The sequence below is a fragment of the Podarcis bocagei genome (assembly GCF_964188305.1).
Source record: "Podarcis bocagei genome assembly, chromosome: 3".
Lineage (NCBI taxonomy): Eukaryota > Metazoa > Chordata > Lepidosauria > Squamata > Lacertidae > Podarcis > Podarcis bocagei.
Window position 1 is genome coordinate 60,758,614 of NC_138127.1, and position 118,240 is coordinate 60,876,853.

At 43.2% G+C, this 118,240-nt stretch overlaps 5 protein-coding genes across 10 annotated transcripts; 2 read left to right on the plus strand and 3 right to left on the minus strand.

Moving 5' to 3' along the window:
• Positions 1 to 48,637: 48,637 nt before the first annotated feature.
• On the minus strand, positions 48,638 to 55,323 carry PSMB1 (proteasome 20S subunit beta 1). The gene is made up of 6 exons (XM_081188291.1): positions 55,137 to 55,323; positions 53,684 to 53,791; positions 51,780 to 51,861; positions 51,345 to 51,474; positions 50,111 to 50,217; positions 48,638 to 48,926 (listed from the first exon to the last, which is right to left on the minus strand). The coding sequence occupies exons 1-6, from the start codon at positions 55,241 to 55,243 to the stop codon at positions 48,741 to 48,743; spliced, it is 720 nt and encodes a 239-aa protein (XP_081044417.1). The 5' UTR covers positions 55,244 to 55,323; the 3' UTR covers positions 48,638 to 48,740.
• A 655-nt stretch (positions 55,324 to 55,978) lies between these two features.
• Positions 55,979 to 69,654, plus strand: TBP (TATA-box binding protein). Of its 2 annotated transcripts, none has more exons than XM_081188288.1 (8): positions 55,979 to 56,162; positions 61,391 to 61,623; positions 64,002 to 64,327; positions 65,280 to 65,367; positions 66,991 to 67,082; positions 67,278 to 67,445; positions 68,422 to 68,516; positions 68,881 to 69,654. In XM_081188288.1, the coding sequence occupies exons 2-8, from the start codon at positions 61,570 to 61,572 to the stop codon at positions 68,958 to 68,960; spliced, it is 903 nt and encodes a 300-aa protein (XP_081044414.1). In that variant the 5' UTR covers positions 55,979 to 56,162; positions 61,391 to 61,569; the 3' UTR covers positions 68,961 to 69,654. The 2 variants fall into 2 exon arrangements, with proteins under 2 accessions (XP_081044414.1, XP_081044415.1); XM_081188289.1 differs by lacking the exon at positions 55,979 to 56,162 and adding an exon at positions 56,175 to 56,605.
• A 472-nt stretch (positions 69,655 to 70,126) lies between these two features.
• PDCD2 (programmed cell death 2) lies at positions 70,127 to 79,540 on the minus strand. Its single transcript, XM_081188275.1, has 6 exons — positions 79,183 to 79,540; positions 76,763 to 77,005; positions 75,543 to 75,692; positions 74,470 to 74,585; positions 70,897 to 71,013; positions 70,127 to 70,352 (listed from the first exon to the last, which is right to left on the minus strand). Exons 1-6 carry the CDS (start codon positions 79,475 to 79,477, stop codon positions 70,194 to 70,196), a joined length of 1,080 nt encoding a protein of 359 aa, XP_081044401.1. The 5' UTR covers positions 79,478 to 79,540; the 3' UTR covers positions 70,127 to 70,193.
• Positions 79,541 to 81,362: 1,822 nt separating this feature from the next.
• On the minus strand, positions 81,363 to 100,196 carry GNPAT (glyceronephosphate O-acyltransferase). 4 transcript variants are annotated; one of them, XM_081188237.1, is made up of 16 exons: positions 100,009 to 100,196; positions 96,146 to 96,334; positions 94,982 to 95,158; positions 93,543 to 93,672; positions 92,445 to 92,572; positions 92,131 to 92,206; positions 91,794 to 91,945; positions 90,910 to 91,040; positions 89,475 to 89,698; positions 87,438 to 87,683; positions 86,462 to 86,541; positions 84,118 to 84,258; positions 83,194 to 83,293; positions 83,008 to 83,101; positions 82,755 to 82,816; positions 81,363 to 82,037 (listed from the first exon to the last, which is right to left on the minus strand). In XM_081188237.1, the coding sequence occupies exons 1-16, from the start codon at positions 100,057 to 100,059 to the stop codon at positions 81,994 to 81,996; spliced, it is 2,025 nt and encodes a 674-aa protein (XP_081044363.1). In that variant the 5' UTR covers positions 100,060 to 100,196; the 3' UTR covers positions 81,363 to 81,993. The 4 variants fall into 4 exon arrangements, with proteins under 4 accessions (XP_081044363.1, XP_081044362.1, XP_081044361.1 ...); XM_081188236.1 differs by having other exon boundaries at positions 96,146 to 96,337; XM_081188235.1 differs by lacking the exon at positions 100,009 to 100,196 and adding an exon at positions 97,141 to 97,291.
• A 55-nt stretch (positions 100,197 to 100,251) lies between these two features.
• Positions 100,252 to 114,053, plus strand: FSAF1 (40S small subunit processome assembly factor 1). Of its 2 annotated transcripts, none has more exons than XM_081188280.1 (7): positions 100,252 to 100,481; positions 101,854 to 102,212; positions 109,789 to 109,845; positions 110,634 to 110,729; positions 111,943 to 112,029; positions 112,306 to 112,358; positions 113,738 to 114,053. In XM_081188280.1, the coding sequence occupies exons 1-7, from the start codon at positions 100,361 to 100,363 to the stop codon at positions 113,865 to 113,867; spliced, it is 903 nt and encodes a 300-aa protein (XP_081044406.1). In that variant the 5' UTR covers positions 100,252 to 100,360; the 3' UTR covers positions 113,868 to 114,053. The 2 variants fall into 2 exon arrangements, with proteins under 2 accessions (XP_081044406.1, XP_081044407.1); XM_081188281.1 differs by having other exon boundaries at positions 113,741 to 114,053.
• Positions 114,054 to 118,240: the final 4,187 nt, after the last annotated feature.

The window sequence follows — 118,240 nt, forward strand, 5'->3', positions numbered from 1 at the left end:
TTATTGCTTTGGACATAATCTTGCAGGGAAACAGCATACAAATGCACTGATAGTGATATGATTTCCCCAATTATATGTGAGCGTACCCGAAGACTTGGGAAAATCCTTTCAGATCTGTATGTTCAACTCCCTGGTTCACCAAAAACAACAGTGTGGTCCTGGTTCACCTGCACTTGAGAGGCTGCGGGTGGCGCTGTGGCCAAACAACTGAGCCTCTTGGGCTTGCCGATCAGAAGGTCAGCAGTTCGAATCCCCGCAATGGAGTGAGCTCCCATTGCTCTGTCCCTGCTCCTGCCAACCTAGCAGTTAAAACGCAAGTCAAAGTGCAAGTAGATAAATAGGTACCGCTCTGATGGGAAGCTAAATGGTGTTTCCGTGTGCTCTGGTTTCCACCACGGTGTTCCGTTGCACCATAAGTGGTTTAGTCATGCTGGCCACATGATCCAGAAAGCTGTCTATGGACAAACGCTGGCTCCCTTGGCCTGAAAGTGAGATGAGCACTGCAACCCCATAGTCGCCTTTGACTGGACTTAACCGTCCAGGGGTCCTTTACCTACCTGTACTTGAGAGGGCATTACTGTGGGCCTAAATATTTTAACTGATATTATGGTTCCGCCACCATTTGCAAGTGAAATTTATTCATTTTTACCTCACCCTTCCTCCCTTAGCAGCACAGGGCAACTTAAAGCATGACTGCTATGTGCCCGCTTTCAAACAAAGCCAAACAGCTGTGATAGCACAGTTTACTCAACCTTGGGGATTTATTAAGAACAAGCTTGGACGTCAAATAAGGTGTGCTAGTTTCATTGTTGATACGAAGGAACACTGAAAAGTGAAAACGCCAGTCATGGACTTAAGTCAGTGCCTTGGGGCAGCATGTGATTATTTTTTTTGTCGTCGTTCAAAACACAGGCCCAGTTACCTAGGAGCTGAGAGAAGCAATGCATTTGGAGACAACTTGCTTTGTGAAAAATCAGCACATACAATAACACGATCAGACCATGATTAGAAATCGTACAGAGGGACTGTGATTGCTTAAAAGCCAGTCTTGGGAAACACTGTGCTTAGACATTTTGAAACCCCTTCTGTGGCCCTAGAAAGCGCAGCTGGCCCATGGTCTTTATCTTGAAAAGCAAAGGATCATTCCCATTTTGCAGTAAGGCTTCCACTTATCGGGGCCTACCAGTAGCAATTTGCAACAATAGAGGAACAAAGATGCCATTTGACCTAGAATACAATTTTCAACTAATTAATAAAGTGACCATTAGTTCCTGAGGGGATAATAACAGGAGTAAGAGCAAATTACTGTGCTAACTAATGCTTGCTAAGGGGGTGCAAAGGAGACACGGTCATTGTATTGCAAATGTATTGAGGCTCTATTCTCCCACCCCCACCCCCACCCCACTAATACTCTTAAAGTGCTCCCACTCAACACTTGCTCCTTCTAGGACCCTTGCAAAACATGTAAGAATTAGCCCTTCAAAGATCAATCAGGATCTAATTGTTGCTAACAAAGTGCCACCTGGTGAGAAATGTTACAATATACCTTCATTACAAATCATTCAGTCTCTTAGCCCTACAACTACAGTAAAGGGGGAGTGAGACTCTGTTTCCCCCTGTTATTTCCAGGCACCTGCAATGCTTATAAAAGGCTTCAAGGCAAAGGAAAATGTGCACTTTGCACTGCAAGGCCAGAGCTGGTTCTGTTATGTTTGCAGTATCTAAGAACGGCTATTTACAATGCCCAGACGTAAAGTACTCTGTTTTACACCAGCAGTTCTCCAGTGATATCTCAAAAAAAATAAATGCCTGGACCTCGTCTAGTAGAAGACAAACAGTTTCTGGCGTTCAGTGTTATTCTTTCCTTTGGGGCAAACTGTTCAAAAGAAGTCCATCAAAATAGACAGGTTATCACAGCAATGTCAGCTGATATGGCAGGTACATAAAAGGGATGGGGAGTTGTATCACAAAGGAGAAAATATATTCCGAAATGCACAGTCAGATAACAAAATAAAATATATTTGCATTGAGATCAAATCACAAATATACACGCGCGCACATACATGTACATAGACGAAACAAAAAATAAATCAGAACCACATCAAAGTGGTTATAGCACATTAATAAATATATACCTAAGAATACTATGCCTAGGGCAGGTTGTATTTTAATATACTTTTTGTACAATGTGCATTGTGTTATTTGTACTTTAGATATGATTATTAAGTGCTTTTGATCAGAAAAGCAGGATAATTGTATATATTCACTGCGGACGACAAATAGGGCAATATAATTTGCCTGCTATGGCAATGGCTAGCTTGCAGTGGCTTAATGTCAGCATGGATTACCTTAGTTGGGATCCTGTGGTCTCCCAGCCACCAAGGTGAGAACCAAACAACAAAATAATAGCCCACACAGGATATGTGTGGCTGGGAGCCACAGGACCCACCTCTCCATTGACCATGGCAACCATGTGGACTCCCACCAATGAGGGAATGGCATCCCAAATGGCACTTCCACATCAGCCTAACATGCCAGGGTAATTAATGGATTCCCCTTGCTCTGGCAAGTGAATGAGGTAAAAATAAGCCTTTCAAGTTTGTGACAGATTATCATAGAGAAAAAAATGACAAAAATAAGCAGAGGCTGGATACTTCTTTCCTATTCTTTGATAGGGTTTAAATAGTAACAATTCTTTGCCCATTCATTTGCATGTTGGATTAAAACTCGAGGTTGAATTCGAGCTGCCTGAAGATCCCTTGTTAAAGCTCCGTGTGTTTTACCTACACAGTTGAACCTATGCAGTCAGAAAATAACACCACGTAGTTCAGTGAAGCTGACACTCATGAAATTATGGACAGGATTGCAGTTAGGCTGATCCTAATAAGATGGGTTTTAATGGCTGGCCCTATCAGGCTGGGTAAGTGGGCTTCCTCAGGCAGTAGATGGGGTCAGTGGTGCTACCAGCCATTGCCCTCTGTTGGAGGACTGAGATGTGTGTACTATTTGGCCTGCCCTGTGCCTCACTGAGGTGCAGTGGAGGGTTGCTGTGTTTTTGCCAGTGAAGAATCAGCTGCTAGTCGGGTTGACTTCTGTGTTCAAAATGAGGGCATCAACTTTGCCCCAGGCATCAATAAAGTTGCCTGAGCTTCTGGTCTCTCCTTGGGGCTGTGGCTACTGGGGAGGTCAGGATGAGCTCCCACACTTCAATTTTACTGTCACACCATGACACCAGCTCATACACATAGCAGAACAACTTGCAAGAGGAGCAAGAGCTGCACCCTTCCAGGAGCTTATAGTTCACTGGATAGGTAAAGGTAAAGGGACCCCTGACCATTAGGTCCAGTGGTGACCGACTCTGGGGTTGTGGCGCTCATCTCGCTTTATTGGCCGAGGGAGCCGGCGTACAGCTTCCGGGTCATGTGGCCAGCATGACTAAGCCGCTTCTGGTGAACCAGAGCAGCGCACGGAAATGCCGTTTACCTTCCCGCTGGAGCGGTACCTATTTATCTACTTGCACTTTGACGTGCTTTCGAACTGCTAGGTTGGCAGGAGCAGGGACCAAGCAATGGGAGCTCACCCCATCGCGGGGATTCGAACCGCTGACCTTCTGATCGGCAAGTCCTAAGCTCTGTGGTTTAACCCACAGCGCCACCCGCGTCCCTTAGTTCACTGGATAGGCCACTGCAATAGGAAACAGACAGTGCCAGTTCAAGCCCCATCAGGAGTAACGTTAGAAAGGACAGATTTGCCTTTTGCATGTCTGGTTAGCAACATCCATGTCAAAGACAAAAGAGGAAGCAAGCAGCCCACTCTGCAGAGCAGCTCTATTAACCATTGGGATCTAGCATCAGGGAGGAAAAGGGCACATCAAGGGCACATCTGACCCAGGTGTACATGTCAGGATCAACAAAGGATGCACAAGGAGCCCTATAGGGTTCCCTTACATATAGTCCCATGTTCAGTCTTTGGGCAAATCCATGTACAGCTTCCAGCATAAGGTTCACCAAACTTTTGTTTTTGTTCAGATGTGGGTGGCGCTGCGGTCTGAACCACTGAGCCTCTTGGGCTTGCTGATCGGAAAGTTGGCGATTCGAATCCCTACAGCAGAGTGCGCTCCTGTTGCTCTGTCCCAGCTCCTGCTAACCTAGCAGTTTGAAAGCACGCCAGTGCAAGTAGATAAATAGGTACTGCTGTGGCAGGAAGCTAAACGGTGTTTCCATGTGCTCTGGTTTCTGTCACGGTGCCCCATTGTGCCAGAAGCGGTTTAGTCATGCTGGCCACATGACCTGGAAAGATGTCTGTAGACAAATGCCGGCTTCCTCGGGCTGAAAGCTAGATGAGCGCCACACCCCATAGTCGCCTTTGACTGGATTTAACCATCCAGGGGTCCTTTTCCTTTACGTTATTGTTCAAAATATAAACTTATCCAGAGGGTAATGCTCAGTTGTATCACAAATGAAGCAATATTCCCCCAATAAGTTGTTCTCCAGTTTGGTGTGTTCACAGTTCTTCTGACCATGAGCCAGCCAGCTGAGATGTGTCATTTTTATAGCATTTGAATGCTCCATAGAATTTTTAGGAAATCCCTGGAAACGATTACAGTGGTACCCCGCAAGACGAACGCCTCGCAAGACGGAAAACCCGCTAGACGAAAGGGTTTTCCGTTTTGGAGGCGCTTCGCAAAACGAATTTCCCTATGGGCTTGCTTCGCAAGACGAAAGCCCATAGGGAAATCTCCGGGACAGCGGGGAAGCGCAGCGCTTCTTCCCCACTGTCCTCGGACCTCCTCCGAAGGCTGGCGGTGGGGAGAAAAGCCCTTCTCCCCGCGCCAGCCTTCGGAAGGCTCCTCCGAAGGCTGGCGGTGGGGAGAAAAGCCCTTCTCCCCGCGCCAGCCTTCGGAAGGCTCCTCCGAAGGCTGGCGGTGGGGCGGAAAGCCCTTCTCCCCGCGCCAGCCTTCGGAAGGCTCCTCCGAAGGCTGGCGGTGGGGAGAAAAGCCCTTCTCCCCGCACCAGCCTTCGGATGGCTGTCCTGAAGACTTGCGGTGGGAGGAGGGTTTTCCTTCCCACCACCAACATTCAGAATGCTGTTCTGAATGTTGGCGGTGGGGAGGAAAAACCCTCCTCCCACCGCAAGCCCCGGGGAACAGAGGAGAAGCGCTGCGCCCCTTCCCCTCTGTTCCCGTACCTGTCCTGAAGGCTTGCGGTGGGGAGAAAAGCCCTTCTCCGCACCGCCAGCCTGGCAAGCGGTTTCCATAGGAACGCATTAATTGATTTTCAATGCATTCCTATGGGAAACCGTGCTTCGCAAGACGAAAAACTCGCAAGAAGAAAAAACTTGCGGAACGAATTAATTTCGTCTTGCGAGGCACCACTGTACTGTGTACACGCTCCCATCCAGTCTGTACCCAGTGCTTGCTTCTCCAATGCCACATAACCCTTTCTGACAATGGGGAGCTTCTGCTACTCTCCCCCTCCTCTGGGTGTATTGTCTTTAAATGGGCTGGTGATTCTGGCGGAGCACTTTACCTGCTTTACCTAGTCCCTCTCTGTGCCCTTGGAAGACTTGTTTTTTTTTTCATTTTAGGAAGACTTATTTCCACTTAAAACAGCCACCACTTCACAAGCCCCCTTTCAGGTTGTCAATATCAGTCCAGTGCTGTCGATTCTGTTTGGTGTTCATTTGGTAACTGCAGAGTAAGATAGGAACAGTGTAGTGGACACAGGTATGGGCAGTCACTCCTGGCTTGCAGAGTGTCTGCCCATATCTGCCGACTGTCTTACCATGTTAGTCCTCAAGGGATTAATGAATTCACCCCAAGGCGGCCCCACATTGGCCCATTACTAGACTGTGTGAAAGTGCCTTAGGTCTGTTCTCCTACTGACATGCAGAAGATGGATGGAGATCCAAGTCTCATTAGCATGAGAGAGAAGCGCCTGTGAAAATCTCTCATGCATCATTGGGAGAAAGGCACCACATACTTTTATAGCATATCAGGGGCAAGCTATGTGTGAATATTTCAGTTATCCTTTTTTACAAACATTTATTAGCTTACTCCAGTTTTTTTTTAGGAGGAGGGGAAGTGCTGGTCTAGATGGCAACCTCCTTTGATATTCAATGATGTTTTGGTATTAGAAAAGTGTTGAGCATATAAGTTATATCATTTCTAAAATGTCTGTGCTACTTGAATTGTGATTCCCCTGACCTTCGGTATCAAGGAATATGTGGTCTGGGGTGGGTGGGTGTGTTTTTCCCTGTAGTTTCCCTGTAGTTGTGAGTTTGGGGTTTTATAATTTATTTACAATTTATTGTTCACTTCTTCTCCCGTACATAAAAGTCTTTTTTTAAAAAAAAAACACCCACCACGCAAAATCATAATGTAAAATTTATAGGAATATTTATGTGCGGGAGGTGGGTGTTGGGGTGGTGAAACCCTGAGGTTATTTCTGGTTGCACTCATCTTAAAATGATGATTTTGGTAGTTTTATATTAAGAATTTTTAATATATGCCACGATGAAACTGGAAGTCACAGCAAACAATCAACACAAAACAAATCTTCCCATCTCTTAGTTTTCAAAAGTGTGGCTGGTTTTTAATATTTATCCAGGAAACCGAAATATTTATACAAATAATGTTGCTGTGGTTGTGTGTGTGTGTGTTGTTTTTTTTAAGAGTAATCAATAAAACTGGAAAGATCAGGACACCTAGGACTTGGCAATCCCTGTTAATTAGTGTTCTTGGGAAAACCTGCCTGTGATGAAAATAAAGCCCCTGTCGTTAAAACCCACTGCATTTCCTTTTGTGCAGCTGAATGTTGTTAACAATGTTGCATTCTGGTTAAGTAAAAATCTAAAACTGCACTGAAGTGTTAATAATTGGTTCTTGAGCAGATTCCCTAATGCTATTCACTTTTCCCTGCTAATCTTCCTGTGTGAGCTATAACAATGCAGCACCAAGTGAGAAGGAAATGTCAGGTTATGTTACAGGGCCAGCCTCCTGCCCACCCTCCATCTGTGCTGATGTCAGTGCTTATTGGAACATATGCTGCCTGTTGCTCACTGGCCATCTGTTAGCTGAGCTGATGAAGTGTTCCAGTTACTGTGGCAACGGAACCCTTGATTGCTAGTGGCACCACAAACATTTTCTGCTCGGGTTTCACTTTTATCCCTGCTCAGGAATGGCAGGAAAGGGAAGGGTGTGCGTTACAACTGCCCTGCCTGTCCACCGCTACCTCTTCCAGATCCCAGGTTAAAATAGTTATTAGGGCAGGAATTTAAGGCACAGGTTTGTAAGGTACGCTGCAAACCTTGGAGCCATTAAGCTGGTTTTTAAAAGCAAGGTGTTTATATTTCTTGCTTTCCTAGTTGCAGTTATCACCTAAGAAGCGTCACAGTCATTGTAATGGAAAGATACCCGCTGGCCTCCAGTTCATCAAAGGCCTTCCACCCATGGAAAGTGGTTTCTACGCACAGAGTGATGCTCCTTTTGGATTCAAGACCACTCATATAAAAGGGTGCTGTGCAATATATATATATCCTTGGGGAAGGCACATGATCCTTCCAACTCCCCACATATATCACAAAACAGATGGCACCTGTTTCTTTCTCCCTGAACAGGTGATCGTTGCTGACAATGCCAATCACTGGTTCATTGGGAGAACCCTGCGTGTCCAGTTGTTGTCTTTTTGGTTCTGTGACCAATATTTTTCATATTTAATGTATGGAGGAAACAGTTACAAAAGACGTGAATCTTTTTGGGATCTGTTTTGTTCACCAGACTTTTGAGAAAGTAACTGGGTCCCATGTTTTGGCTTCACTACTCTGACACTTCCTAATGTACAAAGGCCTTCTCTCCTTTTTCTCATAGTAACCCTAGGTAAACCAAGACCTACAGTAGTTATCACAGCTTGCTCATGGCTACCCAAGGCCATGTTCCAGTATGAAAAAGAGGCAAAAATTCTAAATACCATAAAGGAATTTAGGATAGAACTGGCTGGATGGGTACACACCCTGGACCTGGAACGAGATGTAAGTGTTGTTGAACTGACTGGGAACAGTGACCACAGTACTGTCAGATTTGGCATATCTTTAAGTAGGCATTTGCCAAGGAAATCCAACACAAGTGCATTCGACTTCCAAAGAGGAAACTTCTCCAAAATAAGAAGATTGTTAAAAAGGGAAGTTGAAAGGCAAAGTCAAGAGGGGCATATCTCTCAAAAATGCTCAGGAGTTGTTTAAAAGCAGAATATTAAAAGCTCAGCTAGAATGCATGCCAGAGATCAAGAAAGGTACCACTAGGTCCAAGAGGTTACTTAAGATGGCCCTTGTGGTCTCTTCCAACTCTATGATTCTATGATTCTATGAAGATTAAAATCAAGGGTAACAGCTGTATCCAACAGTGCGGCTCTCTTGCCAGCCTCCCCCACCCAAGCACCCTCAAAATCAGTTCTGGAGGGTTAGGGGAACACCGGAGCAGATTTTAGAGCTATAGCTCTAAGCCAGGCATGGCCAAACTTGGCCCTCCAACTGTTTTGGGACTACAATTTCCATCATCCCTGACCACTGGTCCTGTTAGCTAGGGATGATGGGAGTTGTAGTCTCAAAACAGCTGGAGGGCCAAGGTTGGCCATGCCTGCTCTAAGCTGTTTTAGAGCTATTTTTGTGTGTGTTGGAAGCCGCCCAGAGTGGCTGGGGAATAATAATAATAATAATAATAATAATAATAATAATAATAATAATAATAATAATGTGCAGGGGAGGAGAGGAAAAAGAAGTCCTGTTGCATAAACATTGGGTGCACCCCCAAATCTCCCCATCCCTGTGTTCGGAGGGATTACCTCTTAGTTAAATATGTTTAGAAGTGAAGCCTAAATTCTGTTATTGCTGTTGTTATTTTGCAAGCGTATCATACCAATCCCCCATTATGCACATTGTACTCAAATGGTCTAAAGAACAGACAGTACTCTTTTCTTTATCTTTAGAGCTCTCATTGGCACCAAAATTGGGTGCTTCAAGCAAATATTAGATAGAATGCAAGTCCTCCGTTGTTTCAATACAACAACACGGAAAAGAAGAGAGGGGCACGTCCTGATTAATGAACCTTGCTTATTGACCCAGGTGATTGTGCTAGACGATAACTTTCCATTTACTCTCTACTGGTGCTCCTCACTGCTCGGTTCACAGTTCTTCCCCTTTCCCTTCTGCACTCCTGCCCTTTGCATGACCTCATCTGCTCCGATGATCTTTCGTGCCACCACCACTTGATACTCCTCGCTCTCCTCCTCGCTTCCCCCTCCCGGCAATCACTTCTTGAATGGCTTGCTCCTTTCTCCTGCTGCGTTCACACACAAGGTGCTCAATTTTATTCCTAGTCCTCCTCCCTATCCCATCCCATTCAGGAGAAACCATTTGCTACTAGGCTAAACGCTCCCAATACTCATCTTGTATGGAACCGAGCAAGATTGGGCACCTGTGGCAGTTCAGCTAAAGCAGTATGTAAGTTGGCAATTGCATGGGAGTTTCTACAGGATCAGAAGTCACAACAGAGATTCAAACACATGATCATTTATATTTGGTTATAGCAGTCCTACCACTGGAGTGAAGGTGATGAATTGGGCACTGTGTTATATCTGACCGCTGTGAAGTAAGTGGTTCATTTCCTAACCCAGGGTTTCCCAAAGTCAGCCCTCCAGATGTTTTGGGACTACAACTCCCATCATCCCTAGCTTTCAGGACCACTGGTCAGGGATGATGAGAATTGTAGTCTCAAAACATCTGGAGGGCCGAGTTTGCCTATGCCTGTCTTAAAAGAGCTGGAGTCCAAGTTTGGGAAACCCTGTCCCAACCAATGGTTTGTCTTCAACAGAACCCCCTAGACAGGGGGTAAGGAGCAAATGTGCCCCCCGCGGCCTTCTCCTTTTAGCTCTGACAATGGGCATTCATTGTGATCTGCTTGCAGGGTGTTAATATGCCTTCCTGTTAATCATTCATTCATCCCATACTTTCATTTCCCCCATCACTTTCCTAACCGCAAAGAAGTCTGTGTTTGCTTTGTTTTTAAGTGGATCTATCGTACTAGGGCAACAGAACACTTTAATCCACTTTAATTGCACAAACCTACATTTCCAGCGTGAGGCTGAATTCCTTTTGTAAAATAGTGGCAGTCTGGAGGCACCCCAAGTAAGCCTGAAAGCCATGCCTGTATTTAGAAAACGGTTACTACAGCTGCAGGTCATATTTAGAAGGCAGCACATATCATCTGGAAATCAACCCTGCCTGCTATCTCCTTTTTATTTCTAATTTAGTAGCAGCTATGCTTTCTCACTGGCTTAGATATAAGGGCAAAGGTCCCAGTTCACTGATCAGGGAGATCACCTTATTTGACTAAACCAAGTGTACATTTGGAGAGCTGTCATGAAGTTGATTATAAATATAACAGAAGTTTTTTTATTCACATTTTTGTTCATTGTTTCTGAGCAATGTGTTTAAACGCAATAAGTAGACTACTTGAAAGGCCTTTCTAAAGATCAATGGATGTTCATTAGTGTTTATAATAAGTTTGTTTTTATGTGGATATTAGTTTTTATTGGTGGTGTTGTTGTTACAGAACATGACCCATAGGGTGTTGTTAATGGATGGTTAATGAATGTCAAAACGAATACATTAAAAAGGATTCATTTGGGAGCAAATCTTGGATTTGTTGACATCACTGAGTCCATTAGCATTCATTACAAGTACAAAAATTTTCTCAGTATTGCCTGATGTAGGAGTGGCAGACAGATTGCTCAAACCCCAATGACTGCATCATAAACACATTGTGAACTGGTAAGTTACAACTAAATTGTTTAGTCTGGTCCCTGTAATTAACAAGGTTTGCATAACATTTTCATGTTCTTGTTATGGCAGCCTGCTGTTGGTGAACATACCCCTAGGCTGCAGTCTCAGGTAATCCTAAACCTACCTGGGCATAAACCCGGTTATATTCAGTGGGACTTAGGGTCAGAATTAATCATGATGATAATATTTTTTTATTTATACCCCGCCCTTCCCAGTTCAGAAACCCGGGCTCAGGGCGGCTAACAACAAATTTAAAACACTAAATTGTAATACAACATAAAAGCAGCATAAAATACAGTATAAAAGCATGAATAACAATAAAATTCAAAGTTCAAAAATCAATTTGAGGGAAATCCATCCAATAAACATTAGATAGTCACCAGCAATTCTGAACATCCTTGCCAGGATGCAAGTCCCATTAAGCCCAATGGATCTTACTTCTGAGCAACAATAATAATGAATAATGACTATTATTTCCTTGTTTATTGTTTATTTCCTTGACATCTGATGGGAGGGTGTTCCACAGGGCAGGCGCCACAACCAAGAAGGCCCTTTGCCTGGTTCTCTGTAACCTCACTTCTTGCAATGAGGGAACCACAAGAAGGCCCTCAGTGCTCAATCTCAGTGTCTGGGCTGAACAATGAGGGTGGATACGCTCCTTCAGGTATACAGGGCCAAAGCCATTTAGGGCTTTAAAGCTGAGCACCAACACTTTGAATTGTGCTCAGAAATGTACTGGGAGCCAACGTAGATCCTTTAAGACCAGTGTTATGTGGTCCCGGCAACCGCTCCCAATCACCAGTCTAGCAGCCGCATTCTGGATTAGTTGTAGTTTCTGAGTCACCTTCAAAGGTGGCCCCATTTAGAGCGCATTGCAGTAGTCCAAGCGGGAGACAACCAGAGCATGTAACACTCTGGCTAGACAGTCTGCAGGCAGGTAGGGTCTCAGCTGGTGTTCCAGATGGAGCTGATAAACAGCTGCCCTGGACACAGAATTAACCTGAACCAGATGGACAGCTGTGAGACCAAAATGACTCCCAGGCTGTGCACCTGCTCCTTCAGGGGCACAGTTACCCCATTCAAGATCAGGGAGACAGTCCCTCCACCCCCACCTACCCCCAGACCCCCAAGAACAGTACTTCTGTCTTGTCAGGATTCAGCCTTTGTTAGCCGCCATCCATCCTCCAACCGCCTCCAGGCACTCACACAGGACCTTCACCGCCTTCACTGGTTCTGATTTGAAAGAGAGGTAGAGCTGGGTATCATCCACATACTGGTGAACACCCAGTAAACTGCTTTGAGATTTTTTCTTTAAAATATAATGCAGTATAGAAATAATAATAATAATAATAATAATAATAATAATAATAATAATAATAATAATAATAATAATAATAATAATAATAATAATTGCATAGGATTGTGCAGTTAGGCTGGATGACAGCTTCTTGCTACATCTAATTATCTTCTTAGATGTAGACCTATACCTAGGCATACACAAGTTACTTTTTAGTATAGTACCCAAAGTTAAACAAGATGGGGTCTCTCAAATTTCAGCAGGGAGAGAATTCCATAGACCTAGTACCGTGGTACCTCGGGTTAAGAACTTAATTCATTCTGGAGGTCCGTACTTAACCTGAAACTGTTCTTAACCTGAGGTACCACTTTAGCTAATGGGGCCTCCCACTGCCACCGCACCACCGCCGAGTGATTTCTTTTCTCATCCTGAATCAAAGTTCTTAACCTGAGGTACTATTTCTGGGTTAGCGGAGTCTGTAACCTGAAGCATCTGTAACCTGAAGCATCTGTAACCCGAGGTACCACTGTACTGTCATTGAGAAAGCCTACCTTTGCATTACCAGAAGCTGATAAGCATTGGACCACAGCAAGGCTCATCAGGTTCCACTGGCTGATCTTAATACCTTTACACCCTGTAATGGAGGGGAAGGCTGCAGTCAAACCCCTCTCTGTGCCAGGCCAGGTGAGGGGTTGGACGAGGCAGGTGTAACCCTCTGCCGAGCCTTGACAGTCTCTCCCTGCTGAATGGGTGAGTGGTCAGCCCTCAAAAAGCATTTTAAGGGAGGAGAAGGGCTTAGTTGGCCCTATCCTCTTGGTGACTATGGCACATGGAGTTTAGGTTTTATTGGAGAATATGTCAGGTTACCTGAAAGACTCAGTATCATGGGCCAGGAGTCAACTTCACTTGCTAAACAGCCCGAAGGGGGAGAAGGCAGAATTACTCCACCTGCAGCTGCTCAGCCTTCAAGGACAGGGAGAAGAAGGCGCTGATGAGAACCAGCTGGCTTCAGTCTTCTTAAGCCGAGCTCTTAGCAACAGTCAGAGGCTGGAAACGCCTATGGTTCTTGGCCCTACCTTGCTGCTTCCTGTTCTCCATCTTTTGGCTCTGTGATCATCTAGATTCCCTAACCTCTGGACTGTCTGACTTTGTATGTGGATTCTGCTATCAGGCAAGTGTTCCTTGGAGATTCCTAACGTCTGCTTGCCCAACGGGACTTGGATGAGGCTATGACACCCACACTGGCTAGGGCGGATGGTGAGGAGGGCAGGCAAATTGCTGGCACAGTGATTGAGCTTGGATTGGACCTGATTCTATCACAACAGCAATAGGGCCAGGTTAAGATCTAGCAGATCCTGGTCTGACTCGGCCCCTCCCCAATTGCAGGATGCCAAGTGCCATATTTATGTATAAGCTAAACAAGCTATAGCTTAGGGCCCCACTCTCTTGGGGCCCCCCAAAAAAATTACAAGTATTTCACTATTAATATACTTCTTCTTAATTGTATTTCAGTTGAACAATTACTTTGATAAAATACATATTTTGTTATGTGCAAATGGCTTTAGATACCTAGTAGGCCCATAAATTACCATATAGCATATATTCAACACAAAAACAGGAGAATTTGCTGTTGACAAAGGACAGCTGGACATGATAAAGGGTCCCATTAACTTCAGTAGCTTAGGGCCTCATCAAACCTAAATCCGGCCATGAGGATGCCTCATTTTAGGGCTTTTAAAAATACTTCCATATTCAGCAGATGGAGGTGGGCTGGGCAGAGGGAGACCTCTCCCCACTCCAGCTCTATGCAATGCCCTCCCTGTTGAAATTCAGGAGACCTCATCTGCATTGACATTCCAGCAGATGTTGAAGACACACCTGTTTACACAGTAGTTTTCCTGACCCCTTGACCCAGAGCTCCTGTTTTTACTGTTGTGTTACTTTTGTGACACTGTTTTATTGCGTCTTTTAATAATGGATTTTAATTGGCTTTGTGTATTTGACTTTTATATTTTGTAACATAGAAGCTGGTTCAGGCATTAAGCAGGATATAAATCAACAACAACAACAACAACAACAACAACAACAACAACAACAACAACACAGGAGACAGGACCTCAAATGAATGTGCATCACTGTCTTCCATAGCCCCCAATGGAAAGCCTAAGTCACAAGCATCTTTCCCCCCTTCTGGCTGCTATACCAACTATCTCATATGTAGCCAATGCCCCAAGATCACATTTTCATCACTAGAAGTGATTGCTCCAGATTTACTGATGTAAATCTGTACTGACTTAACAAAAGCTGAGAACTTGGCTCCTAAGGTTTAAAGACTCACTCTGCCTCCCACATTGGACATGAACATAAAATAATAAGGCGCATATTAAAATATTAATTCTGATATAAATGCCATATTGATAATAGACATAGCTGACAACTTTGATCCTGCAGTTCCCTTTTCATGAGCATGCCACAGACATTAGTGGAAGTATTTGCAAGTCAGGTTATCGGCTTTTTATTGCATATATCCACGCAACAACTAACGAGGCAAAATAGCTTCTGATAAAACATCCAGAGGGTTGGGTGATCCTTAGATTTTAGATTTTAAACTTGATCAGGGTGAGAATAAGAGTAGATGGAGCCTCTATGAGAGACTTAAAAAAAAAAAATCCCTATCTGCATTCAGTGCCATCTGGTCAATTCCAAAGAGAAGCAGGGGGAAGGGGGGGGACCTCTATTCATAACTCATCTCCTGCACAGATGCTTTGCCATTATCCTGATGTGAACTCCATCAGCAGTAAATTATTCCAGACTTACCTGGAACAATGCACACAAAGTGTTTAGCTGCATGACTGAGAGCCCTCGGCTGCAAATTTATATGGCTGTGTGCTTGATATTACACATACATACATCGGTGCACACAATGTACAGTCATTTTCTACACCGGAAAAAAAAGACTTCTGGCAGAAATCTAATTAATTTCTCCCTTAGTGGTCCTGACTTGATTTAAGCTTCAGGATCTTTGTTATTCTAGTATGGGCTATACCTCTAACGCAGCCTTGGAAAGAGAAGTGTGAAGCAAAGTTCTTGGCCATTTGTTATTAAAGACCTTTATGGTACTTTTCACAGCAGTGGAAGTGTTAGGTGAGCTCTAACTGTTTGGCCTAACTCCCAATTTGGGCTCTTAGCTATTTACATTCCCATGCATTTTACATTCCTTTACTTCTTTCATCACATCCAGCACATGTTGAACTTCTGCACTTTCGTTTTTGATGTTTTAGCTGCAGAACATAACAGAAGGGCAGGAAAACATCCTCTGATAACTCTCTCCTAAAAAGCAAAGGTAGTCTGTTGACCCACGAGAAAAAAAAACTCCTTCAAATTCCTTTATTGTTGGAACCAGCCCTGCCAAAATGGCACAACAGTGTGACAAGCTTCTGAGTTCTCCAGAACCCTTCCAAAGAATGTAAGACAATCCTGCTGCATTAGGCCATCTTCCCATATCACAAACTACATCATCATCATCATCATCATCATCATCATCATCATCATCATTATTACCCTGCCCATCTGGCTGGGTTGCGCCAGCCACTCTTCAGATTCAAAAGCAGGTTGTCATGTAGCTTGAGGGGCCAGTGTTGAAGAAGTTCTCCCCCCCCCCCATGCATCTTCCAGAATAGCAGGGGAAGTGTCTGTCTATCTCTCCATCTACCTGTCTCCAACCCCAAAACAAGCAAGGGATAACAAGCTAAGTGTGCAACGATTGGTTTATTTATGATGCTACTGGATGAAGCGCAGATAGCATCTTCTTAAGTGTACATAGCATTGCCTTGCCAGCCTGTGTCTAGAGGGATCTTGAGAGCTTCCTCGTCATTTCTCTAATGGATAGCGGTTATGCCCAATGGCTGCCGAGTCCTGTAGATTTAGATTTAGCTCCTTACCCTATTTGCCAGAAATGCCTTTGGTTACATGGGAGCAGCAATGCACAGAGTTGCCCCATGGTGCTCTGTCTTCGTGGTTAAGGAATTGTTGCTGAGGTTCAGCGTCAGGCCTTCTCCAAATAAAGGTAAGCCTGTCACTTGGCATTGCTGTTTGCTGTAGAAGGATCGCGAATGCACAGTGGTTTAAAAACTGTTCTGGCGTGGTTCATTGGAAGGCTTTCAGGGACTGCCTGGTGGGCAAGCAAGAGTGTGTCCTTCTCAGCTGATCTTCCCTCACACTACACAGCCATGGGATGGTGGTGTGTTCTGGAGCTAGTCTCATGGCTCATGAATGCAGCATGCCACAGAGCTTTCTCACAGACAAATGAACCCCACAGCAGACAACTTCTGGTGAAGATGGTTTGCTGAAGACAGAAAAGTTTGAAAACCTTAGGCCCCCTGCTTTCACCTGAAGATCAGAGTAAGAGAGGATGTTGGCCTCTTGCACCTTCGCCACGACCCATAGCCCTATACCTTGGTTTTCGAACAGCCTAGTTCTCAAATGTTTTGGCTTCCAAACAATCGAAACCCAGAAGTGACTGTTCTGGTTTTTGAACATTCTTTTGGAAGCCGAACGTCCAATGGGGCTTCCACGGCTTCTGATCAGAAGCTGCGCTTTGGTTTTCGAACACTTTGGAAGTTGAACGGACTTCCAGAATTGATTCCGTTCGACTTCCAAGGTGCAACTGCATTAACTTCTGTATCTCTTACAGCCCATAGGACTGGGCTACCAGAAACATTTTTTCCCCATCTCTACATTTCTTTTATCACTACACATGATACTATTATTTACTATGCTTCTGTCCAACTCTTCCTTTAGGGAAACTCAGAATGTATTATTCAGGGGTTCACTGCCATATCCTATGCATGCGCTCACTGATCAAATGGACATAGATACGTTGATTTATACTGAGACAAATTATTGGGCTAGCCGGTTCCCTAGCTCAGTATTGTCTGTGCTGATTGATAGATGCTCACCAAGGTCTCCAGCAAAGCCTGTCCTAGCTTTGCATTTAACTTGAGATGCTGGGGATTGGACCCTTCTGTGTGGAAAGCATGTGCTCTGCTACAAACCTCTGCATCCTCTTAGCTTCAAAAATGCCGTGGCATTGGGTGTTCGCCAGATAAACTTTATTTCTCCACCACCACTTCTCCCCGCTGCCCCTACCATAGTCTATCCTCCATGTTCTCAAGGTGACTGCAAGTTTCCATAAAAGTGTTGGCACCACCAGGTAGTTTGCTTTTTATTTTATTTTAAAGTGTGCAGGTGAGAGCTTTTGCCCCCCCTACCAGTCTCTCAGAATATCCTAAGAAACAGTTGGAAATCCGAGAACAATTTTCTCCACTCCCTTACCATGCTGAAGGGTTTGAGTTTCAAATTCCCTCACAAAACCCACAGAATGTTATAGCACAAAGCTGTTGCAGACTCTTCTGTAGCGGAAGCCTTTTTAAAGAGCGCAAGATACCTTTCCTTGGGGGAGTGCTAGCTCATATTGCTATGAGCCAACCCATTGATAAAAGGCCCCAAACGCCCGAGAACATGGGCTGTGCTGTCACCGAGATGCTTTTCAAAGAGGCATCTGTGCTTAGCATATGGCAACTATTTATTATAGCTGTTGCATTGAGAAACAACAATTCCCATGACAATTGTTTCTCGTATATCAAGATGCTTCCATCTCTGTTTCCCACAACATTCTGCTTGTCTGGGATGCGTGTGCCAACGTTGCTACGGCCGTAGCAGACAGTTGTCTACGTTTTGTCATTACTGAGAGTAAACAGACATGACTTGAGTAGGGAGGTGACCTGCTAATTTAGTCTGGCTTTAATAAGGAACTGTGAATGAGGTATTTGAATAATTGGTCTGCAATATTTACCAACCTCCCTTTTGCTGCCACCACCCTTTCCTCCAAAGCATGCATTGTTTCTGAATCTTCATGCTTATTATTTTGCCAGAATGTGGTATAGAGGCACAATACCGGGGGAAACGTCTCGTGTGTTAGAGGTTTCTTGGCAATTAATCTTCGTAGTGATTTCGCCACCAAAGATTGACTATGTTCCATTGTGGTCAGAGTGCACTGACAATACTCCAAATATAAAGACCTTGGTTCTGTGGTTGAGATCCACATGCACAGCTGATGCAAATACGCACTACAGTGCTCTGTCGCTTCCCACTAACCTTGGTGGACAGGTCTGATGTAGAGGGAGGAGGATGGGCATGTTCAAGGTCACGAGCTGCATACAAGAAATCTCATCTGGAGCCATCCATGTTTAATCTTTGAACAGTGGGGCCATGGCTCCTATATTGTCCAGTTTATGAAGTTAGTTTGATTTCGTCTGGTGTGTTATTGGGGGGGGGGGGGACAGGTAATAATACAGTTAGCCTGTTTTGCTAACGGTGATTGGCAGGTTTTGTTTCTTGAGCTCATTTGCCCAGTATGACAAAAAAGCACCTATATTTTAACAGGGACACTTTTTAAAATTAAATTGATTACTTAGGAACATAGGAAGCTGCCTTACACAAAGGCTGTGTACACACAAGTGGTTTAAATAGGATTTGATGTGCCCCATGTGCATGTTTGTTGCATCGTCTGCTCAATGTAGTCTTCACCCAAGTGGCAGCTCACACTCCTGCTCCCTTAATTTATATTTTCTCAATCGACAGATAATGCGTGGAGGGGGCAGGGAAATCCAACATCCAATCACATTACTTGTAGATAGGCATTTGTTTTAAGAAGGTGTGTTGCGATGTTTGGCTGGGTGGAATCTATAATACCACACACTCTGTATCCGTTGCAGAGGAACTCCTTGAAGGGCTGTTGGTGGGTGTGTCACACACATTTTTTAAATAAAAAGTTACCTATGCTTTGCGCAAATCTGCTATATCTTGTATTTTTATTTTTATTTTAATGGTTGCATGCACAGATAAAGAAATTCCTGCCCACAGTAGACCTCAGCCAACTGAAGAGAGGAATCGACAACAAATTGTGCAGATATATTCCTTGGCACACCACCCACCAGTGTAGATGGGGAACATTGAGACCGAGTTCAGCTGAAAGTGCTGTATATGGACAAATATGGGCAGAAGGGCACACTGAAAATTGGATCTGGGCCCATATCCGTCCTAACGCTCTGGTGTGTACACAGGCCAGGCCAGGCCATTTGTCCATGTAGCTCAGTATTGTCTTCTCTACACTGACTGTCAGCAACTCTCAGAACTTCAAGGTCTACTCTAGATGACAGCATCTTTCTGTGGTTTGTAGCAGAATTGTCTTTGCTGCCATGGTGTCAACAATTGGTGTGGGGAAGACTGAGGAAATGAACACAGGAGACTCTTGTTCGGTTGAATTAGGTCAGAAAAGAGTAGGTTTGGCTAAGGCATTGGACATGCATCTGGCATCAAGCAGCCTTCATGCTGGCTGAGAGGAACCCAACAGGTCGATCCTGTGCTGGGGAGTCACCCCCGGCATGGATCGGGTGCCATGACCCCTTGGGTATTTTGGCCTATCGGACTCCCAGACAGATCCACCCCCTCCTGGACCCCTTTAATGGGGTACCCGCATGACTAAGGATCCAGCCCAATGCCTTATCCGTCAAAGCTGTGACTTGATCTTTTTAACTGGAGTAGTCGGGGATCCATCTTGGAATCTTCTGCATGCAAAGTGTATATGCTAAGAACGTAGAAACCTTCCTGGATCAGACCAAAGGTCAGTCTAGCCCAACATCATTTTGACCAACAAGTAAGACATGAGGGCAAGAGATAGCTGTTCTGCTTCAGTAACTGGAATCCAGAGGTGTGTTGCTTCTGATCCTTGAGGTACCATATAGGCAACATTACTTATAACCATAGATAGAGCATGTTGATATCCTTTGATACCCAGTGAGCACATTGCTCTATCACTGATTCCTCTGATTCATAAAATGACATGACGTTTGCAGGGAAGGAGAGCGAGTCATTGAGAAGGGCGTAATGCAAACAGCGAAAGGACTTAATAGCAAGTGGCCCAGTGTTATTTTTGGTTCCATATTTGATATTCAGTCTTAAAGGTAGCAGGTCTAGATCTGCCTGTCTCCTATTGAGTTAATCTCATAATATGACATACGTTAAGCCCGTTCAGCTCTGATACACTTTGGGGCGGGAGGGGGGGGCGACTGCCCACTTTTATTCTGTGTCTCAGTATGGTCCTACATTCATGCTTAAGTCTGGGATCTGAAGGCAGCAGAAGAGCCGTTCTACTTGGCACAGTGCAAATAGTTTTCACTGGAATCGGCGGCAAAGCTGCTCCGCGAGGCGGGATGAATATGTAATCAGTAGAAATAATGAAAGCAATAGCCAGTCAGCTGCAAACTGCTGCCTGGTCCCAATATGCACATGGCACTTTGTTTTGCTGGCACATTGCTGAAGTCTATTAAGTCAAATTATGAGAAGTGTTTTGAGGCCTTTCAAACAAAATGGTGAAGCTTTTGATTCCTTATTTACATGTGACAATGTATATGCATGGAAGATTTTCAACCCACGAATTAGCTCCAGAGAAAAACAAGCCGCAAAATAGACCCCCAAAAAGAGGCTGGGTTGTGGTTGTTTTGCTTTGTTTTGGGTTTTTTCCCCCCTAATCCCAAAGCAAAGAAACATCCTCATAGAATTTTCCTGATTAATTTATTCAAAGAGCTTAATTGATGTATCGCAACACGACGGCCTAATTTACATGGCATTAGAAAATGTAATTGCAGAGTTCTTCACACTGACAAGCAGCCAGCTGAGTGAACTGTCTACCATGTTGGCTTGGGAGGGTCATTTTTGTGAAATCGTCAAATGCGCCATTCTTTCAACTTCGCCCCATACTGCTATTTTTAATAGCATGTGCAATGGGGAAGCCGTGTTTTAAATGGAAATCTCAGGCCTCTTCATGAATAGGTAATGTCCTTTCTGATGACAACTGTGGAGACTCCTAGAAAAAGGTATATGGAAGGGTCATTTATTTTATTATATTTATTAGCAACCTTTGTGAATTATCTTTCAACGAGAGTTGTCAATGCTGTTTGTAGAATAAGACAACGAAAAACATAACTGAAAACCTAAAGGCAGCTTAAAACACAAAAACGTGTGCACACAACTGAAACAAACCACAACCAGCTCTCAAAGCTTGACAATTATGATGTTTAAAGTTGTTTCCAAAATGATATAAGAGAAAGAAAGGAAAGGAAAAGCCCCAAGGAGAGCATTTTGAGAGCCACCTCAGTGAAGACCATGCTCCTGAGAAATTACAGTATTACAGTATTTTAATATTTTTTTGGAAGCCACCCAGAGTGACTGGGGAAGCCCAGCCAGATGGGCGGGGTATAAATAATAAATTATTATTATTATTACAGTTGTACATCCATGCAGAATTATGTTTGGTGCAGGCTGGACTGATTTTTATTGGGGATGGGGGGTTAACATGGGGGAAAATCAGCCTCTTATATAATTAGTGACCTATTAAGTTATTTGAAAACTGGGGAAAGGTGTGGTGGCGGCTTCCTCCTGCCAATAATCAGGCAGCTGTATTCTGTACTTTTGAAGTTTATATCATCTGAACTAAGCAAAGAGTACATAACCCAGGAGTTTCAACACACCCCAGTTCAAGCACTTCAGTGTTGCCCACCAAGGCTGGGCAAGGCCTATCTTACTATTATCCTGTCTTCTGAGATACTTTCACTATGTGAGTGTGTGTGTGTGTGTGTGTTTAGATTCATTTTTTGTTTTGTGTGCAAGAGATTCTGCTTTAAACACCACCCTCTGGTTCTCCCTGCCCAGCTGTGCTGTTTGAGTTGTTCTACCTAGTTTAGGATTTAAATTACGGCTTTCAGTTTTTGTTCCCATAAGTATGGGCTAGTCTCTATGTTTAGAAAAAGCATGGGACTGTAGCACTTCAGAATGCAACTGGAAGATAATTTGAGTGCACTTTCATCCTGAGTTGAAGCATAGCCAGAATGCAGAAACCCAGGATGGCACGATAGCTAGATGTGGGAAGCTCATGTACTAGTCAACATGGTTCTAAGCTATAAAGTTCTAACGGTAGGATTAGACAAGTCTAAAATGCCATTTTGAGCTCCTTTAAGGAATCATAGGGTGCAAATGTAATCAACACAAGGATTTGAAATATATGACCCCAGCACTGTTAAAATATGTTCCTGCCACTTGCTCACAGCCAACATAAATAGCTTCATTGCCTTCTTCCGCTACTTTGGGTACATCTTTCTGGGTTCAAATCAGGAGATGGAGCTTAGGTTGTAAATGTTGTCTGCTGCCCTCCTTTCACACTTGGAGGAGTTAAGTTAAAAAGCACAAAAAGGCAGGCCAGTCCTCAGCCCCCAACTAAAATCTGTGGTGCTGACCACCATTGTTGAAGGTGTTAGGGTAACATTCTTGTGCTGATGGCTTTTCTCTCCTCAAGAAGCCCTTCAATGGAGTGGGGAACTTCCAGGGCTTTGAAATGCTTCTCCTCTCTCCTGTCACACACATGGCAAGTAGATTATTAGAAGTGGAAAGAGCAAATGCAAAATTGGGGGCGGAGTTCTGGATGTCACACTTCCAAATAATCTAATAGTAGCATGGCCACCTAGTCAAGACTTGTCACAGCCTAAGCCTAAAAAATGGCAAGTGGAACAGAAAAAATGAGTGGGAAGCAGACCAGCAGAGGATAAAGTGAGAAATACTCTTACTATGAGGAATTAGAACTGCTCTTGGAAACACCAGCAGTTATAAAATGCTGGTTACAGGTTGCTGTTTTGCACGGGATGAGTAGAGCATGTCATTTGTATTTTGCATGATTTGCACTGGCTGTCCACGTGCTACCCATCTCTGGTCTCAGTTCAAAGTTCTGGGTCTTGTTTTAAAGCCCTAAATGAAGTTTGAATACCTTAAAGGCCACCTTCCCTTGGATCTACTCTACTGAGATCTCTGTTGAACATCTGAGGCCTTGCCTTCTCAACAGGTAATGAAGGTTGCAATCCTGCCAACACCTACCTGCAAGTAAGCCCCAGCGAACATAGTGGGACTTACTTCTGAGTAGACAAACTACAAGAATTATAAGCACTATAAGGGGGGGGGGGAATGGGATTGTGAAAATTATAGTTACATTTGGATTGGTAGCTCTCCACATGAAAATGGTTAGCCAATCTCCTTACAATCCAGAAATAGAATTTGGAATTATGATAATAGGATAATAGAATCACAGGATCATAGAATTGGAGAGTTGGAGGGGACCCTGAGGGTCACCCAGTCCAAGCCCTGCAGTGGAGGAGTCTCAGCTAAAGCATCCATGACAGATGGCCATCCAGCCTCTGCTTAAATACCTCAAGCGAAGGAGAGTCCACCACCTTTGAGGGAGTCTGTTCCACTATCAAACAGCTCTTACTGTCAGAAAATTCTTCCTGATGTTTAGTCGGAATTTCCTTTCTGTTAACTTGAATCCATTGTTTAGAGTTCTACCTGCCGGTGCAGGAGAAAACAAGCTTGCTTCATCTTTCATGTGACAGCCCTTTAGATATTTGAAGATGGCTAACACATCTCCTCTCAGTCTCCTCATTATCAGGTACAGTGGTACCTCTGGTTACGAACTTAATTCGTTCCGGAGGTCCGTTCTTAACCTGAAACCATTCTTAACCTGAGGTACCACTTTAGCTAATGGGGCATCCTGCTGCCGCTGCGCTACTGGCACGTGATTTCTGTTCTCATTCTGAGGTAAAGTTCTTAACCCGAGGTACTATTTCCGGGTTAGTGGAGTCTGTAACCCAAAGTGTTTGTAACCCGAGGTGTTTGTAACCCGAGGTACCACTGTATATGAATGGAATTGAGGCGCTTTTAACTTGACTACTGTGCTGTTTGCATCAGACAGAGGAGAGGGGTAGGAGCTCCAACCTTACCACCACCTGGCCTGGCCCTTCCCCTTCTACCTGCATCAATGGTGCACCTGACTTGAGGTTAGGTGATCATCATACCATCCACTCCTGACACTCTTCCTCAAGGGTGTTTCCATGAGCTGGGAAATGACTCTTTTTTTCCCTGGGCCTTGTGGCCCAGAGCAAGTGCCCCACAGCCTTCCACGGTAAGGTCTTCACAGATGATGATGTTGTCATCATCATCATTAGAATTTATGTACCCCCCTATACTTACAGAATAAAATCAGAATATAAAACCACAAAGTACATAATTTCCATAATGTCTTCTACACTGGAGTATGAAAGAGCTTATCTTGGAGGAGAATGATAGACAACTGGCCCTAAAACACTGCATAATGTGGTGCTGCTGAAAGTGTGAAACAGAGTAAAGCTAAATTTAGTAAAAAGTCTCCTCTTGGTGGCGATACAAGGGCGGCTTCATCTCTCCCAGCCTACAGTAAAGCTAACACAGGTTCATTTGTCCTTCCTTGAGTAAAATTAGAGGGAGGGTGGCAAGCAGAGAAGAGGTGTCCGGCCCATTATAACTTTATCATGACTTTCTAAAGAGGTTCTGCTCCCTGCTGTGGGGCTGTTGTCGCATCAGTGTGAACAAGCAGCAACCTGTCACCTGCAAAGCCTTTAGGTGAGAGTCTGGTGACACTTCACTATTCACAGCGCTCTGGAAAAACCAAAGGGGATTGGGGAGGGGGGGCATGCACACAGAGAAAAGAATACTGCAAAAGGTGCCAGTTAAAAGCTTCCATTGTCTTCCCTTTATTAATGAAGGGAAGGTGAGAGAAATGTTTGAAGGGACCCCCAAGCAACTTCACATGGCAGAGCCCTCTGATCTCTCTCCCTGCTCGTTCTTCTCTGATATTAAAGACTGGCCAGAGCTGGTGTGTGCAAGATGGCCATTCATGGGAGGCTGAATTCATGAGCCATTAACTCTCAGCCTTATGAGACGCTCTGAATTATGAGGATAACAACAACGCATCTTACACTATTGTTGTAAGGTAGGGGAGAGCAACCTGTGTCCCTGGAGTCAAACAGCCCTCATGAGGGCAACCCTTAGTCTACCTTTATCTGGGTGGCAAGGAGGGTTGAAATGAGGAAAACAGGGGTGCCCCCCACCTATGTTAGACTCTGGCCCTGCCCACCACCAGAATGCTGCCCTGACAGATTACACCCTGCGAGAATGCTGTATGTCCATTCACCCCTGTTGTAAGGATTTGTTTAAGATGTGTTAATATTGCTTTTCAATCAGTGTTCCCAAAGTGGAGCACATTTTTTTTAAAAGGAGCATTCCAGCTCTCCGGGGCTACAACTGAATAAATATACGTTATAAAGTAAAATGGCATATTAGAATACATGTTAGCTTTACACAGGCTGTGAGTAAGCTTGCCTAAACAAAAATGGTTTAAGCAGGCACCAAAAACAGTTTGGAGTGTTGAAGGAGTTCGGCATTTCAGAGCGCAGGTGCTGCCACTCTGAAAGGGCTTGTTCTGCAGATCGAAGACATGTATGAGCCATACCAGTCCCTCAGGTAAACAGGTCCCAAGCTGCTAAGGACTTTACAGTATATTGTAGTAGTAACACCTTTAATAATGGCTCAGTAAAAAAAATCAGCAGCCAGTGCAGATCTCTGAGCACAGGTGCAATCCCTTGCCAGTGCCAGATTTACATATAAGCTAAACAAGCTATAGCTTAGGGCCCGACTCTCTTGGGGGCCCCAAAAAAATTAAAGGGGAAAAAACCTGGATGTACATTTCCAAAATATAAGATAAAAAAACAAATAAAATAAAACCTAAATAAAGCAACAGTGTTTTCTGTTGTGTAGGCTCCTATTTGTTATGTGCAAATGGCGTTAGATACTTATTAGGTCCATAAATTTCCCTATAGCATATATTCAGCACAAAAACAGGAGAATTTGTTGTTGACAAAGGACGGCTGGACATATAAAGGGCCCCATTACCTTCAGTAGCTTAGGGCCTCATCAATTTATTATTATTATTATTAAATCTGGCCCTGTCCGTCGTGCCTACTGGGACTGGAAGTGCAGAGGACAGGGAAGCTAAAGTGGGCATGGCAAGACCCCCCTTAACACACACTGGAGGCCAATGTAATGTGGCTCATGGAGGGCACAGAGTGATCACTACAGCTGCAGATTGCTCACACAAGGAAGTCTGTAGATGGCCAATAGGAGACCTATATGCCACAAGTGGAAAAGGTGGCACACTTAAAAAGGAAGAGTACTTGATCCTGGCTACGGCAGGAAGTCAGATCTACATCACGGCTTGCCCTTTCCAATGCTGTGTGGTGTCTAGAGTAAAATCACTCTGAACCAGGTATCTGCGTGTTCACTGCTGCACACATTAGAATGGTACTTTTTCACACTTTGTAGTTGATTTGTGGCATACTTGCCAGACAGATTGGCCACTGCTTTTCTGTTTTCTTAACCCTGAGGCTTAGGTTTAGGATGATGCTTTTCATCTCCCCAAACCCAGTTCTATTTCTTTGGATTTCACTGAGATTATGGTATAGCCCCAAAGTACGCCTAGGCATCTCTTGACCATTTTAGTGCTTCTGATTCTAGTCAATGCATGCAGCTGACAGCATGATGTGTACAGCCTAGTAATCTGTACAGTTGTTTGTATACTTTGTGCTCAGGGCTGTAGCTGTTCTTGGTTGCCCCCAACTGGATGTGCAGGAAACTGCACCCTGCATACCGTATGGAGCACTGTTTTGCTAATTCATCAATCTAACAATCTTGGTGAGATCAGAGCAGGTTAGACATGTTCTTCATAAGCAACAGCAACAGCAACAAATAATGATTTTAATCCACGCCTATAAACCAGTCTTAGGGATCTGCTCTATTGTCATTGTTGGCCTCTCCTGAAGGTACTCTGAGAACCTTTCACATCCTTGCTAAATGCTTTTGGCCACAAAGCCTGCTATGGGCTCCCTTGATCATGTCATTGCTATGGTGTAAAATTGAATTACTTTTACAATGCAAGTTGTACCCAAGCAAAGAGGATTTTTTCCCACACTTGCCAGAGAACGAGCCAGCAAGATGGGTGCCTAAGGTTGAAAAGCTGAAGTAGAAAATTACATTTTAAAAAAACAGAAGTAAAATAGTACTTAAAGGTTCAGCTTGAAAGATAATTTGAAACAGAAAACTAAGCAATATTATGGGAAGCAAGACTAGTGCCATCTCACTTGTCTTCTAGAGCAGCTTCTTTTCTTAAATGGTTTTAGGAGAGGAGGTGCAGTTTGGGCAGCTTCTTGTTGTGGAAGGAAGGAAATATCACTGTAAATATTAAGATTGTTCTTGGAAAGTGGTGGAAAGAGAAGATTGTAAGGCGACCATTCTCCATTACACCCCCCAACCCATTCTTTCAATGTGACCTGAGATTAGATGACCCTTATAGTCCCTCCCAAATCTACAGTTCTATGATTCTAAGTCTTTAGACTCTTCTGAACCCAACTGGAGGGGCGGGGAGCAGGCAAACATACCATGGGAGAGCCGGAGCCTAATAGTAGTAATACGACGGGGTGAGCTCCTGTTGCTCTGTCCCAGCTCCTGCCAACCTAGCAGTTCAAAAGCACACCAGTGCAAGTAGATAAATAGGTACTGCTCCGGCGGGAAGGTAAAAGGCGTTTTCATGAGCTCTGGTTTTCGTCACAGTGTTCCATTGCACCAAAAGTAGTTTAGTCATGCTGGCCACAAGACCCAGAAAGCTGTCTGTGGACAATGCCGGCTCCCTCGGCCTGAAAGCGAGATGAGCACCACACCCCATAATCACCTTTGACTGGATTTAACCGTCCAGGGGTCCATTACCTTTACCTTACCTAGTAGTAGTAGTAATAACTGCAGCCAAAATGTTGGCTTTGTAATAAGTCCCTGAAAATAATGATGCCATCATCACTCTCTCCCTCATTCCTGAGCCTAAGGGGCAGCACTGATTGGAGGTATTTAGCTTTTTAGGGGGCAATAACAGTGATCACATGCTGCTGCTTTCGTTCTGTTGACTTGAATGACAGGACTACATTAGTCAGTGAATTTTCCCATAAGCCTCTTAAAGAACAGTTAACCATAAAACTGTTAAATATATACAAATCCCACGTACCAAATGGCGGACTATAATGAAAAGCCGGAGAACTGCTGTTCAGCAGCTTAATCTGTGTAATTTTGATAATTTCATCGGATATCAGGGAATTGCAGTATGCGTGGCTGAAGGGTGGGGAACATTCTACCAGCTGAGGGCAGGAAAGCAATACCAAGCAGGCAATCGGAAGATTAGGAGATTTTAAAATTCTGGCTAACGCTTACATGCACACACATACAGCCACAGAGAGAGACTAAAAAGAGGATATTCTTGTAATCTATATTTCTAGAAAATGAATGTTAAATATTGAAGGCGTGATTCAGTCAGAGTTAAAACACTTCAAAATCACATCTGTTTTGATCGGCAAGCTCAGTATGTGTTTTGCTAGGTCCCATTTAAATTAAAAGGGAGACAATAAAACAGTTAGAGTGCTATCCTAAATTAATCCAAAGTAGACTCCCTGAAACCAATGGGCCTTAAGTAACCTATTCTATTGATTTCAGTAGGCCTACTCTCAGCATGATGTAGTCAGATATCACCCTAATACAATAACAAAATACAAATAAAAACAAACCTTTAAAAATTGAAGTAGCAAAGGACAGTTTTAAAAAAAGGTAAAGGACCCCTGACAGTTAAGTCCAGTCGCGAATGACTCTGGGGTTGCAGTGCTCATCTCACTTTACTAGCCGAGGAAGCCGATGTTTGTCCGCAGACAGTTTTTCCGGGTCATGTGACCAGCATGTCGCGGCCAGCAAGCCGCTTCTGGCGAAACCAGAGCAGTGCATGGAAACACCATTTACCTTCCCACCAGAGCGGTACCTATTTATCTACTTGCACTTTGACATGCTTTTGAACTGCTAGGTTGGCAGGAGCAGGGACCGAGCAACAGGAGCTCACTCTGTCACGGGGATTCGAACCACCAACCTTCCAATTGGCAAGCCCGAGGCTCAGTGGTTTAGACCACAGCGCCACCCACTTCCCCATAGCAAAGGAAAGTACCCCCCACAAAAAACCCACCCCTCCCTACTTAAAGGGCACTGGAAAATAAGAACATTTATTGGCACCAAAACCTCACCAGAGGCACCAGGTGAACCTCTTGAAGGGGAAAAAATCCATCATCAGGGTGCCACAACATAAAAGGTCCCGCTTTGGTTTGCTGCCCACCATCTCTGCCCAGGTGGGGTCACTTGGAGAAGTGCCTCTCATTAAACAGGCAGGTTCATGGAGAGTTATGTGGTCCCTCAGGTGCCTCAATCCCACGCTTGGAAAGGGGCAGGCAATTTAGATCAGAGACATGGCATGGGAAGGAAGGGTTAAAAAAAATCTTCCTCAGCATGGTGTCTTTGAAGTTAAAATAAAACCCATGGGAGATCCTGATTATTGATCTCCTGCATTATGTTCAGTCGGGTGATGGTAAAAGCATGAGCTGGTTCCAAAGCACAAGTCCTGCATTTAAAAAGAAAACAAACAAATGCTACCTCTTGGGAACCTATATAATGATTTTTGGTAATGTTTTTTGCTTTGTGCTCCTAAGTCTGAGATGCATGGCCCATTTTTACTATGATAATAGATACCTCTCTCTGGGTGAGCCCTTTGAAGTGAACGAGAGGCATACAAGACAACTTCCCAGAGGACTGGACCTTTAGCAGAATAGAAGATGCATTTCTAAGCTGGGTGGTTTGCTGAACACTTTCCAGAGTCTGTTTCAATAATACTGTAATAAAGAAGCAAATATTGCCATCCTTCTGCCTCTTTAAGGAGCAGATAGGGTATTCCCCCTCCAAACAGATAGTGTTTCTATACTGTTTAAACATCCACCTTTTCCAAAGCCCATTAGCAATGGTAATGCTGTGCTGGCTTTTGTTTCGTAAATATTTTCCCTCTATTATGTTCCCAGACTATCTGAAGGCCATCAACACATTGCTGATGATGAACTAGGAATCTTCACCTACAATCATCACCTTTCAAATGACCCATGAAAGAGTCTTTGGAGATCAAAAGATCTGCCTCTACCCCCCACCTCTCATACCTCTTTGTCTCAGATACTGATGGGATTTAGCACCCATGTGGGACATGGATATGGCCCAGCAGCTGAATTACCTGAAAGGGGGGGGGGTGTCAGAGGAGATGCTGTTGGATTTCTTTCCACTTTGGCTCCATAGTATCACTCGCAAAATGGTTAGAAACCAAAAGAAGAAGGTATTTGCATCATCTAAATCTCTTGGCCCAAAGCACGTTAGTTCACTCTCAATTGGTGATCTTGGCTAGTCAATGGAACCTCTGTAGCAATATTACATTGCATGTTTAAGGGCTCGTCCACACTCCTGCTTGGCCCGTACCTAGAAAGCACAGGTCTCAGAGGTTTTCCACTTTTCGCATGCTTCCTACACATGGGTCCGAAAGGTTTCTCGTTTGCCCCACATCTTTCCTCCAGAAAACCTGCTTTTTACTGCTGAATTGGAACAAAAGGCAACCCACCACAAACCCGGTTGCTGTTTGTTCTGATCCAGCAGTAAAGGGTAGGTTTTCCTTGGGGGAAATGGAAGTGCGGAGGAGCCCTAAGACTCCAAGGCTTGACAGAAGTATTTCCGGTGAATTTTAGTTCGCCTTCTCCATTCATTATATGGTGCATAATGGTCTAGGGTGCTTTTTACAGTCCTATACCCTGGGATGTTTGGAGGTCTCATGTAAGGGGGGAGGGATGGCTTTGTTACACTCTGCTACAGCCGTAGGTCCAATTGCTGTAGGTTAAACTTCTCACAGATGCTTTATAGACTTTTACAGACATGCTCTTAGGATAGCAGCCTTAATGTTTATTTAAAGGATAGACATATAATCAATTCATGTGACCTAATGCTGGCCTTCATCAAACAGCTTAGTTCACATTACAGCTGCCTGTGCAGCAAAGTTGTTATCTGATTGTTCTATCTCACAGATCAGTTTTCACTGCACTGTGAAGTGAGTGGGGAAAATTACTCCAGAGCATGTCCGCAGGACCACTTAAGGCAAGCATTTGGGGGGCTCCTCCTTGTTAGGCTGATCTCTCTCTTTCCAAAAGCACAGGCTAAATCCACACACCCTGTGTTTCCAGGGGGCTTGAGTCCTCACATTAAGGAATGAGCATGCAACTGTTGTTCTGGTTTAATTAATCCTGCATTAAAAGAATATGACTGTGGAGTGTGTCTATGTTAGAGAGGGAATTGGAAACACAGAGTGAGAGAGAGATGTCTTGGGCTGTGGAGCCAACTTTACAACATTTAAGGAACCGGGAAATCTGAAATAAGGTGCCTTGGCTACATCATGTTTGATGAAGCTGCCATGTTTGGATAACAGGAACCATTCAGTCAAAATATGAAAGGGTGATTGAAGGGAACTGAAAGATGTTAAGTCTCAGGCAAAGACATCACTCCACTGAAGGAATTGCTTCAATGTTGGAGGCTTCTTCTATCTCTCGCTTCTTTGGCAATCACTTGTAGCTGAGTAAGATTATCTTCCATGAACACAGTCTTAACAGTGAGTCCGTAAGTGACTGTCGAGATCAATTTTGGATCCACACGTCCTTCCACAACGGGGACATATATTTCTTGGCGGGAGTTGATCAAGGTTTGCCAAGCGTGCCTTCCTCTTAGCACATTTCTCCCTTTCGTCCTGAGTTTGAGCATCTTCAAAGCCCATGGCACCTTTGGTAAAGGCTGTTCTCTGAATCGAGCACTCACAGGCCAGTGTTTCCCAGTTGTCGGTGTTTATACTACATTTTTTAGATTTGCCTTGAGAGAGTCCTTAAACCTCTTTTGTGGACCATCAGCATTACGCTTTCCATCCTTAAGTTCGGAATAGAGTAGTTGCTTTGGAAGGCGATAATTGCTTCAGTGTTGGAGGCAGCATGTATCTGAATACCAGTGACTGGAAACCACAGGAGGAGGGAATGTTATTGTCCTTGAATCCTGCTCACGGGTTTCCCACAGCCACCTGGTTGGCCACTGTGAGAAGAGTATGTTGGACTAGGTGGGCCTCTGGCCTGATCCAGCAGGCTATTCTATTGCTTTTCTGAAAAGGTTAGGGGCTACATTTTGTAGGAAGCGTCTCCAAGAAGCAAATATATATGGAAGCAAATATACCTTATATACCAATAAGCAAATGTATAGTGGAGCCCATAGTCGGCCACTTGAAGTCTGGGACGCGTTCTGTACAAGACATTGTGCATCGGCAATGACGACATTCCATTGGCTTTTAATAGAGAAAGAGCTGGGGGGGGGAGGGAAGAACTGCAGTTATTCCCAGCCCAGCATGTCATCTTTGTATGTGGCCCCCACCCCCCAACAGAGGACAATGGTTCCCCTTGCTGTGAGAATCCCTGGGAAGCTGGAGTCTGACAATACTGCCCCATAGCTGCCGAGGGAGAGAGAGAGAGAGAGATTAAGTTAGGAGTCATCAGTTTTTACCACTTTCCTTTTATACCAGCCTCCTCCTCACTCGCCGCCCCCCACATTTCCCCCCTTTGTTGGCACAGGGTTGCCATCTACCAGCTGTTCCCAATTCCTTCACCCTTTTTTGCCTTTCAGCACCACACTACCATGAAATACACTTAAGAGAAATTGCTTCCACTTCAGCAGGCCCCTCTGCTCCCCCTGCCCTATTGAGCTGATTTAATAATAATAATGATAAAAGAAGACGAAAACCCTTTCTCGTTTCCAGAGCTGGCTTCCCCAAAAGCCACTTCCTAACTTGCAGGGGGAAGTTATTATATTTGCGATCGCAGCACAATTCAGATTTGCCCGTCTGTCGTCTTCTAATTGATTTAGATTGATCTCTTGAGTGTTTCTCACAGTCTGGGACTGTTTGTTCTCTCCTCCGCCTCTCGCTGGTGAGCTGACCTCGCCCACAGAGTGAGCACTGGCGTTTTCTGAAAAAGGTTTCTCCCACCGATTCATGAAACAGAGGTTTTCTCGCGCGCCAACAAACTTATCCTTTTCTTCTCTCTCCCCTCCTGCTCTGGTGGCTTTTGCGGCATAATCAGATTATAATTCAGACTTGAACTGTACTCGGGTCTCCATCAGTCACACCTAAAGAAAAGCAGCTTGGGAGAAAATGGATAACCAAGAACCAAATGCCAGCTCTCATAGACTCGACAAGATGACCAGCTGCAGGGCCACAACACCTATCAACGTATAGGATGATCCTGAGACTAGAATGGCACCTGTCATTTTAGTAAAAACAAGAACAAACAGATTTGACAACCTGAGTAGGACCCAAAGAACTAGCTCCAGGTTCCTCAAAGGATGCCAGGCTTATGTTTCATGAACAGCAGTATCCCATGTCACATGGCAAACACCTTTTGAAATTGAGGTGAGTTTGCAATGTACGTAGCACAGGAATCTGCTGTCGGCTGTGTACAAACCCATACATCTAAAGCACCCCCAAATAATCTTGGGAATTGTCCACCTCTAACAGTGCTACAATTCCCAGCAGCCCTAACAAACTGCACACTGCACACACTCTACCTTTAAAGCACACATGGAGCAGATTATTTCCCTCTGGGAAAATTCTGGGCACTATAGCATTACTGGGAATTGTAACTCTGTGAGGGGTAAACTACAGTGCTTGAGGGAAAGAGTGCTTCAAATGTGCTTAAAATGTATAGCGCAGGTGTCACGAACCTTTGGCTTTCCAGATGTTGCCGAACTACAACACCTGTCAGCCCCAGCAAGTATGACAAATGGCCACGGACAATGGGGTTTGTAGTTCAGCCACATCTGGAGGGCCAAAGACTCCCAACATCAGGTAGAGTGTGTACACAGCCTCCAGTTCCCAGGCTTTGGGGTGTGTGGGGGTGTGATTTAATGCGCTTTACATTTCTGGTATGTGTGCAGCCATAATTAAACCTGTCAAAAATTCAAAAATCGAGCATTGCCAAAGCTGAAGTGGTGCAGAAGTCTGCCTGTCACTCTCTCATTAGTATCCCACTTCCTACAAGAAGTAGGACTAACCGGTGTTATCTTCACAACACTGTGAGGTACATTAGGCTGAAAGCTGGTGAGTGCAGGAATGTCACCTGATGAGCATTGTAACTAAGAGTGGATTGGAATAGAGAGAGAGAGAGAGAGAGAGAGAGAGAGAGAGAGAGAGAGAGAGAGAGAGAGAGAGAGATATGAGTGTGGTTTATAAATGGTTTTCCTTCCACTAAGTGGCAAGGCAGAAGAGAGTACTACTGTGGAAGAGAAGAAGTAACTAAGAAGGGAGAATTATCTTTTTGCTAATTGCATTTTCCAGAGGAGGATAATATTTCCATATCCATAGGCTGGGTCCGCTAGAAATCTCAGCTTGTGGTAACTGTATATCTGGCACTTCATAAAGACAAAGAACTTCAGTGGTGACGACTCTGTGAAATGAAGAATCGAGGTGTCACAGTAGCAAAAAAATCAAAAGCACAAAGGGAAGGAAATCGTCATTCACATTTGAGTGCAGAAACAAATATGTATATGCAGATGACAGGATAGAGATGGGCAGCGCACTTGAAATGTGCTCGATTATGCATATGCCGCTTCATGCACATCTGAAGCCAAAGGCAAGTGGATCCGCTTTCCTCTTCCACAGAGGCCACTCCAGTTTTCCATAAACAGCAGGATTCTATATTGGGTTGCATGCGCATAAAACAGATTAACACTTTCCCTGCATGCATGCAGTGGAATTGTGTAGGCGTGTGGGTGCAGCTATACCAGCCTTCATCCTGCAGTTGTTCTGGAGTGCAACTCGAATCAGCCCCAGCCAACACAGATGTCCAAAACATCTGGAAGGGCTCATGTTGGCAAAAACTACGCTTTTGCAACTATTCCGCCATGCAACGTCAGGGGGCAACTGGTTGCAGCGTACCATTTTCCTCTAGTTTTTGTACAGCATATAAAGGGTTGTTTGTATACAGCACCCTCACATATCTGAATTTCTGATCTTACCAACTGTGTTCGAGGTGGGATGTGAAGAAGTAGAGTTTGTACTACAAAACAGAAAGGGGCAGTAAGATGTCATAATCTGTGCCTTGTTTCTGCACTGAAAGCCTCAAATGTTGGTATTAACAAGAAGCTTATTGTGTAAAAGTAGCCTTGTTTCCATTTATCTTAGTACCAGGAATATGGAGGGAAAAATTATATCCAGGGTTTTTCTTTTTTGGGGGGTGGGACACGTGTGTGTGTGTGTGTGTGTGTAAAAAACAACTCATGAAAATTATAAATTATTAAGCCATGTGTTTAAATCAGTAAATGGAATGGGTGAAAACTAATTTAAAACAGTTCTGGGGGGAATCTCCTATTCTTGGGAAATGACCCATTCAAAGTGAAATTCTTGGATGGAAAGCAGCTCTCCACTATCAAAAATTTCCTCAGCTTTTTCTTTTAGGCACAAATACAAACGTGATAAAGTTTTCCCCTTTAGGAACACAAAACTTAGATACGCCATTTGCGTGTGGCTGCCATGTTCCACTCCGCCAGTTTTGATCCTTCTGTGCTGCGGTTGTGTTTTGGAGACATTCTGCATCTCCTCCTCCTCCCCTCCATCGCCCGCCTCACTCCCCTCTTTTGTCTTTTGGTAACAGCATTTGGCATTTCCCGGACAGCCCGGACTCCATAAGGCCTCAGAGTTTGAATGCTAGAACGGCTTGAACATTGCCTGCTGAGACTGAAGAAGAACTTGAGTGAAAATAATCCTCTCCTTTGTTCTGCTTGGTTTGCTTTTTGTTTGCCTGACAGATGTTCGGCCCCTGAGCGTGTGCATGGAACGGCTCCTCCGAAGAGTCGCCAGGCCCTGTGATCAGTCAGCTTATTGATTTCTGAATATCCCCGTGCTGCTTATTACCACCACTCAGCCCAGGACAGGCTTCTGGGCCTGAGACCTCTCTCTCTCTCTCTTTCCCCCTCCCCGTTTTCCCACTCTCCCTGACATACACAGACTGACACACAATTTGGGAGACCTCCCGTTGCGAAGCTCCAGAGGAAAGCAGGTCTTCCTACTGTGCAACTTTAAATGGCAGTGGGCGCGGGCGGTGGCGGAGCAAATTCTGTCAAACGGGCAGATGTGATGATGTGTATTGATGCGTCATGACATGTCATTTCAAATGGGATGGAAAGCTCTGGGGCCAGAAGAGGCCTTGCGGTTCCTCTCTAAGCCTGTCTTCACTGGATCTGAATAATGGATGGATGAATGGATCAAAGGTATAATTCTGAGCACAGTCGCACACATCCCACAGATTCTAGGCTGGTGGTGTCTGAATCCCATTTATTTATTTCTTTGTTTGTTTCTTTAAACAGCGCTGCATTTTGTTGCTCGCTGTCCTACAGCTTGTCTGCACCAGAATTTACTGTGTGTTTGCAGCTGCTTGCATAGTCCACATGATGTCTACCCTCAAACAACGCCAATCTCAATAAATTGGGGGATACTGGGCTCCAAACTGCTCCACTCAGGGTTGCAGATGACTTGCTTCAGTGTCTCTGGATGGGTAGAGTATCACTTTCTGCTACTACCCTTTCCACACCCACTAATTCCTTGGTGATTTTGTTTCTTTTTCCAGCCTTGCTCATAACTATTTCTGGTGTGATGCTGAATGGAGGAGTGTAGCTTTAGCAAACACATAAGGGGATGCTTCCTGGGAAAGGCTAAACATGTTTCTCATATACAAATAAATGCAGGTGTGGACCACTATGGTCTCATCTGAATGGTGGGGAAAGTGGATTAACAGCTAAATAATGCTCAAACATGGACAATCCCCCAGTTGACACCTGTTGTTTCAAGGACATGAAAGAAGCAGCCTCCAGTTTTCCAGAGATACAACTGAGTTTTCCACATCTGATTTCCTTGCTAACACCCTATGCTCAATTCTGACACAATTTTTCTCTCATTTTTTTAATGATTTACCCCATGTTTAAACCAGCCTGTCAGGCAATGGAGCCCACAGGTTGAAGTGGCAAGGCTCATGGGAGCATCTCCTGGCTACGGAACCTGTAAAGCAAAGAGTTAATCAGAGACTACAAGGATATCAGACACAAGTTATGTAAGCTCCAGAGTATCAATCAAATTAAGTAGATCCAATCAGCTATCAGCTACTTTAGTGCTAGGCAAGTTGCACTAGTATATTCTGTCTTGATACTAATGGCTTTTATAGAGTTGCCACTCAGATATGTGCTGCTGCGCCACAAAGCTGTGATTCTGCTCTCGCGCATTCCATTCTGTAGTTGACTGAGCCTCATGTTCAAGTGAATGTTTTGGTTCTTTTGTACAGCTTTCCCTCCGTTCTTGTGGTTTTGCTTCATCAGAGGGTTCCACTCTGGTAGCCTGGGGCATGGAGGAAGCAAATTTTCCAAGCCAATGAGGAAACACAGGTCATTTGTGATAATAACTGGATTATGGAGAAGATCCTCATGGAAACTGATAGTCAATAGAAGACTTCATTTTGTGGGAAAGTTGAGGAAAGTAGGAGAGGATATATTGATTAAATATTATCCCTCCTCACTCATGCTAGTGAACAAGTAGCAAAGCACATTCCCTTGCAGATTGCTGGAAGCAAGTTGATGGATTCGTTAGAATTTAAGTTAAGCAATCCAGTCTGGCTTGTCCAATCTGGATTGTTCCTTTTTATTTCCCTCTTAAAAATAATAACAAGACAGTCTTGTTTGGAAATAAGAGTAAAGTTTATTTACATGCAGTGCTCTGAAGACAGGCTTTGTCTTGTGGTTACAGTTACATTTGTAGAGAAAAGAAGTCTGAGCTAGGCCTTAGACTTTCTACCTTGTGGCTTCCTTCCTCTGTAAGGATGAGCCTGTTGGGAAAAAGCAGCAAGGCAAAAGCCAGCTCCAGATGGCTGGAATGCAACACAGGATGTTGTGGTTTGCAGATGTACTGTTGGAGAAAAGGAGGAGTCTATTCTCTGTACTGAGCACCGGATGTTAGCTCAGAGTGTCATGTGACCTGTGCTGGAAGTACAGGGGTGGAGTTGTGTCTCTTCTGATGGAGTCTGAAGGGAGCAGTCACGTTTCTATGTACTGCTGAATGACAGGAATAAAACATGTAAATAGGACTCCTGTCTGTCTCATTTCCCCTCCCTGGGGAGAATGCAGGGAGGGAGAGAAGCAGAGAGAGACAGAGGGTGTGTTCTCTTCACATCTAATGAGGAGAATCGCCGGTTTATGACCTTGCCTGCCGGAGGACGCAGACGGAAGGTCAGCAAGGATCCCAGCCGAATGCCTGGAGTGAGGCCGGTGTACCTCTGCCCGCGGCTGGAATCCTGACAGAGCCATGGCAAAAGAGGAAGATGGTTGCATGGCTAGCCCTTTTGTAGGGTCTGCTAGGGTCACGCCCATCTACCTGATCATACACAGGGGGAGGATGCTCCATATCAGGTGTGACATGAAGTCCTCCTTGTCTGGAGCAACATTCTCCTGCATGTCCACTCTAGGCAACAGAAAATGTTGCATTTGACTGCTTCACTGATGATACATCCCACATATTTCACCCACAGAGGAAGAAATTTGGTTGTTGTTTTGACACTAGCTGACTAATAACTCTTCACTAAGACATTTGGGAGCGATTAATCAGTGTGGTTCTGCTGTTTTGTTCTAGTCTTAACTTGTTACACTGTGTTTTACAATTTTAAGTTTTATGTATGCAGACCATCCTGAGGCTATTTATGGTGAAAGGCAGCGTATTAATTTACTAAATGAATTTTTCTTGCCAGCCTCAGGACCATGGATGGGGAACCAGTGTCCTTGCAGATGTTGTATGAACCAAACTCCCATTGGTCCAAGCCAATATGGCCAATGGTCAGGTCTTATGGGTGCTGGAATCCAACATTTGTAGGTTTAGAGATTATCCATTGCTGCTGCCTTTCATCAAATATATATTTGTCCTGTTGTCTCGGGGCTTCTTCACACATGCATATACTCCTCAATGCTGAATTACGCAGCACCTACTGACACTGTAGAATGCTTGAACAGACTCTGTTGGCAAGAAATTACATTTGAATTGAATGCGGAGTGATGTGAAAGTTCTGCCTGCGATGTTAGGCTTGCAATGGTCGGTTCATACATGCAAGCCATCATCTGATCTTACTGTCATCAAGTGATGAACATAACAGTGTGATCCAGCATTTTGTAGGGGACAGTATTTTGCCACAGAGGCAGGACTGGACAGCTGTGGGGATAATGACATGATTGTTATGAATGTATTGGCCATCCTGGGTGATCAAGTCTATTAAAGTCCCAACAAGCAGTACCTTTTTGTGAAAACTCTGGCTATTTCCTTCTCTAAAACAGATGTATAAAAATCATTTATGGGGATATTCACCCTTTTGACCCTGAGTGAAGCCAGTTTTTAACACACACGCCCATGACCTATCGAGCCAGATTATGTGAGTTGCACAAGCGACAAATCTCATTTTAATGTTGCGTGGCAATGCCAAACAAGTTCCGTGTCCCTTTTAATAGGAAGGGCACTGCCCTGCAAAATATCCCTTTCCGCCTAATTCTGGTGAAGTCAAACAGCCTCTAAGTGCAGTGTGAAGGGAGAGACCCGGGACATCTTTCAATCCAGAGCAGCTGTTAAAACTGTCAAACGGTCTCAGTGTCCATTTGGCTGTGGTAGTAAATGTGGCACTAATGAGATTGCGGGCCCTGCTTCTGCCCTGCTAGCAAATAAACACCTTCAGCCGCTGACATGTTTGTTACCACATCTGCTTAAGGGATGGGATTAACTATCTGCTTAATGTCACACTTCATTATGCTGTAGTTAAAATGCTACCTCCAGCAAAACTTTAGAGAGGGAGGGGAAAACATGAGATTTGTGAGGAAGGCCGGCTTTCCTGAAATCTAATATGAACAGAAATACCCCTTGCATGAAAGGTATGATAATAGCTTTGGTCGTTGGCATGTGCATGATATCAAGTTACATGGGAAACCCACCACATGGAAAGACAGCTTATTCTCAGAGATAATATAGAGCAAAACTAGCCAGGTTTTAATGGGCTGGGAGCAGAAAGGGGTATGTGAAATTCTGTTTGTGCAGTTCCATGCAACCTTTAAAGCCCACAATGATCGTGGTGCAGGTTTCTGCAGGGTGAGTCCACACATCTGGATTGCAGCACAACACAACAGCAGTGAGGTCACAGCAGTGAGGTCACAGCCATATTCTATTACTACTTTAAGTTGAGAAATACCTAGAGAAAGAAGGTAGGAGAGAAATGGTAATATTTTTAAAGGGTGCAGATGTTTGCAGAGGGGAAGAGGGGACAGGAAGCTTTTCTTCTGTGCACTTCCTGAAGTTAAATTATTTCAGGAGCCAAGCAGATATTTGTTAGTTGCATCTCAGCTGAGTTGCAGAGGGGCCATGGTTTCATCCCAGGTTTAATTCCAGTTAATGGATCTCAGTTGGGAGGGATGGGGAAAGCCTCTCCCTGAGAGCTGTTGTTAGATGGAGTAGATGTTAGTTAGTGGGTAAAGATGGGGCAGTGGTCTGCTTCATTATAAGGCAGATTTGTTTGTCTGAAGGTAACTAGACTGATGCATACAGTGAAAAACCTTCAAAACAGTTCAAATAAAAAACAAAATTTGATGTATAGATTTAATACACAAGCGACAATTTGGGGGGAAGTTATGCACAAGCCCTATTGAAATTTCTTCTTCTTCTTCTTCTTCTTCTTCTTCTTCTTCTTCTTCTTCTTCTTCTTCTTCTTCTTCCTCCTCCTCCTCCTCCTCCTCCTCCTCCTCCTCCTCCTCCTTATATTTATTTGTTGAATTCCCCCGCCCCCAAAATGAAACTCAAAGTAACTTACAAAAAATGAACATTTGAAACAAGTATAAAACAGTCCAAGCTACACAAATAAAATAATGACAACTGGGCTCTTGTGCGGTTCTCATTCATTTTAATAGTACTTATGGATTTTGTAAAGGATGCTTGAGGAATTCGACCTTTGCAAATTCCTACACATATTTGTGAAATGTGTTGGAATATCTTGAAATATTTTGAATTGGAAATGCATTTTTCAAGGATTTGAATAAAAGTAATTTTAAGAAATATTCACAGAGCAATGAGGAACTGGGACTAAATAGACTTGTGGGTCTTATGGGACAATGAAACAGACCAGAAACAGAGTGTTTCACCTGCCCCTAGTTCTCATATTTCCTTCCATTAGATTTTCCTTGCTGATGTGCCTTTATGGGTCTTTTAAATTTTTTAAATTGTAACAATAGTAAAATCTTAAGCAGAAATGATTTTAAATGATTTGATTGTGGTCATGCATACACTGATTTAATTCTTCTTTTAAAGTAAATCATAGGAAATTCATCATTTCTCATGATGAAATCCAGAAATCCTCTCATCCAGTGTCAAGGATGGCTTCAACAAGCACTAAAATTCCTTTTTGAGCCCTTCTGGAAGTGTAGTGTGATTCTCCACCACATCCACAAAGACTAGGTTCTGAGCAGTTGAATATCACTAGGTGACCCCAAAATTTCATGCATGAGTATCACAAGTCATATGAAACTCACCACCTCCCTCTCATTGCCAGCAACCTGGAAGTTCACCTCTTTTATTTCTGTGTACCACTGGTCAAATATTAACATAGCATAGTTTGCCAGTAGAAAGCAAATGAGCACATAGCCTATTAGTTTATTAAGTAGGCAATAACCCATTAATCTAATGTCCCAACACCAGAGAGTGCTCGAAAAGTAAGGATATAATAGCTGCCTTGTTAGTTTATTTTCCGTGAGCACATGATAAATAGGCCTAAATTATGTTTCCCCAAATGAATTCATATTAAATACAAAAGTTCCTTCATTTTGGAAGTTGACAGCTTCATATTGGTGCAATAATTCAGGTTGAAAATTTTTCATTTTGGTGATTTCAAAGTAAAAACTGGAAATTCATCCACTGAAATTATTAATTTTCAAATGGGATCTGTTTCATTGTGTATTCTTTATTGAAGGCCAGCTTAGATCAGGTGACTATATTACCTGTATATGGTGAAAAATGTATCTGGAATAGGTAATTTGACATTAGAAAGTAATTTTTACATTTGAATAGGAAACAATTCTCTCCTTTTTGTTGATAACAAATGTTCACTGTTTATTTGAAATCTAATAAATCTCCATTTTGACCTCACCCACAGTTTGACTACCACCATAGTTGAGACTGAAGCCTCAGCAGCAAAGGCCCTTTTCACGTTAGATCTCAAAATTATCTTTGAAGATTTCCCATGCTATTTGGATGGGTGAATATCATTAATGTGGAGCAGAACAGGAACTGAAACTGAATAAAAGCTGCTCAGGTTGGTTAAATCTCTCTGTGTCTCAGGCCCAAAGCACCCCCCCAAGCCAGTAATAGCAGCTCAATGCTGCCCTCTGATGTTTACTCCTGGCCAAAATAACTTCAGATTCTGCTCTAAAATGGGCAGCCAAACATGTAAGTGGACTGACTGTTTGGATGCTTGAGAGCATTAACCAGTTCCGTTGCTTAACTGCTGTTTTAAATAACTTAGCCACTTCATCCCATTCTAATTTCCAGACTGGATTATTGCAATGCGTTCTATGTGGAGCTGCCTTTGAAGACAACTCAGGAACTACAATTGGTCCAAAATGCAGTGGCTAGGGTTCCATTTAGATCTTGCATAACCCCTGGGACCTTCTGGCGAAAGGCAAGTAATGAATTAAAGTAGCAATAATAAGTATTCTGATCATTATTTATATTATTTTATTATATGTATTGTGTTTCAGTTTTACAACTTCTGTAAACCACCTGTGGATTTTTGGCTAAGTTGCACAACTTTTAACTCTGCTTTTAAGTGGAAATTTTAGGTTTTCTTTCAAATCAAAAGACAAGACATCTGCACCAAAGTTAATGGAGCACAAGGTTTCTACATTAAGGTTACCAAACGTCCCCATTTCCTGGGGAGAGTCCCCAGATTTACAAATCAGTCCCCATACAAAATCCATTGAAGTTGAAAAGTGTCCCTGGATTCATTGAAAAAAAATAATCTGGTAACCTTATTCTACATGCAACAGTGGGGGGGGGGGGAGTTGATTTGGGTTGGGCTGGGGTCTGAGCATAGTTGAGGACAGTTCAGAATTGTGCTGGTTTCCATCCATAGAGCCCAAGGGTTGTTGGGTAAAGTGGCTCATAGTGCCCATGCATCTGGTGCATGTGTTGTTAGAAGGCATTATGGCATGGTTAAAGAACAAAAACTAGCTGGTCTGAAACAGAGAGGGAGAGGGCTCCACCTTCTGGCTCACACGAAATCCTCTCACCTGAACTAGGAAACCACACTGGGGTGTGCAAGTAGCTCAACCACAAAACCCTGAAGTGAGCTGAACAATGAAAGGTGCAAGCTAATACATTCATTGTCCTGGATTGTTTTCAAATCAGATTCTGTGGTGGTTACTAGTGCTACCTAACCCCACTTTTGTGGTGACTGTGGGCTTTCAATTAGGGATAAATAATAGTGTTCATACCTCCCTTCTTTTCATGTATACATGGAGGTCTTACAAAACTGCCAATAAAGGCTTAAATTGTGGAAAGACCTTGGTGGCTGTTTCTGGGCACTCTGTCAGTGGAATGCTCAAGCCTCAAGAAAAGACATAGCTCATATCATCTGCTGAGATAAGATTTCACTCCTAGTCACATCCTGGTTGTTACAGCTGAAGCCTACAAAAAGACTGAAAAGTCCTAGTTTGCAAACAGACAGTCAGGACACGGTTTAACAATGCCTGCAAGTCCCATAGCTTTCAGTGGAACGTCTGCATACAGTGGTACCTTGGGTTACAAACGCTTCAGGTTACAGACTCCGCTAACCCAGAAATATTACCTCGGGTTAAGTACTTTGCTTCAGGATGAGAACAGAAATCGTGCTCCGGCGCAACGGCAGCAGGAGGCCGCATTAGCTAAAGTGGTGCTTCGGGTTAAGAACAGTTTCAGGTTAAGAACGGACCTCCGGAACGAATTAAGTACTTAACCTGAGGTACCACTGTACTAAAATGCATGCTGAATTTAATAAATGGGACTCTTCCCAGTATTGGGGACATTGGAGATTGGGATGATATGATCAAGGAAGAGAATGGCTTGACTGATGTACCAGATGGCCCACTTAGGAAGATGATCCATTAACTCAGAATAAACTCATTATCCCATTAAAAAGCAGGATTTTCAGTCCCTTGTTTTATAACTGTGATGAGTTGGCCTTGGTGTTTACACAGAATGGGCTGAATGATTAACTGTAAGCTATACAGATGCTATTAGGTCTGTTTGACAATCATAATGACCTAGGTTTGTTTGAGGAGCAGTATTGGCAAGGTGCTGGAGCTAGTCCTGTACAAGGCGTTATGACAGCAGCACGATTGCTTTCGATCTTCTTGCTATATCGTATGGGACATGGGACATAGTCTGTTGCACTGGTAAAACAAAATCAGGCACAATTACTTTGTAATTGCTTCAATGTATTTGATAAGCTGCTTTGCCTTAGCATTACCAATAACATATTCATGTAAATATTGGATGAAACATGTAGTTAATCACATAGGACTTACATAGGTCTTAAAAAGCAAATATCATGTCTCCTTGTATTGAAAGCCTCTGAAATGGATGTTGATTTGCATTTGCAAGGCAGCAATTCCACATTCATGTTCCCTCTGCAATCTTTATACAAGTTAACAAAAATTCATTCCCTTCCTGGTTTATCCTCACAACCCAGTAAAGCAGGTTCAGCTGAGAGTGACTGAACCAAGGTTGCTTTCATAGTTAAATGAAGATCTGAATGGCTCTACTTTCGGCATAATACTTGAACCACTAGAACCACATCTGCTCAAATGTATACCAAGTTTCAATCAGCACTCAGCTCTCTAAGGAAGACCTCAGCTTTCCATGACATCAGAGCAGACAAGCCAATTGCATACTTCTGGGCTGTTGATTGTGGAACGTCCTAGCAGGTTGTGAAAAGGGGCCTTTTTTCTATTGAAAATGCAGCTTTGAGTGGAAAATCTGCAAGGTGATGTGCCATAGCTCCACCCCCAGTTCTTATGTTGTCACTCTATTATGTTCTGATACCTTTGTGGTTGGGGTTGCAGGTTGAATAATAAGCTGGCTTGTGGACTGATGCAATCACATGACTGAATTCTAGGTGAAAAACAAGAATATTAACTTTTCCAACTTTTACTTTCTTGCCCCAGCTAGCATGGCCAAGTCAGAGCTGTAGTCCAGCATAACTAGAAGCAATAGTTTCCCTACAGTTTCTGGGACAGTGTAGTTCTTTGCCTCTTCCCTGTATTTACCAGCAAACTGATCAATTCAGCATAGGCTAGTCAAATCCAGTAACACTTTGCTCCAGACTATATTTCATCCCTCTGCAGATGCTTGGTCTTCAGAAATGAAAGCCTTGAGTTGCATAGCAATACTGGGCAGGTGGGAATTTCTCAGATAAGGGAAAAACCAAGTTAATTCAAGCTAGGGATGGTGTGTGTTTAGTAATTTATCAGGCAGCTTAAGGTGAAGTAAAGGATGCTACAGGTCTCCAGTTTTATTCTTGATTTGCATGCTCAAGGCTGCACTCTTCCTCAACACTGAACTATTTTATCTCGGTTAATTCTTTGATTTCGCCACATTCCCATCTCTGAACTGCTGTTTTAAAATGAAACTGCTGAGCAGAAGCCAGGAATTGAAGGTCAAATGCTCTCAGTATTAAATGAAGTTAAACAAACTTCCTAGACCATAAAGGGTAAATGATTTCATATAGCAATTCTTATATAAGCAGTCTTGCTTTGAAAACTGTTAGGAACAATTCCATGTTAAGAGTAACGTTTTATATGTTAACTTGCCAGCCATTTGTTCTATCCAAACACAGATGATCTGCTGTTTCTCCTAACTAGGGAAATCTTAATTCACTTCAAAGGAACAGTAATGCCACCTGGTGGTGGCCAACTCTACTGCAGGAAAAATCTTTACAATTGATTCATACCCTCCCGCACAAAGAATATTAGTCAGTTTCTCATTCATAACCTGTAATCAGAGAGCGAACATCTGCAGTCAATATATCAAACTGCGGGTGTTTGATGCCTATACACAATATTAATTATATTAATAATTTGCCAACTGGTACACAGAAATGAAGGGACGCGGGTGGCGCTGTGGGTTAAACCACAGAGCCTAGGAATTGCCGATCGGAAGGTCGGCAATTCGAATCCCCGCGACGGGGTGAGCTCCGGTTGCTTGGTCCCTGCTCCTGCCCACCTAGCAGTTCGAAAGCACATCAAAGTGGAAGTAGACAAATAGGTACCACTCCGGCGGGAAGGTAAAACGGCGTTTCCGTGTGTTGCTCTCGTTCGCCAGAAGCGGCTTAGTCATGCTGGTCACATGACCCGGAAGCTGAATGCCGGCTCCCTCGGCCAATAAAGCGAGATGAGCGCCGCAACCCCAGAGTCGGTCACGACTGGACCTAATGGTCAGGGGTCCCTTTACCTTTACACAGAAATGCGTATACTTTACTCTGGGCCACAAAGTGAAAAAGGGGACAAGGAACCTGCAGAGACATAAAATATGACCTCCCAAGTTATTTTTTAACAATAGACTAAAACTACCAAGTTTCAATTTAATCTTTGTTAACGTTAGGACAGGACCAATTTCCATTACTTTGATAGCATCAATCACTTTTTTGAGTTAGGACACCTTTTCCTACATTTTCAAATAAGCACAATGGGAATGTAGTGTCAAACAATAAGGTACAAATGCAGATCTTTTTTCACCTATAAAAGGCAGCTGATGTGCATTTCATTTTGTAAAGAATATATGCAGGTTGTGTTCAATAGGGTCACTAGGCTAATGGTAATTTGGCTTACCAAAACAACGGAGACAATTTTTGGAAATTCCCTCCCCACCCTTTGCAACTTCCATATCTCCCTAAATATTCTGCAGAGATCACTGAATATCGCTTCAGTTCCCATTCTACTGATCATCATCTGAGTGACACTGTTGAATAGTGTCTTATAAACGCATTTTCTGCCATAGCTTACAAGATAGGCATTATGTTCTCAAACAAGGAAGAAAATTTTCTTTAACAAATTGCTACTTCAGAGCATGGAGTGAATCATAGTCCTTGTTCCCACATGACAGTAAACCATGGTAAATCGTTTACCATATATGCACCAATCTCACCCACTTCGCTCCCCATACTTAGCACAGGGGGAAAACAAAGCACGATCCCTGACTTAACATCAAGGCTGAATCAGGGATCAGTTTGTTTCATTCAAACAAACTTTGATCAGCAAGCCACAAATCTTCTTTACAGATGTTTTATTTGGAACAAAATTAATCACGATCCCGAGTTCAGACATAGACTAAAGCCAGCGATCATGGTTCGTTTTATGCACTAGCAGAGAGGAAGGAGCAAAGTGTTCATCATTGACTTGTTTACAGCAAATCATTAACCATGGTTTTCTGCGATGGGCAAAATTGGGATTACTACACGTGCTGAACTTCTGTAGCTTCAACAATCGGGAATGAGTATCTGACTAGCAAAGTACTTTCACCAAAATGCTAGCGCCAAATTTACTTCTCCACTCTAGGATAAACTCAAGTAAAGCATGTGGATATTCTGTAGCGAGCTAAATATATAATTAAATATGCAGAGAACTTAAACACTTACTTTCTGGGCCAAACCACTTTTTAAAGAGTTTAAAAAACCACCACCACCACAGAACATCAGGAGTAATAATTATCAGAATTTTTCTCTCCTTCCATGCTGTGATCCTGAGGAAAATTCCTCCCCTAAAGGAGATACTTGCATTTTGGAGAAAATTCCCGTTAGTGCCAAGAACTACAGTGGTACCTCAGGTTAAGTACTTAATTCGTTCTGGAGGTCCGTATTTAACCTGAAACTGCTCTTAAACTGAAGCACCACTTTAGCTAATGGGGCCTCCTGCTGCTGCTGTGCTGCCGGAGCACGATTTCTGTTCTCATCCTGAAGCAAAGTTCTTAACCCAAGGTAATATTTCTGGGTTAGCGAAGTCTGTAACCTGAAGCATATGTAACCTGAGGTACCACTGTATTAGCCCCTTCCCGTGTACCTGATTTTTTTTTTTTGCATTTTTTTAAAAAAAACACCCTACATTAAATGCAAATACACATTTAAAACCATGCCTTCATTGGGCCCTCTCTGCACCACGATTCAGAGAAACAGAAGGGACAGAAGGCTGGTTACCTTACTCACCCAAAGTAATGAGAATTTGTCCAACTAACAGCTGTCATCATCTTAATTTAAGGCATAAATTTGTATCATGCATTTGTGCAAGTCCAAAGTATTAAGATAAATTTAAGTGGTTGTGTAGAAGACTGCACTGACATAATGATCATTAAGTTATTCTCTTCTACCATTTACCAGAATGCAACTTATAATTGAATAACAGCCTGTTTTTCCTTGACTGGCCACATGTGACTCAAATCCCACTTATGCTGTGAACAATGAAATATAAATGATGAAAGACAGCTTTGGTTTCTTTTTTATTACATCAAATATCATACTAGCAGTATATAGCCTGCACAAAAATTAAGGTTGCACACCAAAATTCTTTAAATGTACACTGCACTGATTTAGTCTCTTCGCAATGGAGTGATTTCTTCTTTAATTCCATCTTTTGTGATAATGCAGATTTTTAGTGCATCCCCAGTGTATACATCTCTTTCTGCAGCAGAAATGAAGACATCCTTGACTAACTGCAAAGCCTTCTCCAGAGACAAAGACACATGCTCCACATTCTGCAAGTTCTTGAGGCCAACCTTTCAAAAAGAAAAACATTTTAATTAACCTTTCTGTTCTCACTTTCATTTGACAATTAAGATGAGAGTTACTTTGTTATGCTGTCACCATGACTGACAGGTATTTTAAAAGGCCAGGTTTTGCCACTAAAAAAATAATAATCAAAATAATGTGTAAGGAAGTCATTTGGTAAATGATCACTACATTCATTTGGAGGCGGGAGCAGAATAAGGGAATAAATTAAAGGCCAAACTCGCAGATTCACTTTGGCTGCAGTTGCTGGAAATCAACTCTTCATAAATGCCATGACATCAAAGTGTAACAGTTACAGACAACTGATGATGAGATGACAGCAGTTTCACATGTTCAATGTAAGTGGTGGATGCAAGCATTATCTGAATGCAGTTATGGCAAATAAAATAGTCGTCCTCTCTGAATTAATAAAAAATAAACTGAAACAAGCACAAAGCACCAGTAGAAATAGTTTCCTTTTTACTTAGGTGACCTTCTAATGCCTGTGGCATGATCATGCTTGGTCAGCCAGAGTAGCACTGCTTTATAGAATGACAACTCTTTCAGGAACTCACAACCGAGCAAATGAAGTCCCCAGAGATGCTTATCAGCCCACCTGCTCACATAATACCTACATTAGTCATCAGTAGGCTAAGAGGAAAGAACCACCAAACTTTTCTAAAGCTATGACGTCTGGGGTTCTGGAAGCAAATCCTAATTGTTCCAGGCTGCCAAGAAGGTAGCCATTTACAAGTTCGTTCTTGTGTATGGAAAATTAGTTGATAAAAGCTTGTCTGTTTCTTACTCTTAATTTTCTATCAGGTGAAAACTACTGTATGCCAAACATGGAGGCAATCAGAAGCACAGAAGAAACATTAAGTGCTTCAGAAACAATTCAACTACAATCAAACCTTGGTTCTTGAACAGCTTAGTTGGTGAACAAATCTGCTCCTGAACGCCGAAAACCCAGAAGTGTTCCAGTTTTCAAACGTTTTTCGGAAGCCGAACGTCCGACACGGCTTCTGCTTCAGTGCAGGAAGCTCCTGCAGCCAACTGGAAGCAACACCTTGGTTTTCGAATGGTTTTGGGAGCCAAATGGACTTCTGGAACGTATTAAGTTCGAGAACCAAGGTTCCACTGTACTTCTATGTCAATGTAACCACTAACCAGAGAGTCCTGTCTGAAATCTTACCTGGTTGTCCAGCAGAGGCTGCAGCATGGCACTAGCTGATCCACCAGCTTTGAAAGTATCTCTCTGGTAGGAGCCTACTGGATCAAAGCTGTACACTGCACCCTTTCCTTAAGAAGAAAAAGAAGCTGACGTTAGAATCACAAGCAGCAACCATGAATAAGGTCTAATAGCTGGAGGAGACACACACAAAAAAGGCTACAGCAGCCACTTTAGTTTGGAACCAGATGATGTGAATTTGACAGAAAGAGTAATGAACTGTCACCTTAAATAAAAGTGGATGAGAAATTATATAGCTACCAAAGCATAACAAAATTAATCACACAATCCAAAAGAATGAACTCTAAACACAACCCAAAAGAATGAATTCAAAAAATCCAACAGGTATTGGGCCCATTTCACATGCAACTCTAAGGCAAACCACAACTTGCCATGAATGAACATTGTGTGGGTTCCTGGAACAGAAACTGCAGTTGCAGTGCTCCATCCCTGGCCCTGCTGCCACCATGCTACCTAGGGCTGAGCTATGATTTGCCTTAGCATTAGGTCTGAAGCTGTGCTTATAGTTTGTGGTAAACCAAGTTGTAAACCAAGAACAAACCCTAGTTTACAGTTCATGGTTTGTGTGAAGCATTTTAAATCAATGGCCTGGTTCATACATTATGCCAAGCCATTCTCTGCTTAGCCAATGTATGGTCTGTTTGAATGGAGGAGTGGCTACTCCAGACTGTTGCAGAGCAGTAGAAGGAAATTTGTTCTGATTGCACAGATAAAATTTCACGGCTATACAGTGGTACCTCGGGTTACATACGCTTCAGGTTACAGACTCTGCTAACCCAGAAATAGTACCTCAGGTTAAGAACTTTGCTTCAGGATGAGAACAGAAAGCGTGCTCCGGCGGCATAGCAGCAGCGGGAGGCCCCATTAGCTAAAGTGGTGCTTCAGGTTAAGAACAGTTTCAGGTTAAGTACGGACCTCCGGAACGAATTAAGTACTTAACCTGAGGTACCACTGTAATTCTACAGGATGTGTTGCTAGTGTGTGAAAACATGAAAGATCCCAGGATCCCCAGGCATGCACCTCCAGATGGTGGAGACATCAGGCGCCATCCTGGCACCCAGATATCTTCACTTTGTCGCAAGCACGATAGCCAGGTACAAAATACATTTGGCGCCTAGCAAATTTTGAATGCTGCAAGAGAGACTTACATTTACTAGGAATTCAAATTAGACTTTACCTTCTTCATCTAATCCACCAATTATGTTGTAAACATAGTAAGGGAAGAATCTTCGAGAATACAGGATTGTAGAAAGCATGGCTGCAATAGCTCCAGCACTCATGGTCTTATTATTGGAATGTTTGTACATCTGGAATCAAATGGCAAAATTGTTATAACAGAAACAAGGTGGAAGTTCATTCACTGAAATGAGCTGCAGAACAGGCAAGACGGTCAGATTCAGACTACTGCATAAGCAGGCTACTCTACCAACAGGCAAGAAAAACTAGTTATCATTAAAGGGTAAAGGAGTTCCTTAAAACATCTGGCATCACCCAATGTTGTAACTGTACACTGGAACAGCCACATAAGTTTTATATACACCCCTTGGCATTTTTTTTTTATTAGCATTTGGCCACCTCCATTTACAGACATATATAAATAAATATAATTTACCTTTAGCCTTGCTTCAATAATTTTAGTAAGTGTAAGGCAGTCTCCGTGAAATCCACTGCAACCAATGACTGTTGTATCTGTCCTGTAGAAATGCAATATTAATATGATTTTAAGTTATCTTGACATGATGAATACTCTCAGATAAGATTTTTTGTTAAAGTACCTTTAGTTGTCAATTATGACACATATTAACTGTAAACAAAAACATCAAAGAATTCCTCTCACTCTCACTCAAATTTTCATAAAGCGGTATTGTACGAATTACAACTTTACTGTTTAACATGCAGAACCAGGACTAATTCAGTTGTGCATTGATACTGTTTTTATTCAACATGATGATAAGCAACTGTGCTCACTATCACATCGGCCCATCCAATTTGAATATAGTGCTACACAACTGGAGCAATTATATGGAATGCATTCTTGTAAGATGTGATGGTGACGTACTAGCTGTGAAGGCCAAGTACAACTTACGTCTTCATAGGCCACATGCCACCAAATACCAGTTGCTGGAGACTTCTCGGCTTCTCAGAAGCATCTGGGAACACATGAACCTTTGGGTCTGATTTTGCAAAGTTTTGCTTACATTCTTAACTCCATGCCTGAGTGTACTTTGGTTCACTTGATACATTCTCCACCAGATCACAGGTCCTCAAAGACACCACAGTATCAAATCAAGGAAAAGTGGCAGTAATGCACATCTGGACCAGCCCCAAGACTCCCCATAGCATATTATATAGCATATAGTAATTTGCACAAACCCTGCCATTTATAGAGAATGCTATGGAAACAGTATTAACAAGTACCATCATCACAAAAGACCAACTGATGTCAATAGAAGGTTACAAACCAAATGTTTATATCTAGACAACCATTTAAGATCTATTCTACTATAATGCTAGCAACACAACCCTATGCAGAAGTCCTACTATGTTCAATGGGGCTCACTCCCAAGTAAGTGGATACATGGTATGCCAGTCTAAAACAATAAAACTAAGTCTACAATTCTATACCCACTTACCTAGGAGTATATCCTAATATGCTAAGAATGCATCCCCAGTTGGAACCTAGGAGACATGTCTATTAAGAAAACTAAAAGGCTACATATTTCATGCATCAAATGAAATGAGTTATGCAAAAATGAGTGGTGAAGTTTGTGGTACTACTCATACCTGGCAAATTTCTTTCCTTTGCCCTGGAAAATTCTGAAGCAATATTATAGAAAACATTTTGGTTTTGTAGTCTGAAACGTCCATTACGTGCATAAGCATGTAATTGGGTGTTTTTCCTGTTTCACTTTAAAGAATATTACCCAAGAGAAGACACTGACAAAGTGAAACATATTATATAGTGAAACTGAAACTACTTATTTAGAAAATGCTGGGCCTACCAATGTTCCAAGAGCTACTACAGCAGCACGATATTTTACTCAGAAGTAAATACTGCCATGTTCAATGGGGCTTACTCCATCGTAAGTGTGTTTAGGTTTGCAGCCCGCGTGCAATCAAAAGCATGCCCTGAAACAACTTATTGTGTACTTGAATAGCAGGCTCCCCCTCTGTTCCACACTGCAATGCGCTTTTAAACAGCTCTTTCATTTTCAAAAGCTGCTTGTCATGAGGAACACAGCCAGAGAATTTCACCATTTTACCAGATGGCATATTAGGTAAGATACAGCCAAGTTAGGCAAAATCCTTATCAGTTAGTTATCATCCTTCTAGCTAAAAGTTTGAGATACTTGAGTTTATAAGAAAACAAATGAAGCTTATGGAAACACCAGGCTTCAGTGAAGTTCTGTTTCAAAAAGCAAAATTATAGAGAATTAAGTTAGCTGTAACGAAGACATGATGCTCTTGATGACTATAGGGCAATTACAATTTTAGGTTCTCTCAAGTTAAACTTACAGTTTGTAGCATTTTGGACTGTCCCGGCTATGAATTGCATAGTCTTCACTCAGTCGGGTGTCTGAGGCAACAATAGAAAAGTCTTCACCAGCAATTGCCAATATAGTCCTTTAAGACAAAAAAAGGAACAAATGTTTCTGTGTACTTAGGATTTAGCAAGCAATTCAGCTCAGCAACACAAAAACTAGAAATCCTACAAGTATTATAGATTTTGCTTTGCAGTTGTGATTGTTCCAATAAAAATCGGATCTAACAAGTATTTGAAGACATAATCACATAATGCATTGTAATAATGCAACCTGCAGACTACCAGAGCATAGACAACAGAGGTTAGGCTATCTCTGTGCAGATAGGAGTACAGCTGGGCCATCAGATGAAGCTGATGTAAGCACTCTGTGTCACCAAGGCTACCTGAGCCTCAAGCCACAGCAGTGGATTCAGGAATACCCCAAGTAAGGTACCCACTCCTTCAGCAGGAGTGCAATCCTGTCATTTATTGACTCTTGTCATTCTACCCTGAGTTATCGATCCACATTTATACCAGAGAATCAGGTACAGGCAACCCCTGATTTGAACAGGGGTTGCATTCTGGATAATTTGTGCATGCTAGTGGAGTTTGTGCAAGCATGCCACACTCCTGCCCGGATCCAAAAACAGCCTGCACATATGTGGTTGCGCATTCTTTGAAAACACTCAAAACTGGAGTTTCACTGACATAGCAGCCAGATCTCAGCAATTTTGCTCAAAAACAGAGTCTCCCTCCACCCCCCCAAAAAACCCCCCCATGGTTATTGTTTTTCCTTAGTGCACTTGTACAACTGAAAAAATACTGACAGCACTCTGAATTTTAAAAAAAAGAAAATCGGATATACGTAAGATGAAATACAACTGAGGGAATCAAGGAGGAGCCACCCTCACCAACGGGAAAACCTGAAAATCCATGAGAAAAAGGCTGGGCATACTGGGAGGGTGGGATTAAAACTATTTTGTACAAGTCTTGATCTAGAAAAGCACACCGACTCTGTCAAGACCCTCGGATGAGCACATGGAGACCGTGATAACTGTGGGCTCTCACAGGAGGGCAGCGAGTTGATGCTCTTGGTGATTGTATTCATATTTAAAGCTGTCCTTAGTGTTTTAAACTTGGAAGCCGTCTTGAAGGGGGGGGGGCTTTCTACGGCCATAAGGCATAGCTGTCAACTTTTCCCTTTTCTTGCGAGGAATCCTATTCGGAATAAGGGAATTTCCCTTAAAAAAAGGAAAACGTTGACAGCTATGCCATAAGGTGGGGTCGGATTGTAATAAAACAAGCACGTCTCCAAGACATAAAAGCCAAACACTAGGAAGTAGGGCTGATCGCGTGCGCGAAGCAAAAACCGCCGTAATTTGGGCAGCCCGGACCGAGCAGCCGAATACAAAAGGAGAGGACAGGAAGCGGCGGTCAGATACTCACCCGCCATTGAAGGTGTAAGGGGAGAAGCGGTGTTGCACCGCAGAGCCCTGCTTCGCCTCACAACCCAGGCCAAGCGCGGGCTCGGCGTAGCCTGCTGTCGACAGCATCGTTAGCTTCAGAAACCCCACCGCTTCCCGAACTGCTGCTGCGGCTGCTGCTGTCTCACGGCAAAATGGCGTCTCCGGAAGAGAACCGGTTTCCCAAGCCCTCTCTGGGCGGCATCCTCGACGACTTCCGGCGTCGGCACCTGCGCGTCGCAGCGCCACCTGCAGACGGGAGGCTGCTAGGACTCACAAGGGGGCACCGGAGACGAAGGAAGGGGAATTCATTTCAAACTTCAGACCCAAGCGCGCTTCCCGGGGAGAGAGAGGCTGAGGTGGTGGCGGCGGCGGCGCTGGGGAGCCCGACTCCCATCCGCGCCAGCCAGCCAGCCTGGCCAATGTTCAGGAGTGAGGGCAGTTGAAAAGTGCAGCAACATCTTGTTTGCGCTTTCCCCTGTTTCGTGGTGGTTTTTTCTGCTTCTGCCGTAAAGGTCGAGGCGGAAAAAGACTTGCAGTTAAACGGGAACACGGGAGTCAGACACAGCACTGCGCTGAGGGTTGGAGGCCAGCGTAAGGGGGGGTCAGGAGCACATTCACTTTGCTTGGAATCCCTTCTTATCCCTGCGGTGCTCTGATCCATTTGCCTAGGCGTGCAGCAGGCGGCTTTGATCGCCGATGCCTCCTAGAGAAGAGCTGCGCTTGGCACCCCGATGCTCATGCTCACCCCTCCTCCTCTTTATGCCCCTTTCCTCTTTGGGGCACGCCAGCCGCGCTCGTATTCTTTCGAACGCGCCTGCGCGTTCCTTCCATTCATTTCTCTCTCCCCACCCCACCCCGCCTGCCGGCCGCTGCCGCCCTCAAGAAAGCTGGCGCCCGAGGTAACCGCCGAGCGGCGCAGCGGCTGCTTCGGATGACGCAAAAGAGGCGCGCCGCTCGATGAAGCGAGCGAAGGGGCACAGCTCGGCTCGGGAGAACTTCTGGAGCGGTAAGTTGCCGGTCCGCCAGCGTCGCCCTCGAGGGGAAGGGTAGCCCTGGGAAGGAGCCCAGAGCCGCTGGGCTGAGGGGGTCGGAGGAGGCGGCGCCGCTACGACTGTTCGTACCGCTACGGGCGGCAGGCAGGGCTTTCTCCTTCCCGCTCCCCCTTCCCGCCCTTCGGACCCGTAACGTCAGGACGAGGGTTTGGCGGGTCTGTGGGCCGCGAGTTGGGCCCGGTAGCCTCCCTCCCGCCCGCCTGCCTCACTCCCGCTTTTCCCTCCAGCGGAAACGCAGCCGGCGGGGAGGGGCGCCCTTCTCGACACCTCTTTCCCGGCGGCTGCGGGATGGCGATGTCCCCAATCTCCCGCCTCCGCCTGGCTGCGGTGTCTGCTGCCCGTGCGGTTTCCCAGTCCATGGGAACTAAGGAGGAGGATCCTAGCCAGTGGCCCTAAGGTAGGTTGCTTCTTGTCGGCCACATGTGCTCCTCCTGCAGCTCCTCCCGATCCTGTGCATGCTCTCTGCTTGGAAGCAAGTCCCACTACGCTGAATGGAGCTCCTGCACCGGTGTAGGAGGTGCTCGGAGGGAGAGAGGAAAATAATCACCTTTCTGGGTCTCTGCACGTTTTCCTGCAAGTCGTTTTGGCACACACGATTCCGAGAAGCACTCGATGATTCTGTGCAATTTGGGAAGCTGTCCTGCTCCTTTGCCATCCTAAAAATGTTTCACAAGGAAGGGCCAGTGAAATGTTGTTTGCTGCATTACCCTTCAACTAGTAGAAATGAGTCCAAATTGCCATAGTTTAACATACTTAATTGAAACAGGTTACATTTCCGTGGGCACAAGATCACGGAACTATAGAATTGTAGGATTGGAAGGGACACTGAGGATCATCTGGTCCAACTCCCTGCAGTGCCAGTCAGATGTACTGATCCATTGCACCACACAGATTGCTAGCCAGTTGTTGTTTAGGCTATAATCCTAAACTTACTGGCAATTAAGTGCCATTTGAACTGTTGTAGTGTGTAATAGATATCAGTGAAACTCATCTATTGGGTGATTGATGTCAGTCTCTTTAGAGATTTATTTAATTTTGAAACCTGCAGTGGGTACTTAACTGTCTTGAATTATTTCTCCATCTCTTTCACATATATTCCTATACAAACATAACTTTCTTTAAACATGAAGAGAGGGAGTTACAGACCACAAGAAGGAGTAGTGATTGACTGTGCTCATTTTATAAGAGTTTATACATGTTTTTATATCTGCTTAGATGTCAGTATTGTGTGTGTGCACTGTTAATGTATGTTGAATGTTTTTTGTATTTGATGAAAGCTATAAATAGAGGATGACAAAGTCAATCTGCAAACAGTTGTAATATGCAGTGCTTGCACTCCTTTACACTTGCCTAATTCTTTCAATCTTGAAGTGTTAAATGCTACCCACACTTACTATGTAGCAGTATAACAATAACTGTAGGTGTATCTGCAGCTGGAAAGATTATCCTACTTTGACACCGATATATTTGTGGCATTTGGCAAGACTATTCTAATCCCTGGTGTAGTTCTGTGTCAGTGAAATAAAAATAGTGCTGTTTGGATGGCAGCCTTCAGTGAGTACTTCTATAAAACACTTCTTGAGGAAGCAAGGTTTGTATAGCTTCATTACTGAAGCAATATAGTCCATTCTGTAAAATAGCTTATTCAAAGCATTGATGTATGGAGGTGCTTCACAATGTTTCTGGGTTGTTTTTTACTAGGCCTTTAAGCTGTTGGTTTCTGGATGAAACAATCATTTCCTGGGATGTTGACAAATGATGCTACTAGACCAGGGGTTTCCAGATTGCAGTCAGTGGACCACCAGTGGTCTGCGAGCATCATTCAAGTGGTCTGCAACATGTCTGCATTAATTACTCATACTGATTTTTATTTTAATTTTGCTGCCTTTATTTCTTATATTAGATTGTATTACAACTTGAATTCTGTGGAGTTCAAATTGCAATAAAATACAGGCAAGGGGAAATAAATTAAAATATATACACACAAAATGCATAGTACCACACGTTCCAGTTGCTACAGCAAGCAGAAAAATCATTAAGGGATCTTCCAAGGCCATAAATAATTTTCAAGTAGCCCATTGGCTGGGGTGGGGAAGCGTGGAATGGAAACCACTATACTAGATAGTGATGTTCTCGTGGTGTTCATAATCTAAGAGCAGCCATGCTGGAATCAAAGATCTGTGTACAGCAGCTTATTTTACCCAGTCACCAGCCAGATGCTTTTGGGAAGCCTGATGGAGGGCATGTAGGCATGTTGTCTCTTCTTCCAGGCCACTGTTATTGGGAGGCAGGCTGCCTCTCAGCCTGTATGATCCACATAGAAATGATTGGCTGATAGCCATTGATAGACTTGTCCCTCATAAACTACTGGTAGTTGAATCCTTCTTTAAAGCAAGCTGAGTTAATGCTGAGTTGTAGCAGTGAATTTCATTGAAGTACAGTACTAGCTTCTCATTTCACTGAATTTTCTTCCAATCAGTTTTTTTAAGGGTGTCCCAAACCCAAGTGTTAGGTGAACGAAATGAAATACACTCTCTCATTTTCTCCACACTATGCATACTTTTATAAATGTGTATTGTGCTGCACCTTTTACAGTTATACAATTTCTTCCCAAGATGGGACAATCAGAAATGTACACAGTAGTTCAAGTGTATATATGCAGCCATATACTTGTACCCATAAATTATAATATTGACAGTTTTTTAACTGACATTTAATATGCATACACAGAACATACATTATTTCTTAATTCAATTTAAAGTACATTTGTTGTTGTATAGACGTTTAGTCGTGTCTGCCTCTTCGTGACCCCATGGACCAGAGCATGCCAGGCACTTCTGTCTTCCACTGCCTCCCGCAGTTTGGCCAAACTCATGCTCGTAGCTTCGCGAACACTATCCAACCATCTCGTCCTCTGTCATCCCCTTCTCCTTGTGCCCTCCATCTTTCCCAACATCAGGGTCTTTTCTAGGGTGTCTTCTCTTCTCATGAGGTGGCCAAAGTATTGGAGCCTCAGCTTCACGATCTGTCCTTCTAGTGAGCACTCAGGGCTGACTTCCTTAAGAATAGATAGGTTTGATCTTCTTGCAGTCCATGGGACTCTCAAGAGTCTCCTCCAGCACCATAATTCAAAAGCATCAATTCTTCGGCAATCAGCCTTCTTTATGGTCCAGCTCTCACTTCCATACATCACTACTGGGAAAATCATAGCTTTAACTATACAGACCTTTGTTGGCAAGGTGATGTCTCTGCTTTTTAAGATGCTGTCTAGGTTTGCCATCACTTTTCTCCCAAGAAGCAGGCGTCTTTTAATTTCGTGGCTGCTGTTACCATCTGCAGTGATCATGGAGCCCAAGAAAGTAAAATCTCTCACTGTCTTCATTTCTTCCCCTTCTATTTGCCATGAGGTGATGGGCCCAGTGGCCATGATCTTCATTTTTTTGATATTGAGCTTCAAACCATATTTTGCGCTCTCCTCTTTCACCCTCATTAAAAGGTTCTTTAATTCCTCCTCACTTTCTGCCATCAATGTTGTGTCATCTGCATATCTGAGGTTGTAGATATTTCTTCCGGCAATCTTAATTCCGGCTAGGGATTCATCCAGCCCAGCCTTTCGCATGATGAATTCTGCATATAAGTTAAATAAGCAGGGAGACAATATACAGCCTTGTACTCCCTTCCCAATTTTGAACCAATCAGTTGTTCCATATCCAGTTCTAACTGTAGCTTCTTGTCCCACATAGAGATTTCTCAGGAGACAGATGAGGTGATCAGGCACTCCCATTTCTTTAAGAACTTGCCATAGTTTGCTGTGGTCGACACAGTCAAAGGCTTTTGCATAGTCAGTGAAGCAGAAGTAGATGTCTTTCTGGAACTCTCTAGCTTTCTCCATAATCCAGGGCATGTTTGCGTGCAACACAACCCCAATATTTTTTCTGGTTAGACAACCAGCATTAGAAATGACACCTTAAACTTATGTTGTGTTTGCCACCACGGAATATCTAGGCGCCATAGTTTTTTTAGAATGAGACTTATTATTATTAAGAATAATAATTCCATTTCTATGCCACTTTATATTTTAAAGAAAAAATCTCAAACAGGTTGATAACACATTAAAGCATCAACTAAAACAATCCAGCATAAAGCAAATTCAAGTTTCAAGGAAAACATTTCAGATCCTTTTCTAACTGCTGCCTCCTATTCAGCCAAGGGATATGATAATCAGTTTCAAGCTTTATTCCAAAAAGGGTCTCTTGACGTAAAAGGTCACTGTCATGCCCCTTTTGGAGGAAAGCTCTTTGAAGGATGGCCTTGAGCTCTCCAAGGCAAACATTCAGGAGAAGCATCCTGTATCAAGGGACTGCAAGGCAGAGCATGGGGATGCAGGTATTTCAGGGGTCACATCAACCCACCCTCCTCAAGTTAGCCAGCTATTTATTTCTATTTTCAGTGTGAAAAATGTTTATGTAACCTGATACTTATTATTTACTTGTTGCACTCCTGGTTTTGGCTTTTTGCTTGTCCTGGGCAGGCTGGTGCAGTGGCTAGCGTGTTGAGTTTGGACCTCCAAATCTTTTCTCAGATAATGAATGTCACCGGAAGACCTTGGGAATAACACTCTGTCTCAGCTGAAGCTCACAGTCCATGGGGTATACAAAGTAATAAAATAATAACCTCAGTTTGCTTATTATTTAACAGTCTTTCAAAGTTCAGGTATGAACAGAATAGAAATTTTAAGTTGCAGTATTACTGGGTCAAAGAAGAAACCAAGTTGTAAGTACTTGATTTCTGTTTAGGTATAGTTATTTTCCTTCCAAACAGCTATTTGGGTTGGATAGCTAAACTGATGGTGTATTCTCCTTTGCCCTGCTTCAAAGGTACTTGTCATCACAGATCTCACCTGTCTGTTAGGCTTATGCTTTTTGCTTACCGGTACTTCAAAAACCAATTCATTCAGTATGTGGGAGATCTGAAAGGGGATTTGTCATTGCAGATTCTTAGAACTGGCACCCAAAAGCTATTCAGCAAGCAGGCCCATGCTTATAATACTGGAAGAAGCACACTTGACAGCATTGTTTGGATAACAGAAATACATTTTGTGAATATAAAATGCAGCAGTGTTGTGTGTTTCTTAATTTTACTGCAAGGCATGCATTTCATTAAACTTGTTTCTCTCTTTCAGACTTATGATCCTCCTCTTAGACACTTGAAAGCTGAAGTCCTTTCAAATATGTCAAGACAGGCGGCATACCTTGTTGGGATGCTTTAGGAAGTGACTCTCAAGGCAGATGGTGTGAAACTGCTTTTCTGGACGAGGTTTCTGTAAATACTTGTCACTTGACTGGACACCGGACTGCTGCCATGGATCAAAACAACAGTTTACCACCCTATGCCCAGGGTTTAGCATCCCCTCAGGTAAAGATGTGTGAATGTTGGAGCTTATTAGGAAACACGGATTTCAAAATTATTTACCCAATGGAAAGTGATGCAATGTTGTAGGCACTAGATCTTCCTCCTCTCGTTATTTTTTTTCTCGGTGGGCTTCAAACTCTTTTGAATGACATCTAATCTATCTCTATCTATCTATCTATCGTATCTATCTCTCTATCTATGTATGTATGCCTGCCTGCCTGCCTGCCTGTCTGCCTGTGAAGATCACAGGGTGGTTTTACCTCTCCCTTCTCACCACAGGCCAGAACATGCTCTGGCCCTACCTTTTGCTCTGCCTCTTCAGTGGCCTCAGTGAAAGGGTAGTTGGCAAAGGAGGCAAGAAATACCACTGGCCCTCAATACAGCCATTGCCCTAAGTGGCGGCATGCTTGCTGATGGAGCAGTCCCTGCCACAAACTTACTACAGTCTCCTTCAACAGTAGCCAAGAATGCTTTTCTTGGACCCTCTCTGTTTTTTTGACTCTCTGGAAGGCAGTTCCTTGGCAAGAGCTGAAAATATTGGAGGCACTTCTTCCCTTCCTGCTTCATTCTTGTTTACTTTTTGAGTGGGTGAAGCATTAAAGACACAGACTCCTCCATACTGACTTCCTCACTACCCAGACTCAGTTTCCAGCATTTTGTTTCTTTGATGTACCCTTGGCCTGAAAGGTAGGTGTGTGTGTGTGTGTGTGTGTGTGTGTGTGTGTGTGTAAGAGAGGGAGGAAGGGAGGAGACTCTTATTTCATTTAATTTCAAAATATAGTCTCAATTTATAATTATGGTTTAGACTTGAATCCTTTTTCAAAATATCTCAGTTAAAGTGAACAATGTGTGTCTAGATGGTTATTTGTATTATGGAAATTCCGAACTCTGCCCCCCTTCTGTTGTTTTGTAATTTTGTTGCAATGCAATTTGATTGAAGGGAACAATAAGCAAACAATAGTTTGTTTATTTAGAGTATTTATATACCATTTTTCAGGTGGACTTCACATAAGGTTATTACAACAATAAGCATCACCTTCTTAAAAAAGAAGCTGCAATAGAATGGATGGGACAACTTGTTTAGAAAAAACTGTTACTGCTTCTTCTCCCCTCAGGGCAAGATGGCCCTTCAGACATCCCTGTGGTGAAAGTTGAGAGAAGGGAAAGTTGCAAAACACTGCAGGATTGCTTAAAAAGAACTGTTCTGCATATTTGGAATTTGCTGATCTTTTTTTAAAGAGTATGGCATGTACAACTGAATTTATTTTAATTAGCTTCAACTAGTAATTCCCAAACTGTGTCCCAGGCATGGGGTATACTAGTGTGCCTTGAGGAATACATTTTGAAATAATAGATGCAATTCAGCATTGCACTCTTCCAGTTGCCCCACCTGTAAAAGCATTTCAGCTTGCGAGACAGAATGATCCCACCTATCTCTCCCAACCTCCCCAGAGCCAGTGTTGGGGCACAAGGGGAAGGGGCGGGGGAGCACCATGATGCAAGCAGAAGTTCTTGTGCAGGGCTTCTGCTGATGGCACTGAGTAGGTGACTCCTGCCCAACTGCATGTTCTGAACCCAAAACAGCTGCCCAGAAGGAGCTGCATCACTTCATGATTTTACTGTTCTTCCCTTGATTTTATTTTGCTTTCTGGTTGGCATTCTAGTGGTGGGCAACTCCGACACCTCTCTACATTGTATTTGGATAATTCAGGCAGAAATATTTGGGACACTTACTTAGGAGCAAGCCTCACTGAACACAATTGGGCTTTCTTCTGAGTAAACATGCATAGGAATGTAGTGTCCGTCATCCCTGATGCAAAGACAGAACTACCAGCCTCAGGGAAGGAATGCTGAAATGAAAGGGAAGCACTCCTTTGAGTAGGTAGTTATTACTTTTACAGGTTCTGAAAATCAACCATTAAGGATATAAGAGCGCTGCATGCCTTTAATTTTAAGGGAAAGTTCCTCAGCCAGAGAGAAGCACTGACTTAAAAGTATCTCAGTGCTAATGAAAGCATATATGAGAGAAATCCAGTTTTGATCTACCCCCCCTTTCTTTTATTATGGTAACTGAATGTCAATTTCAGCCCTATTATAAGAGTCCAAGTAAAATAAGGTGATGATAATGCCTTGGAGAATACACATGGTAATATACTCATTCTGGAGGCTCCTGCTACTGTTTCAGTGCAGTCCTGTGCACGTTTATTCAAAGGTAAAGCACACTGTGTCCAGTGGGTCTTACTCCCAGGTTAGTATGCATTGGACAGCACCACTGGAGTCAAAATAGAATCGTCTGTTTTTAAAGCAACTTAATCCTCTTCTTGATTGTTCAAAAACATCTGTGGTTGATAGCATTCTCTAATTCTCTTCTCTTTTTTTAGGGTGCGATGACTCCTGGTATCCCTATATTTAGTCCCATGATGCCCTATGGCACGGGGCTCACACCCCAACCTGTTCAGAGCACCAACAGTTTATCTATTCTGGAAGAGCAACAGAGGCAACAGCAGCAAGCAGCAGCACAGCAGTCCACATCACAATCCACACAGGGTGCATCTGGCCAAACGCCGCAGCTCTTCCACTCACAGACACTTACTACAGCCCCTTTGCCAGGAACCACACCTCTCTACCCCTCTCCGATGACCCCCATGACCCCAATAACTCCCGCAACACCTGCCTCTGAAAGCTCTGGGATTGTACCACAGCTACAGTGAGTGTGTAGTCTTCTCTTCTCCCTCCTGTGACCCTGCAATATTTTTAAACAGTGACTGTAAGCTCCTGTAACCTTCTGATCTTGGCTAGCAAATCTATCTTTTTTGATTGACTTAGGGCGAAGCAACTAGTGTTAAGCAGCAATAATAAAGTTCCTTTTAATGGCAGCGACTTAACTAAAAAACACTGAATAGTTGACATATCCCTTGCTTCCCGGACATCTCAAATAAGCCTCACAACATTTGCAAAAGATGTTCAGGCTTTAGCTCATGTTTTGGAATGTGGAACTTCTTAGGAATGTGACAGCTATAGAGTTCCTCTGCATCCCTGTGCTCTGAACTGGTTCACAGATGGGGAGTTCATGAGCACCCTCAATTGTTTGATTGTTCTTAGACAACAGGATAGGCTATAAGGCAGGAGGTGCCCCTAATATGTTGACCATAAACTGTTAATGCACAATAATGTGGGACTGAGTGGGCTCCTGTAGTTTTACGATATTCAATTCTTTGTTGTGTTCAGAGACAATACGATAGCACCCTTTAAATATTTGTCACAGCTCTGATGGGCCAAATGTATTTCCTGCTGTTCCACAGGGTAGGACCCAAATCAATGGGTTCACTGTGAGAAAATGGAACAGTGCATTGAGGTGTGGTAGACTTTCCTTTGTTGGAGATTGAGTGTGTGTGTGTGTGTGTGAGAGAGAGAGAGAGAGAGACAGACAGACAGACAGACAGGGAGACCGACTAATCTTGAAAATATATATATACATGAAAATTAGCACGAGACAGTAGCTCACGAGTCAAAGTTATCCCGGTTGTAAATCTTATAAGGCTGGTTGTGTCCTGGTATTCTAGTTTTTACTTGCTTAAATGCAGTTGCATAGTAGGGGATACATTCAAAATTTGGAAAAAAAATCTAGCTTGCCTGGCATGTCTTTGAATTGTCTTTAGGAATATTGTGTCTACAGTGAATCTTGGTTGCAAACTGGACCTCAAAACCATTGCCCTTCGTGCTCGAAATGCTGAATACAACCCCAAGGTAAGATATGAGAGTCGATAGCCATTACCTGATTCTTCTGTTTCTGATTGCCTATGGGTCCAGCATGAATCTCTTTTAGCTTTCTCATGGCTGGGGAGTCCCCAGTCTACAGGTCCTCAATTGGTCTGTGGGGCTGTTTCCCCAAACCAAGCCCACCTGCCCCACACCTGACATCATATGTCAAGAGTTGGACATAGGTAGTTCCACTAGAACAAATAATTCACCTGTTGGATCGAGTTTAGCAATTTCCTATCTTTACTCTTTAAAGAAGGTAAAACAATAAATCTAGCAGAATTGGTAGAAAGGTTGCAAAAGTCACTTACAAAGGTATTTCTAAAAGGGGAGTGACAGATTTCACCTCTCCAAAAGCTCCTTGGCAAAAGTAATATTTTGAGTTGTCCATTGCATATTGACCATATTCAGATGGTATGTGAAATCAGTTTAGTGTGTGTGAGGAGTGAGCCTTGAGCTCACATAATTCTCTCCCATTTCTTTCTCCTGGGATGACTGCAAGGAGTGGAGAATCTTTCCTTCCCATTTTTGCTTATTCAGTTAGGATTAGTGGTGGAGAATGCAGTCTTTCAACTGTCCAGGGGAGTTCTGCACCTCTAAAGAATTGCTGGGGAAACCCAACTTCCTCTGCATGTTATTTACTGGGGGGAGAGGCACAAATGGATAAGACTGGCACTTCTGTTCTGCTAGATAACTGTTGCTCACATTTGGAGATTAGAGTCTCTATATAGTAAAAAATGATACTTTGTTGAAGAAACCTTTTTTGAGTGTTGAATCTAAGGAAGAACCTGCTACAATAAAAATGTTATATAATAAAACACTTAAAACAATTTGTAGAAGAGTTTGCAATACTCCTTGCAATATTTTTAACAAGCCTCCTGAATAGACACATTTGGGCTGCAAAATGTGGCTTATATATCTTAAAGTGGAAATGAAGGCTGTTTATACAGCAAGATAAATACAGTGGTACCTCAGGTTACATACGCTTCAGGTTGCACACTCTGCTAACCTAGAAATAGTGCTTCAGGTTAAGAACTTTGCTTCAAGATAAGAACAGAAATCGGGCTCCGGCAGCACAGCAGCAGCAGGAGGCCCCATTAGCTAAAGTGGTGCTTCAGGTTATGATCAGTTTCTGATTAAGAACGGACCTCCGGAACAAATTAAGTACTTAACCCAAGGCACCACTGTAATCCCTTTTGGAATGTGAGGTTCATACAATGGTAGCTCGGTTTAAGTACTTAATTCGTTCCGGAGATCCGTTCTTAACCTGAAATTGTTCTTAACCTGAAGCACCACTCTAGCTAACAGGGCCTCCTGCTGCTGTGGCCGCGTGATTTCTGTTCTCATCCTGAAGCAAAATTCTTAACCTCGGGTACTATTTCTGGATTAGCAGAGTCTGTAACCAGAAGCATCTGTAACCTGAAGTGTATGTAACCCGAGGTACCACTGTACTCTTATTCCTGAAGTAGTTGATTATAAATGCTTGCAAAATTATAAAGATGACTGAGGAGTGAATTATAATATAGAGGTGGTTGCAGCTTCAAAAATTACTTACTAATGTTTTTTGGGATTCTTGTAGTAACAACCTTTTTTTTTTTTTTTGTATTTCAGCGTTTTGCTGCTGTAATCATGAGAATAAGAGAGCCACGTACCACCGCCCTCATATTCAGTTCTGGGAAAATGGTGTGTACAGGGGCGAAGAGGTATGTGAGTCCATGGAGAATCTGCCCATTAATCTCAATGTCCAGTATAGTTTTATTCTCATTTCACTTGGGGGTTAACAGTCCAGCTCCCCAAGCACATTTACTGCACACACATGCACCGTATATAACATTTTGTTATTATTTACTTGATAAATAATACTTGGTAAAATTACAGTGACTCCTTTCCCCCCCCAGTGAGGAGCAGTCCAGGTTAGCTGCCAGGAAGTATGCCAGAGTTGTGCAGAAATTAGGCTTTCCAGCCAAATTCTTGGATTTTAAGATTCAGAATATGGTGGGCAGCTGTGATGTGAAATTCCCCATCAGGCTCGAAGGATTGGTACTTACGCATCAACAGTTTAGCAGGTAGGTAAAAGGTTATTGTACCCAAGTGGTGAATACCACCTGCCACAAAATACAAGTGGATACGGCAACATATTCTCGTTATTATCTCCGCCATTTTAATTTTTTTTTGTTAGTATGTTTTATCATTGCTTTGGATCTCCCATAGTATCCTGAATTAGGTGTATGCAAATAAGAAGGATTGCTTGTCAAGCTGTAGCCAATTTAGGACATTCTGTGGGTTGGATCCAGGTAAAAGTGTATAGCAGAAGGCTGGTTAATTTCCCCACCTCTCACCAAAAACCCTCTCCATGAGGGACAGGCATCCACAGAAATCAGGCAGAGGCCCTTTCAGTGAGCACTGCTCACATTTGCAAAAGGTGCATGTATCCAGTTTTTGGAGATTTCCTATTCAGCAGAGTCCCCTGACCCCCTGGGAGAAGCACTGAGTCAACTTCTGTCAGTGTCCTACTGCACACTTTTCTCAGATCCAACCCTGTATCTATAAAGTTTTGTATACAAGAATTACAACATTTGAGACTTCTTCCATTTGCTAATATTTTATGATGTAATGATTTTGTTGTATATAGCTGTATTTTAAATGAGCTGGTCGTTTACAAACAAGTGTCTCTGAAAGAGAGAGGGGGAAATAGACTGATCTCATGAAGTCTTGGGGGCTAATGGTGTATATTGCTAGATGAGTAGCCAGAGAAATTAAATCTGTATTAAAACCTTTTTAAATGTCAGCTTCCCATAAAGAGCTTGAAACAGGAGATGGCTCACCAGTTAGCTTAAGCCATATTTTGTCATTCTTATACAAAATATGTCGTATATTTTGCTGGAAATGTCTGCTTTGGTATATCAGCCACAAGATTTAGTAATAACAAAAATTAACTTGTGGCAAGAGAAATAAAATGGCTTTCACTTACAGACATCTCAATCAACCCACACTAGCTTAAGTTTCATTTAAAGATTTTACCTGTTTATTCTTTTCTTCCAGTTATGAGCCAGAATTGTTTCCTGGTTTAATTTACAGAATGATCAAGCCAAGAATTGTGCTGCTTATATTTGTTTCTGGGAAGGTAGTTTTAACAGGTAAGTTACATATGACATTTCTGCATTGAGTTAAATTGTAGTGCCAACAGGGGTGCCTAATAGTAATGATTTCTTGAAAATCAAAATTATTTTAATGTCAGCTTAGTCGTTTTTTTGAAGTGTTGGTGTTTTGGTATTGCAAATGTGCTACAACTTCTGTCGATGAACTCTTCTAAGAGTCTACAACTATGAACCAACTGCACAAATAAGAGATTTGAGCCATGCATTTCCTCCTTTTTCCTGTCCAAATTACAGGAAATGAATAAACCAGACACCTTACCTCTTGCTCTGTAAAAAAAAGGGGGGTACATTGTAGGTTTTTTTTAAAAAAATGTGATTGTATAACTAGTGCTTTGCCTTCTAGGTGCAAAAGTCAGAGCTGAAATCTACGAAGCATTTGAAAATATATATCCTATTTTAAAAGGATTCAGAAAGACAACGTAACAGTTCCTCACGCTCATCCAAGATGTTGGGGAACATTTTTAAAGTTACTGATTATGGCACAGCAGTAAAAGGAGACTTACAGACTGCAGCATCAGGCCTTGGAACATTTTCCCAGTTAGTGCCTAATTACCAGATCTCCACGGGGAGGGTGTTTGTGTTACGTCTATACTGAGTTACCGCGAGTTGCTTCACTCGGCTCTCCTTGGAGAAACAACTCGACCTATTTATATTTCTAGCCTTTAAACAGTTTTAACATCTATTTTTTAAAAAATCAGAAAGCTTACGCTGGCAAATTGGTTAAACCGTGTTACTCAACATTTAACAGTTTTCTTACAGTATTCTTTCAACCATGAATTTTATAATCAGAAACTTTGATTCTACATTTTTTGACCACCTTTCACATTCCCTGTTTTCAGTATTCAGCAGGACAGAAAGTTGCTAATGAAAACTGATGGTTGTATATATATATTCCTCTATTTGGGAAGCAATTTTTTGAGTTCTAAATGTATAAATACATGCTGCTTTTGAAAATTGGAGAAAGAATTTGAAGAGTAAAAGCCTGTGATTAACCTGATTGGCTTCTGCTGCTGTTTTAATGTGCTAAATGCATGCTTGTAGCTTTCAGTGTATTGAATTGGTTTTTATAAGATTTCTTAACAATCCAGTATTAAAGCAATGTGTTTTGCCTTTTAAATTACTTTCTCTGTGTTTCTTAAGTATCTTTTTTAAAAAAAGTTTAGCATATAAGCTATAGCTTAGTTCACACATTTTCTGGAACTGGTGGTCAATTCATGTAGTGGTGGAGCAGGCTTGCAGCCCTATAGGAATAAGAACAATTTCAAATGGGTAGCACCATTTAAACACCTGGTCATATGGAGCACCCAGTTACCTCCATGGGTAGTTTGTTCTTTTACTGAGCACAGGGGGGGAGCTTTGAAGAAGTCTAGCTCTAAAATTAAAGGTATAAAAATAAGACGACTGAAAAATCTTACCTAGCTGCCGGCATGGCAAACTTTCACTACAATATAATAAAGCTACCTTAGCTAATGGTTTTATTAAAACAAAAGGGCAACTGTTATCATCTCATCACTGGATAAGCGCTTGCTTCTTTTGTTTTATCCATGTTTTGTGTAGATGTCCCAAGGGTAATAAACACAATTACGGGGTTAGTTATGAAGTGAGATATTTTAAAGATGTGGAGTTAAATGTCCTGCCATTTAAATTTTGTAGATATTAAATAGTGCTAGAAATATCCTGCTTCCAGACGAATTCTTTGGTATAGTGGTTGCCTCTATTACAGCTGTCGGCACACGTATAAATAGCAAGTGTTCCCCAGTCGATGCTTTCTCCAAGGCTGTCAACTTTTAGGTGATTCAGAAGTTGCGGCATAATCTTAAACAAAACACAACAGAAATGTTAAGTTACCTTTTAAGCTTTTTCTGTACTACATAGTTTAGAAGGCACAGTGATCAATTCTTTATAGTCTTCAAATCTTAGCTTCCAGCCCCCGCAAAAGCAACAGCATTAGTTGGGGTGGGGGGAAAGAGAAAAACAGCACCATTCAAATACTTCAGCAAAATCTGTAGAAAATTTGCAGCAATTACCTGTCCTAAAAAGTTTATTTAGCACTTGGCCAATAAAGCAAGATGAGCGCCGCAACCCCAGAGTCGGCCACAACAGGATCTAATGGTCAGGGGTCCCTTTACCTTTACGTTCTAGTCAACAACCCATTTTTAATTTAAGTAGACTATAGTTCCAAAAATGTGTATCATTGAACTCCTGACTTCCCACAATTCAGGCTACACAGACCTTGGCAAGGACTGAAAGAAAATTTAAGTAGAACTAAGAATTCATTCCTAAAATTCTCCTCTGCTGCGCATGCATACACACACACACACACACACTTATTACACACAATTTAACCAGATTTCCATACCTGGAATTCAAACACTCTTTTACTGCCACATAAACAACTGGGGATGTCCGTCTCCTGAGGAATGTTTTCTGCGGAAATCCAGAGTGGGCCTTCTCCATCTCTACAGTATCTGATAATCTGAGATTAAGAGAGATCACAGATGGAGTTTTAAATTACATGGAAAGGCCCCAAGACTTCAGTCCCTTTAAAATTAATGAAATCTGAATTAAAGTTCCATTAATACCAATGCCAGTAAGTGCAATTTAACTTCTCTGAACTGGGGCAAAAGGTTATGAACAAAAATGTAATGTATATGTCATCCCTTCTGTGCAACAACGCTGTGCTGCTGGTCACCCCTCTCAAATCTTGTGCCTCCATGGCAATCATGTTAGCTTTTTTGCTCTACAACCTATAGAACCAATCCTTGCTTTATTTCAGGATGCTAAGAACCAGAGACTTCCTTCAGAAAATGTAAGTCTTACTCAAATAAGAACATCCTTACAAAACAGTAAGAGATGAAAAGGAAGCATACCACTGAAACCACTTATTAAAGTATAAATATATCAAACACAGGCAACCAGGTATGGAGGCAACTGAACCAATAATAACAAGGGTTTTAAGGAGATTGCTGAAAAGTTAATTAATGTGTCTTTGCTGTGGAAGACTTGGGACAGAGGTAATTAGTGACAAGAGGTGAACTTCCAGGCCTTCCTTCTCAAGAAATTAAAAACCACAAGGTCTGAATGGTTTCTAGTCAAAGGTTCTAAATGAAATGTGAAATTGCTGATCTTCTAATAAAATTATGTCACATCCCTTAGCAGCCATGGGATAAGGGGACAGGTCCTCTTGGATCAATAAAAAGTTAAAGAAAGGGTAGCAGAAGGAATAAGCAACAGGTTGCACAATAAAGGGATGTAAGAAGTGAGGTCTTAATAATAATAAATTATTATTATTATTAAATGCGGTTTGGTGTACAATGATGAACAGTAGACCAAAAAAATCCTTACTTTACACTGATGATGTGTTGTGAGCTGACAGTGACTGACCAGGAAAGGCGCCATGGTAGGTAGCTCAATAAAAATGTGTGTGGCAGCTGTTAAAAAAAAGGTAAATACCATGGTAGGGAGCCTTAGGAAAGAATTCTGAAAACAAATCTAATATCACAATGCCTTTATAAAAATCTGGCTGCAACCACATTTTCAGTAGCATACAGTTCTGGTTGTTGCATCTCAAAAAGAGATTGAGAAGCACACGTATGCCTCTGTCAGGAAGAAAAAGGAGATATGTAACATGATTATTATAAATAAATGTAGGAGTAGCCAAAAATGGTCTGAGAACTGTAGCAGGTCCACTATAAGGGAAAGTTACAGAGTTGGCTCTTTTTAAATTAGAAAAAATGAGTAGGGCGGGGGAACATATGGTGTAAAACATGCATAGTGTGAAAGAACTGGATCAAGATCTCTTTCTCCATCTCTTGTGATACTAGAATTTCATTCAATGAAGCTGAATTACTTCATCACACAGCACATAATTTAACTACAAAAAGAACAAGCTGAATATGCTATACAGTGGTACCTTGGCTTACAACCGTAATCGGTTCCGGAGGCCCGTATGTAAACCAAAACAAGTTGTAACCCAAGGCACACTTTCACCAATGGGGCCTTCCAAAAAAAATTTGTCCGTAATCAGAAAAAAATGGGTTGGGGGAAAAAAAGGGATTGTAATCCAAGGTTGCAAACCAGGACACGCACTTCCAGATTTGACGTGTTTGTAATCCAAAACGTATGCAAACCAAGGTACCACTTTATATAACAGCAGGAGAGAGCTATTCTCATGCCCAGCTCATGGGCAAGCTCTCCACTTCTGCCAATTTTATCCTTTAAGTTGTTGTTTTTTAAAAGTAAAACAATATTACCATTTCTCTTAGGTAGCCACCTTAAGCAGTGCCACTACCTATTTCCCCTATTCTAAGATTTCATTTGGGCCAGATTTCGGATCTTCACCCCATATTTTAGTACAGTGGTGCCTCGCAAGACGAAATTAATTCGTTCCGCAAGTTTTTTCTTCTTGCGAGTTTTTCGTCTTGCGAAGCACGGTTTCCCATAGGAATGCATTGAAAATCAATTAATGCGTTCCTAGGGAAACCGCCTTCAGACCAGGTCCGGGGACAGTCTGCCCCCCGACCTCTTCTGAAGGCTGGGGGGGGGGAACAAGGGCTTCTGAAGGCTGGGGGGGCTGGGGGGGGACAAGGGCTTCGCTGCCGACCCCCAGCATTTTAAAATCTCCCCGGGACACGGGGAGATTTTAAAATGCTGGGGGTCGGCAGCGAACGCTTCGCTGATCCCGGGACGGCAGACAGATCTGCACCGCCATCCAGAGCGGGGCGGGACTTAGCCCCGCTCGGGATGGCAGTCCCGGGACGGCAGACAGCTCTGCGCCGGCATCCAGAGCGGGGCGGGACTTAGCGCCCCGCTCGGGATGGCGGCACAGATCTGCCTGCAGTCCCGGGACGACAGACAGCTCTGCGCTGGCATCCAGAGCGGGGCGGGACTTAGCGCCCCGCTTGGGATGGCGGCGCAGATGTGCCTGCAGTCCCGGGACGGCAGACAGCTCTGCGCCGGCATCCCGAGCGGGGCGGGACTTAGCGCCCCGCTCGGGATGGCGGCGCAGATGTGCCTGCAGTCCCGGGACGGCAGACAGCTCTGCGCCGGCATCCAGAGCGGGGCGGGACTTAGCGCCCCGCTCGGGATGGTGGCGCAGATGTGCCTGCAGTCCCGGGACAGCAGACAGCTCTGCGCTGGCATCCAGAGCGGGGCGGGACTTAGCGCCCCGCTTGGGATGGCGGCGCAGATGTGCCTGCAGTCCCGGGACGGCAGACAGCTCTGCGCCGGCATCCAGAGCGGGGCGGGACTTAGCGCCCCGCTCGGGATGGCGGCGCAGATGTGCCTGCAGTCCCGGGACGGCAGACAGCTCTGCGCTGACATCCAGAGCGGGGCGGAACTTAGCGCCCCGCTCGGGATGGTGGCGCAGATCTGCCTGCAGTCCCGGGACTGCAGGCAGCTTTGCGCGGCCATCTGGAGCGGGGCGGGCTTCGCCCCCGGCTCCCGATGGCCGCGCAGAGCTGCGCTGATCCCGGGACGGCAACAGCTCTGCGTCGCCATCCCGAGCGGGGCGGGACTTACCGCCCCGCTCGGGATGCCGGCGCAGATCTGCCTGCTGTCCCGGCACGGTGGTCCAGGACCTCTTCTGAAGGCCGGCTGTGGGCGAAAGTCTTTGCTCCCGACCGCCAGCAATTTAAAACAGGTCCCCGGAGATTTCCCTATGGGCTTTCGTCTTGCGAAGCAAGCCCATAGGGAAATTCGTCTTGCGAAGCGCCTCCGAAACAGAAAACCCTTTCGTCTTGCGGGTTTTCCGTCTTGCGAGGCATTCGTCTTGCGGGGTACCACTGTACTTTAGTGGTATGAAGACCTTAGTGGTTAGAAAATTAAGCAATACTGACAGGATTCTAGGCTAAGTAACAAATGACGAATAGGCATTACTATTGGACTCATATTAAAAAAATTGAGGGAGCCACAGAAAAATGCATTTCAAAACCTGTTCTGGTTCTGAAGAAATTTTCTCTTTAAACTTCTGAAAAATCTTGTCATCTTGGGTTTCGTGTTTTGCCATTGCTTCCAATGATGTCTCATCTAGAGAATCTGGTGCTTCATCTAAAACCCAAGCAGATTAAATCTTTATAGTGTTAAAATCAGCAATGCTATAGTTTTAATAAGCAAAATTAAAATCTTCAGAAGGTTTGCATGAGAAGTTAGAACAAAGTATGTTAAGATGAAGAGTTCGATTTTCATAGTGCAACTTGCTTAAAATATTCCTTTTTGTGAAATATTTTAAAAGAAAAGGCTGTGTCATGCCAGAGAGATTATGCATGTAATCTTTTTCAAATTTGTGTTCTTTTTGTTTATTGTTAATCTGTGTTACTTTTATACTATGCATTCCTTTGTTTGTCAAACTTTTTCCGATGACTAGATACAGAAAAACAAAACTTAATTCAATCGAATTTAAGCACATACTAACTTGGAGACTTACTTACATGGAGCACAGTGATATTTAAATATAGAGAAATTTATCATGTTCACAATTCTTCTGTTCTTTTGACCTGAATTATTTTCAAGTCTATGCTACAGGCGCATAGCATTTTATGTAAAAGCAGGGGTGGTTAATTGGTGGCCCTGAAGATTTTGTTGGGACTAAAGATCCAAACATTTTTGACCATTGGCCATACTGGTTAGGGCTGATGGAAAATGGGAATTCAGCACCATCTAGTGACATAGGTTAGCCACCACAGGTAAAAAACCAAAAGTACAGTCGTACCTTGGTTTTCGAACAGCCTAGTTCTCGAACGTTTTGGCTCCTGAACGATCGAAACCCAGAAGTGACTGTTCCGGTTTTCGAATGTTCTTTTGGAAACCGAATGTCTGATGGGGCTTCTGCGGCTTCCGATTGGCTGCAGGAACTTCCTGCAGCCAATCGGAAGCCGCGTTTAGTTTTTCAAACGCTTTGGAAGTCGAACGGACTTCCGGAACAGATTCCGTTCAGCTTCCAAGGTACAACTGTAGTATAATTTAAAAATAGGTCTTGCAGCAAGGAAATTTATTCATGCTACTTACCTGCATTGGCGGCAGGTGTCAATTCTTTTTTGTCCTGATCTTCCTCTTCTGTTTCACTGACATTGGAGGAATCAGTTTCTTCAGGCTCTATCACAATTTCATACTCGGGGAAAAGAAATTTATGATCTGGAATAACAACATCCAGCTCACCTACAAAACAAGAACCCAAAATTATTTTGGTCATTTTTCCCTATTCTATTTTGTATTGTATATTAGTCTATTTTCAAATGATTTCTTAGGGGTGGGGGGCAAACTTTGAAACTAGCAGAGAACAAAGACAAATATAGAATGAAATGGCCAGCAGAATTAAAGCCAGAGCAGAAGGCACCATTTTTTTATACAAAGCTGCAGTGTCTCAGTTTTTCAATTTCTTTAAAACCCTGCTTGTCTCTAGAAGCAGAAATGTCCCAAAATTAGAGTTTTTATGTCATTCTACTCACAGCGACAAACAGGGTTTTAAAGAAATGTACAAATTGAGACGCTGCAGCTTTGCTAAAAAACAGAAACTTGTGCTGCTGGAGATGTCAAAGACCAAACGTGGACTTTACAGCAGCGCCAGAAACTATGTAAAAACTATTTTGGCAAAAAATTCTAAATATAATAGAGGATACAATGTTTTAGAATTCCTAGGTGAATAACGATGACAACGACTACTGTGTCACCTCCTTCAGGCCAGACTGTAAAAGGCCTTGTGCTACTCAGGAAAGCTCTGTTGGATGACACAATGAGAATGCAGTGGAGGCATTTGCTGCCTTTGCTTTGCTGCCTTCACTGCCATTTAGTAGGCTTGATGATGAGGCCTCACTAATGTTTGATTGCATTTGACCAACCACACCTTGCTCAGCCACCAAGGTATCAGTAATATAGACCAGATCAGCCTCCTCATCCAGAATAGGATGAGGGAGGTCTTCCTCAGAGCTAACCTGGCATTCAGGGCAGCAGCCGCGGACCGAAGGGCTGGCTAACAGGATGACTGCAATGCCTCAGGTTGGAGGACGGGCTGGCACTAACTGTGGGTCGTGGGCCCCTTCCCCAGCCTGCCCCACCTCCCATACCATACCCCACCTACCCTGAAAGATTGTGATTGCACCCCCGCCTGCTCTCCCCAATTATAACAATTCTTCTTGGACTGCTAATTCTGAAGTAATGGAAGCCGATCTTCAACTGATGGAGACCCTCCTCTAAATCAATACAAATTTCTAGAGTTTCAAATTGCTTACCAGACTGCAAGCATGAAAGCTTATGCCCTGCTTTCCAGTCCTTAACTTGATGGTCCTTGCTACAGTAATGAGCCTTGTGGCATTTGGAGCATGTTTTGCTTCCTAAACACCCACAGACTCGGCACAGCTTCGTTCCACATTTTAGCTGTAGATTTGCACAAATCGGCTCTTCGTGGGGTGACTCTTCCCGTGGTGGATCATAAGAGTAGGTGTCATTCTTCCTTGGTAATTGATTCCTAAAAACTTGAAAATAGAAATAAATTATTAACTATTTGAAAGCAAGTATTTGTATATACTTTTTGTTTGCTCTCTCTGACCTGGCTATGTCAGAAACTATACAAGTTGCTACACTTCTCCTTAATCTTTACCGGAGAAGAGACCTCTTATTCCAGAGGATCCAAAGCTCCTTAGGGGAGGGAGAGATCCACTAATTTTGTAATATTTATTTGGCAGCATTTGAGTGTGGTATAACAGCATGCACGGCATGTATATAATCTGAGAGAAAACTCACTTCTCAGTAGTGTCAAACTACACATGCTCCGCTTCTAGTTTAATAGTACCACACATTTCAGTTGGAATACAACCTGAAAAATCTCTAGCCACCATCTGAGGTAAGACTCACACTGCTAATGTTTTCTTAAATCCATTTTTTATGCTTTAATTCCTCCGTTCAACAGAACAGTTTTGCCATGAAAGTATCAAGAGCAAGGCAAACATTGTCAGTTTAGGATCTCAGAGGTTAGTTGGTTGTCTCACATTTTAAAAGGGCTGTTCTTGTCAACATCAAAGCCAACCAAGAAGTACCAGAAAATACCTCCCTTTCCTTAGCTCCACGTCACCAGTTTTTTTATTTTGACATTTAATTCAAACATGGTGATTTATGGTGCTCTGAGATGCTCTCTACTGCATCTACAAGGGAAGCACTTTAAGGAAAGGGAAGAAACATTCCCATCTGATATATAACTGCTTACATGGGTTGTTGGTGGAAAAAGATTGCCTGACTCCCTTTATTTTTAAGAAAACTCTACCAAATGACATACACTGTATCCGTTCATCATTTCTATGCTGTAATCTTGCAGTTGGTTACTCACACAAAGATACTACGGATTTTAGTGGGGCCAACATGACATGTTCCTGAGCACAAGATTGAAGCCACTGACAAGTCTCCCCCCCCCCCAATTTTCAAATTCTATTATAAAGTTATGAGCTGGCCTTGTTTATTATTTTTGGACTTCCAGTTTTAGAACTCCTTCACAGCATTCTATTTAAGTAAGTTGTACTATACCTATTTATTGAACTTTACCTGTGCTTTTTCTCTTTGTTTTAAACACTGATTTATTTTGATCTATGGATTGTTTTATTGACTGTTGTGTAGACTGCCTTGTGAACATCTGCGGTGAATAGCCATCTATAAATAGTAGAAATAAATAAAACTAGATTTTTAGCTGTGTACCTAAGATACATTTGCATTTATTTAGTGGAAATATTTACATCCCAACTCTTTACCAGATGTGCCGCAAGGCAGAAGCAAGCCTGTCAAATATGAACCGGGGTGCACAGGATGTGAGCCAATGCAGATGTTACCACACATCTGTATCATGACAAGTGGTAGGACTAAAGATGCCTTGAATAAGCAAAGATAAGCAAACTCCTACACAGGGAGCTCAGTAGCAGGGAGCTGGGCAAAGAAAGCAGCATTTTTATTTGAAATGGGCTGTACAGTACCTGCTTCCCCCATGTTCGATCCCCATCATCTCCAGGTAAAGGTAAGGAAGAAGACCCCTGTCTGAAACCCAGGGGAGCCACTGCCATCCCCTGTATATGATACAAGCTAGATGGGCCAGTGATTTCCCTTCGGCTAGGGCCGTGGTTCCAAATGTGGGGCACACGGCCTATTGGGGGGGGGATTTGATTTTTAAGGGGGGCAATTCAAGAATGAGTTATTAAGTTATTAAGCCTTTTAGGCTTCCTCCACGTCAACAGGAGTTCACCTTTTGAATAATAAGAATTATATGTCGTGGGGGAGGTGCATCAGGATTTCAGAGATGCTTAGGTGAGGCATGGCCCAAAAAAGGTTGGGAACCAGTGGGCTAGGGCAACATTCCGTCTTCCTCAATGGAAGGGCCCAAATTTTAATAGGCACAAACAACAAAGAGCCCAGGGATAGGGAAACAGCCGGTCCACCCAATAACTCCTATCACCCCTAACCATTGGCCATGCTGGCCGGGACTGCTGACAACAGCGGGTTCCCTAATCGGGCCTTCAGGGCTTCAGCTGCAATCCTAACTTGCCCCGCTGGGTTTAAGGGGAGGGGACTTAGGACTTCCAGCATCTGCCTCATGCATGGCTTTACGCCCACAGCAGACCCGACCAAGGGCCCTTCAGACGACACGAGGCCCCTCTCTGCCCGCGCCCCTCACCTCTCAGGCAGCCCGGGGAGGGGCCGGCGAGGCGGTAGCAGGCGGGCCGGCGGCAGCCGAAGAGGAAGAGGCTCCTGTGGAAGGCGTCGGGCCGGCCTGGCCGAGGCGCGTAGAGCTGCAGCAGGAAGGCGCGCGGCTCCCCACACTCGCCGCACTGCAGCTCGGCGGGGCCCGGCAAGCCCGCCTCCCCCAGCCACGCCGGCCTGCCGCCCACTTTGCAAGGGAATTGCTCGCTGCGCAGCCGCCAGGCCGCCGCCTCCTCCGCGAAGCCCAGCTCGACCCGCCGCGAGGCCATGATGTCGCCTTCCCGGCCGAGGCGGTGGAAGCCAGCGGCAATGGAGTCCGCCTGGCGAGGGGAAGCAACAGCGCCTCCGTTGGAGAGCAGAGGCACCTGCGGGGGTTGGGCTGGAGACGGTTCTTTCCAAATCGGCGCCTCCCTCCCCGCAGGACAGGCGGTCGCAAAGTCCTTGTTTAAAGTGGCGGGCCGCGGGGTGGTTTCCTTCCCAACTGCACCAGATTCAGAAGATCCTCTGGTGGTGACAAAGAAGTGAGGTGGCTTCAATCTCCACAGCCTGGAAATGAAGGGGTCAGAATCCTAGCTGGAGTACAATCGAACCGAATTCCTGCCCCCTTCCACACCCAGAACAAACGCGAGTTGGCTCTGGGCTTGCCTGGTTTTTACTCCGAATCCTAATACTGAATCGGAACTCTCCCTGTCCCCAACCTCAAGGGCCTCATGGGCAGCTTTCTGAGAGCCACAAGCCAGTTGTGGGCAAGGCAAAAAGCAAGGCGTGTCGGCAGCCTGAGCCAACGTGAAGGGAGCTATGGACGCAACTTTGTAGGGTGGGTTGTGTTGCAGATGATACACACACCATACTCCTTTCCAGGAAAGCAAGAAGCATTGCCGTTGGTCAAGGACACATTTCAGCCAGATAAAAGCATTCAAGGAGGGTGCAGAGCATGGGCAGTGTGACCTAGCTGGGTAGGGCTGAGACCTGGGATAAACCCTAGAACTGGATAGGGAGAAGTGGGCCACCAGGTTTTACACAGCTTCCCTTTCACCAGCTTTATGCAAAAGCAAATTTGCCTAACAGGCAGTGGCAGGTACTTTAAATAATTATGAAGAGAGGATATGGGCAAGTGGAGCTTGTAATGAAGATAAGCTGCAATTAATAGAATCTGCTTTTCCATAGTTATCCAGGTACAGGAACTATGTCTTCTTCTAGATATGACCAACCCAAAGTATGTTCAGATGACCACATTATTAAGGTGCCAGTTACAGTCACTGTTGTGTCTATTAGATTTGGGAGGTGAGGATTCGTTTTTGGTCATATGAATTAGCTGCATGAAAGAGGAAGCTAAATAGAGATACTGGGGCAAATGCTAGTCTTAACTCATGCAGTATCACATATTATACGGCAGCTGGGTCATCCTTCTTAAAGGGGGATTGATTACCTTGGGGGGGGGGGTGTACTGATCACTTCCCTGCAAGAACAGAATGGTGTTCCAAGCTCATACTGATGCACTGGGTACTAAGTTAATACTTATTGTCATTGTACATTAAGGAACAGTTTGCATTATCACAAGAGCATGAAATTCAGTAACTATGAATACCTTCCACTTACTTCTCTTGCAGGACTGGCACTGTTTCCAATTTTATTTTCAATTCTTTTCAACATATAGCCATCCAATCCAGCACAAAGACAAGTCCCTTTTATCTGCTCTCCCCATCCCCATTTTTAAAATCAGAAATTATTTTGGTAATGGGACAAAATGTTAGCTTTCTTTTATATTTCTCCCTCCCACTCCTGGCAAGCATATACTGTATAAACAGATAGTATTGTTGATGAGAGCAAAGGCTAAGAATCAGCCATTATCAGCGACTCACATTATTTCTAATAAACACACAATGAGTTTGCCCAATTTATGAAATATACCTAGTATTTATAGGACTGCATACTCATGTCTTCTCCCCACAACCAGACAAAGTTCAGGTCCTTCCCTTATTTAAGCTTTCCAGTGGAGAAGATACATCCATACGCCAACCCCCAGTAGTCTCAGTCAACACAACTGTAGCCCAGAACATCTAGAAGGCACCAGGTTGCAAAGGCTGCAGTAGGAAACCCTGTTATATTTGGTAACACACAGGCACATACTCAGATATATCAATGTATATACCATTCAGTGACAATATGCTTTTATAAAACCTAACAGCAAGAGAAGAAAAACAATGCAATGCACATTACACTGAAGTCATCAAGTGTGCAACAGTTGAAAGCAGCAAAGTATTCCGTTCTTAGTTTTTAATACTTAAAAATTGCAAAACCTGAAAAACAGTTACAGCATTGACATTTTGTGAGAATTACATCCTTGAAAGGAATGAAATAATCTCTTCCTATGTACAACAACAGCCAATGATGCTTTCCCTTAAATATTGCTTTTAATGCTATGTCCTTAGTTGTTCAATCACATTTCTTCACAACAACAAAATAATTATATAAAAGCAACAATTTCCTTATGGCAAACATTTCAGATGTTAACAGTGTGATTCTGTTAAATGCTAACTGGGTGAAGGAAGGAGTGGCGTTTATTAAAGAGAATGTTAATCATCAATGCTGACAAAGTTCTCTGAGTGGTGATGGAAATATTCTGGACGTCAGGAGTTTTCTCCCACAATTATGTAGCAGTAGTAACATTTCAAGGTGGGAAGTGTATCCTAAGTCTTCAGTTAGCATCCTGTTCATAATCTGCCTTACTTCCAGCCGTTCACAGTTTTAGTGTGCATAAGGCAAGCCACTCAAGAAGCTCAAATTAAAGTCTTGCAGCCATCGGTTTGCTTACAGGTATCCTAGATTCTGTAACAGGAATACAGAGTGCATTAGTTCTGAGAGAGAAACACTCTACCATTCCTTTACAAAAGCTGTTAAAGAAGTAAGACAAAAAGTTATGCAGGGAAAGGACTTGTTACAAAACTACCTCTCAGAATCGGAGCTTAGAAGGAAGCTCTATTTTGGACTGGGAAAAGCAAAGGAGCCTCCATTATTGAACTGGGCAGGCAGGGCATGTTCAAGCAAAAACTACTTGCAATCAGCTGCTACACCTCCTGCTAAATCCACTGATGTAGTGTTAAGTCTTTGCCATCATTACTTCCATCACTTTTAAAATTTAAAGGTAAACTAAAGAGTATCAGACATATACTCCTGAAAATGTTAAGCCAGGAGGCAATCAGCTGAAATGTAATAAAAAAACTCTCCTATTTGGCCATAAAAGCTGCTATGGAGAGTGTTAACATTTTGGAGACCATACATGTTTCACTCAGTCTGTATTTCTATTGTGGGTCAGAGATGATCTTGACAAGGTGAGACTCTGTCAAGACAATATTGCAAGGGCCCAGTTTTCAGCATGCTACATTTTACGTTTGAAAAACAGCTCCTACTCTTGCAAGAAGTTTACAAACTGTTCAGCTACTGTTGACTTGGGAAATAACAAAAAGAGGAGAAGACACATGCAAAGTCTTTGGCAAAAAATCTCCCTCAGATTTCATAATACTCTCCATTAGCAGGGACACTTACCAAACATTCCTGCAGTTTTACTTAGAGCTTCTTTCCTTACAGTGTAAGTGAATCCATCACTCCTGGGGAGAAAAGGACAAGAACTGAGCCATATAATTAATGCATTCAGGGTTGTGAGTCCAAGCCTACAGAAGCCCCTCCTGACAGGCATCCCTCCTTGCTGAATTTCTGGCACTGCTTAGTTGTGCAATCTCTGTATAATTTGCAAGAGACTTTATACCCCCAACTTTCTTCTCAAAAATTTTGTACTCACATTTTCGTTCTTGATGCAACGCCTTGTCGCACGAGAGCTGCCAAAGCATTTTTCTGCATGTCTGAGGACAGGACATCGTAACACTGTGTGCTTCCTAAACAGGAGAAAGGGGAACAATTAAAGCTTCAGTTCTTTTACCCCAAGTGCTAAGGAAAGAATAGCATCATCCAAAGACCAAATACACACCTGCCTCGAGAAGCTCAGAAGCAAAGCTTCGGACTCCAAATATAAACTGCTTCTCCATAAAGGTCTCATTCAATTCCTTTAAAAGGTACTTGCAGATTATCTAGTGGAGAGAAACCCATTCACGTCTTTGGTTAAGAAGCACTTTAACAAAAGGATCATCACTCTTGCATGAATAGTCATTGGAAAACTAAACTTGTAATAAAAATGTAACATTCTGAGTTGAAAAATACTTCATAGCATTTTAAAGAGTTGATCTGCTTTCTAAAGAGCTACTTCAAAGGGGCAGCCGGATTGGATCTCCCCCCCCCCCGCCCCCCTTTGAATGCTAAGTTCCTCATGCCATAGCTCTGTTTTTCTGTTTTTGAAAGCCACTTTGGGTTTCAAAGCAATTTTGTCATATGGCATTTGGGGGGTGGGGAGATGATGCTGTCAGACCACAATAGTGCTTGTGAAATAAATATATGGGAACCCACACAAGGGCAGGGGGAGCAGAGCTTGTAAGGTACAGCAGGGCTTCGTTCCACAGGTAATACCAATTTCAACTTGTTTATTCAATTTTTGTTTCCTTTAATCAATCACACCACCCAGTTAAATTTTAAATGTCAGCTCAATCAGGAGATGCAACCCTAAGTGGGAGAGGACATGTGTTTGTTTGCCTTCTAGTAAAACCTGTGCTACAGGTTTTAACCTTTTTTCTTAGGATGCTTAGGGTGCATGTAGGCCACTTGCTTCTATATAAACACCCACATGTTAAGATTTTCACCATAGGCCCTTCTCATTTTCTGCTTTATATATTTATCTTTTTTATCCTACCAAAGGCCCCTCTCTGTGGGCCCCAGCATCAAAATATTAATAAATAAGTCACTCCCCACAAAAGGAATAGAAGACAGACTGGTGAAAATAACATTGCAGTTGATTTTGTACCTGATAACCTTCCACAAAAGGCTTGAACATTGCTGTCAAGAAAGAGATTATATTGTTTCCTTTCTCAGTAATGAAAACTTGCTGGGACGTGACTTGAACTGCGTCACATTTTGTAAGCAAGAAACAACCTTCTTCAAAATCCTGGGGATTAAACAAAATTGGTTATGTTTTTTTAGTGGGTTTAATGCCATGCAGACAATTACAGATATTCAACACCTGTATTTCTCCAATAAATAGGTCTAACGTATCTCAAGTCTGTTTCTAACTTTCAAATTATACCTAAATGGTATCTCAGTGAAAAGGTATTTCAGTTACTATGGTCGCAGCAAAGACAGATGGTTTTTAACATTTTATGACAGCTGACTCCTTTGTGATATCAAAACAGTAATATAGTTTTATTCTATAAAAATAATCTGATGCATGATAAAGTTAATTGCATACAGTGGAGTCTGGTTACACAAATCAAAACCAGTTTTTCAAGACAAGACAGCCAAGGCATCCACACTCTGGAACTAGCCCTATAAAATTCCCTGCAGGCCCTCAAGTAGAGCAAGCATATGCATGTATTGTACAACCTGCCATCTGAAGAAAATAATATCTGTGTACTGGACTCTGGCGTACAAAAGCTGAGGCCACATATTTTGCCATTGCTTGTCTTGTCTATAAGCAGACAAAATTCTGCAAACAACAGCACATGGGATGCACAACCAAAAGTTTTGAATTATGCCTCTAGGTTACATAGTAACACTAATTGCAAACCAAACTTTAACTGTTGGAGAAATTAGTTAGAATGCATGCTTGACAATAAAGATATTATTATTGTTGTTGTTGTTGTTGTTGTTGTTGTTGTTAAATATATATGTATGAATTTCAGAATGGGAAATTTCATTTAAATCTTTGCCCCAAATTGCTTTAATTTCAACAATTCAATCTGCTTAACAGTAATCATTATAATCAGGCAATCCAATTGCCTGTACTATACCCCTGGATTTTTTAGCACCAAGTTAGCCCCAACGGAACAGCTGTTCCCAGCCAACAGCAAAGGCTAATTCTCAGTTTGCATTGCGCAACAACTGCAAATAGTCCTGCTTGTTTGAGCACTTTGCCACTATAGCAAGATTAAGAGGCTGGGATTTGTAATCCAAAGAGATGCTCCTTGAACATCTTAGAACCAAACACTCTGCACTCTTAGATGGCCAAGCATTCCTGAGTTTTTGTACTGAGAGTGCATGAAGTGCAGTTGAAGACCTGCCCTTTCAAGAGGCAGAGTGGAGGGCAAACAATTCGTTATTGGGCTTACACAAGAGCAAACTGAACCACATAGTATGCAATTATGGCTGTATTAAGAAAGGCGCATGGAAGATAGATCAGAGAAAGTTTGGGCTGAACAGACTTCCCCTGCTAAAAACTAAAAAGAAGGAAGAAAATAATTGTGCATGCACTTCTAGCACAACCAAAATGGTCTTCCTCCGCACCATGATGGGACAGAACATAAAAGCAGCCCAAAATAAGGGGTAGGAGAGGGAAAACCACCCCAAGTGAGGAATAAGACACATCTGTAAGGCAGGGGTGGGGAACCTGTGATCCTCCAGATTGAACTACATTTCTCATCATCCATGCTCACTTGTTGTACTGGCTGTGGCTGATGGGAGTTGCAGTCCAACAACATCTAGAGGGCCACAGGTTTCCCATCTTTGCTCGGGGGATGTGAGTAGGGATACTGAACTGACACTCTCCAGATATCTTAGAAGGACAGAACAGTGTGGCAAGGTCAGTGATAAAATGCTGGTAATAGAGAAGCAAAGATAAATGTGGTGTGTGTTTGTGTACACACAAGGTGTATATGCCACCCATAAAAAATATATTTTAAGTTTCAGACTGTTAAAGTTTCAGACTGTTGTCAAGCTCTTTCAGGTGTATGTGTAAAAATTAGGTTGTGACATCTAGAATGAGGCTATAACATGACATTACATAGCTTTGGTTTTACAGCAAAGGAAGTCATAGCATCTTAAAACATTATAGATGATGTCATTTTATGAGAAGCAATAGAACAGGGAGGAGGAACCTGTGGTCCTCCAGATGATGTTAGACTCCATCTCGCTGGTGATGCTAGATGGGACTGATGGGAGTGGATTTTAGCCATGTTGCTTCAAGGAAAAGAGGGACTAGCATACTGAAAACTCACTCAAAAAGCAGGGGGAAATTGCAGCCAAAAATGCTACCAACAGAAGATCATAACAGCTTCAAGATCACTCTCTCTATTCACATCAGGCTTCACTGTTTAGTGAAGTCATGAGAAACTCCTGTAGATATTAAGCTACCAGGACCGCACACAATACTTTACCTTCAGGGGTATTCCAGGAAAGAATATAAACTCGTCAGAGAAGACATCACGCCAGAAAGCAAAATTGCTATAGACTTCCTCTGGAAAACAAAATGCCACTGCCCATGAATAAACCCTTTTTTCAAAGTGTTTCACTATTAAAAGAGGATGTCTGCAAGGTGCTCATTTTTTAAGATAATAATGTATGTTAAACGATGGCATAAAAACTGAACATGTACACAGGAATGGCAGAGTCACTTGGAAATGGTAGGTGCAATCATCAGAGGCTACTTCTGCGCAAAGTCTACTGAAATGACAGGGGATTTCACAAACCAGAATTGTTGATGGATTGCAGTTAACCTTAACACTAAATTATGCAATGGAAGTTGTCAGGGCATGCACCATCCACTTCAATCAACAGCTACAGTGAACAATGACAGTTCACTGGCACACGCCATAGCTGTTAAATTAAGGATGCTTTGAGACATGACCAAGTTAGTCAGGTCACGGGAAGTGAAGCTGCTATAACCACAGAGAGCCACTGGGCATTACCTTCACGAACTGCAAACTAATATAAGCTTCACATTTTATTTACACTAACTAGTCTGCATGCATGATGAACACTAGATCATGGTGAATAGGCATATTGGGTACATTAACTTGCCAGCTTCCAGTACAGCTTATAATATAGGAAAGCACTTTATAATTGTGCTAAATATCTGAACAATCTATTTATATATTTTAAGAAAGAGGTATGGATAAGACATAAAGCTTAATCCAGAGCACAGGAAAAGGAGCATGCACAAAATGCTCTTTATACCCTTTCCCAATCTGTAGCTCATCCAGACCTGCTCAGTCTAACCATACATAAAATGCTTGGGGAACAAGGGAATAGCTCCAAAAATCTCATCACAAGCCTGTTTAGCAAATGACATAATTGAATAATAGGAGCAGATTTGTGGCTTTACAGATTTGCTATATTAGACAATGAATTTACCTTTTCTAGAACAGTGTGTCATTTGCAATGCAAGTGCTACAAGGGCTGGTCGCACAAAGACGTTGAGCAGCTGGTTCCTGTAGGACCCGCACATGAGGACGGCGAGCGCTTGCTTAAAGACAAGCTCTTCCGTAGCGCCAGCTTCCATATCTTTGTCATTGAGAACCACTTGCCCATTGACAAGGCTCACAATGTTGGAGTGTAGAGCAAGACTGGATCGCACCGCTTTGTTAGCACACAGATTATCTAGGAAAAGACAAATTGGGAATAAATGCCAAAATTGACACCATCTCTTATTTTAGCTTTGAATTTTGCAAGAAAAATACCAAGGAAAGAGGCAGGAAAAATGAATTGTTTCAGCTAGTGATGGGCAAAATGTGCCTGTCTCATTCAGAGCAGGCTGTGCCTTTCTTAGCCTTTTTCTGGAGAATCCTCAGAAGCAGCCGCCCAAGCGTTTTCTGACAATTCTTTCCAAAGCCTCAGAAGAGCTGGCCTAGGGGAGTTCCTCCACTGAACAACATAGGAAGCTGAGCCAGGCCACTGGTCCATTGAGCTCAGTATGACTTACAGTGAATGGCAGCAGCTATCCAGCATTTGCAGACAGGTGACATTCCCACTCCTATCTGGAGATTTCAGGGGTTGAACCTGGTGCCTTTGCATGAAAAGCAGGTTCCTTGCCACTGAGCCACACCACTTCCTTATGTTCCTACCTTCCTAGGTCCCACTATCACTAGCCCTACTTCCCACGCACTCACAATTTTACTAAGTTGCTGGGAGGGGAGGTGGAGGAGGAGAAAAAACAAGCAGCTGGAGTGTCTTGCCAAAAAATGTCCTAAGTTTCCAGTTCTCTAACGTGAAGGCTTCAGAACATCTTTGGATCCTCCATTGCCAATGGGGACTCTGTTCAATGACTTAGGAAGAACAAACAACTGCAGTCCTAAGAATTCACACTGGTAATGCTGGTGAAGTGGTCTTTGGCTGTTGTTCCCCTTCCGCAACCACACCCTACAACTTGGTAAGTTTGAGAAAGGCTGGGGAAACAGGCGGATGAGAGAGCCGGAAGGTAACCATTCTGAGTGGAGGCAGAATTTGGAAGAGGGTGGAAGCTGGTAAGGACAAAGAGATTTCTAAACTGGCAACTTTAAAAAGGCATGCAATTATTATCTGCCTTCCTTAAACAGGAAAACATCCTATTTTCAGACCACTGTGTCTAGCACAAAGTTACGTATCCTTCATATTCCACTGCACTGCAAAGTAGTAAAAGCAATCAGAGCTTCTTCAAAATTAAGAGAACCGCAGACTTATGATCAGGTGAAAGATGGAAATGTGAAAGCGGGAGAAAGAGAAGGCCCCTGTTACCACAAGGTAAGAGCATCAATTTTATACTTTCAGCCTTTGTGAACCTTATTTATAGTGACCAATTAATAAATGACTTATGGAGGCAGGCAAACTACAAGAACCTCGTATTCCAGCTCAAAATTATGATGCCTTCAAAGCTCAGGTATTTTTCATATTTGCATTTCCTTGTGGAATCATCTCTCTTGCCCTGAACCACGTGGCTCCTTGAGCAGTCATGGCAAGACACTGGTATTGTATGTCTGCCATACAAAACTCAATTACATTGCGTCCCATCCCAGCCTCAAGGCTCCAACAAGATAAAATCAGCACAATCAGGTAGGGCCCTAGTGGGAGGGCTCTTGCTTAACCTTGCCTCACAGTTGTTGTGTGTGCATTTTGTGTTGATGGTTTTGTTTTGTTTTTAAACACCTTGCTTTCTAGCATGTCTTGTTCTCGTTTATAATTGAGATGGTCACCACAAATATAAGTAACCTTTCCTGCAATATTAAAATCTTTTTTATATTGAGGAAGGACAGTAATCATATGCTGTAACATTCATGTATTTAGGGGTGGGGGTGCGGGAATCAGACTGGTTTTAAAGTCCTAAAAGGAAAATTCTAGCCTCCAACTGCTCCCAAACACATAAAAAGTAACACAAGCTACATTGTTCTCAGAAAAGGAAATGTGTTCATTGCATACCAGGCCAATCAAGGAATCCTCCAAATGTCTGAGTTAAACCTTTTAGCCAAAGTGTCTTTTCAACAAGAAGCTGCAAATCTATGGCTGGTAAATTCTGGAGTAGGACAGCAGCAACTAATATCCATGGGCTCAGAACCATGTTTTCTATTTGTAGGAGTTCCATTTTGTAGGCTACATCACAGGCAAATTCCTGGATTTCCTCAGATGGCTTTTGGGGAATATGCCTAAAAGGAAAAGTGTAGTGAGCAAAGGCATTCAAAGTCTTGTACTCCGTTATAGAGTCAGTTTGCTTTTGCGAAATTTTTTTTTGCAAAGGATATTCCATCCATCCCACAGGACCTCTGAGTGCAACTGAGTGAGGGACCTGTGAAATTGCATTTATTTTTGCATGGAATCCCCACCCCCACCAGCAAGCAATGCCTTCAAATCACTGATCACACCTGTCTGCCACTGACTGAACCATACAATTTAAAAGTCCAGTGCTTTTTTTTCAGTGTTGTCATGGTGCAAAAACATGGATGTAAGGCATGGATCCTTATGGAGCCACGTAATTTTATAAGGGATTTCCTCAAAAACACTATCAAATCATAGGTCCCAACTGCATCCACAGTGTTGTTGTCATCCTATGCAAAAGTAATGAAGGTTCCTGAGTATCTCTGCCTTGTTTTCCTGATGCTGGGAAAAACTGGATCTGTGTTTTTTGATAGTGAAGTCTACACATTTTTATTTGATTTTTTAAAAAATAATAATCATGCCAATTCAAGAGGACCTGTATTCATTCAACTAGACCCAACTTTTACCTGGACCTCATAGAAAAAAACACAATGAGAGAATGTGTGTGCGACAGTGTGTGTGACACACACACACACACACACAAACACACACATAAATGCACACTTCCTCTGGAAAGGAAGTAACCTGGGGTGTGGAAGAAGAGAAACAACTCGAAAGGGTAGTGCCCATATGCCACTCTCTCAAAACTCCGAATGTGCCTACGGGTCCCAAATGGTGGGTGAATAATAATAATAATAATAACAGCAGCAGCAGCTGGGGGGTGCTTACTTTCATATGTAAAACCTAAGTAACAATATTTTGAAGTTCATATTAACAAGTAAAGTATGCTCATTGAACAGTATTTACATCTACAGGAAGTAATAAATGAGTTCAGGAATGCTTTATTTTGGGATTAGTATCTCCATGATGCATTCGCACTGTAATGCCCCTCAAACACTGAGATCTGACCAATGCTGAAGGTAGGACCAATGAATGATCTAATAGACTTGACTGATACAGTAAAATTATTACTAAATATTGTGATAAAAGGAGTAGCGTCACTACCCAGCTAATGAGCACTTTTAAATTTTGCAGTGAAAAACAGACTCATGCTAATTTCCCCACAAGCCATTAAATATATATATATCATACATTGTAATACCTTGGAACCATGTTAAATGAACAGGTATCAATTCTCCCAGCTGCCAATGATCTGAGTGATACAGGCTGTCCAAAGAATATGTGTATGCTTCCAAAATCTTCACTCAGGATTTTCCTAGCTTTCAAGAGTCCCTACAAAGGATAAAACTTGAGACATGTTCAACAGCAAAGATACATGCAGATATACTACATTTATTATTTTATCATACCTTCTACAGCATCAGTTTGCAATTTTTATGATTACCTTAGGATTCTTAGCCTATTCATCCTCACAACCTTGAGGTACATGACTATTTTTTTCTCTTCTATAGGAAGGAAACTGTGATTGAGGTAGGAAATTGCCCTTGACAGCCAGGCAATGTTTAAATGCAACACTAAGTCATGGTTTGCATGCATCCACCTCCTACAAGCACAGGTGCAAAAAGAGCACCAGAAGTTGCTGATTCTTTTACAGTTACCAGATTTTAACTATTGTTTGTTAAAATAAAGCAACTTCATAAAATATAGGTTGCAGCCAACTAAAATCTACTCAGAGTTGACCCATTAAAATTAATCTCATTGATTTAAATGGGTTTACTTCAATTATGACAAATGATGGATGTAACCATATGGCTTGCAGTTAGCTTGTTTCAACAAACCATACTTAACCATCGTTTGTCCAGGTCGGGATGTCATGGCAGGCTAAGTTTAATTTAAAACAGAAACAAAAGTTTCCAAATTCCTCCTTGTAGCTACATCGAAGGCAGAGAGAGTAACAAATAAGTCCAAGGCTCGTGGTGACCAAACAAGGCCACAGTGAATTTAAGGCCAAGCAAGATATGAACCCAGAATAAATGCCCAAGATTCCATCCATTGAACTACAATAATTTGAACCTGCTTTCTTACCGATGTAGATTCCTTTGGTTTAGGGACTCCTAAAAGTTCACGTGCATAAAGGGATTCTTCCAATACCCTCTCGTAGCTGATACTGATTGGGACAAGGTAAATGTCAAACACTTCCCTTTTAAGGAAAGGATCCATCACAATATTGAGGAGACCTATAAGAAGAAAATTATGTTATTTAGTATGAAATAAATGCATAAAATTCATGTAAAAATTAAATCAAGATTGTTTACAGAGCGCATAAGTTTCCAGCATGCGATTTGTGCTGAACACATGGCTCACTTCTGAGCATAAATCGTCTAATTCTGCGACAAAGGCTGCAATTTTCTGACCAACATACCAAACTTTGGAGTCAAAGTTTTTGCTGTGCGGCTTCTTGTCCCCTCAAGATAAAATTCAACGGGAGCATATCCATTCTTTAGGACAAAAAAGACAAAAACATAACCATGAGCAACCACAAGGGAAATCTATTAACTCATTTTTAAGTAAGTAATCTAAGTGGTGTTTGTTTTTTTTATTTAAAATAATGAATGTTTTAAATAGCAGCTACTTGGGTCAAACAAAGTATAAACAAATGTGGCATCAACCACAAATAAAGAAATAAAGTAAACCTGAGCAAGTATTAAAACTCAACATAAAATTACAGTTATTTACCTTTAACATAGTTTTCACATATTCAGCAAACACAGCCCAGTAGAGTTTGTTACCACCAAATGTACGTCGCATAAAAAAGGCACCTGATTTTCGTAGCAGCTCACCGACCAGTTTCATTCCCAAGAAATCTAGCAGAGGCACAGAATAGAGTAGCAAAAATCAATCGGTGTTTCAAAGTGGTACTCGATTCAGAAAGTAGAATGCAAAACACACACAGATTTGGCCAACTGCTTATGTGGGTAGCGTATCAGAAACAAAATTTAAAAAATATATTTAGAAGGTATTATTTGGCAGCAAATTATATAGCATTCATAGGGTGATATACAACTAAGTCATAGAATAAACACCTTAGGCTGTATCCAAGGCTCCTGTTCTGCTAGCGCAAAGGACATACACTAGTGGAATGGAACTTTCCCTTCTCTTTCACCTGTAGCCCCCTATGGGCCCCCAAAATCAGCTGCAGAGGATTGGAAGATGCTTTGGAGATGATTTGGGGGGGGAGAGCAAAGGAGAAAAGTTCTGCCAGAGCACATCCTTTGCACCACTGCAGGTCTGCTGGCACTCCTCTGGCTATGACCCAGTGAATTCAATGGGCTTGCTATTGTAAGGGGTTTGTGTTATGGAAGCCTTGGTATTCTACCCTGGTTTTCTGCTGGTTGTACACAAGCCTTTGATAAATGACATGCATAATTGCATCTTATGTTTTAAATGCTTATAATTAAGCTTCAAGTGTATTAAGGCTCCTACTTGTAATAGAGAGCTATCTTGAAGATCCGAAAGGGTAATCTTCACACTGGTGATCTCATTCACAGGTTTTCAAGAACAAAATCCACTACGATTTCCCTCGGGACGGGCTATTCTCCCTCCTACCGGGGGACCAAGGAATCCCTGCATTCATCAGTTCCCTCTCAAATTTTTGGCCTGACCTTGTGCAGCCTCCTTACTGTACAAATCCATGGGGGATATTGCAAGCACAGTAAGACGACCAACACACACATTTATAGCAGTCTGATCGAAGCTCACGTTGGCCAATCCGGATTGCGGCATTACAAAATTCTGGCTATTTTAAGAATGTTTTGCTTAAAAGGAAATACTTGCCTATTCCTGCAGCAATGACAGGTAAAGCCAAGTCATAGGTGTACAGCACATAAGATAGTAAGAGAAAATCGATGTAGCTGCGATGACTGGGCAGCAGAACAACGGGGTGCTCTTGTATTGCCTGTTGTAACTAACGAAGAACAAAATGCCATTTATCACTATGAAGGAATCTTGAGTTGTCTTTTTCTTTAATTTCAGCAGATGGCCACAATATACTCTGCAACTCTTTCAGATTTTTCTTTAGAGAAGATGATTGAATAATAAACTAAAGCACCAACTTTTATGATGACTTAAACATAACAGAAGCAGGGAAGTCAGACCTCAGAAGTTCTACATCAGCATTTTAATTACTCTGGGTTGCATGCAGTCGTTGTGTGAATGAAATCAGCTTGGCCCATGCAAGGTTCACCTAATTACTTCTATGTAAGGCTGCTGTCCTAAGTATCTCCCACAGATCACTTGGGATTGCATAAAAAGATGACATGCCTGCAGTAGCACAATCTTTTTATATTAAAAAAGTTAAAAAAAGAAGGTAAAGGACCCCTGGATGGTTAAGCCCAGTCAAATTTGACTATGGGGTGCAGCACTCATCTCGCTTTTCAGTCCAAGGGAGCCAGTGTTTGTCCACAGACAGCTTTCCGGATCATGTGACCAGCACGCCTAAACTGCTTCTGGCGCATGGTACACCGTGACAAGTGCCAGAGCACATGGAAACGCCATTTACCTTCCTGCTGCAGCAGTATCTATTTATCTATTTGCACTGGTATGCTTTTGAACTGCTAGGTTGGCAGGAGCTGGGACAGAGCAACGAGAGCTCACTTCGCTGCGCAGATTCGAAAAACAATCTGTTGACTTGTAGAGTTATTAGGCCATTAATTCCAACCCCACATTAACATTGGCATGAAAATTCGTACAAATTAATGCTTGTTGATAGTTGCATATCAAAAGCTGATACGAGGGGGGGGGATGGAAAAGGCGCTTCTACAAATAAATTTTTCCCCCTTAGTCATTTTTTATATATCTTAAGGTAAAGATCCTGGATCCAAGGAGAACAAGGCTCCTAGTGGCTATTAGCTCTGATAGCTATGTGCCATCTCCAGGGTTGGAGGCAGTACACCTATAAATACCACCAGCTGATGGGCAGCACTGCAGCAGACATGTCCCTAGTGTGGGCTTTTCATAGGCATCTAGTTGACCACTGTGAGAACTGGAAGCTGGCCTAGGTAGGCTCTTTGGTCCACTTACACAGGGCCATGAACATGGTAATTCTTTAGCTACAACCCAAGGGTTCTGAAAATGCCACCCCAGGGACAATCAATATGTCAAACTGTCACACTATAATATGGTTACTACAGTCAGCACGGCCACACAGATTCATTCCGATTGTAATGGTATTAAGAGTTCTAGCTGTTTCCATATGGCTTCATACACATACTTACTTTCTGCATGCCATCTTCATTCACACAGATGCTCTTGAAAAGGGATTTAAATATTTTGCTCAGTGTGAAAGCAAAAAAACGTATAGCTCCCATATGCATGCTATGCGCCATCTCGTCCAGAATTTCTGCTGCTTCTTCTTGTATGATGTCAGGTGATTCACCTGTCTCTTTCGATAGCTGTGCGAAAGATGAAGCGCAGTAGTGAATAAAAACCAAATGTCTCTGACATTTTGAAGATTGTTTGGCACACGGTGGCCTATAGTTGCTTTGCATGTGGCAAGTAAGAATTGTTGAAAAGGTTTACTCTCTTGCAGCAAGAACTACAAGTGCAGGTGCCAAGGAAATTACGCCTTGAAGATTTATCAGCTGTGTGACTAGCACAAATAAAATAGGGTAATCCTTTTCTTTTATGGAAATACAATTATGGGGAAAGCCCCACCTGTTGATAAAGTTATAAATCCCTGAAACAATCCATCTCAAAACACATATAAATTACCGTATTTTTCGCCCCATAGGGCGCACCGGCCCATAGGGCGCACCTAGGGGTTTTTTTCGGGGGGGGGGGAATAAAGGGGAAAAAATATTTCCCCCCCCAGGCCCAAGCTTCCCCCGACCCCAGCCCCCAGAACAGGCTGCTATCCGCAAGCCTTGGGAGCCCGGCGGGAGCTCCCCAGGCTTGCGGGTATCTGCCCAAAGCTTCGAGATGCAGGCTGCTATCCGCAAGCCTAGGGAGCCCGGCGGGAAGTCACGCTGGTCTCCCCAGGCTTGTGGATAGCTTCCTGAAGCCTGGAGAGCGAGAGGGGTCGGAGTGCATGGACCCCTCTCGCTCTCCAGGCTTCAGCGAAAGCCTGTATTCACCCCATAGGACGCACACACATTTCCCCTTTATTTTTGGGGAACACAAATCATGCAAAGGCCGATCCAATAAAACTCTCTCAGCTAAAAAGAGCACCTCCACCTGAGCAAGACACAGAAAACAATATAGATGATTATGCAATTTGAGGAATTTCTACTACAAGGGAAAGAAAAGAAACAAAATTCTACCCTGAGAAAATCAAAGCAATAGCCTCATGGGTAGAAAAAAACTGGCAGTAAACAAGGGTGCTGCTCAAAGAAGACCTACAAATACATTAACTTCTGAAGTAAGAACAATTTTTTACTCACGTGTTTGATGACATATTGAACTTGTTCAGATTGCAGAACAATAGTTTTAATGGCACTTGGCTTACAGGGAGAAAGTTCTTTATAAACAACAGGTGTGTAGCATTTCATTGCATATCTGAGGTCACTGGATTGCCGCCGCTCTTCCAAGATATCTTCAAAATCATCTTTTTTCTTTGATGTGAGGTTTTTCTGCTGGGAACAAAATGAATGAAGAATCAGACAGTAACTTAATCCATGCACAGTGCAATCTCATGCATAGCTACTCCGAAGTGAAGTCCTTATAAAGTCAATAGGACTTATTCCCTCATAACTGTGTATAGGACTGCAGCCTAAATAGCTTTCTGAGGTTTGTCAGAGAAAATGGTGTCATGACAGTAAAATTTACAATTAGCAACATCTCTGCTATCATGAAATCCTTTATCTCTGCTGTTATGAAATCCAGTAACTTTACTTTCATGAAATCCCTTATCTCTGCTATCATGAAACCATTTTGTAATATTTGCTTTTATTTAATTAGAGTTCAACCTACACAAATGAGCCACAAGACTTAATAGCTGAGTTTTACAATCAAGGAGCTGGCTGGCTGGTTTAAATTAGTATGGCAAATTCAGTTCTTCACATGGTCTTTATTGTCCATAAGGGTTGTCATCTGGTAACAAATGCCGCCATGAAAACAGAAGGAACAATTGGCTACTTTTATACAAATATTAAAAGACTAACTATAGAGTTTTAGCAACCCAGTGCTACCCACAGTCCCCATGCTCTCCAAATCATCCTTTGCATATCCACTTCCTTCTTGTCAATAGCATACTCAAATCCTTTGGCTTCTAGCTCCCTCAATGTTATGCATTGCCTCTGTCCTATTTTCTCCCTCAATTCCATCTCTCCATTGTCAATTGTTTCCTTGAGTACCTCTTTATCTGTCCATCAGTTTTGTTCCATGTCCATTCGGTAGTCTATCTTCCTCCCCACCATAGCATACAGCCCCTACTGACCTTAAGTGGAGTTTCTTCAGAGCTTTTCTCCACCCTGAAAGCCTTGAGGCAGCATTGTCCCATGGGCAGTTTGGAACATTCACAAGTTGGAATGTCCACACCAATTCAGCCAATAACTGTCAGTGACCTCACTGCCACAAGTGTACTAAAAAAACAAATGCACTGATTTCTACACATATGAGAACTGTGCATTTCAAATTGTTGTGTGTGTCAATGAAAGAAGATTTACAGATTAACCTGCATTCTTTGGGAAGGCACAGTAGCACATACTGGATAGAGAAGATCCCTAAGTGCAAACAGTGGCATTCCCAGTTAAGAGGATCCCAGACAGCAGAGCTGGGAGAAGATCCTTGCCTGAAACCTTGGACAGCCAGGCAGAACCGAAAGCACCAGGCTAGATGCATCAGTGGTGTGACTATATAAGGATGCTTCAAATGTGTCCATATATACATTATCCAATAGTGCCAGCATGAGATGCGTACGTACTCACAAGTGTTACGCACACTGTTGAGCCCCCAGTATCTTCAGGTCTGTGTTGATAAACCAAAGTATACCCAACAGAGGTGTATGGCTCTGTTCTGCATCTGTAGGAATTCTTACACTAGCACTTGGGGCACATGGTTAGGAAGGGGTGGCACAGGACTAAGACTGCAATCTTCTACAAGCTTCCATGGGAGCAAGTCCTACTGAACTCAGTCTGAGTAGACCTAAATAGGATTGCTCTGTCAGTCTTCCTGTTTCAGACAAGAACAACACTGCACAAGAGACATACTGGAGGCAAAACTTGCTACTGCTATAGAAAATCCTTCTTTCCCTACTGATTTGCTTATTCGATGAAAAAAGGCTCCAGCATAGAATCACAGAATTGTAGAGTTGGGTGATCTAGTCCAATCCCCTGCAATGCAGGAATAAATGAATGTGTATGCACAACAAATGTGCACACATCCCAATGCAATGTGAAAGAAAAGGATTTGCAAAAGGCCAACCTAGATGACTGGATCCATTAAAGCACCACCATACTGCCATTAACATAAAGAACAGGACTAAGGCAAGGCAGCACAGAGATGCTACTTTAACAACTTTCCTGGCTTGCTGTAGTTTAAGCCTTTGACATTAAGCTCCCTATTCTAGGATGGCAGTAGTCACAAATACCACCCCACTTCAGCTTCATTTTTGTGGGGATTTTCTTTGACAGAGCACTGAGAACAGGGAATTATAAATAAGTGGAGTTTGCAATTAAAAAATCCAAAGATACAGAACTAGCTGTAAGGAGTGCAAGTTTCTTTGATTACTACAGATTTATCTGTTACCAAACAGACAAACTATTCTGATGAGAATGCAGCCTTCTCTATTCTCAATTGGTTCTGAGCAGTGTTTGAAACTGAGATATGAAAGCTAGGAGCTAAATGGCACCTTAAACTTAGGTTATGGGCACAACAACGGAATATCTAGGTGCACTTTTTTATAACTAGAATACAAAGCTGAAAATGAATGAACTGCAGCTTAAATATTATCTTCCTTTTCCACATTGTCTAGTCCTTCCCCTGCCCATCCCCCTAATATTCTTAAGAGGGTCTCTTCTCCAGTCTTCAGACAGTAGCTGGAAGTGGGGAGGCAGAAAAAAGCCCTCCTTTCCTTCCACTCTGCAGTTTTAATCTGAAATTGTAGGTGTAGTACTGCGCCCAGAGCTCAGAAACTGCTCACGTAAATGAAATTCCCTGTCACAAAAGGCACCTAGAACAATGGGAGTTTCAAACACTGCTTCTGAGATGTGGTTGGCAGTACTACATTACATGTTAAGATTTCTACCAATAATAAGCACTGGTCTGTACAGGTATCTCCTCCTACATTTCAAGGGAAGGGGAATTTTTAGCATCTTGATAAGCCAGCTATTTGAAGGACTGTTGCAAGAGTACATACAAGTTCAAGTGTAACAAAACTGAGTGAAACATACTACCGCAAAATTCAGCAATACCTGCAGCACTGGTTTATGTTCTGCAGCAGGATAGGGACTGTAGGAAGAAAATGAACACACTTCCCTTTCAAGACAGTACTGTCCACCTTCTTTTGACGCAGTAAAAACAACCTTAAGATCAAAGAAGCAGCCTGGATCCCCATTCCTGTGCAATCCCTGCTGCCTGAGATTGCTCAAATCAGTTGTGTCCACATAGCTCAGGTTTATTCCCTGCTCTTGGAGAAGGAAAAGAGGCTTACAGGCTTTACAGTAGATGAGGGAAGGCGGTGGGGCGCCAGCCAAAGTGACAGCTCAGTGGAGCTTCCTCCCAAGTTAAAAACCCTTATTTACCGTAGCAACCAAACTCACAGCCCTGCCACACACTGAGCCTCTCTTCAGGCGACCATGCCAAAAAGGCTTCAACATATTAATGTCTCTTGTCTAAACGGACAACGATTCTTTCTTTCGGGTCATCAGTGCCCATGCACAAAAGACCTTGCACTTCTGCGCTGTGACAGCCCAGTAAGCATGTCTGGCACATGAGCAGGCGGGCTCCACGTGAGAGCTGCCTGCTGTTTATGGCGTGGAGCGGTGGGCCCCGAACTGCTGTCAGGTAGGCAGCAATGCAGCAGGTGCAGTACCCCGCCTTCCTTTCCCCGAGTTCCAGCGCTGAAAGAGCATGCACCCTGACGAACTGCAACCTGCCTGTCATCGCGCGTACCTTCTGCCCACGACCAAGAGACTCACGCGGAGGGGTCAGCGAGGGGCGGCCGCGCCTCCCTCCCAGCCCCGACGAGGAAGCAGGGCCCGGCCGCTCTCCTTTTCCCACGGGGCTTCCCAGCACACAATGCCGCCCCCGCCCTTGCCAGCCACGGAGCAGCAGCACCGCCACTGAGGGGACAGGAGGCGCTCACCGAGTACATGGGGGTCCCTCGCCGGACGGCGCCACCGACTGCAGCCGCCATGGCCAGCTTCTCCTGCCGGCAGCCGTTGCCTGGCTAAGCCCTCTCCTTCCCAGCTGGCTCCCTCCTCCGGGGGCCGGCAGAGCCCATGAACCCGCCCCTGCGCCCGTCCTCCTCGCCTCCCTGCCCGGCGGCTCCTCCAGCGCAGACTTCAGGAGGAGGGAGTAAGGAGAGAGGGGATGGGCGGAAGTGCTCTGTGGGCGCCGCCATCTTGCCGGGGTGGTGGCCGAGCGAGGACAAACCTCCTCCTACGGCGCGTTGCGGATGGACTAAGTGAGGCGGCGAGGAGGAGGAGGACTCGAGCATGGCGGCGACCCCGGCGGCTGGGTGCGAGCTGAAGCCGGGGGAGGACGACAGGGAGGAGAAGGGCTCCGCCTCGGCCAGCTGCCTGCTCGACGCCGTCTTGAGCTCCTTGTACGACTTCGGTGCGTGAATGGCCGCGTGCGGGGAGTGGGCGCTCGGCAAGTTGCTACAGGCTCACCTGCCCTCCTCACCCACCCACCCCCGGAAACTTCTTGCAAGCGTCTCTCTCTGACTGGCTGCTCTCGTTTCTTCGGCACATGCTGCTTTCAGACGTTACAAAATTCCCGTGCAGCGCTTCCCGGCCCACATGCACACCATACCTTTGGAGCAGCGGTCCTGGCTTCCCACCCGCAAGGATTTGGGGAGCTGTGGTTTTAAGGGTGCTGAGAGTTGTTAGGACTCCCCTTCACTCAGAACTCCCTAGGAAGACGAGGGACTGACTGTTAAACTACTCTGAGAATTGTAGCTCTGGGGCTTCCTGACCATTCTCAGCACCCTTCACAAACTACAGCTCCCAGGATTGTTGAGGGGAAGCCATGACTTGAAAGTGGTCTCATGCATGGTGCTTTAAGCGTATGGCATAATTGTGGACCCAGTGTCTAGGGAATCACGTGTGGTGCTTGGCTGGGGTTTGTTCAGTTTTGCCATCCCTGCTATTAGGCAGATTCATGGAGGATTAGCTTTTAATCTCCACTGTGAAAGGCAGTATGCTTCTAAGCAGGAGTTATTTTGATCCGGTCCTGCTGTGTGCTTCCCATGAGAATCTGGTTGGCCACTGTGAGAACAGGATGCTGGACTATTTGGGCCATTGGCCAGATCCAGCAGAGTCATTCTTATGCTCTTACTTTGGTTTTACTTCTGGAAAACAGATGAGTCTTCTTCAGCACTTTTGCAAAGGCATGTTGCTTCAGTGGAACATTAGAACTTCTTTTAGAAAGCAGGCAGCTTATGATACGGCTTAAACTAATTGGTTGCTACTAGAATTGTTAAAACAATAAAGTAGTAAAGCAGATACTAGTTTAGCAAAGATGCTTGCAACTCCAAATCCAGCAGGCCAGAGTGGATCGAAACTGGTGCAGGAAAGTAATCAAAATTGCCACCTCAGGAACCTCTTTGAGGCTTTTTAGTTCAGTGTCGCAATGTCAGAACACAGGATGGTGGTTAAGGTCTCTCTTCCTTAACCACAATCTATATTCATTGTATGTCCTATGGTTACAGGTCACTCCCTGATTTTATAGGTTCCAAAGTAAATGGTCTTTTCATATTTTCCTCCAGGGCCCCATCCACTTATAGATTCCCTGCACTTAAAACTAAAACATTTTTTTAAATTAAAGCGGGAGAGATTTTGTATGTGTTTCCTACATGGTTTGTGGATGTGATCTCTCTAAATAATAAACATTCATTTTATATTTAAAAAATGATGTGGTATCCAAAATTGTTCCAATGCCTTTGTTCCAATGCCTCTGCTAACCATTGTTCACTTTTAAAACACAGGTGAATCATTACCGGATGGGGGTGGAAAGAAAAAGAGCAAAAAGAGAAATTCAAATGAGAAGTTAACATTGGCGGTCAGCAAAACTCAAGTGGAAAATAAAAGCATGATTCCTGAATCTGGTGCAGTACCTCTTGGTAAGAAGAATAGTGCTTCCAGTTTCTTTGAGAGTCTGAAAGATGAACTGGCTTATGACTGTATTCATCAGAAAAGCACTATCCCCAAATCCAGTTCCCCTGATGCTGATACATTTAAATCTGCTCGGTTGAGAAACACAACAGAGATTGAAGTTGTGACATTTCATGGTCGACGTAGAAAGAAGAAAGCTAAACTTGAAATTGCTGAAGATGGTGGTTCTAAGGTAAAGTTAACCAGATTTCAGATCAGACCAGCTACAGGTTCTTACTCACTCCAGGTGACTAAATGAGTGGCTGTTTACAAATCTGTTTCCGTCTACAGAACTCTAAACAAGTTGTCCTAAGCATGTTCACTTAGTAAATAACTAGTAAATAACTGGAATAACTGGAAACATTTGGACAAACATATCTCAGCTTAAACCTTTTGCCCATCCATACAGTTCCATTGTTTCTCGTTCATACAATTAGTCAAACGAAGAAGCCTCTAATTAACCACATTGTTCTGTTTTGTCTGAACCAGGGAGCTGTGTTTTGCAGCTTTGGAACAATCAAATATATTAAGACAACTGTAAGCCATAGTTTTATCATCTGGCTTGTTCCGAAGCCAATACAGTAACTATTGGTTCCCTAAGAACCTTTGGTTAATCAGACACCTCCTGGTTTGACTGCTTACACTGTAAAAGGAGGGGCAAAGCAGCTGTATGAGCAGGCACAAGTCTCTTTGAAAAGGAGCAAGGCCACTGTGTTTAGTGGGACACATTTCATAATAAATGGGCTCAGGATTGCAGCCAAACAGAACTGAAAGTACTCTAGCATAAGCTGTAGATAATAATAATAATAATAATAATAATAATAATAATAATAAATTTTATTTATATCCCGCCCTCCCCAGCCGAAGCCGGGCTCAGGGCGGCTAACAACAATAAAACAGTACAAAAGTACAACATAAACAACATTCTAAAATCATTCATTATAAAAATTAATTAATTCAAGCCACTGGCAACCATTGGGCCAGAGCTCTGCGAAGATTGCCGAGGGAGGGAGTCAGGCTGTGCCCTAGCCAAAGGCCTGGTGGAACAGCTCTGTCTTGCAGGCCCTGCAGAAAGATGTCAAGTCCCGCAAGGCCCTGGTCTCTTGTGACAGAGCGTTCCACCAGATCGGAGCCACAGCCGAAAAAGCCCTGGCTCTAGTTGAGGCCAGCCTAACCTCTCTGAGGCCTGGGACCTTCAAGATGTTTTTATTTGAAGACCGTAGGTTTCTCTGTGGGGCATACCAGGAGAGGCGGTCCCGTAGGTACGAGGGTCCTAGGCCATATAGGGCTTTAAAGGTTAAAACCAGCACCTTAAACCTGATCCTGTACTCCACCGGGAGCCAGTGCAGCTGGTATAGCACCGGGTGAATGTGATCTCGCAGCGAAGACCTCGTAAGGAGTCTCGCTGCAGCATTCTGCACCCGCTGGAGTTTCTGGGTCAGTCTCAAGGGCAGCCCCACGTAGAGCGAGTTACAATAATCCAGTCTGGAGGTGACCGTCGCGTGGATCACAGTGGCTAGGTCAGGGCGAGAGAGGTAAGGAGCCAACTGCTTAGCTTGGCGGAGATGGAAAAATGCCGCCTTTGTTATAGCTGCAATCTGCGCCTCCATGGAAAGGGAGTTGTCGAAGATTACACCCAAACTCTTAACGGACGGTGCTGGCACTAATTGCACCCCCGCAAGAGATGGGAGTTGCCCCCCCAATCCCATATCGCCCCGTCCCAGCCACAGGACCTCTGTCTTCGAAGGATTTAGCTTCAACCGGCTCCCACGTAACCATCCAGCCACAGCTTCCAAACATCTGGTCAGTGTGTCTGGGGCCGAGTCAGGATGGCCATCCATCAACAGATAGAGTTGGGTGTCATCGGCATACTGATGACAACCCAGCCCAAAACTCCGAACAAGCTGGGCGAGGGGGCGCATAAAGATGTTGAAAAGCATCGGGGAGAGTATCGCACCCTGAGGTACTCCACACACCAAGGAGTGGCGCGATGACAATTCCCCCCCAAGCGCCACCCTCTGTCCCCGACCAGAGAGAAACGAGCGCAGCCATTGAAGGACTGTGCCCTGGATCCCCACGTCGGCAAGGCGGTGGTCCAGAAGTTCGTGATCGACCATGTCGAAAGCTGCTGATAGATCTAGAAGAATCAGCAGCCCCGACCCGCCTCGATCCAGCTGTCTACGAAGGTCATCTGTTAGGGCGACCAGAGCCGTCTCGGTCCCATGACCAACGCGGAAGCCGGACTGGAATGGATCCAGAGCCGATGTTTCATCCAGAAACCCACCAAGCTGTTCAGCAACCGCTCTCTCAATCACCTTACCCAGGAACGGAAGATTCGAAACCGGGCGGTAATTGGATAGATCTAAAGGATCTAATGATGTTTTCTTTAAGAGCGGGCGCACCACTGCCTCCTTCAGTTCCCCTGGGAATGTCCCCGTGCCAAGGGACAAATTGATGATATCCCCCAGGAGGGCCCGCACCTCGTCTGGACACGCTCTAATCAGCCAAGACGGGCACGGGTCGAGAGGACAGGTGGTGGGCTTTCCAGCTCGGAGGAGTCTGTCCACATCGGCTGGGGATATCTGGTCGAAGTGGTCCAATACTGGACCCGAGGACAGTCGAGGGGCCTCCAGTTCCTTTATTGTATCCAAATTGGCAGGGAGGTCATGGCGGAGCGACAAGACCTTCTCCGCAAAAAAGCTCGCAAATGCCTCACAGCCGTGTGTCAATTTGTTATTTAAATTTGGCTGTCCCTCAAGGGACATTAAAGACCTGATTATACTAAATAATTGCGCTGGGCGAGAGCTAGCGGATGCAATGGAGGCCGAGAAGTATGACTTCTTAGCAGCCTTCACCGCCATCTCGTAGGTTTTCATAAAAGCCCTATAAGATGTTCTTGAGGCTCCGTCACGGGCACCCCGCCATACTCGCTCTAGCCGTCTGAGGTCCCGCTTCATTTTCCGGAGCTCATCGGTAAACCAGGGAGCCCGGTTTCTGCGGGGTCGCAGAGGGCGCTTAGGTGCGATCTCATCGATGGCTGCCAGGAGCTGGGCATTCCAGCCCTCAACAAGCTCAGTCAATGAGTCGCCAGGGGGAGCAAGGTCCCGCAAGGCTTGGCGGAATCTCTCAGGGTCCATCAGCCTCTGCGGGCGAGCCCAAATTGGCTCGCCACCTAAGCAGGGTGGGGGTGGAAAGTCAATCCTGGCTTTCAGAGCGTAGTGATCAGACCATGGCACCTTAATCGAAGAAGACATGATCACATCTATACCGACGCCAAAGATCAAATCCAGCGTGTGGCCTGCTTGATGTGTGGGGCCCGAAACAAACTGGGAGAGCCCTAGTGTCGCCATGGAAGACACCAGGTCCAGAGCCTGTGAGGAGGGAGTGGCATCAGCATGGATGTTGAAGTCCCCCAATACCAATAGGTTAGGGAACTCCAAGGCCCAGCCAGCCACCGCCTCCAATAGGCCTGACAGGGTGGCTGCTGGTGCGCTAGGTGGCCGGTACACCAGCCAGACAGCCAAGCTCTCCTCGGAGCCCCACACTAGGCCAACACATTCGATGCCGGGGATCGATGGCGATGGTAGAGCCCTGAAAGGGCAATCTTCCCCGATTAATAATGCCACCCCTCCCCCCCGGCCCACAGTCCGCGACTGGTGGAGGACAGAGAAACCCGGGGGCGCCATCTCTCGTAAGGTAACTGTTGCCCCTTCGCGCACCCAGGTCTCCGTCACACAAGCCAGGTCGACCCCCTGCGAGATAAAGAAATCTCGCAGGGTGGCGGTTTTATTGCCTATAGACCTGGCATTGCACAGCACCAGTGACGGAGGTGAGTAATCCTTGCTCACCCTACCCTCGTCCCTCGGGATGGGGCGCAGATTGGAAAGGGTACGAGCGTATCCATATCTCGATCCCCTTATCTGAGACTGTAAATCTACATGGTTTGCTTTTATGTGTATATTTTGGAATTGTGACAAAATTTAAAACCTCAAGGATACTTGTTTTATAGAATAAAGGCAAAATAACAGGTATAAGTACTGGCAGAACTCATGTATGTTTTATTAGTATATTTGTAAAATAAAATCCTGTGGATAAATAAGAGAGTGGAATCGGTTATGAATCTCTTTATGGCCTCTGAAATGAAATTCTGCTCCTAATCTTATTTCTTTAGAAGGATGGCTTTTAAAAGTATGAAATCTGGGTTTAAAAACTCAGTTGCTTGGTATAACAGTAGCCTTTATATAATGTTCTGGAATTATATGTTTAATGGTAATATAAGACCCTCCCCAGGTCTTTGCTTTTCTTTTTAAGAGGATAATAACAATTTACTATTTATATGCTGCCCATCTGACTGGGTTCCTCCAACCACTCTGGGCAGCGTCCAACAAATTAAAACGCAATACGACATCAAACAGGGTTGCCTTCAGATGTCTTGTAAAAGTCAGATAGTTTATTTCCTTGCTACAGTGGAATTTTTAGGTTTATATCAGCTGTAAAGGTTTTGGGGTTTTTTTGGGGGGGGGTTGCTGAGTCAGGATTTTGGTTTATCTACTTCTGTGTTAATTCTTCATGCAATACAGTACTGTCTTATTTTACAGTGTTACCCACACTCAAGACTTCTGTGGTCCTGTGCTAGATTCTGACCCATTTTAAGCAATGTTTGCATTAGACATTCCACTCCGCTCCACTTCTTTCTTGTATCTCATGCTGCTGGTACAGTAGCCTCCTATTAGGAAACTGGCTTCTGATTGGTGGTTCAGCAAGATGTCATGATGGGTGCTGGATTGCCAAACACAAGCATTGTGTAGTAATTAAGTCTAAGCTGCATGGTTTCATTCCCAGAATTTTATCATCAGTTTTTGGGTGTATTGACAAGTGCTTAGGGCTCTTGCAGTACTGGTTTACGTCATGTGAATGTTGCAAGGAGCTTTGTAAAAGATAGCATGAGCATTGTAATTAAATTAGAACAACAGTTGAACTCCTGAAAGCATCTGATGCATCTAGTGCATGATGACTATTGTCTTCTAAAAAGAAAAAGAATTGCGCCAGTTTTGACACTGCAGAATCTCTTTACATGTTTGAAAATTAATAGAGTATATATTTGGTAATGTCTCTATCTGTGAACCATGTATCCTGACCCACGTCATTGCTAACAGGGCATATTGATGAGAGAGCCCAGTGATGCTTTCATTATATTCATTTATTGTCTGTCTACTTCCTAAGGCTATGAGAAGGTAGCATGTTTTATTTAATATCATAAAAGCCTTGAAAGATATATTACCTTTATTCCCATTTTACAAATGACCTACTGAGGCCATGAGATCATGACTTGCCAGCAGTCTAAGGCACGGCAGATATTTAAATTAGACTCTAGGCCAAATGCTGTATTGTATTGATCTGGTGCATAGATAAACAAGCTTTCATTCAAGTTATCATTACATGGCTGTCGTTCAAGTTGTAACTTCACTTCTCTGTCTCTGGGCAAACAGACCAAAACTTAAGCATTCATGCACCTCCCACAAGCACATATAATCTCTAAACTAGACTGAATTCATAAAAGTGTGCTCATTTGACAGAAGAAATTGATTAGGACTCTGGTTATTGGGTTATGGTTTTTTTAAATTTATCTCTCCCTTAATCTGAACAAATTCTAGGTTCAAAAATGTGATGGGCAATTGCAGCAAGAATTCTTATTTTTGTAATCTATTTTTGCAATTTATTAAAAATAGATTTTACACAGTAAATACTACCCTCAAATTCCAAACAAAGTGAATGAAATGTTTACCAATATCCCACCAGAATGCCTCTTAATTGCTTTCTAGCAGCTGTAAACCTGGGCTCAGGTAGACATCCGCTGGAAATATATTACATAAAATTGATTCATCCCCTGCTGATCTTGCAGCGAAGGTACTCTAACCAAAACAAATGAAGCAATGTGTTCTCTGACGTAAAAAAATATAGGGCTGTAGCACTTTGCAGTGGTTCAAGTCCTATTTGATGAGCAAAGGTCTTTTAACAAGAGTTGCCATTATGTCTGGCCACCTCCTGATGTGAGGGTGCAGGTTATTTGAAAACATTTGCAGATGCAGTTGAGTTCTTAGCAACCCCAACAACCAGGCTTTTATGTTTTGTCGAAAATAATAGCTGGGGGGGGGGAGATCTCAGGGCAGGTTTTGACTGGGGGGAAATGCTTAAACAGTTCAAGTTTGCAAACTGTTTTGTAACCACTGGTGCTGTTTATGGAGACATTGAGGGAAGTGAGTGAACTGGCTATTATGAGAATAGGCAGAACACCTTCTGCTCTTCTTTCTTGCATGAAACGGACAGAACAGGTTCTGGGCTACATATCTGTAGACATAACAACAGCATTTTTGAATATACGGGCAGAAGGTTTTCCTGAAATCACGTGGCACTGGCTGAGACATGGAATTGCAGAAGACTATTACAAAGGTGCTATGTGATCTTTTCAATCCTTTCGGGGATGGGTGGGTGCGTTTGGCCTATCTTGTTGATAAGGTTAAATACTTCCACCCACAACGAACAGAGACTAGATTTCCTCCAGTGTAAGGCATACAAACAGAACATCCTGGGAGGGCAAACATTTTGCTGTTTGTAGCCTGGAAAACGAGACCCACAGAGTAGGAAATGGTGATGGTGGCTCTGAATTACACAGTCCTTTAGTTTGAACAACATGCCAAATGGTATTTAACTTAAATTGGAAGTGGAAACTTTTGGTCTCCTCAGAGGAACCAGGAAGCGAGATGTCCCATTGTTTTATGTCCAAACCAGGCAAATATCTGTGTTCCTTTCCTGCTTTGTTATACATCTTAGTTAACAACCATGCCCTCCGTGGCACTGTTCTACTTTTTGATATGGGGTGATAAAATGTCTGAATCCAATTCTTGCACTACAGAGAACTTGAGATTCTCTTTAGGCACTGACATGATTAGTATAGAATGGTTGGCATCTGGATTGAGCCTTGTACAATGTCTTTGATTACTAAACATTGTGTGGTAATAGTGGTGTTGTTCTTCCACCCTCAATATACACTTCATGTTTTACTTTCATGTATGTTCTCCTTTTAGTTGTTTTCCTTTATTCTCACTGTACTGTTCAAACTGAATTTCTGTTAGCATGTTAACCTTTTTGGCCCTCATCTTAAAAATGCCATATGCAAAATATGTAAGCTTTTGTAGGCGTGATCAAGGGATAGTTAGAGTACAATGGGCAGAGAGGCACTTTTCAGAGTCTTCATGTTTCAGTATACTAAGTTAACTTTTTAAAATCTCACTTGTTTGTCAAGGTTACAGATATCAAACAAAGGACGTAATTCAAGCAAATTTTAAGTGACATTTTGTGTTAAACTTTATATATTCCGTGAAGTAAAAGTTATAGATTTTCTTTTTCTTTTGTTGGAGCTGTGCCAGCAGCATGCAAAACAATGTGCTGGAAATGCATATGCTATTTTAGATCTGCAGCACAATCCTACATGCCTTCTCAAAAGTAAGTCCCACTGAGCTCAACTCAGTTTAGTTCCAAGAAATTATCTGTAGGATTAAAGACTTAATATGTTTGCTTAAATAAAGAATCAGTTGTTCTCTTTTAGTAAGAGCTGTATTATAGCTCTTAATCAAAAGCTGTCCAAAATAAAAGTTTCCGCTTTTATGCCATAACTCTGGAATCATGTGACTGCAACCACTGCCATAATCTAGTTGTGTGGCAAACTGCGCTTTGTTTCAAAATGCTGTTTTGTATTTTTTTTTTAATAGGCAGAATTGACTGTTCAAGAAAACCATGCCGCTGACCAAGAATTTAACTTGGAAAAAGTAAGTCTTTATTGTTTTTCTGTTTCAATGCATGCAGATGGCTGATGTCTCAAAGAGACTGCATATAAATCTGTAGTGGGTATTGAATTATGAAATGCTTTATCCCTAAATGATTGCTCTACCAGTGTTCAACGTGCACAGTATTTTGATGGTTGCTAGAAAAAGGTGGTTGTATACCTGTAGGGATCCTGGGTTGTCAGAATGCCCTAGTGACAGTCTCTAAGTCAAAAAGAAAATCTATTGAACCTCCAAAATGAAACAGGGCACACATAAATGGGAGTTCCTTCTACAGGTATTAAGGTTCCCTGTGTTGCCCAAACTAATCTTGCAATTTTCTTTTAGGATTCTAGGGGATTTGTGTGGGATTTGGAAAGGGCATGCACAGAACTCTGAAAAAGAAAATCCATGAAAATGTGCTCTGGGAGTAGGGGAGACAGAATTAGGCTGAGCTATGTTCAGTAGGCCCATTCCCAAATAAGTGGGCATATATTTGCAGCCAAATGCAATTTATTTGATACTGGTAGCAAGTTGTCTTCCATCTTTGGTTATATTTGAGATCAAGCGATGTTTGTGAAGACAAATTGCTCTTGCAAACGCCAGAGGGAGAAATGCCCATAGAAGTGGATGGTGGATAATTCCATCAAATGCCTCATTCTCCTCATACCGTGTTTTGGTTTTGCCACATGTTGGTATCCTACACTGTTCCTCTGAAAACACGATTGCTTCATTCTAATCATGCGCTTTTAGTTCTTTTGAAGATGCTGTTAACCATTTTTGTAATGTGCTAGGCCCGTTTGGAAGTGCACCAGTTTGGAATCACCGGATTTGAGAAAAAAGAGCAGCGAGTTATGGAACAAGAACGTGCAATCATGTTGGGAGCAAAGGTATTGTGTCTCCTTCTCTCCTGAGCTATAAAAAGAGGACATAATTCTTCCCACCACAAGACTCTGGATAGAACTTGGCATGGCAGTTGCACACCCAAGAGATCACTGCCAAACAGCTGGAAGGTAGTAGCATTAGGGATTTTCCAGAGACGGCAAGAGCAGGAGAGTGAGTATTGAACTTTTCCTCTGCCTGCCACTACCTTCAGCCCTTACCTGCCACCCCTGCTCCAGTTTTCCTTCCAGTCACTGAGCCTGCAGGCAAGGGGGAAATGGTAGGGCTCTCTGTCTTCTGTTTTTCTGCTGGAAACCACTCCTCACATCACCACTACTGCTGTTAGGCAAGAAGGTAAAGGTAAAGGGACCCCTGACCATTAGGTCCAGTTGTGGCTGACTCTGGGGTTGCGGCGCTCATCTCACTTTACTGGTCATGTGGCCAGCTTCCGGGTCATGTGGCCAGCATGAGTAAGCCGCTTCTGGTGAACCAGAGCAGTGCACGGAAACGCTGTTTACCTTCCCGCCGGAGCGGTACCTATTTATCTACTTGCACTTCTTGCTTTCAAACTGCTAGGTTGGCAGGAGCTGGGACTGAACAACAGGAGCTCGCCCTGTTGCGGGGATTCGAACCGCCGACCTTCTGATCAGCAAGCCCTAGGCTCTGTGGTTTAACCCACAGCGCCACCCGTGTCCCTTGTTAGGAAAGAACTCTAGAATAAAAGCTTATTCTGGTATTGCAAGCTCAACACACCCGAGCTGAGTTTGAACCAGGGGTTGTAAAGGGCTGAACTCTAGAATCAGTTTTTATTCTAGAGTTCAGTCCCTGGTTCAAACTCAGCTCTGGTTGTGTTGAGCTTTCAATACCGGCAATGCATTTGCTTCTAACTGGGAAAATAGTGAGTGGGGGTTCTTGGTTGCATTTCTGGCAAAACAGTCCCCAGTTCATTTTTTAAAACGTTTCAGTGATATGAGTCAGAAGGCTGGAAACCAAGCCAATCCACACATCGCAGAAAGTCATACCTGTGTTAGTCAAGGGGGCCTGTTTTAATGGCATCCCCAAAGTTAAATAATCAAATTCAGATGTTTTAATATTTAAAGAAGCCAAGAATCCTCCTTTGGAGAAGGTTGCACCGTCTGTTAAGTTTCTGCTTCAGACTGCCTATACCTTTTGTATTTATTTGCATGTTGGTGTAATGAGTCATTTTTGAAATTGTTGCAGCCTCCTAAAAAGCAGTATTTGAACTACAAGATTCTGCAGCAGAAAATCAAAGAAATGAAAGCAGCAAAGAAGGAAGAAAACATGACGGTTTGTGTCAAATGTTTCCTATGAAAACAAAATGCAAAGTCCAGCAGCCACTTGCTGGATAAAAGTTCAGGTTTCCGCAAGGATGAACACTGGAAAATCTAGGGTGGGGGTTTCTGATGAAGCCACACCAGTGCCCACAGTTGGATAATAACTATGTCATGTGCCTGGCATAGTGGCTGTTCTAATCAACACTCGTTGCATTTGGGAGCCATGTTTGATTGACTCCGGAGACTACTGGCTAGCTGCTAATGTATACTTACTGCTTTTCATTAACAGGAAAATAAACCTAATTCTCTCAAGAGGCAGAAGAAAAAAGGGCCCGAAGAAAGGTGAGACAGTATTTACGGAACTACATCAATGAGTAGTAAAAGAAACTGGATCTGTTTTCAGCTTTGCTAATGAAGACACAGTAACCGAATGTCAGGCTAGGAACCATAAAAATGCTCAAGGTGTGTGCAAGGGCCTAGGCTTTCCCTGGGGGAATGACTTCTTTTGCACATAATGCTAATTTGTAACTAACTGCTAAGGAAATGCACCTTGGTGAATCTTGGATTCACATATATCCCTGCCCCCCTTCTGCTCTTCCCCCTGTAGCCGCAAGGACATAAGAAGGATCTGCTTTTAAATTAACCAGTGTTCTTCATTATGTCTGAAGTTGAGGGAACTCTGGTTTGTTCAAATCGAGGGTGGAGGACCTTTTTGAGCCAAAGGGTTGCATACCCTTCTGGGTGGCTTGCTGGGGACCACATATCAGTGGCAAGTGGGCCCAGAAGTAAAAGTGGATGAAACAAAGAGTGTCAATTCACCTTTGTACACTAGAGTAATTTCTATATGCACTCAACTCATCCCTCTCTGTCCTCAATCCAGGGAGGCAAGTGGCATTGCCCAGGTTCAAGGAAACGTTCTAAGCAGGCAAAAATACTCAAGGAGGGTGTTTAGGGACAAGCGGGAGTGTGGCTGGGGAGGGAACATGACCTGAGGAGAGTCCTGAGGGCCATACAGGCAGGCTTCAAGGGCCACATTCAGCCCCTGGCTCAAGGCTCCCAAACACTGGTTTAAATGAAAATTGGTTCTATCAGGCCAAGATCAAACCATTGTTTATGATCCTTGCTAGTAAGCCACACTTTAAACTAACCAGCATTTCCCAAGTCTGGACATAACAGGAAACTCTAGTTAGATGACAAGTGGATATTTCCACTGTCCTCCGCATGGCAACTCTAGGAGAGGAGGAGCATGTGAGCCTGGTGCTCTTTGCTTCTTATGCACCACGCCCTGAACTATGGATTAATATTGTATGCAAAATGGGTCATTGACTATTTCTTAGAACTGCAGCCTTCTATGCCATTTCACAATCTGCTTTTAGTCCTTTTAGTTTCAAAAGTGAATTTCCATGTTACATAGAGAGCTGTAACATGGGACATGTAGAACTAATTACAGGAATCTTTGGATCCTGAACTAATTTTTTTCCTTTAAGAATAGAAGAATACAAAACAGGTTTTGTTTGGTTTTGAACACACTACTGTGATCTCCTCAGTATAAAACTCTGATAGTGTGTTTTCTGCCAATCTTTTCGCATCCTAAACAGGTAGTAATTTTAGCTACATTGTTGTATTTGGATTTAAAGCATACCTATCTTAAAACATTTCTTGTGAAACCTAAAAATGTTTAGTATTTTCGTTAGCATCTGATGATACTTTTCTTTTAAAAGCAGAAAATCGAAAAAGAAGAAAAAGCAGAGTATGTTACCAACGGGGCAGGTTGGAACTTTTAAAAATGGCACTCTCATACTTCGAAGTTCTGACATAAAGAAAATAAAGTCTTCTAAAGTCATTAAGTAACATCACTGCATCATGTTCAAATGGAAAATGAAATGGATAAACTTTGTAGCAAAATAAACTTTTTTTAAAAAAACTTTTCTTTAATCTTTCTATGATCTCTTATTGCTTACCACTCTGATGTCACATTGAAGAAGGGTAGTTTAAAATCTTTGTAAATAAATAAATAAAAATGTTCTTATTCTGAAATTCTGATAAACAAATTTGATAAATTTTGATTGGCGCCCCAGTGAACTTGAAAAAAACAACAGCACCATTGTCTACTGTTTTGCAATATTAAAATGGAAAGGATACATTGCTGTAAGGATTGTTAAGGAAATTGTTATACAGTTTAACAAACTAATTTAGAAATCTGTAATTTAGAAGAGGGTAAATTTTACAGCCTAACTGCCAATAACTCGGAGCTATGTCGTCCTCTATATTTGTGTATTGGGTAGCAGAAAGAAATGCATCCACAATGAATGTCCTGTGTTGTCCAGAGTTAATCTCTCACTCCAGTAGATGTTGATGCTCCTCTGGAATATCAGAGGAGTTGTGTGAACATGTTGTATGAACGTTTCTTGCACCTCTTTCATAGGAGGTTAGAAATTAAGGGTGCTAGCAAGCTGTGCCTTTGACCACTCCACTTCCTGGTATTGGCGTACAAAGACCGGGCACCAGTGTAATCTTTCTTCTGAATAGTAAAGGATGTTGAGTCCCTGCAGAAAAGATTCCAATCTGAATCTTTTCAAGGATTTCTGGATCAGTATCTGAAGTGTTAGTCAGTGCTGCTATTGTCTCTCACAATGGCAAAGTCGCAACCAAAATGTGGCATTCTCCTTGTGGGCCAAGTTCCATGCTGGGCTTCAGTGAACACAATTTCACAGCTTGAATAGCTGTCTGTGTTTAACTCATAAAGAGCCCGTGATTTCAGACTCGCCTGCAATTCGATGAGCCCGTTTAAGGGAGCTCGTCTGCTTCTTAAACCTACATAATTGTTTGCATTTCTTGCCTCCCTAAGCCAGTCAGAAACACTTAGCCTACAATTATGCTTTACTTTCCAAGTCAAGATCAACAGCAACCAACAATAAAACCACAACCTTTCTCCAGTTGTCTGCAAAGTAGCTGTTTTCAGTGGAACTCTGCCAGGTTCCAACATTTCCTCTCTTCCCCGGTTGTCCTGTTTCAGACTTTCCCCTCAAGTATGCCTCATCTCTTTCCTATGGAGGAGAAAAGTGGTAGTGGGGAGCTATGAACAATGGGCCTGACTCCTTTAAAAAGCAAATCAAGAAAGCCAGTGGATTCACTAGCAGAAACTGACAATAACAGGTACAGAAAGAGGCCAGTCTGAGGGCCAAACTAGAAGGGACCTGTATAGTTTGCCACTGAACATGTTCTTTGCTTAATAAATAGCCGAAAAGAACATAAGGTAAGGTAAAGGTAAAGGCCCCTGGACGGTTAAGTCCAGTCAAAGGCGACTATGGGGTTGCAATGCTCATCTCGCTTTCTGGCCAAGGGAGCCGGCGTTTGTCCACAGACAGCTTTCTGGGTCGTGTGGCCAGCATGACTAAACCGCTTATGGCGCAACGGAATACAGTGACGGAAACCAGAGCGCACGGAAACGCTGTTTACCTTCCTGCCACAATGGTAACTATTTACTTGCGCTGGTGTGCTTTCAAACTGCTAGGTTGGCAGGAGCTGAGACAGAGCAACAGGAGCTCACTTGGTTGCGGGGATTCGAACCACCGACCTTCTAATCAGCATGCCCAAGGGGCTCAGTGGTTTAGACAGGCCATTGGCTCATTGAGTGCAGCATCCTCTTCTCGTAGTGGCCAACCAAATGCCTGTGAAAAAATAGTGCAGAGGCTGAGACAGACTGGGACCATGGCCTGAGGAGGGGCTCACACTTGCAAAGGAAGGAAACTGAGGAAGTTATTGAAACTTAATGCCCAGCCAATACAAATTCTGTGCTAAGAAAAATCCTCTTGTTTACCTGGATGGGGTGATGTAGAAACGTCTGGCTTTCTGTTTCGTTCAACAGAGGTAAGAGTCGCTCAGCCCAATTTCCCCCCCTGGTCCCATCCACTTGTGGCACTCAGTCTTGCAAGAGGTTCCCCACTCTTGCTGTATATCCTGCTTTCAGCTTCCCTTTAAGAAAAGCTGGGATACAAATGAGGTCAAGTTTCCAATATCAGAGCTGTTGTTTTTTTTTAAAAGAGTTTCAGCAAGTGAGGGCAATGTGACAATTTTATTGGGTACTCTTAACAGGCAGCTGCTCACCAGGGTTTCAGACAGGTCTCTCCCAACCCTACCTGGGAATAGAACGGGGGACCTTCTGCTCCACCACTGAACTACAACCCTTCATCAATGACAGTGCTTTGTTGCTAACTAAACCTTGCTGGGAGATTACCTGGATGCAACTGTATTTTAGCAGAAAATAAAGGAGACGGTGTCAATGGGTTTGTTGGCAGTGTAATAAGAATTTATTTAAAATTTGTAAAACAGCATAAACTCATACTTTATGTTTTCCAAAAGGGGCAAATACACAAAAGTTTTGACTTTGAGACAATAAGACAAAAATTGTTTTGTTTCCAATTGAAAAAATACAAACTTTGCTACAGGTAGAAAAATTAGAAAAAGTTAAATTTTTCCCCTTACGTGATCTGGTGACATATGTACATTCCACCAGATCTAAGGATATTAACTAGGCTACACGACAGAAACAAAAAGGTCATGATTAGGGAAGAAAACAAGAGTAAATAAATATATTCTTAAGCAAACATGAACATAACATGTGACTTTCTTTCCAATTGTTTTTGCCAACATTTAAATTAACGTCTTCCATGCTTTTTTATAACAACTTGAGAAAAAACAGCAGTTCTACCTCATGCATTAATTCTATAACATTTTCATCATACCGTGTCTTCAGGCTGTGCTTCCATTCACTATTTTTTAGCAGCTTGGTATTTTTATTGACAGCATTTACCTAACACAGGGTTGTCAACTCCCATGAAACTGAGAAGGGGTTCTGGGTCCTTTAATATTGCATAGCAAAAAATAAATTCTGCTGATTGGCCCTTCCTTGTGAGAGGGAAGCAATGAAAAATATCTGTACCTATTGACTTTTTTCTGTCATGCAGGTATCAGTGGCAAAGAATCGGCTTTGAATGCCAACGCTTGGCAAGCCTTCGGACTGTTTACTATTACTCTCCAAGGAGAAATATCAAGCTGGTATGAGTCTGAGGAGCATGGGTGTTCCTTGCCTTCTGTTCATTGTGAAAGGAAAGTAAGGAGAACTCCAGGCTGCACTTGGTCTTTTGGGAACATGGTGTGTTTCTGGGCTCCCAATCATCTCCTCTCATTCTTTCCTGTAACAGAGTGGGTGTCACAGGGTGGGGACAGAAAAGCTCGTACCAGTTTGAGGTTTCACTTTGGAAATTCACAAGTAAACAAGCTTATTGTCTTAAGACAATAAGTACTCTCAAAGGACAATGTAAATGTATGGTGATGATTACTGTTGTGCAATTTTAAAAGATTAGTGAAATCTTCCATGTGGGAAGAATTTTTAATCTTTGCATGCTCTTGGCCATTTCTAATAGAATGTTCTGTGTCACATCGATAGACTTTTCACAACAATGGTGTTTAAAAGCCCTTCCGCATGACAATAACACAGGTACATGAAGTTCCTGTGCAAAGACTTTCTGGAAGTGATCATGTGATTGGTTTCAAGGTCACTGATCTGTTTATAACAGCTATTACAACACCTCTCAATTTGAAATTAAATGTTGCATCCAGTGAACTCACACTTCTGACATGTTTATTACAGTCTCTTTGCCTGCACTCACAGAAGAGCATGGAAGTCATCATACATAAGAGTTTAAGGACAGTGGAAGAGCCCTGCTACATCAGGCCAAAAGCTCATCTATCCCTCCAGCTTGTTCTCACAGTGGCCAGATGCCTGTGGGAAGTTCATAAGCAGGATTTGAGTGCAGCAGCACTATCCCCACATGTGATTCCCAGCAAGTGATATTCAGAGACAGACCACTGATAGCACTGGAGGTAGAACATATCCATTTGCATGACAACATTAAAGATAGTGATAACAAGGCAAAGCCTTGATCATGCCATCAGTGGGATCATGCCATCCTCATTGGTGTTGACATGTAACAGGGCCTTTTCAGTAGTGGTCCCCCATTTGTGGAATGCACTTCCTAGTGTGGTAGGTCTGTCCCCAGCATTATTTCTGGAGGAATTTGAAAACATGCCTGCTTACCCAGGCATTCGGAGGCTGAAGAACACTGTTCCTGGCACTCCTTGTATCACTGGACAAAACAATGTTTTCAATTGTAACCGGTTTTATAATGTTTTAACCGGTGCTATTTTTCTAGAAAAAGAGG

Excerpts from the sequence above, each read along its gene's own strand:
- FSAF1 (XM_081188280.1), top strand. The coding sequence starts at position 100,361 with ATGGCGGCGACCCCGGCGGCTGGGTGCGAGCTGAAGCCGGGGGAGGAC. Across the intron at positions 102,213-109,788 it reads CTGAAGATGGTGGTTCTAAG|GCAGAATTGACTGTTCAAGA; the intron begins GTAAAGTTAACC and ends TTTTTTTAATAG. Across the intron at positions 112,030-112,305 it reads AGAAGGAAGAAAACATGACG|GAAAATAAACCTAATTCTCT; the intron begins GTTTGTGTCAAA and ends TTTCATTAACAG.
- TBP (XM_081188288.1), top strand. The coding sequence starts at position 61,570 with ATGGATCAAAACAACAGTTTACCACCCTATGCCCAGGGTTTAGCATCC. Across the intron at positions 64,328-65,279 it reads GGGATTGTACCACAGCTACA|GAATATTGTGTCTACAGTGA; the intron begins GTGAGTGTGTAG and ends AATTGTCTTTAG. Across the intron at positions 65,368-66,990 it reads ATGCTGAATACAACCCCAAG|CGTTTTGCTGCTGTAATCAT; the intron begins GTAAGATATGAG and ends TTTGTATTTCAG.
- PSMB1 (XM_081188291.1), bottom strand. The coding sequence starts at position 55,243 with ATGCTGTCGACAGCAGGCTACGCCGAGCCCGCGCTTGGCCTGGGTTGT. Across the intron at positions 51,475-51,779 it reads TTATTGAAGCAAGGCTAAAG|ATGTACAAACATTCCAATAA; the intron begins GTAAATTATATT and ends ATTTGATTCCAG. Across the intron at positions 48,927-50,110 it reads AGCCTCTGCTGGACAACCAG|GTTGGCCTCAAGAACTTGCA; the intron begins GTAAGATTTCAG and ends TCTTTTTGAAAG.
- GNPAT (XM_081188234.1), bottom strand. The coding sequence starts at position 97,203 with ATGGGACAATGCTGCCTCAAGGCTTTCAGGGTGGAGAAAAGCTCTGAA. Across the intron at positions 91,946-92,130 it reads AACTTTGACTCCAAAGTTTG|GTCTCCTCAATATTGTGATG; the intron begins GTATGTTGGTCA and ends TTCTTCTTATAG. Across the intron at positions 82,038-82,754 it reads TAAAACTGCAGGAATGTTTG|AATCTAGGATACCTGTAAGC; the intron begins GTAAGTGTCCCT and ends TTCCTGTTACAG.
- PDCD2 (XM_081188275.1), bottom strand. The coding sequence starts at position 79,477 with ATGGCCTCGCGGCGGGTCGAGCTGGGCTTCGCGGAGGAGGCGGCGGCC. Across the intron at positions 77,006-79,182 it reads CTCCCCGGGCTGCCTGAGAG|TTTTTAGGAATCAATTACCA; the intron begins GTGAGGGGCGCG and ends TCTATTTTCAAG. Across the intron at positions 71,014-74,469 it reads TTTCTTCAGAACCAGAACAG|ATTATCAGATACTGTAGAGA; the intron begins GTTTTGAAATGC and ends TCTTAATCTCAG.